The sequence below is a fragment of the Panthera pardus genome, unplaced genomic scaffold (assembly GCF_024362965.1).
Source record: "Panthera pardus isolate Hobbes unplaced genomic scaffold, ASM2436296v1 HiC_scaffold_26, whole genome shotgun sequence".
Classification (NCBI taxonomy): Eukaryota; Metazoa; Chordata; class Mammalia; order Carnivora; family Felidae; genus Panthera; species Panthera pardus.
This window is the reverse complement of record NW_026526832.1, coordinates 9617939-9721057: the sequence shown is the minus strand read 5'-3', so window position 1 is coordinate 9721057 and position 103119 is coordinate 9617939. Positions and strand designations below refer to the sequence as shown.

Sequence of the window (103119 nt, the reverse complement as noted above, 5' to 3'; positions counted from 1 at the left end):
CCTACACCACCATCCATCTCACCAAGTCTCAAAGTGATGGCATTTCAAAATTCCCTCAGATTTTTCACCGTCCTTAAGACAGGATATGGCAAGGTGGCAGGACCACACTTTCACTTTATGCTTAGCCTAGCTCCAAGTCCAAAGGAAAACTACCACTGTGAAATCAAGTGCAATCAAGGGTATGTATTACCTACCTCTCAACACCTCTCTGTAAGCAAGAGGACTAAAAGATTCTATGTCCAAAGTACTCAGTGTCTGATGTGTTCAATTAGTCACCAAGTAGTGCCAGGTATTTTAGGAATAAGCCTAGCCTAGTACTGATCAAGTCAGTCACATCAGTTTAGCATTCCCGACACCTGAAAATGCAAACAAAAAGAGCACACTGCATCAAAATGTATCACGTTAAGATGTATACTAACCACAAAGGTGCCTGCTGTCAAGCATGTGCAAGGCACTGACCTAGATACCTAGCATTCCCTTTCCCATTAAAGGTTGAACTTCCTGTACTTGTTTCCTAGACCCATTTTTGCCCCTACCCCTCCCTCCTGTCTTTTAGCCTTCTGTACTAATCTCTAGGTTACTGCTTAGTAATCATCCCAAAGCTACAGGATTAATGATTCCTACTCTTGGCTCAGCACTCCCACTTCCAAAAATTGAGTATCAGGGTTGTTTGTTCTCTGCAGATTTATTAAGTGAACTTATCTTTATGTAATACAGAACAATTAAAGCTGACCAAGTGCAACAAATAAGCCTCCCATTTACACACATAGCTTTACACCATTATAATTCAGCCAGTTGTCAAAATTCTGAAAAGAAAATATCCAATCTTCCAACGCACTAGTGATCATTCAGACCAAATAAATTTGATGCAGACCAGTATTCCCTTTTGGAACTGATGCTAAAGAATGCCTGGTAAAAGCTTGACCAGAAAACTCAAAATTAACTATTACTGTCCTACTAAAGATAAAGTCTGAATAAAGAATCTACCAGCTATATTCTAAGATCTACCAGACGCTACCAAAACAACTACATGAGGTGTTGCTAAACGCAGATTTACAAAACTGCTTTAGTCTCATTAACATTTCTGATTGACATCTTTTTTCGGATTGACATCTTTATAATAACTTTGCACCAGCCTGGCAAAATAAAATGTTGGTAGTCAGGAACCGAAAAACCTAGAATGGGAATAATCTCTGCTCGGAATAAGGCAATCCATTTCAAGAGAGAGTATCTGGGCTGGAAAATTTTGCAAAGCTGGTTTACATGAGGTTTTGTCCCAAATTCAGACAATTCTTCCAACATGCAAAAGTTGTGGTATAAAATTAATATAGAAAACAAAAGAACACTGGGTAGAATTTACTAAAATCAGGAGTTCTGATTTGACACCATCTCATCTCATAGCCTGAAAACCTCAATTAGTTACTGTACTAACAAGCCTTTCTTTGGAAGCAGTGATCCTCTAGGTTGACAAATTGAGATCGTTAGAGCTTGCTATTATCTAGTAATACCAACTCCCAACAGATTATTTAGGGACTTGTCAGATATACTTAAGCTATTAAGTGGACTTGAGTTCTTATCTTACCCACAGCTCTAAGGATAAAAAGGAATTCCCCAAGTGTATGTATACTACAGCTAATGATGTTCACAACTCAAATGACACCATTAATGAATCTGTATGAATAGTTAATATCAAGGTTTACCCCCTGAATCTTAAACTGAGTATTAACATTGAACACAAATCAAAAATCTAGTTAGAAACATTTTATTTAAATGTGCCAAATAAAAACCCACATTTTCAGACCATAGGATGTTAATACATTCAACAAAAATTTATATTATCTTACTGCTGTGAATTTACAGAGTAATAATCCAGATCCATTTTGATTAGATGGTTGAAATACCCTTCCTAGGTTACACTTTACAGACATCACAAATCCCTTATAATAATGTAAACAAAATAATTTTTCCCTAAAAGGTGAACTTGAGAACTTCAGTCCACTCTTTCAGGACTTGCACTTCTTCGTGGACTTCCTGATGGGGAACGACTAAAAAGAAAAACAATTAAGTTTGGAACTGATTAGTATCTACTAAAATTTACTGTTATGTACATATCAGGACAAAACTCAATTTCAGTAAACTCCTAGGTGGCCAAAAGTAATATATAGCAGAGATCTAAAAATTACCTAATAGATTTACATACAAATCCTTTGTCCCTGCTTAAGATTAGGCTTCACAGCCTCCTTGCTAAAACCACAAGTTAAAGAAAACTAGTATTTGAATTCTGGGATTTCGATCATTAAGTAGCAAGTCAGTAGTAAGATAATGCTTTAGCTCTAAGATTTCAACCTACAATTTTTTTCCTTCATGTGGGTACTTCATTTATCTGTTGTCCCACGTGGAGGAAAAAGCATGTTTAACGTGAAATTCTACACTTAAAGGTTTACAGGACTAAGCCTCTTAATAATCATCCTAAGGTTTTGTGACTAAATATCCAAACATTAATCTCAACTTGAAGTGGGAAAAGCAATCATTTAAGAAACTTAGTAACTAATAATATATATATGTATATATATATATAGCACCAATTCTCCAAAGAGCTCAAAGCCTGCAAAGCAAGCAGTAAGCAAACAAACTCTGCAGAGGCCATACTTGACAGTTAAGATTTGGCAACAAATTATTTAGCTTACCTTCTTTTTGGAGATGGAGATCTGGACTTTGATCGGCTGTCAAAACATGAGAAATTCTATTAAGAAAAGTACTACCAATACCTTTCTTATAATCACAGTATCATGAAATGAACCCCCAGGTTGTGCTGAGCTTAATATTAAAAGGTCAGGCTGCAGTTCAACTGAAAGAGAGCCTACCAGTTTTTGCTAACAAAAGCCAATCTTCCAACAATTGTTCTTCATAAAATGAGTGACTACTTTATTGTATCATGATTAATTTTTACACTCTACTTCAAGCACAATGACCTCAGAATGCTTTTTTCCATGCACCTATCAGTTCTAACAAGGCCTCTTAATATAACCCCAAAGTCACAAACTTCTCTCTATAGCTTGACATTTTCTTGTCCAGGAAGTCAGTCAGAATAGGCCATGTACAAACCAAGTTCTAATGTTTGGTTTACTAGTAAGATTCTGTGTTCCCACGAACACCTAGGTTCTGAGTTTACACTTGAGATTTCAACAATCCAAAACACTTTGAACTCTTTGGATATTGGTGCCATATAACTAGAAGAGTATTAATCAGATTTTTACCCTACCTGCTTCTTGGTCGTGAAAGAGACCTGGATCTTGATCTTGACCTCGACCGGGATCTTAATAGAAAGAAAAACGGTATTGTTAGTTCAGAGGAGTAACGTCCTTCAACACCTACTACTGAGCACTACATTAGGTAAACTAAGAACAGAGAAGCTAAAATTAGGCAAGACACAGGGCGCCTGGCTGGCTGAATCAGGAGAGCATGCAACTCTTGATCTCAAGGTTGGGAGTTCGAGCCCCATGCTGGGTGAAGAGATTACCTAAAAAATGTTTAACTTAGTACTTAAAAAAAAACCCAAAAGACTAAGCAAGACACAACTCTTAACTTACATCGACCTAAGACTGAACAAATGATTACACTTTCAACAAGCTCGCAATATCAAAATAAAGAAGCACCAGCACTTCAATTATTTGTTTCTACCATACTCAGTGAGCTAGGTTGTCACAGTTCCTGTACAACATTCTTAAACAGTATATAGTATCCAAGAGAAAGAAAAGGTTTTAAGACTGGTATCGTTTGGTTTAGTTGTATATCTCAAAACCAAATCCAACATTACACAGACCCCTAAACTGAGATTTCAATTCTTCAGGTAATAACCTCAATGAAAAGTCACAAATCGGTTAAGACTTTATTCTTAGATCAACAACAAGCTTTCGTGGTTCAGGACCACTTGTCACACAAACTAAATAAACCACAGCCTCTGACATACACACATTAGAGTCCTGCAATCAAATTAATGCATTCATTCATCTAGAGTCCAGAGCTTTCTGGAGTGGACCACAAGTTTCAGAATCCCTGCATTTTACAGATCTTGTGCTATTATCGAACAGCACTAACTCACAATGGCATACACTACTAGTGACTTGACCGTAGTATTTGTCAACTCCTTACATTCTATAAAATCTTACCCATTTAATTTTTTTGATTTACGTATTTTTTTCCCCGTTTAATTTTTTTTAATGCTTATTTGTGAAACAGAGAGACAGCGCAAGCAGGGATGGGGCAGAGAGGCAGAGAATCTGAAGCAGGCTCCAGGCTCTGAGCTGTCAGCAGAGTCCCACATGGGGCTCAAACCCACGAACCTTGAGATCACAACCTGAGTCTGAAGTCAGATGCTTAACCGACTGAGCCACCCAGACACCTGAATCTTACCCATTTCTGCACCTAATTTAAAGGCCTTCTACAAAAGGAGTCAAAAAACCCCTAAGGTTTCCAATTTGATTTTTAATTTCTTACATTTTAGTGTGTATGTGGTTAAATAAGCCATATCCACCCACATGTACACAACTACTACCCTAAACAACTTCCCAGTCTTAAATTCACCATCTCATTCCAAAAAGGAGAAATTTACGTCTCAACTTGCTTCTAAGTCTACCCCTGGTTCTAATGGGCCTCCAGCAGAAATCAAGCAACTATCACCTTTAACAAGTACTGGAATGACTTGAGAATTTGTGCTTTGGACCCTCCTCTACCATGGCCTCTCAAACAAGCCTCTAAAAATCTTTGATTGGTCTTTTCTTGATCTGTACAATTAGGATAATATCCATTTAGATGCAAGTCATGTACAAATTCAACTTTTAGAAATCAAAATATTTTCTGATGCAAACCACTTCATTTATGTCTTTAAGATAGTCTTAAAGTGCAGTCATTAAGACGTGACAAACCAAATACAAATAAGGGATAGAAAGTGTTACATACTGGAAATACCTCGATCCTTTTATAGAACCAGACCTAGATCGTCTGAGTGAAGCTGATCGTGATCTCCGAAGAGACACAGACCTTGATCTTCGTGGAGATGCTGATCTTGACCTAAGAAATAAATCAAAGCTTAAGTCTTATGTCCAATTAAAGTTTATCAGTTGTTAAAACTTGAGTTAAATATTTCTCACCTCCTTCCCCTGCTCCTGCTGCGTGAGCGAGAGTATCGCCTACCTCTGGATCTCGAATGTGATCTAGACCGTGACCTATTTTATTAAGTTAGAAAAAAAAAGAATGTCAGATGATAACTCGTTTTGAGAGTTTGTGTGCCTCTGCTGAAACCAAATCTCAAACTATTTAAATTTAGTGTCTCATTTGGAAATAAACTCTGGGCCTATTAGTTTTTTTTTTTTTTTTTAACTACCTAAAAAAAGATTTGTTAAAAGCTGAATTACATTTTAGAATTACATAATATAAAACACTGTAATGTGTATTTAAAATAAACCTTGCAAGTTTGCAGGTCGACCCTCTTTGGCCCATGGTCTAGTAGATCTAGACGATCTAGAAGTATCTATAGCCGATCGCTGCATCTAGATGTTTTCTTCAATCTAACGACGATCAAACTGACAGCCAAATGAGCCAGGTGAGGCTTGATTGACGCAAGAAGATTTTTCTAGTTGGGAATGTGGTCAATCTGGTGTTCCTCTTTCTAAACCGGAGGGGGCCCCAATTGTAAGCCAAATTTACTGTTACGGCGATCACCGTCTCAAATTTTCTGCCCTTTAAAGAATAAGGTGAAGCTAGGTGTAGATGACTCGAGGGGATCTGGCCTCTTATGCTGATCACCTCAAGGTCTAGGAGGATCTTAATTGTCGGATTTGCAAGGCGCCTCAGCATGATATCATAAGGCTCGTGACATTCTGAATCAAGGCGACTGACTCAAACGAAGAAACCTGAAAGGTTTTGACCAGGTTGATTATTAATATATTAGCATTTGTTTAATTAAACAAAAACTGTAAAATACACCTGTACAATTAACATTCAAGTTTATAGAAAAATACTAGTTTCTGCCTTGCTAATAAAAAAATTACCGATTAACTATTATACCAACCATTCCTTTATTAAAATAAATACCTGCTTCTCCTCCGCCGGCTATAACGATGACAATCATAAGCATAATGTCCCTTTTCGCCACATTCATAGCATCTATCATTGGGATCAAAGGGACGGCGGGCTGGTGGTCTATCAAAACGAGACCTCCGAGGCATGCCTGTTGATAATTCAACTCTCACTCGGGAACCACAAATCACCCTATAAAAGAAAGGCAACAAATTTCTAATGCTAAAGAAAATACAAGTGACTTCTAGATTTAGAAATTTCCACTCTTTAACCTCAGAAGCTTCAGTTCTCTTTATAAACCCTTCCGACTCCAACTTTGCTCCCCTTTCTCAAGTATGTAGAATTAGGATTAACTATTTAGCTAGCTCGCTACCCAGCCCACAGGAATATTCTAATAAAGGCTGAGTTTCATGACCAACATCTTACTTACTTCCCATCCAGGCCTCGCACTGCATCTTCTGCATCTCTGGGATCTTCAAATTCCACAAAGGCAAATCCTGGAGGATTTCTCGCAATCCACACAGTTCTTAAGGGACCATAATAACTGAAAGCCCTTTCTAACTCTCCTTTGCCGGCACCGGTTCCCAGATTACCAACATACACCTTGGTTTCTGTTTAAAAACGCAAATACAAGAACGCACGTTATGCAAAATTTTGCCTAAGTTTGAGTGAACTCTTTGTCCCAAACAGGCCAACCTTGAGACTGTACAATGCATGTTTATTTAATGCTCTATCAAGGATTTAGTCTTAAAACCAGGAATGCTCATAAATTTCCGGAAAGCTAGGCGTAAGGCAAAGTTCTTAACATTCAAACGGGGAGACGACCTCCAAAACACAAGCAGGCACGTGGTAGGATATTCCGCGGCGTGGGGCGCGCTCCGCCCCCGCCCCGCCCCCGGGTCCCGGCAGCCCCGGGCGCGCGGGGAGCGCGCGGGCCGGCAGCGTCGGCGGCGGGCGGGCCCGGGCTGGGGCCGGACCAGGAGAGCTGGGCTGCGCCGGCTCTTGTCCTCCGCGGCAACAGCCCCAGGCGCTGGCTCGCCCAGGACTCCAGCTCCCCGCCCCAGAGCCATAAACCGCGCTCGAAAGAGCTAAAAGAGAAAAGAAAGCAGCCGCCAGACGAAAAGATTAGGTCTCCATTCCCACTCCACAACTCGACCGATTGTCTGACGAGAATGCGCAGCTCGAAGCTGCCACACTTTTGTCCAGTCTGAAATTCACCCTCGGTTTTACAGTTGGGACCAGATCTGTCTGCTAAAGTGGCGGGAAAGCGCCAAGGAAATGCGCCACCATGCTCGTCAATGTGCGCAAAATGGCAGCCGAGGGAGGGGGGGTGGGGGACAGGCGGGCGGCTCGAAGAAGGGCAACAGGAAAACAGTAATCGTGGGCCTGCCTTGGGCTGTGGTGGAAGACGAAAACGCCCAAGAATACGGAACCCACCACAGACCTCCACCCGCCATCCCCAGGCTGCCTTCGACACCCCGCCCCCGCTGCCTCCGGCTTCGTATGGTGTGCGCCGAAGCCGCCATTACGCACGCGGAATAACCGTCTCCCAACCGCCGCGCCAACCCCACGGCCTCGCAATACTCACTATAGTCACAGCAACGTCCCTTACCGGGCCCTGGCCTCTTACCTCCTCCATAACGCCCGTAACGCGACATGATGACTGGCCCGCGAGCTCTGCTCTTTCAGCTCGCAGTGCCCAAGGAATGAGTAATACAAAAGCCACAAGACCAGACCAGTCGCCAACGGTCCCAGCGGCACTACGAGGAAGAGCTGAGTTCGCGCTTATATATGCGGCGGCTGGGTCTCTCTGCGCATGCGTCAGTTCGACGTTCTGCGCGGCACAAAGGAGCAGGGCGGAAACAGTAGAGAAGCCGCGCGGAGGGAACTGATGAAGCTAAGAAGCTGGGTCGGGCGGAGGGATACGTTTCCATGGGAACGCCAGTCTAGCCAGTAAACCCTCGGACTTCCCCGCGGTGTCCCGCCCCCTCCTCTCCCCCTTTTCCTGTACCCTCCTCATTTTCCTTCCCTTCTCCCTCCCTTCTTTTCCCATACTAGGGACCCCCAACTCTAGCAATCTTACTATAGGTACCTCTAAGACCGGCGTTATGAAAGGCTGTAAAATTTAACCGCTGATGTTGCAGCTGTCGCCGCCTTTCTGCTGGGGGACCTGGCCTAAACTGCTGCTCAGTCATCTTTGAGGCTCATCAGAGGTAATCGGGAGTTTGGCCAGGGTGAGAACTCCAATGAACCCCGCCATTCTGTGTAGTGGTCTCTGCACCATGGGCCTCAAAAAGGAGTGGCGCCCCCAGGGACTGCACCGACCCTCCAGCCCCTTCAGAACCAATTTTCATCAACACGGTCCGAGTTCTTGGAGTCTGGGGGACAAAGGAATGGAGTACTCTGTTTTATTTTCCGGTGATACTGAAATTGTGCAAAAGCCCTAAATCCTTAAAGCATTCTAGCTAGTGGCAGTTATGAAATTATTTGCATTTGAAGCACACAGAGTTATTTGTGCTTCCTTTCTAGTGCTTTCTGCTTTGTATTATAGTATCACATCTCATCCACTAATACTCATATCCTGAGCACTGAGACATTGTTAAATTGTCTTTGACTAATAAGCCTTGCTGCTCAGCCACTCTCTTCATAAAATAAATGTAAACCTTTTCTTTAGATAGAATCACTGAAAAATCAAATTTGACTTGATTTTTTATTTTTATTAAGTAATATACAATGTTACATTAGTTTCACGTGTACAACATAGTGTTTGAACAATTCGTTATAGTAAGTACTCCGTGTTCACCATTAGTGACCATCTGTCACACAACTTTATTGCAATATTACTATACTTCCTATGCTGTATTTTTCAGTTTTGATTTTATACAATGTATCAGCCAAACAGATTCAACTTCTTTTTCACCAGCCACACAAACACACACACAAAAGACATTACATCATGAATATTTGGAATATATGAGTTGGATTGGTTCACATGAAAGATGAAATCCTTAGGTATTTGTAGTTTTATGTTTCTCATTTGTAACTTAATGTGATGTATATAGGTATGTGGTACAGAGTACAGGAGAAAGGAGATTTAGTTGGTGAATAAAGTATGGATCCTCTTCTGATAATGCTACAAATTCATATATTTTTTTCAGACTTCTCAAATTATGGAAAGTGTATACATTGCAAGAAAATTCTAGCAAGAAAATAGAAGTTCTATAAAATATGTTATAGTTGTTCTCTCTTAGTCTCCTTGATCTTTGTTATCTACTTAATGGGCAGGGTTCTTCTCAAAGGATTAAATGATAAAGATCTTTTTATATATCCCTGAAAGACATTATCAATCCTGTCAAGCCTCACTAATTTGACTTTCTTTTATTAAGAATTTATGAAAATTGTTGTGGGGCAAACTGTAGGTAACTTATTGAAAGATAGTACTTATTATACTATTAGGCCTCAGTAAATAGTTTTTGTTCTGAATACAAAGTCTGCTATACTAAAGAGAATTTTTAAAGTAATGGTATAAAAATAAGAAAAGAAACAATTTTCCAACTTAAACTGCTTTCAAGCACATTAAAGGAAAAGGGGTAAACCCAGACTGGCTTGCCTGCCTCTCTAGGTGCTTTGATAAGCTAATTGCATGTTATTTATCTCTATTAAAGGAGGGCCAGTTCTAGGCTGGGTTTGCTATCCTAGGCACCATGAAAAAACAATAGTCCCTCATAGAATTTCCACACACTATTATGCTGAACACTCACTCTGACACATAACCAGTTCTTTTCACTAAACATCAATCCAAATCAGGGAGATATTATTGTATGGAGTACTTCTATTCCTACTGATTTCTTTTGAAATCAGTTTCAGCCATATGAATTTTGCCTATAGGATTGTGTGTTCAATTAGGATGACGTTCCCAGATTTAACTGGAATATGAAAGCTACTTAATTCAATGAATATTCTAAGATTTCCTAATATGCAATTTTGAGTAATGCTTAACATGTTACTGTTGTTAAAAACTGATTATGTTATTAGTTTAGGAAAGGGTGAGTTCATTCTTAATCCTTTTACAGCAGCTTTCAAAATTTATCTGCTTTGTCTAGATTCAGTTTTTCCAGAAAAGCATTAAAGAAAAAGTTAACTCTATCATATTTTCTTCTCCATTTTAGTTTCACTTTTAAATCATTGCCACTATTTTAGCTTGCATGTGGAAACCTTAAAACAAAAACAACTTTAGACCTTTTGTACATGTACTATTTTTAATATAAAGAAATAGTCTGTACTTACAAACACTAGTCTTTTAATATGTATTCATGGATGTACTGTAAATTTATGTACTGTGGGTCAGTCCAAAGATCTGTATTCAAGTACAACTTTCTTTTTTTTTTTCAACATTTCATAATCTTCAGTTCTGTCTAGGATGCTCTTATGAAATTCTAGGAAGGAAAAATCCTCAGAGGCATGTTTATAATTCTTTCATATTGTATAAAGAAATTAACTTTTCATTAGCTAAGTACTGAACTACAGTCAGTACTGAAATATGGAGATGGGGTAGGGAGAGCAACAGTTAAAGAACGCTAGTGCCTTGATCAACTTCAAGGAGTGAAGAGCAAAAATGTGATGCAAGAGTGCTCCCCTGATACAAATAATACCTAAATGCGTAGTTTAGGAGTATAAAACAATCTAGGAAAAATGAGGCTTTCTGAGGAATGCCTGATTGTATTAACAAGTGTGAAACTGTAAAACCATCCAACCCTAACCAGTTGTGTCAATTAAGTTGCTCCTTCTCTAAAGAAGGATTAATGAAACTAATTAATGGTCAGCTTGTTGTCTTAACTAGGAAGAGCTAGACCAGTGTGGACAGCAATTCATTCAGCACAGATAGGAGAGAACCTATGTTATCAGCCAGCTCCCAGTTGTATTTAAAGATGCGCAAGACCATTGACTTCCCTTATTTAATATTTGGATACTGACCTTCTAGTCCCTGGAAATGAATATTCTCTACTGTAAAACAATAAAAATGATTTTTGTTCACGAATCTTTTCCTTAAGACAGGCGGTGGGTGTAGTGATGAAGAGGAGGAGCTCCTGGAATGTGCCAGAGTTGGGTTTGAAGCCGGGCTCCACTATTGGATAGCTGCCTAGCCTTGAGTAAGTAGCTAATCTCCGCCCACTTCAGCCTCCTCATCTGCAAAATAGGCTTTGATAGTAGTGGCCCATCTCAGAGAGTTGTTAGACATAGACAAGGTAAATCAGGCAAATAACATTGCCCACTGTCTAGCACATATTGAGTGCTCAAGAAATGTTAGGAGGAGAAGGGGGAGGAGGAGAGAGAGGAGCAGTGGTTTGATTAACCTTTGTCAGTTGCTCAAAGTTTGATATGACTTGGGTGCACTGACAAAACTGAAGTTTTGTTTGGGCAAAGCTGGGGAGAAGACCCTGAAATATGGTGACCAGCCTTACGTAGCTACTCCGAAGACATCTTTGTCTCTTCACTTACCGACCTCTAAGTGGAATTGTCACTTTTCTCCTTTGACCCTGTCCACAGAGACAAAAACAATCTGACGCATATAAGAAGCAACAACTCAGAAGAAGAAATTTTCTTCGTGAAAAGTATATCTACAGGAATCCGCAAATCAAATGCTGAAACCTTCTTAAAGGTTCTATGCAAGAGCATTTGTCTGTGGAATGGGGAGATAATGTATTCATGAGCAATGGGGAGATTGTTGCTTTTTATTACAAAGTTTAGTCTTTGCAGCTAATTTCTATAAGATTACACCTTTTTTTAAAAAGGCAAGTAGAAAACCTATTCTCAAGCCAGTGACAAATGGGTACATACACTGCAACTCAAATAGACGAGTTTAGACTGCATATGAAAGAAGTGGTTTGGAACACAGAGAAACAGGAGGAATTGTATTAAATCATTAGTCTAACCACTTCGTTTTTCAAATGAGACAGACCAAGAATTGTAGCATGGCGAATGCAGTGGTTCCCAAATCTTCCCACAAGGACTGTCAGAACTTTGATAAAAATATCTCCCAATTCCAGAAAAATTGGAAATATTGCCAACCACTCTTTCCTGAAAAAGCCATCTTTAATTCTGTGACTATGTCTTTCTTACTCTTTTAAATGTTCCTCTTCACATTTTTTTTTTAATTTTTTTAACGTTTATTTATTTTTGAGACAGAGAGAGACAGAGCATGAACGGGGGAAGGTCAGAGAGAGGGAGACACAGAATCTGAAACAGGCTTCAGGCTCTGAGCTGTCAGCACAGAGCCCGACGCAGGTCTCGAACCCACGGACCGCGAGATCATGACCTGAGCCGAAGTCGGCCGCTTAACTGACTGAGCCACCCAGGCGCCCCCACATTTTTTTTTAAATTTTTTTTTTTCAACGTTTTTTATTTATTTTTGGGACAGAGAGAGACAGAGCATGAACGGGGGAGGGGCAGAGAGGGAGAGGGAGACACAGAATCGGAAACAGGCTCCAGGCTCCGAGCAATCAGCCCAGAGCCTGATGCGGGTCTCGAACTCACAGACTGCGAGATCGTGACCTGGCTGAAGTCGGACGCTTAACCGACTGCGCCACCCAGGCGCCCCAAGAATGTGAAGTAATACAGTATATCTGAGGGTCAGTTTGGCAATACGTTGTGTCCTTTCTTTAATAAAGCACATTTATAGCCTACACACACACACACACACACACACACACACACACACACACACACTTTAGAATACATAGAATTTCATTCTTTCAAAATATCCTTTAACTTTTCACTAATTCAGATATAACACTTATAATTAGTATATAAGTTTTATTTTATTTATTTATTTATTTATTTATTTTTAATTTTAACTAGACTTCACGCCCAATGTGGGGTTTAAACTCAGGGACCCTGAGATCAAGAGTTGCGTGCTCTACCAACTGAGCCAACTGGACACCCCAATTAGTGTATAATTTTGATAATAGTACTGAATATGTTAGCCTGCGTGTTCTTCCTTTGGAAAAACATTCTCCAGCAATTTGCAAATCATTGGTGTAGAGTATAATTCCCCACAGTCCGTGATCACTTCTCAGCCTGTGTTTACAGCCATATTCCAGCATAAATATGGTGAAGTGGCAAAAGCGTTGAATTGGGAAGTCCGACAACATACGTTCTCATCTTTATTATTAACTAATCATGTTATCCTAGATCTGTCACAAACTTTCTGGGCATCATTTTTCTCTCATATCAAAAGAGAGCTCTAGCCCCAGATATCTTACTAAACGTTAGTATTCATTAAGCATTTACTATGTGCCAGACACTATACTAAGTATTTTTATTTATTAACTCTTTTTTTTTTTTCACTTTACAAATAAAACACAAACTGTTCATTTTGGGACAAACCTCTGCCGCTTTCCTTATGCTATTCTTATCCTTTAATATTAATATTCCTTGAGGGGCGCCTCAAGGGTGGCTCAGTCCATTAAGCGTCCGACTTGGGCTCAGGTCATGATCTCACGGTTCATGGTTTGAGCCCCACATTGGGCTCTGTGCTGACAGCTCAGAGCCTGGAGCCTGCTTCGGATTCTGTCTCTCTCTCTCTCTCTGCCCCTCCCCCACTCATGCTCTGTCTCTCAAGAATGAATAAACTTAAAAAAAATATATATATATATATATTAATATTCCTTGATTGTTCCTACAAACAATTCTACCTATGAAAGTCCTACTCATAGTTTATTTATTTATTAAAAAAAATTTTTTTTAAACATTTATTTGTTATTGAAAGAGAGACACAGAGCGTGAGCAGGGTAGGGGCAGAGAGACGGGGAGACACAGAATCCAAAGCGGGCTCCAGGCTCTGAGCTGTCAGCACAGAGCGCGATGCGGGGCTCGAACTCATAGACTGCAAGATCATGACCTGAGTGGAAGTCATTGGCCCAACCAGCTGAGCCACCCAGGGGCCCCACCTACTCATACTTTAAAAACTTAACTTAAATGTATCACTTCCTAGAATCAGGAAAATTAAGTGATTTGCCCAAGGTCGTCCAGCTACCTCTTTCATGAATACAGCCTGAGTTAATGAAAAGAGCAATGACCTGGGATTCAAAAGACTTAAAATTGAATCCTGTCTCTGCAATTTACTACTTGGTTCCAGAAAAATCACATAAATGCTTTATACATTCATTGTCTCATTTGTATTCATTCATAATATACATTCAAGGATACTTTGAAAAATGATTCAAAGCTAATAATCATAATACAATTCAAATTTTTGAATTATTTTGGACAGCAGGTTGTATATTCTGTATTTAGTTCAATTATTCCATTGGATCACATGGATAAGATTACTAACCATGTAAGGGTACCTGGCTGGCTCAGTCAGTAGAACATGTGATTCAATCTTGGAGTCATGAGTTCAAGGCCCACATTGGGCATGGAGCCTACTTAGAAACAAAAAACAAACCCCACAAACCACAAAAATATATCCATATGATATTAAATTGAAAATGTAAAAACTTTCTTAAATTATAAAAATAATTTACTTATGTTGTAGAAAATGGAAAATACAGAAAAGCAGAATGAAAAAAAATCCAATCTTTTGAAAAACAGAAGTTAGCTCATGCTGTACTGTTGACAATGACTGTGAGGTCTGCAGTCCCACTACCTAGGTTTGAATCCTGTTCCTACACATACCAACTATGATTTGGGGCAGGCCACTTAACTTCACTTGGACTCAGTTTCCCCATGCATAAAAGAGAAATGACAGTAATACCCACCTCATACCATTGTGAGAATTACATGAGATAAAGCATGCAAAACTATTACAAGCTTTTTTCCCCCTGATTATAAGTAATATGTTTATAGAAATTATATAAAATAGGAAAAAGCACAAATACCAGGCTATGAATTTTGTGAGGGCAGGGCGCAAATCTACCTCATTAACCAATGTATGCTAGTTCCTAGCATAGTCTTTATCATATAGTAGGTACTCAAAATTTATTGAATGTTGATAAGTTGATAATTATTGTTGATAATTATTGAATGTTGATAAGTTGATAATTATTGAATGTTGATAAATGTTATCCATAATGCCACCACTCTGATACCACCATTATTAATAATCTGGAATTTATAGTTTCAATTTTTACCTATGCATATATCACTTCTTTGAAAAAAAATTATATAGTTTTGCAAATAGTACATGTTATGGTTAACTTTATGTGTCAACATGACTGGTCCACACAGATGCCCAGAATTTGGTCAGACACTATTCTGGGCGTGTCTGTGAGGGTGTTTGGATGAGATTAACATTTGAATCAGTAGACTGAGTAAAGTGGATTGCCTCCCCAAATGTGGGTGGGTCTCATCCAATCAATTGAAGGCCTGAATAGAACAAAAGGCTGAGCAAGAAGGAATTTCTCCTATGTGACTGCCTGAGCCAGGACATCAGTCTTTTCCTGTCTTATGACTCTAACTGAAAAATTAGCTCTCCTTGGATTTTGAGCCTGCCAGCTTTCAGATTAGGATTTATACCATTGGCTCCTGGGCTTCAGTTTGCCTTTTACAAATCTTGGGACTTCTCAGCCTCCAGAATTGTATGAGCCAATTCCTTCTTTTATATATAATTTTATATATATCTGGTATTGGTAATGTTTCTCTGGAGAACCCCAACCAATATAGTGCATTACACCATAAACAACTTGCCAAGTCATTAAATACTCCACAACATTATAGTATTGGCACGGTATTCCATTTCATCAATATCCTCTCTTGTAAGAAATTTAGATTATTTTCACTTTTTGTATTATAAATAATGTTGAAGTGTATATAACTTTTATAGATATTTATGTACATCCCTGATAGTTTCTTTAGAATAATTCCATAAGTGAAATTGTTGGGTCAAAGAGTATAAAAAGGGGGGCCTGGGTAGCTCAGTCGATTAAGCATCTGACTCGATTTTGGCACAGGTTACGATCTCACAGTTCATGGGTTTGAGTCCCATGTTGGGCTCTGCACTGACAGCACTGACCTGCTTGGGATTCTCTCTCCCTCTCTCTGCTCCTCTTCCCCTCAAAATAAATAAATAAACATTTAAAAAAGGAGTATAAAAAAATATTAAAGCTTTTAAAACATGTTGCCAAATAGCTCTCCAAAATGGTTGTAGCATTTATATACCCACCAAGAAGTCCACAAAAGTACTTGGTTCTCTGCACCTTCATTAACACTGGATGAATTTTTTTAATCTGCCAAATTTCATTTTTAAGATGGGTATATAATTTTTTAATTTGTATTTTATTATTTACAATGAGATTCAACATTATGCTAATTGGCAATTCATTTATACCCTTTGCTGATTTTTCTGTTGGGGTGTTTTTTTTTAGTTGAGTTTTAGGAACTCTTACTATGTTAAGGATATCAATTCTTTTTCTTTTTTTTAATTTTTTTTTTAACGTTTATTTATTTTTGAGACAGAGAGAGACAGAGCATGAACGGGGGAGGGGCAGAGACAGAGGGAGACACAGAATCGGAAGCAGGCTCCAGGCTCCGAGCCATCAGCCCAGAGCCCGAGGCGGGGCTCGAACTCACGGACCGCGAGATCATGACCCAAGCCGAAGTCGGAAGCTTAACCGACTGAGCCACCCAGGCGCCCCTCTTTTTTTTTTTTTTTTAATGTTTTAATGTTTATTTATTTTTGAGAGAGAGAGCACAAGTGAGGGAGGGCCAGAGAGAGAGACACACACACAATCTGAAGCAGGTTCCAGGCTCTGAGCTGTCAGCACAGAGCCCAACGCAGGGCTTGAACCCATGGACCACAAGGTCATGACCTGAACTGAAGTCACTCAACCCACTGAGCCACCCAGGCACCCCAGGACAGCAATTCTTTGTAGTATTCACTGTTACATGTTTCTGAGTCTCATAGTTTTAACAGTTACATGGTTACTTCGTTTTAGATTTGTCTTAGTGTATATAAATTGAAAACTGTCCTAGCCATTCAACAAATGCTAATTTTGGGGCACCTGGGTGGCTCAGTCGGTTAAGTGTCTGACTTTGGCCCAAGTCGTGATCTCACAGTTTGTGAGTTCGAGCCCCACATCAGGCTCTGTGCTGACAGCTCAGAGCCTGGAGCCTGCTTCAGATTCTGTGACTCCCTCACTCTCTGTCCCTCCCCCATTTGCACTCTGTGTCTCAAAAATAAATAAACATTAAAAAAAATTTTTTTAATGCTAATTTAGTTTAATGATTGAGTGCCAATCATTGTACTTGGTGATGAAGATAGATATACATGATGCAAAAAGAAGACATATTTAAAAAAAAAAAAAAAAAAAAAAAAAAAATATATATATATATATATATATATATATATAGCAAGTGCTAGGATAAAGGTAAGCACAAGACATCATGGGAACACATAGAATGTTCACTTATCTTAGACTGAAAGAAGAGATCAAGAGACTTTCACATCATCTACATCTCTGCTCAAATGTGACGTTATTGGGGAGGCCTTCCCTGACTGCCCTACATAAAATACCAAGTACCTCACACCCCATCACTCTCTAAATTCCTCATTCTGTCTTAATCTGGTTTGCTCTTCTTTATAGCAAAAATCAACTGCTGACATGTTATTTATTCCTTTGTTTATTGTTTTCCATGGGAGCCAGGTCTTTGTTTTGTTCACTGCTGTATCCCCAGCACTAAGAACAGTGCTTGGTATTATAGAAGGAGCTCAATTCAGTCTGTATTGAATGAATGACAGAAAGGAAGTCTCTTGTATTTAGTGCAAGAGGTTATTCTCATCTTATCCAAGGCTACTCGTTCCTGCACTTGTGCTCTGTGCATCCCCCTCTGCTTTCTTTTCATTGAATTGTTCCTCTCTGTACCTTCAGCCTCTCCACCCAAGCCCCCTACTTGACTGATCTTCCTGGCTTAGTATTACTGTTCCCTAATCCATTCTCACTAGATTGATCCATTTTTTATTATTTTTTAAGATTTTATTTTATTTTTTTTTTAATTTTTTTAACTTTTTTTTATTTATTTTTGAGATAGGGAGAGACAGAGCATGAACAGGGGAGGGTCAGAGAGAGGGAGACACAGAATCCGAAACAGGCTCCAGGCTCTGAGCTGTCAGCACAGAGCCCGACGCGGGGCTCGAACCCACGGACCGCGAGATCATGACCTGAGCCGAAGTCGGCCGCTTAGCCGACTGAGCCACCCAGGCGCCCCAAGATTTTATTTTTAAGTTATCTCTACACCCAATGTAGGGCTCAAGTTTACAACCCTGAGATCAAGAGTTGCATGATCTACCAACTGAGCCAGCCAGGCACCCCACTAGATTGATCCTTTTAAAAGTAGACAAGCAGGGGCACCTGGGTGCCTGGGTGGCTCAGTCGGTTAAACGGCCGACTTTGGCTCAGGTCGTGATCTTACGGTCCGTGAGTTCGAGCCCCGCGTTGGGCTCTGTGCTGATAGCTCAGAGCCTGGAGCCTGTTTCGGATTCTGTGTCTCCCTCTCTCTGACCCTCCCCCGTTCATGCTCTGTCTCTCTCTGTCTCAAAAATAAATAAATGTTAAAAAAAAATTTTTTTTTAATAAAATAAAAAAAATAAAAGTAGACAAGCAGATGGGGTGCCTGGGGGACTTAGTTGGCTAAGCATCCAACTTTGGCTCAAGTCATGATCTCACAGTTTGTGAGTTCGAGCCCTGCATTGGGCTCTGTGATGACAGCTCCGAGCCTGGAGCCTGCTTCATATTGTGTCCCTCTCTCTCTGCCCTTCCCCCACTCATGCTCTGTCTCTCTCAAAAATAAATAAACATTTAAAAAAAATTTTTTTTTAAGTAGACAAGCAGAGGTGCCACTGGCTCAGTCTTAATTCTGGCTCAGGTCATGATCTCACACTTGGTGAGATTAGAGCCCCATGTGGGGCCCACCATTGAGCCCCACATCGGGCTTTGCACTGAAGGTGCAGGGATTCTCTCCCTACTTCTCTGTCTCTCCCCTGCATGCATGTGTGTGCTCTGGGGTTTGCTCTCTCTCTCTCCCTCTCTCTCTCTCTCTCGCTCTCTCAAAATAAACTTAAAAAAATAAAGCATACATTTTTTAAAAAATAGACAAGCAGACAGGTAAAGACATTTCAGGTAGAACATTTTAGGCACAAGAGTGATAGGAGGATGACTCCACCTCTATCACCAAAAGCTGTGGGACTCCCACACACAGCAGTCTACATCCCACACCTCATTTAAAACAATTTGAAAAACAAAATAAAATAAAAAATAATTTGGCAAGCACCTGCTATGTGCCAGACTATGGGGTTGGGGGGAAGTGTATAGAATAATATTGAGTATTGAGTATTTCCTATGTATGCCAGGTACTGTCCTGACCGCTTTACATATATTAATTTACCTAATCCTGCCAACCACTCTTTGGTAGAAGTACTATTATTCCCTATTTGCACGTGAGGAAACAGAGGCACAGTGAGGCCAAGCAAATGGCAGAATCAGGATTCAAACCTAAGCAGTCTAACTTCACAGTCTGTGCATTTGACCATGCTAGTAACAAGCCTTGTTAAAGAATGTCCAGGGTCATTTGGAAGACGAGAGGTACTGCATTCAGCAAGTAGATCTGACAGGGTTTTGGAGGGGGAAAAAAAGAGAGAGAGAGAGAGAGAGAGAGAGAGATCTAATGTGGATGATAGTATCAACCATCTAGAGAGGGAATACAAGAGTTGGAGGAGGAAGAGATGGCCTGTTAGGGATCAATAAATAACATCCCTTTTCCTGCCTGAGTTCAGAACCAATGGGATCCAGATGCAGGAGTCAGGCAGAAGGACACCAAAACATGACCTTTTTGATTAACTTGATCGTTACTGTGATTTCAGACGTGATGGGCTGCCAAGTGGGCTCGCTGATGCTTTACCCCCTAATTAAACAGATTTGCCCACCTGGTCCCAGGCGCAGCTGGAGAGCAGAAAAGACAGGCTTCCTGGTTTTTGGTTTCAGACTTTGAACAGGCCAATTCCAGAAGGAGGAATTCAGAAGGCATAGAGCAACACTGGTCCAGGTTCTTTTATCTGTTCCCAGTCAGAAGTCAGCCCAGAATATTCCTCTAGCAGAAAAGTCCCCTTATGAGAACATCAAGAACAAGGAGTTTGGGGGGGAGCGGGTAGGTGAAATAGGGAGAGGTTAGTGAAAAACAATACAAAATTTCAGTTATAAGATGAATAAGGTTTGAGGATCTAATGTATAACATGGTGACTAAGTTGATAACACTGTTTTGTGTAAGTGAAATTCGCTGAGAGTAGAAAAATGTTCTCATTTCCCCCAAACCATCATGTTACATACTTTAATTATCTTCCAGTTTTGTCAGTTTTACCTCAATAAAACCGAGGGGGAAAAAATAGGGAGTGTGTCAACTATAGTCAAACATGTTTCTTTTAAAGGGAAGGAGCCTTCCTCCATTAACATTTCTGAAAATGTGTATTATCGACAAAAGAACTCTTTTTGTTTGCAAATGATTTGCTTCACATGTTTTCTATATATTACAAATGCTTTGACCTTTTCAGAAGTACTTCTTCTAGGTAAATAAATTATCTTCACACACACCCCCCCCCCCCCTTTGTCTGGCATAGATGAGAATATCCTAATGCTACACCCACACTATTAGTTTGTCTGCCTCGGTTGTAGCAGTGACACTTCGGGCCGTGGAAGAAGTGAGCCCAGTCGGGAGAGCAGGAGCTACCCTCACTGCAGCCACATCGCTCCCCTTCAAATATTTCCCGTCTCAAAGTAGGGAAGCAAAGATGTCCGTTACTGTAAGTAAAAGAGAAAATGATAAAGGGAATGACTTGACATCACGTGTCCTGAGTAAGACAGAAGGTGACGAGGAAAAGTTTGAAGATGCCTATGAAATGATCCCTGTGCCCACAACCATGAACCTAAAATCTTCCCTGGAAGAGTGCACAACTGGATTGTATTTATTTCTAAATAACAGATTCTCAGATGCCATAAATCTCATTCATCCGTGGTCGAAAACCAGCATATACCATGCTCTAATCTATAATATCCTTATGGTTGTCAAGGCCGTTTTGACTTTTGATCCACAGGATATACAGACTGGAATGGCTACTGCAAAGGAAGCTTTGAAAACCTGTAACAATTTCCGAAGAAAGTCTAGGATGATGAATTTTTCTCATCTCGTGAGTAAACAGGGAATAAAGACTATCAAAGAGGAGGAACTGCATGCTGAAGTCTGCTACGCGGAGTGTTTGATTCTGAAATCCACTGTCACATTTATACAGGATGACAGTATGCTTGGTTGCCTTAAATGTGCAATCAACATCGGGTTAAGTTACCAAATATACAAAGACTGCCAACAGGTACTGACACAGATGCCTAACAACCACAGCAAAACCTACAGACACCTGGTTGAAGGAGTAAAATTTGGACTTGGAGCATTCAATCTGCTATTATCACTTGTGCCACCAAAGACACTTAAACTACTCAATATTGTTGGATATTCTGGTGATAGAGAGGTAGGCTTGACTCTGCTTCACGAGAGTGCATCCAAATCCCATATAAATAATATCTTAAGTGTTTTGACTCTAGTCTTTTATTACACGTACATCTGTGTAGCTATTGGTGCTGAAAAGGGTCACAGTTCTGCTGTAGAGGATCTCTTCCTAATCTACCTCCAGAAATTTCCAAACTGTGTCATACTTAAATTTTTTCAGGCACGTTTTAGTATGCTGAAAGGAAATTTTGAAAATGCCCGGTTAATATTAGAGGAGTGCATTTTTGTTCAAAATGAATGGAAGCAGGTTCATCACCTCTGTTACTGGGAACTCATGTGGTGCCACATCTTTCTGCGGAATTGGAAGCAGGCTCACCACTACGCTGATCTACTGTCTCGTAACAGCAGGTGGTCTAAGGCAATATACATGTACAGTAAAGCTATGCTACTCTCCTTGCTCCCTTCAGATTCTGTGAAATCAGTGAGTGAGGATGTAAGCTCTCTCTTCTTGAAAGTGGATAGCCTGAGAATCAAAATTTGGGGAACTTCTGTGCCAATAGAAAAGTTCATCGCCGAGAAGGGGCAGCGCTACGGCACCACCACAGGCTGGTTTACAGCACAGCCCATTCTGGAGTTCATTTACGCCTGGAGTGGTTTCCGAGTCATGAGCAAAAAACTTGACCTTATTTCAAGCTGGCTGTCGATAATTGATAAAGGAGAAGACCTCTTACGAAAAAATCCAAATACCGAGTATGGCACAGATGACATAAGTCTGTTAAATTTGCTGAAAGGTCTGTGCCTGAAACATTTGGGCAGATATTCAATGGCTGAGCGTTACTTTAATCGTGTCCTTCAGAAGGAGAAATTGTTAAAATATGACCACTATTTGGTGCCATATACTTACTACGAACTAGGAATTCTCTACTATCTAAAAGGAGATTATGACAGTGCAACAAAAAACCTAGACAACATAAAAAACTACAAAGACTATTCCATGGAAGCTCGATTACAGTTTAGGGCTCACATAGCCCTTGAACAAATAGCTAAAGAAAAGTGATGGTTTTGACACAAAGCATGGTTTTGTTTATGATGCGTGAAGTAGCTGCAACCAGCAAGAAAACAGGTAGAAAAATCATTTCTTTGTGGAAGAAATCCAAGGAGAGACAGCTGCTAAGAATCTGATCAGTAACAAGTAAGAAAGGGATTGGCCATTACTTTTCCCTCTTTCCTTCTCCATACCTATAAAATGCAATGTCTTAGACTGGCAAATGGAGTGATGCCCATTCTTGAAAAAGAAAAGGCAAAGGATGTATAGTTGACCGTTGAACAACATGGGGGTTATGGGCGCTGACCCCACGCAGTCAAAAATCTACGTATAACTTTTGACATCCCCACAATTTAACCGCTAATAGCCTACTGTTGACCAGAAGCCCTGCCAATAACATAAACATATACTTTACAGGGCTGTACCATATCAAACAAAAAATCCAGATGTAAGTGAACCTGCACAGTTCAAACCTGTGTTGTCCAAGGGTCAGCTGTACATTATAAAGTAAACCCTCCCTTGGAGCACATGGGTGGCTCAGTTGGTTAAGCGTCCGACTTCAGCTCAGGTCATGATCTCATGGTTTGTGAGTTTGAGCCCCACGTCAGGCTCTGTGCTGACAGCTCAGAGCCTGGAGCCCGCTTTGGATTCTGTGTCTCCCCCTCTCTCTGCCCCTACCCTGCTCATGCTCTGTCTCTCAATAATAAAAGTTAAAAATTAAAAAAAAAAAGTAAACCCCCTCTCTTATATGTTATGAATTTCTCAATTACATTAGATAACATTTTCAAAAACTCAAAAAGCATTTTTTAACCTCTCACAAGATAATGTATACAACTTGCAAATAAAACATGAAAAGTAGCTACACTGGGAATCCCAGTGCCTTATACATGTTTTTACACTCAAAAGAAAGAAAAAAACATTTAAGGTCTTTACTGACATTTCAAAACAATGATGCACTGAACAGCACAGACTCTGACTGGTTTTCCCTCTTACACAGTAATTTTTTTTAATGTGTATTTATTTTGAGAGAGTGCAGGCATGAGCAAGGAGGGGGCAGAGAGAGAGAGTGAGAATCCCAAACAGACTCTGTGCTGTCAACGCGGAGCCTGAGTGGGGGCTCAATGCCGTGAACCGGGAGATCACGACCTGAGCTGAAATCAAGAGTCAGATGCTTAACTGACTGAGCTTACACCGTAATTTTTAGTGGCTTTTTATAGCAGAGAAGATATTTTCCTCTGTGTGATCAGTAATCTGTTTTACCTTTTTCCCTAGGAAGCTCAAAAATGGGTCTATAATTTGCCATAGAGTAGAGAAGAAAAAGCCTCCCCCTTCGCGCCCCCCTCCCCCCCCCCCCCCCCCCCCGCCAACTCTTTGAAGATACCTGGAGGAGGAGGGGAGAGAAGATAGATAACACTGGGTAGGAAAAAAGAAAAGGCTAGTCCTATGGAGGGAGATTTGAGTTACTGCCCTGCCCTCCCTCAGTTACCCTCCCTAAGATATAAGGAGCTACAGCTTAATTAAACGTGTGTGTCTATCCTGTTGCTGTTGCCAGTGGGCTAATCTGAGAGTATATAGCAGCTGTAGGCATGGGGCTCAGTATTGCTTTACCTGCCTTGGGGATAGACCATTCAATTTCCAGAGCATTAAATCTGACAGTGTGTGTCCTCCCTTGGAAAATCACCCTTGGAAACAGACCTTGCTGGGAAAGTCTGGTTTGCTAAAACACATGAGTGAAACACATTATTTTAATGCTTTGGGTGTCCCAAGCAATCAAATGGAACACAATGAGGAGCTAGTACTTAGATTTAAAAAGCTGACTTTGAAAAGCACATTCCTCATTAACTAAAAATAGACTTTTACACATACAACTGTGCTGGGGTGCCTGGGTGGCTCAGTCGGTTAAGCGTTCGACTTTAGCTCAGGTCATGATCTCACGGTTCGTGGGTTCGAGCCCCAAGTCGGGCTCTGTGCTGACAGCTCAGAGCCTGGAGCCTGCTTCGGATTCTGTGTCTCCCTCTCTCTCTGCCCCTCCCCTGCTCACACTGTCTCTCTCTGTCTCTCAAAAATAAATAAATGTAAAAAAAAAAATTTAAAAAAAATTTAGATGTACAACTGTGCTTAAATTATGCCCCATTGTTTAGTTAGTATGGTATAGTGGTTAAGAGGGCAGGCTTTGATCTGATTGCCTGGATTTGTATCCTTGCTCTGTCACTAGCTAGCCACATGCTCTTGGGCCTCTGTGCCTCAGTGTCCTTTGCAGGGATAATAGTTCCTATTTCATGTTTTTTCTGTGTTCATTAAGATTGAGTTAATACACGTTTATTATTACTAATACCACCAGTAGTAGGAATAATGATACACTGTTCCTCAGTGCAGAGGATTTAAGTTACTTTCTTAGAAACAGCAAAGGTCCCTTTGTTATCTGCTTTGCCAATCTAAAATTTGACCTGTTAATTTGCTTTTTCTGTTCTTGGTCACTTATGAAATAAGTAACTCTCCACCTAAATAATGGTCTTGTGATTTGTCCCAACTTCTGCCAAGGAATAGCAAACTTATTAATTGGTTAAATAAATACATATTGAAAGTCTACTATTTTTTTTAATGTTTATTTTTGAGAGAGACAGAGAGAGACACAGAGTGAGAATGGGTGAGGGTCAGAGAGAGAGGGAGACACAGAATCCAAAGCAGGCTCCAGGCTCTGAGCTGTCCACACAGAGCCTGATGTGGGGCTCAAACTCACAAACCATGAGATCATGATATGAGCTGAAGTTGGACGTTTAACTGACTGACACACCCAGGCATCCCAAAGCTTTCTCCTCCTTTTTTTTTTTTAATTTTATTTATTTATTTTGAGAGAGAGAGAGAGAGAGTGAGAAAGAGAGCGGGGATGGGCAGAGAAAGACAGACACAGAATCCTAAACAGGCTCCATGACGTCAGCGCAGAGCCTGATGCAGGGCTTGAACCCATGAACCCTGAGATCATGACCTGAGCCGTGATTAAGAGTCAGATGCTCAACTGACTGAGCCACCCAGGTGCCCCTAAAACACATTTAAATAAATTATTTATTTGTTTTCCCAGAGAAATACCCATGTTGCTGAAGATCTTTATTACTATTATTTTTAATGTTGATTTTTGAGAGAGAGAGACACAGAGCACAAGCGGGGGAGGGGCAGAGAGAGAGGGAGACACAGAATTCAAAGCAGGCTCCAGGCTCCGAGCTGTCAGCACAGAGCCTGATGGGGGGCTCGAACCCATGAACCATGAAATCATGACCTGAGCTGAAGTCGGATGTTTGACCAACTGAGCCACCCAGGTGCCCCTGAAGATCTTTATTTTCTAATAAAGCTTTGAGTCTCAGTATCAGAATTGTTTTCTATGTATAATGTAGGGCTCACACAAATTACAGTGACAGAGAAGTGTTCTCTGTCAGCTGTGGCCCACCATTGTTTTTAAAAAGTATATTTATTCTTTTAATTTACATCCAAGTTAGTTAGAATATAGTGCAATAATGGTTTCAAGAGTAGATTCCAGTGATTCATCCCCTATGTATAACACCCAGCGCTCATCCCAACAAGTGTCCTCCTTAATGCCCCTTGCCCATTTAGGCCATCCCCGCACCAACCGCACCAGCAACCCTCAGTTTGTTCTCTATATTTAAGAGTCTTTTATGTTTTGTCCCCCTCCCTGTTTTTATATTATTTTTGCTTCCCTTCCCTTATGTTCATCTGTTTTGTATCTTAAATTTTACATATGAGTGAAATCATGATATTTGTCTTTCCTTAACGAATTTCACTTAGCATAATACACTCTAGTTCCATCCATGTTGTTGCAAAGGGCAAGATTTCATTCTTTATGATTGCCCAAGGCTTTCTCCTTAGGAGGCTTTGCCTTTTTATTTCAGAAGGGACAGCCTTCTGGGGGATTTCCATGTATATCTCACTGGCCAGAAGTATTCATATAGCCATCTATCTGCAAGGGAAGCTGCAGATTGAGTTTTAGCTTTCTTCTTCTTTTTTTGTTTAATTTTCTAAAATGTTTTTATTCATTTTTGAGAGAGAGAGACAGAGAGACAGAGCATGAGCTGGGGAGGGGCACAGAGAGAGGGGGAGACACAGAATCCGAAGCAGCCTCCAGGCTCTGAGGTGTCAGCACAGAGCCCAATGCGGAGCTCAAACCCACGAACTATGAGATCAGCACCTGAGCTGAAGTCGGGCACTTAACCGACTGAGCCACCCAGTGACCCTGAGTTTCAGCTTTCAAGCCTTATTAGGAGGTTGTGGGAAAGGACTATTAAATGAAGCAACCTACAGTAACTGCCACAACACATGTGTAAATAACAATAAGCTACAAAAATGGTATGAAAAGGGCACAGATGAGAAGGAGGCAAGTCAACAAGACCAAGGAATCACCTAAAAAAGACTATGGAAATCCAACAGGAAATCTTGGAATTGGCATTTCCTTGGTAAAGCTTTCTGGCGCTTAAGTGGCCCAAGAGTTGACTAGACACATCCAAGGCTGGTTCTTACCACAAGAGATTAAGGTATAATTTACTCTGCTAATTTATTTATTTATAGTAGGGACTATTCCAGAGTTGCAAATTCAATTTCCTGTGGGATCAGGCAGCTGATGTAAACAATATAGAGCAGCCAAACAAAAGCAATAAAAGTGGTAGAAACTAGTGAGGAAGAGAGAGGAAACCTATATAAAAACTTCCAAATTAAAAAAAAAATTTTTTTTAATTTAAACTGTGCAGATATTAAACTATCTGCATGTCCTGATATGCCCCCTAGTTTGTGATTTCTGGTCTATTCCTTTCTATTGATTAGAAAGTGCTCATTTCCCTCTCAAGAATCACCTCTCCTGATCAACACTGTGTCTAGAAAACCAGCATGGGGGAGTCACGAGGCATGGGGAGCATCAAATCAGAACAAGAAGGCAGATAGTTTTAGGAAAATCTATTCCGGGCCAAGCTGAGACCTGATGAAGTATATCAGTTCCCCACAATAGGTATATTCCTCTGGAAAGTCCCTGCTTGCAGATTCAGGGTCTTTGAGAAATACCTCCCAATCTTCTACTTACTGACTTTCTTCTTTTGTGCCTTCTGCTACCAACCCTGGGGTATTGACTGTCCCAGTAGGGTCTAATATAATTAAGTTTCCATTTACTAACATAAAATCCCATTCCAGTCCGGCTTCCAGAGAATACAACCAGGTCACTCAGTTTGGAATTTCGGTCATCCCCACATTCTCTGGTTATCCAGATAATAGATGGTCTCTTTGTACAAACGAGTCACAGATCGAATCACATCCATTTTATTTAACATTTAGGGTTAGTTTATAAGAGCTTGGAGGAGAGACCTCACTGTTGCCTTCCTGTGCCATAAAAACAAATAAAGTGTTATTGAAGCATTTTTAATTCTGTGAAGAAATTTCTTATCTAGTTTAGTAAATATAATAACTATGTGGAGGCCTGAGATCTTGAAAAAACAGAGGAAGGAGGGGTTATTATTGAATGAAGGAAAGAACAGAGAGAAGATCTGTTAACAGATCAAAGTTCTCAACATGCCCTTGCCCCACTCCAATCAATCACCAATCCAGTTGATTTTTCCCTTGAAGCATTCGTTGAATCTACTCCTTTTTTCCCTCTTTTTCATTTCCACTGCTATCAGGTTGTGTCCTGTCTGGACCACTGCAATAATTTTTAGGAGCTCAGTAGTCAACATCTTTAGCTCAGGTCAATCAAGAGTTGAATGCTTAACCAACTGAGCCACCCAGGCACCCCAGAGCATGCAACTCTTAATCTTGGGGTCATGAGTTTGAACCCCACGTTGGGTTTAGAGATTACTTAAAAAATGTACTCCAAAATCTAGAACACGCAATTTTGAACTTGGCAGAGGAAAGGGTTGAGAGTGTGTGTATGTGTGTAGGTTTGAGGGGGAAGCAGATACTAGGAAGAAGACAGAAGAAGAGAAGGGGAAGAGGGAGAAGGGTAGAGAATGTGAGAGAAGGGACATCAACTGGTAGGAGGGAGGCACCAGGGAGACCAAGAGTAGGGGTTGACGGGGAAAAGGAAATGGCACATGTGAACTTGTTGAGGGTGGACTACAGACAGGGTCTCTCTGTAAACCTCCATTAGAAGTGGGCAGGCTCAGTCTGTTATAAATCAGCGATTCCAATAGGCAGATGCTGTGAATGATTCTTTAGTTTATCCAGAGGACTAAAGGGAGAGGGGAGAGAAGGGAAGGAAACTGCCCCAGTCACATCAATTTAAAAGGAGTAATTTAAGCTTGAAGCTAGCTTCCAAAGTCTTTCATTCTGCAGGACAGTTAGAAGGCTTCAAATACAAATGATCAGTTGTCACAGTTGGTTCAAGCTCTTTTGGACTGAATTTTTATGAGGTCAAACGTTTCATTTCACATTGTAACAACTGGTATTAAATTAGCTCTTTGTAGATTTATAGAGGACTTTAACTGGCATAATCTAATTTAATCTACTAAAGCCACATTAATATAATCAGCCAATCATTCAACGACTCAAAGTTGCCAAAGGATTATTTGAAACGATGGCAATAAGAAACAATATACTTTAAGGATTATGTGAACTCAAATCCCAGACTGTAAGGGAAAAGCTGACTAATTTTTTTTTTTTAAGTTTATTTTTTGAGAGAGAGCTGGAGCAGGGGAGGGGCAGAGAGAGCTGAGGAAAGAGGATGTGAGGCAGCCTCCGTGCAGACATCGGAGAGCCCAGTGTGGGGCTCCAACTCAGGAGCCCGGAGATCACTAGCAGGGAGGTCATGAGCTGAGCCTAAATCCGAGGCTTAATAGACTGTGCCACCCAGATGCCCCAAGCTGATTTTCAATGTTTTCTACATCGTGGTTTGATAGGCCTCTAATTCAGTTTCTGTAAATCTCCCTTGGTGTTCCCATTTGCAGAAACTCAATGTTTAACACCTTGTACCATTTTTCAGGATCACAGTTATGAAAAAAATTCCGGACTATGCCAGGAGCCACCTAAGTCCCTGAACATAAATCTGCGGCAGAAGCGAGTCTTTTCCGCTTTTCTACTGGGGAGGGGGGCGGGGGTTGGAGGAGAGGCTGGGGCTTTCCCACTGAGAGATCTGCTAGGTGGAAATTCATCCCGATCCTGTGCTTTATTCTTTCTGGCTTCTGCAACTCCTGCGGGACTATAGCAAGGGCACATCCCGAAGGAGCAGAGGTATTAACTGCCTCACACCAGCGGAACAAACAAGTCTCTTGGCTCTATCGCTCTTCTCCAAGGCACTTTCACCTCACACTTCTAAAGCTTTAGGATTTACCTAGAGGGTTCTTGTGCTTCGATTCCACGGCAAGGGTGCATTTCCATGTCTACTCTCAATGAGGACCGGGCACGAGACTTTTCCTCTTTAAAAACAAAAGGTTGAAATGTCCATCGTGGCAGTGAAGAGGGGTGGCTCTAGCGAACAAGGAGCCTTACTTTCTTATTATACAAAAATCTCAAGTCCCGCCCGCATCCTGCGCGCGGCTTTTATCCCCCCACGCCCGCCGACTCCCTCAGACCTCTAGGTGGGACCAAGGTCAAGGACTACAAAACAGAGACTTCTGGGGGAAGGAAATGGCGCAAAGCATGCTGGGTTTAGACGGCGCCGCCGGGGAGACTCCTTCCTTACCGCGTGGTCGCTGCGTGCCTTTCGCTGTCAGGAGCTGTAACTGGTATATTTCTCGTTTGTCGGGATTAAACGTTAAACACCACCAGGTTTGAGTGCTGCTCTAAGTATCGTGCAGCTGCAAGCTAGGTCAGGGAGTCTGCGCTCTAGAGCCTTCGCTGCTGCCCCCTGGTTCGTGCATCTTCCAAACAAAAAAGAGGAAATGGTCACAAATCCGAGGCCTCTCCCTGGCGGGATCCAGCGGAGAAACAGCCAGAGAGAGCGAGTGGGTGGATATCAAAGGAGTTTTGTTTTTCAGGTTTGGCTAAAAGTGGTGTGGAGAGCAGACAGAGTTAAAGGGTGTGAGCATCTGCCGACCGGAGTTCAAAGCCAGGGCGAAGGCCATCTGGAGTGGTACTGGGTAGTCGAATATAGAAGTAAGCCGGATGAGTTAGCCCCATGGCAACTCGGGATCTCGGATCTCGTAGCTTTCATATTGAATCGTGAATATCAGCTATTTCCTGATATGGAACTTGAGGCAAATCACAAGATGTTCTCTCTGCCTAGCATAGGGATTGGGGCATTTGCTTGAGTGGAACATATATATTAACCCGGACTGGTGGTGGTTTTTGATCTAGTCAGCTGGCAGCCATGAATGAATGGATGAAGAAAGGCCCCTTAGAATGGCAAGATTACACGTACAAAGAAGTCAAAGTGACAGCCAGTGAGAAGGATTATAAAGGATGGGTTTTAACCACAGACCCGGTTTCTGCCAAGTGAGTATGGGTCCTGCTTCTCAGAAATCATAATGACACCCCTTTGTGCTGCCTATATGTTATATCCAAACTAAGGAAGTAGATAAATGAAAGCCATGTAAGAATTCGCGTGTAAGAATTGTACTGTCTTTAGGGGCGCCTGGGTGGCTCAGTTAAGCCTCTGACTTCAGCTCAGGTCATGATCTCACGGTTCATGAGTTCAAGCTCCGCATCAGTCTCTGCTGACAGCTCAGAGCCTGGAGCCTGCTTCAGATTCTGTCTCTCTCTCTCTGCCTCTACCCCGCTCACTCTCTATCAAAAATAAACATTAAAAAAATTAAAAAAAAAAAAAAAGAATTGTATAGCCTTTGAATCTAAGTGCTGTTCAAACTATGGATTACCCTGGCACCAGCTAGGTTTGTAGAAGTGAGACACTTTTTTGTTCCTACGTTTTTATTAGAAAATCTCAAACATACATAAATGTAGAGAGAATAGGATAACAGACAACTAGCTTTACCTTTCCCTTCTAAATATCTTTAAGCACAGCTCATTTAATTTTGTACATAAATGCCTCAATGTAACTTTTAATAGATAAGAACTCTAATAAATGTAACCACAATACCATTATCATTTTATTCATAAATACATCAATGTATCTTTTAGCAGATAAACTCTTTAATAAACACAATAACATTATAATACCCAATAAAAGTAATAATAACTTTATTAACAGTCATGTTGAGATTTGCCTGGTTGTCTCAAAAGTATCTTTTTATATTGGTTTATCAGTTTGGTTGATAACATCTCTCAAGTATCTTGATCTGTGACTGTGCACTTTCTCTATTTAGTTTTCTTTTTTTCCCCCCTATTATTTTGGAGAGAGGGAGAGCAAGTGAATGGGGAAGAGGGGTGAAGGGAGGGAGAATCTTAAGCAGTATCCATGCTAAGCGTGGAGCCTGACTCGGGACCCTGGGATCAACACCTGAGCCGAAATTGAGAATTAGACACAACCAACTGTGCCTCCCAGGCACCCCATCTTTTTAGTTTTCCGTGTCATTTATTTGTTGAAGAAATGGAATCATTTGTCTTACAGAGTTGAACACATTCTGAGTTTAGCTTATTGCATTCTCACGGTATAGTTTATTTCATCCTCTGTATTTCTATAAACTGGGATTCATATCCAGAGGTTTGATTAGGATCAGATTTGTTTCTTGCAAGACTACTTTAAAGGTGGTGATACACACACACTTTTTAAATTTTGGAATGATTTTAGATTTATAGAAAAGAAAGTACAGACAGGACCCATCTACCCAGCTTCCCCTGATATTGGTATCTTAAATTAATTGTGGTACATTCCTCAAAACTAAAAATTTACATTAACTAAAGACCTGTCATTTGGATTTCAACAGTTTTTCCACTAATCGTTTGCCTTTTTTCTGTTCCAGGATCCAATCTAGGATCCCACATTACATTTAATCATCATGTGTCCTTAGTCTCTGATCTGTGACAGCCTTTCAGTCTTTCCTTGTTTTTCGTGACCTTGACACTTTTGAAGAGTACTGATGAGGTATTTTGTAGAAGGTCTCTCAATTTGGGTTTGTGTGATGCTGTCTCATAAATAGCCTGGGGTTATAGGCTTTGGGAAGAGTACCACAGAAGTGAAATCCCCTTCACATCACATTGCATCATATCATGTATTTTATTTAGTTAGGATTTTTGCATTTGTATTCATGAGTGAGATTAGCTTGTAGTTTTCTTTTTTTAATTATCTCTGCTTTTGGTATTGGCCTCATTTAATGAGCTAAGGCACAGTCCACCTTTTGTAGTCTCTAGAAGAGTTTGGTTAGATTAGAAATGTTTGGAGCTGGCTGGCTCAGTCAGTTAAGCGTCTGGCTTCGGCTCAGGTCATGATCTTGCGGTTTGTGAGTTCGAGCCCCGTGTCGGGCTCTGTGCTGACATCTCGGAGCCTGGAGCCTGCTTTGGATTCTGTGTCTCCCCCTCTCTCTGCCCCTCCCATGCTCGTGCTCTCTCTCTGTCTCTCAGTAATAAATAAATGTTTCAAAAAAAGGTAAAAATAAATGTTTGAACCTTGGAGCACCTGGCTGGTGGAGCACGCGACTTTTGGTGTTGGGGTTGTGGGTTTGAGCCCCACGTTGGGTGTGGAGATTACTTAAAATTAAAATCTTGGAAAAAAAAAAAAGAAATGTTTGAACCTTAAAAATTGTATATAATTTGTTGGTAAAACTGACCCTTTTTTCCCCCCTCTTATGGGAAAGTATTCTTAAATACTTACTCAGTTTTTATTAATGATTATAAGATGATTTATATTCTCTTTTTCTTTGACTCAGTAGTAGAAATTTATATTTCCCAGGAAGTTTTCTGTTTTAATTTTCAAAACGATTGACATAAATTTGTTCCTAATACTTTATACTGCCAATCTTTGCTGCCTTTTTTCTCCATTCTAATTAATCTTGCTTGAGTTTTATGAATTTTACATGTTTATTTTTTCTTAAAAAAGTTTTTTATATGTAATAAATAAAAAACTTTATTTGTGAGAGAGAGAGAGACAGAGCATGAGCAGGGGAGGGGCAGAGAGAGAGGGAGACACAAAATCCGAAGCAGGCTCCAGGCTCTGATCTATCAGCATAGGGCTCTATGCAGGGCTTGAACTCATGAACTGTGAGATGACCCGAGCTGAAGTAGGGCACTCAACCAACTGAGCCACCCAGGTGCCCCTACACGGTTTTGTTTTTTTTATCTTTTTGTTTTTTTCAAAGAGCCAACATTTGGCTTTGGTGATCTTGTTATTAACTCTTTTATTTTCTATTCCATTAATTTTGTGTTTTGTTATTTTCTTGGATCTACTTTGAAGGTGAGTTACTCAGTTGTTTTTGAACTCTGAAAGTTAAGTCTGTGCCCTTTCTTCTTTTCTAATATACGTTTAAGCCTTTTATAACTCTTTAATGCTTTAACTGCATTCCCCAATGATTTAGGCTAGACAGAAAGTTTAGATGTGAGGCGCCTGGGTGGCTCAGTCGGTTAAGCATCCGACTTTGGCTCAGGTCATGATCTCACAGTTTGTGGTTTGAGCCCCACGTCGGGCTCTGTGCTGACAGCTTGGAGCCTGGAGCCTGCTTCGTATTCTGTGTTTCCCTCTGTCTCTGCCCCTCCCCTGATCCCACTCTGTGTCTCTCTCAAAAATAAATAAACGTTAAAAAAAAAAACGTTTAGATGTATAGGACCCTCAGTGAATACTTATTGACCAAGTACAAACATTTGATGGTGAGAGGATTAATTTTAAACAGGGAAGTTCTTATTCCCTAGTTTCATTACCTGTCGGGGCTGGTGATGCCTCTCATTCCACTGCTTCTTCCATAGATTTATGAGACTTTAGGTTTTTCTTTTACAAATCTGCTGTGAACTTACTTTTCCTCCAAAGTATCGTCCTCGTGAACTTCCTAGAAGGTGGCAGCATATCTGTGACTGGAATTATGGGCCATGCCGTGCAGACTGTTGAAACTGTGAACGAAGGGGAGCATGGAGTGAGAGAGAAGCTGGCACATTTGTTCATGTCTGGAGACTGCAAGGCATACAGCCCTGAGGACCTGGAGAAGAGGAAGAACAGCCTCAAGAAATGGCTCGAGAAGAACCACATTCCCATCACTGAACAGGGAGATTCACAACGGACTCTGTGTGTGGCTGGGGTGCTGACGATAGACCCCCCGTATGGCCCCGAAAATTGCAGCAGTTCTAATGAGATTATTCTGTCCCGTGTTCAGGATCTTATTCAGGGACATCTTGCAGCTCCCCAGTGAGAAGCCAAGAACTGTGGATGAGCCGATTGAAATAAGACTTCATTTTTATTTTTTCCTTCGTGAAGTGTTTGGATGTTAAGTCCATCATATTACAAGACTTCAGAGGCACACGTGTGTCGTGTGTGAGTTTTCATTCTCTGTTGTTTTGGTCAAATCAAAGATGTGGATTATGAGTGCTAATAAATAGGTAAACCACACGGATAGTCTCACGTGCAACAAAATAGCACAAGGACCCTGAGACCAAGAGTTGCATGCTCTTCTGACTGAGCCGGCCAGACACCTCAGTGTCCTTCCTTTTAATTTCAACATACAGGTGTCTAGTTTGTTTGTTTGTTTGTTTGTTTTTTAAAAAAAAAACCTTCAGAGGCTCTTGCAGGGGTAAATTATGCTCTTGAATTTATTCAAGTAAACTTTATTTCTCTATTGTCTTGTTTCTCCTGTGTCCCAGTTTATCTTTGTATCCTGAATTCCCAGGGTGGCTGGCACATAGCACCTGCTTAAAATAAGTTGGTTATATTGAAATTTGTGAGCATAAGTGTGGGAGGATTTCCTGCAACCCCAATTTGGGTCTCAAACTAGCCGTGTAGCACACATTAGTTATAAACAGGACAATCAGCCTCCCTGTTAACTAATCAGGTTGCACGCTTCAATTAATCCATTTTAGCCATGCTTACTGTGGAAAAGGATGGTATAAAGATTTGTGGGCTAGAAATAATGGGGACAGCTGGAGTTTAAATGGGAAAGTGCATAGGTGAATTTCAGAGACAGAAGGGCGGCATTAACAAAAATGTCTATAATTACGGATTGTTTTGTGTTGGGTCTATCATCAATGGATTAGTTTCCTCCTCATATGGGATAGTCCCTTGGTGCCCGTGTACAGCATGGCCCTTGATTTGTAAAGACATCTGTCTTCTAAAGAGCATGATGCATCTTTGACATTTAGTCTGGTAATCTTGCTAATAATTAAGTCCTAAAACCACCTGCTTTGTTTTTTCAGTTCAAACGATAGGAGAAGGGTTACTGAGCCTAGAAATCATAGTTCCTAGGTAAGCTTTATGTTAGATTTCAACATTTTACAGTCATCTACCTATAGGGCTATATATTCCCATCCCCCTTTACCCCTTTTTAAAAACCCTATTTGTGTTTTACCATATTGGCCAAAGTCTGCTAGGTTGGACTCCCTTCAAATAACGGAAAGATAAGGGAAGGGTGTGTGTGTGTGTGTGTGTGTGTGTGTGTGTGCGCGCGCGTGCACGTGCACGTGCGAGTGTGTGTGCGCATATGTGTGTGTATTTCAAACATTGTAATACGGGCCCGAGTGTGAGAACTTGAGTTTTGTAGTGGAAAACATTAGCAGTATTAGTGTCACATGCAAATTGGGGCACCGCGTCCTGGCTTATTTATTCAATTAGCTGGGCTAGAACTGACTGGGGAGTAGACTCCGGGATGGTCCCCGTTAGGCAAAGAAGGGGCAGAGGCTGAACCGTCTGTGGGAACAAGCTCGTGTTTGGGCTGCTGTCCTATATCTTGATGAAACATGGATGCCACTCCTTCCTGCTGGTCCACATGTAGGGCACGAGTGATTCTCCAGCAGAACTCTTTCTTTGCTCTTTGACAAAACAAATTATTAAAACATTTAAGATTTGAAAGCACTTTAAGGATTAGTGATTGGCCACAAATCCTATTTAAGACCAATCTCTTTGATATTATCATTGTGGGGGCGATAACTTAGAAGCTGGCAAGAAAAAGTCTCTCCTGTTAATGATTCATCGTGGTTAATGGTTTACACAGTCATTACGTAGCTTTACATGTGTGAGGCTGAAAGACATTGAATAAGTCTATCACTCTGGAACAGTCTGAAACTATTGCCGTGACAATAAATTGTATTAGCTGGCTCTGTATTGTTTCCACCTGAGGCACTCCGTACTGTGAGTCCTCAGATGTTGACTGACACAGTTTCATGACCAAGTTCTAACTTCTGAAAACAATAGCTCACCCTGTATTTATTAACCGGCTAAATATTTTAAGCAAACTCTACCCCCTGCATTTAGGAGAAAATAAGCCCTAGGAATTATGCTTAATTCTAGCGTGACGTAGGAGGAGAGAGCCATCGTCTGCCCAGGCTTGTTCTAGCACAAGGGCAGTGGGAGCAGAATTCTGTCCCCGGAATCCTCATTTATGTGGCAACGAGGTGACCCTCACAAGACACCCTCGGAGTGTCAAGCCCGAGCTCACCAGCTCTCGGCCCAGCAACTGAGACAACGCAGCAGAATGCAGTCCTCAAAAAGCCAGCCTGGGCCGCACCTGAAAACCACACCGTTGGTCCCAATTTGCTTACCTTTGCTATATATTTTACAGAGCGACTTTCACAATGTCTTATTTTATGATACCCTCTCAGGGACATATTCAAACCATTGCCTGGAAATGAAAAAGAACACTGACCACATGCTTGCAGACCCACAGTCTGTGTGCTCTGGTATATTATTTAAACTGCTCAAGTGACAAAATGGAAGGGTACAGACCAAAATTCATTCCTCGTCAGGGAGTCTGAATGGTAGTATTCAGATATGGAGCTCAAGCAGGAAGAAGGCACTTTGTCAACCTATGACCACCTCTGTGAGAATGTTACCTATTCTCATTTCCTGAGAAGTCCCCGCAGACACGCACTTACAACAGTGTCGCAGACTAATTTTGTAGCAGGTACTGCATCGATATTATTTCCTAGCTAGGTTCCAGTAAAACAAATGAGAAACATTTACAGAGTTCTCCAGAAAATGAACATTAAATGCTGATCATCTTTTACAATTTTTTTTACAGTTTATTTATTTTGAGAGAGAGCAAGCAGGGGAGGGGCAGAGAGCGAACCCCAACGGGGCTCCACATGGTCAACGCAGAGCCCCACGTGGGCCTTGAACTCACGAACTGCAAGATCATGACCTGAGCTGAGATCAAGAGTCAGATGCTTTAGACACCCAGGCTCCCCAATGCTGACCATCTTGTTGGGGCTTAGAAATTTGGTGTCACCTTGAAATGCTACACTGCACTCTGATCTTCAATCGCAAAGAAGTAATCCTATTTCATTGATCTCATGTTAGTGATGGGGCTTAAGAAGTTTAGTCTTGGAGGTGAGGATTTCTATTTTATGTTATTTTTTTAATGTTTATTTTAATGTCTATTTATTTTTGAGAGAGAGAGAGAGTGAACAGGGGAGGGGCAGAGAGAGAGGGAGACAAAGAATCCGAAGCAGGCTCCAGGCTCTGAACTGTCAGCACAGAGCCCGACATGGGGCTTGAACCCATGAATCGTGAGATCATGACCCTAGCCGAAGTCTGGCACTTAGTCTGAGCTACCCAGGTGCCCCAAGGATTTTTCTTATTCAGTGCCTTCAGTTAAGGCTTCCCAGTCTTTTCCACTTTCTGGCCCATCTGTAAAATGACTTGTGCGACTTGTGCCTGGCTGCAGGTGGCCAGCCCACGATGACTGCCCCGAGGGGAGCGATTGCTCAGTACTCTCAATGGATGGTTTTGTTGTTAACTACCACCCGGCCAGCTGGCCAGTCGTATGCTGTGCTGTGGACTTGTGTTGAGAGCTGTGGGCCCATTCAGGCCGATGGCTCGATCTCGGGCAGCCAATATGAGCTCCGCTACGGCACCAAGAGTCCACACTGGTTTAAAAAAATGTGTTAGGACGGTTTTCTCCTGCATTTCTCCTGAGCAGTTCTGTAATGTGAGCCTTGTTTCCAGGGCAAGTCAGAGCCTGAATGCTGTGGGTGCTGTGCATATGCGTGTCTTTTATTTAAAGTGATAACGTGAATTCATGCCTTTTAAAAATACTACTTAGAATCTCAACTCTTCAAGTGCGCCAAAGTTTAAACATGCTTGGTAATGACCGTTTTGGACAGTCCAGGAGGTTTTCTGGAAACTGAACAGAAATAATACCTTAAAAAGTGACCACCCTTCACTGCAGTGGTTTTGCCGATTCGTTTGAATTCTATCTCTGGTGTGAAATCTGTAATGACTCTACCTGAGCGCTAGACAAACACAAGAATATTTTTTTCCACTCAGCCCTTCGGGATTCTTCCTGGCCACGCTGCAAAATGTCCAGAGGCAATGTAAATGTACTCATGGTTTTTCAACATGCTGGCTCCCCATTCACCTAAGTGGTGGCTGAAAATAAGCAGTCTCGTGGAAGATATTTTTATGGCTGTAAATCTGACACTAGCATGGCAAACTTTTCTACATCGACCGTTGCCAACTCTGCTCTGAGAATGCCATCAAAATTCCCCTTTGGGTAAGGAGGAGTGTGGCCATGAGATCTGGGTGTGTGCCTAAGAGAGAGCAAGATTCCTAAATGGAAAACCTAAAACAGCACGAAGACACCTAGACGGTTCTGCTTTCGAGAATATGAATGTTAAGGGTGAGACCAGCTTGCATTCTAATAACAGATAAGAGCTCTTTAAGTTTGTTTTTTTCGGTTGACCTTTAATGAGTAAAAGTAAAAATCTGTCACAAGTCAAGTTTGCTTTGTAGCCAAGAGCCTAAAATGAAATTTTAATTTTTCTTGCTCACATGATTTTTTTTTTGTCCTTTTTCTGTTCTAACTTCTTTCAGATGAGCCGTTATGATAGAAAAAACATTCAGTATTTCTCCTCATGCTCCTCCCTCACCCTAGTAAAAAGCAGGAGAAAAAAAATACATAGAATAAAACAGAATTGTATTAAACATTCACTTTTGTGTTACTGGGTGAATTTCCTTCATTCCAGGACAGTCCCAGAGAAAAAGACAGGCAAAGCTGGTTTTTCGACCGCCTCACACCGACACTCCAAATTGTGCTGGGAGCGCCCCTGCCAGGTCTGGGGGTCTGGGAGGCTTCCCTCGTGCTCGGCGCCTCAGGGCTTGGCTGGAGGTAGAGGTGCTGCCGTTATTTCCCAGGGGAGCACAAGGGGCGGGGCAGGCGCTCTCCCGAGGCAGGTCTTTATTGTGTGGTGACAAGTTTCACAATCATGCTGATGATCCGGGATCCTCGAGGACACGTACACAGATCTGTGCTCGGGTTTTTTATCTTATCCTGGAGGAGCTGGTCAAGTTCACAACGAAGTTCCTTTACTAATTCGGCCACCTAAAATGAAAGTTGCAGCGTAAGCAGCGCTTGGGTCAACGGGGGAGGAAAGGTTATTACAGGAAACATCCCAGTGATGATTATCATTATTCTAGATTGCTGCTATTAATTTTACCTCCACGTGGTGGGGGGAGGAGAAACTAACACAATTTATTCTAAAAGCGCTTCTAAAATTTCTTGATGGAGGCGCCTGGGTGGCTCAGTCGGTTAAGCGTCTGACTCCGGCTCAGGTCATGATCTCACAGTCTGTGAGTTCGAGCCCCGCGTCAGGCTCTGTGCTGACAGCTGCAGCTCTAAGCCTGGAGCCTGCTTCCGATTCTATGTCTCCCTCTCTCTCTGCCCCTCCCCCACTCATGCTCTGTCTCTGTTGCTCTCAAAAATAAAAATTTTTTTAAAAGTTTTAATTTCTTGATGCAGCTATAGGAATGTTCACTCAATGTCCACATCTCCTTTCAAGAAAAGATTAAATCTGAAAGGATGGCTTTTATGTAGTGTTCTCCATATTAAAGCCTGGTCACCTTTTATAATTTGTTCCAAGAGGAGAAGCAGGAAAATGGAAAATTAAAAATGGGAGATACTAAGAGAAAAAGTCTCTAGCTTTAGGATACATTCTATGCTTTGCTGGGGCTAATAGCTCCACATTCTTTATGGCATTTTGCTCGTGCTGCTGTTGGAGCAGGCACTGGAGAGGTCTTCCCGACATGCTTTGCCCCTCCCCCGTCGTCTGGCCACCGTGCAGTTTGCGCCCAGACGGAACTCGAACGGGCTCGTGCCGTGGGCTTTGCCAGAGTGAATGGCTCAGGTGACCCGGGCCTTACAGTTTATGACACTCGTTTGGCCACAACAGTTGGTTTAAGAGAGGAGGTTTCTGGTCTCCCCTTCCGGACACTATGCTGCAACAGACGTGAGGCCGGGGGCCGCAGCCATCCTGCCCTCACAAGGTCAGCCAGCCTCTCGTCACCCAGCTGCCTGGCCTTCCGGAAACTGTACTGGGCAACACGACGGCCACTCGTCACATGTGGCTCATCTAAGGGCCACTTTGAACTGAGATGTGCGGGGAGTGTGCACACTCCAGATCGTGAAGATGTCGCATGAAGAGGAGTATCTCAGTGCGCCCTTATACGATGACACGATGACATGAAAACTTTTTAGATGTGTTAGGCTACATAAAATTAAGATGAACTGCGCCTATTTGTGTTTTTCAAATGTGGCTACTAGAAAAATTGAAATTACACATGTGGCTCACGTATTTTTATTGGACTGTGCTGCTTTAGATGTTACAGTTCAATGTGCCAATAAATTCTCTTTAACGTTTGAGTTGGTGTTTCTGCTTCTTGCCGTCTAAGACCTCTACCCGATGCAAATGTCAAAATGAATTTTTATTTCCTAAGCGTATACTCTGCCTCCAGTGTCTCTGCAGACACTCCAGTAGTGAACACGTGAGACCTGACAATAAACAATTCAGATCCATTATCTTTTTTTTTTATGGCAGTGGTGGAATCAGGGTGATTTTTATTTATTTTTGCTCGTCTGTGTATTTTGGGACTTTTCTTTGGAGAACATGTGTTATCTGTTGAACAGTTAGGAAGGTCCAACGTCTCGCCTGCAGCTTCTGTCCTGAGCCTCCCACGCCAGCCCGTCCTGGGCTCCCCTCCCAGTGCCTTCCTGGTCTCTCACTGAGGCTCCGGGCCTGGCCTCCGTCCGTGGCCCGCTACCCTCTCCTCATTCGTTCTTTGCCAGCTCTGCCGTCCTCCCTCGCTCCCTGCAGGAACCCGTCTTCTCCTCGAAGCCCCGCGGGGCTCGTGCCTCCTAGACAGGCCCGCCAGCCCTTACCTGATGGGAGGCAGCCGCGAAACGGATCCAGCCGTCATCCAGGGACACGACAAACGCTCCTCTCTGAAGCTGCACGCTCACCTGGCCTCCCCCGAACAAGACCAGCGGGTACACGGACACCATGCTGCAGTCTCGGATGAACACCCGACTGGTTCTGATCTTTTCGTGGTACACCAGGTAGGGGCTGTCAAAGTGTCTGACCTGGAACAGAAAACCTCAGATGTGGACAGCGGCAACCGAAGGGGAACCCCACCCATTCCACAGATGTAAGCACCGCCTGGCCATCTGGGGCTCCCCAGATTGTCTCCGGCCCGAACCTTCCCCCCGAGGCCGGACTTGTACAGCGACTGCCCTCTTGACGTCTCCCTCTGGACGTCTAACGAGCATCTCAGACTTAGGTTCAAAAGGAATTCTTGATTTTCCCACTCCTTTCCAGCAGCATCCCCTCCAGCTCAGTAAATGATGTACCCCTCCTCGGCTGTTCACATCCCAGACTGAGAAGCCTTCGACTGCTCTTTCCCCTCACTCCATTGAAATGGTCACTAAGTCCTGTCGCTTTTCAAATGAAAATACATAATGAAACATGAAAATACATAATGAAACGACATATTCTAACCACCGGTACGGCTCAAACCATCATCAACTCGCACAGCCCACTGCCAGGGCTTTCTAAGTGCTCGCTGGGTTTCTGCTTCGCATCTTCACGGTCTCTTTCCCACCCGGCAGCCACCATGATCTTTCAAAAACAACACCCTCCAGTGACTTCCCAAGAATAAAATCCCAAATCCGTACCATAGCCTACAAGGTCCCACACAACCTGAACTGTGCCTGCTTGTCTTAAAACACGTGCTGCTCTTGCACTGATTTCCCCTGCTGGAATGTTCTTCCCTGCCCACTCTGGGCAAAATGGCCCCTCCCCTATCACTCTTAAAATCTCTTACTCTGTCCTATTTCTCTTTTTTTTTTAATTCTTTTTTTAACATTTATTTATGTTTTGAGAGACAGAGAGAGACAGGGCACAAGCAGGGGAGGTGCAGAGAGAGAGGGAGACACAGAATCAGAAGCAGGCTCCAGGCTCTGAGCTGTCAGCAGAGCCCGATGCGGGGCTCAAACTCACGAACCGTGAGATCATGACCTGAGCCAAAGTCGGTCGCTTAACCGACTGAGCCACCCAGGTGCCTCACAATTTCTATTGTTCTATTTCTCTTGATAGCATTTGTTACTAAGATGAGATGACTTGTTTCTTGCCTGTCTTCCTCAGCAGAGCATAAGCTCCCCGAGGGCAGAGACCCAGTCTGTCTAGTTCACCTGCCCACAACAGGGCCTGGAAAAGAGAAGGCACTGGTAGGTACCAAAGGATGCACTGCATGAATGTCATGATGAACTCAGAAGAGGGGTGGCCCTAACTCAGTCCTCTGGCCCCTAGGTACGTATGCAGCTGACAGCCAGAGGACCTCCGGGTCCTCCAGTTCTTCTGGGCTCTTGGAGATACTTTTCATGCTTTGCTGACACGTTACTCAGTAGTTCCAGGGGGCCGAGCAGCCCGAACACTTCAAACTCTCTTCCCCCATCCCCTGTCCCTCCACCCTCCCCCCCCCCCCCCCCCCAGAGCTTTACTGAGCATCTGCTTTGGGCCAGGTGCCAGGCTAGCCAATGAGGACATAGAAATGAATACACGTCCTGTCTTTAGGAATTTCACAATTCCATGAAGACTTACCACAAACCGTAAAATAATGGGATAAGCGCAACAGTGGACAAAATGCACACCTCGTGCTGGTGGGACAGAGGAGCAACTTCGAGGGGGCGGGACCCCGGGGAGGTGGTTTTTAATGGAAGCTCCAAGGACACGTAGGAGCCTGCTGGGAATGGGACTATCATCCCAGACTCCGAGGGAGTGCGTTGTACGTCATGGCACACAGAGTGACAGAGGGAGGAGTGACAAGGGACATGGTAAAGAGGGGCAGGCGTGAAGGGTCGGATGAGAGTGTGTGGGAGCCTCCATATATGAAGAGTTTTAAGCAAGGGGATGATATGACCAAACGGAGGTTTTGTAAAGTTAATTGTGGCAGCAGTACTGTAAAAGGTCGGAGAGAAAGGACCAGAAGTCAGATCGTTACAGCACTCCAGGCAAGAGGCGGATGGTGGGCTTTGAACTGAGGCAGGGCGGTGGGGAGAGGACACGCAGGCACATCTGGGAGCGTCAACAGGCAGAACTGCTGCCCGGCGCCCAGATGGACTGGAGCGAGGCGAAGAGTGGCAGGGTCTCCGTGCGCGGGGGCCTCCGGCTGGGAAGGTGCTGTTTGCCAGGACAGGCGAGAGAGGAGAGAGGAGAGAGGAGAGAAGTGGGAGACAAGGAGCCTGAGCTGACTGGCAGGCGTCCGGCTGGGGCTGCCAGGAGGAGGGCTCAGGACAAGCCCAGGCACAGGGAGAGCAAGCTGGGGGCTCTGTGACAGCTCCAGGTGGCAGTTTGGAACCGCGGTGTCACGCTCTGTGGGTTCGGGAAGAGTAAGTGCTCCGCAGTGAGACAATGAGGACGAGGGACAGAGCGCCATTTCAGAGCAAAGGAGAGAAACCAGCAAAAGGCGTATCGGGCGGTGATCGGAGAGAGAGAAGAAAGTGGTATTTCAGGAGCAAAAACACATCAAAGATGGTTTCAAGAGGATGGGAGGTTAGCAGGGTCGAATACTACACTAGAGTCAAGGGGGAGGAGGACCAGGGAGGGGGTGGACCCCGAGGAGGTCACACGTCACTTCTGGGGCTGGGACAGGGTGTTGGCAGCAGGCAGGAGGGGGTGCGAAGTGAGGGAGCGCCAGCAGCAAGCGCCCGTCACTCCCTCCCTGGTCAGGCGCGGATTTAGGGATGCGATTAGATCCTGACTGCCTAAGTCACCGCCGCAAAGATGCAAGCTTATGCTTGAAAGCAGGCTTGAGCGGTTTTTTTTTTTGTATCCAGTAGAATTTTCGTCAAATGGAAATAGTCTTTCCAAACACAGTCCAATTTCCAGTCTGTTCACGCTTTCTCGACCTTCCCCAAGTCAGTGGTGCTGCTGGGGACAGCAGGTGACGGGATGAGGTCTGCTGACTAGAAGGGGCTGTGTTGCTCCCCTGAGACCTCCCCTATGCAAATGTGAGTGGACCCGCCATTCCGACCTGATAGTTCACCGAGGAAGGGTGAATGTGCACATATCCATCGTTCTTGGTGACAAACTTCAGCTCCTCTGATTTTGGTTGCATTCTGACAGCTCCGGTACTGGTCTTGTGAAATTTCCCTTCTGGGCTTTTCACCTAAACAACAGGTATTCACAAAAAATACATATATATGACATATGTATATTTCCATTGAAAAACTAGCAGACAATGTGTCAGACGTTCATTGCAGATGTCAACTGAGCATTTAACAAAACGTTAAATGAAAAACAATTTAGTACTGTCACAAATTCAGTCTTTCTAAGTTTGACAAGGGCTGGATAATTAAAACTCAGGTAAAAGTCCGACAGCACATACAGGTAGGGTTTTCCAGAAAGCTGGCCACAAGTGGTCCCATGGCAAAGCACTGACTTGTTTGATTTTGTTCCTACCTAACCGTAGTGCAGAGTAGAGACCGTAAGGAAAACTGTAGTAGAATCAAGTTTCTACCTAACATAAAAGGCTAGTTATGTACACGTTGCCCGACAGGATAACATTTATGTCCATTTAAATTTCTAGTATGTCAGAAGGATTCAAAACAAGCACCTCATTTTATACAATAAATGTGTTCTTGAACAATGTTATCTTAACAAATTTGGATAACTGAAGCACTGGAAATGTATACAAAGTTTAAAAGGCTCTTTGTGTGTGTGTGTGTGTGTGTGTGTGTGTGTGTGTGTGTGTGTGTGTATCTCTTTAAGGTGATTAATGTGTATGTCTTAACTTAAGTCCCTTGGCTACGAATCAAAGAAGTGGGAGGACCCAGGAAAAATGTTTTGTTACCTGCACTACATTTGGATAAAGAGCAGCACACAGCATTGCTGATATCAGCTTGGGGTTCTCAGCATTTGAGTTTGCCTAGGAGGGAAAGACAGCATTGATCTTATAAGTAATGTGGCCACTTCTGTTTGTACCCTGGAACTTATCATCACATTTCACTTGCTTTCTATCTTAAAACAAAACAAAACAAAACAAAAATACCTCATTTCTATCCTTGTGCTGGAAAAACTCTTCCTTTCTAAGTGAAAAACAAGGTAAAGTAAAAAACCATATGCATATAGGGCCCACTCCAAGAAGCCCACAGTTAACTCTGGGTCTCTGCAAAGCAATTACAAAGCCAGTGCTCCTAAGGATCCGTGGAGACAGACTCTGGTTCAGGAGATGGTCATAATCTGCAGAAAGTACTAACTGCACTGAGAACCGCGGGGCATCAGGTTCATCTTGAAGAAGTGTTCTTCCTGTGGTCACAGAAAAAACTATCCTTGGTTGGAAAAAGGCTGGTGTGATTTAAGAAGACATTACTGAAACATGTTTCACCTCTTATGGGCTTATCAAGAACCAGCATGAAAATTTAAAAACAAAAATAGTAGCAACAGGAGCCCTGGGTGGCCCAGTCGGTTGAGTGTCCGACTTCGGCTCAGGTTTGTGGGTTCGAGCCTAGCATCAGGCTCACTGCTGTCAGTATGGAGCTCGCTTCAGATCCTCTGTCCCCCCTCTCCCCCCACCCCTCCCTTGCTCTCGCTCTCTCCCTCAAAAATAAATTAGAAAACATGTTAAAAAAATAGCAACAATTAACAACAAAAAAAAACCCTTTTGTTTTTTGGAGTGTTTACCTGACACTTATTGTGGAAAGAAAATCAAGAATGTCACTAAGCCCACAGCTCCTAGTGCTTAAATGAATAAGACCTACCAATGTTCCTGTGCTGATTAAAGAGAAATAACAGCACTAACTACACATTCTTTACCTCTTCGCCTGTGGCATCCAAGATACCGTCTCCTGCTTGGGCCCTTTTCTCAATTTCCCTTGCTCTGAGTCCCTCCTTTACAAAGCCGATGTCTGATAACAGTTCAGTGAATTGTCGTTTGAGGCTGGCCATTTCCTGAAAGAAGTGGGAAAAAATATTCAAGCACAGGCATCAGCAAATCAAAGGTAAGTGCAGGGTCTTTGCTTCAGTGGCTAGTAGTGAGGCTCATCTGGGTTCACCAAATAGGTACGAAGATTATCTTGTCTGGTCATTTCCAGAAGGGCAGTTTTCACTTAGGCAAATCAGCACAGAGAGTGAAAAGAGTTACACAGACATTCACCAACTTCATAAAACCCAAGGATCATTTATTTGACTTAGTCACATTTAAAAAAACACATTCATTGGATCTGGGGTAGGTCTGACTTCCTGGAAATTCTCAGGACAGCAAAAAATGTAGTTTACTTTGTTTGTAGTTTACTTTGACCCCAGCTCAAGGTGCCGTGACATCATCTGCTTTTTCCAACTTGCATTTCTGCTCAGATCCTCATAGTTCCTTACCGGAGCCTAGAGTGTGCTCTCTCAATGTGTGCAGGACACCCAGCTCACTCACCCAGCTTACTTAGAAAGTAAGTAATAGAACTTACTTTCTATTACCTTGTGATGTCTCTGGCTCACATCTCTTCCTAGGAATGAGGATATTATTAAGTGGTTTAGATTTAGATGTCCCCCTGTGTAACTGAGCACAAGTGTGAGAAAGAAAAGAACAGACCTCTTTTTCTTCTGGCTTCTGTTTAAGCATAGGCTATGTATCAGATGATGGGGAAGAGGTTAGAACCGTCAAAGGAACTGAGAGCTAAGCACTATCTTGTCTCCTGATGACAGTTCAAGTATTTTCTTGGAATATCTCAAGTACGCATGGATAATATGGCAAAATAGAGCTAGGACTTCTCTATCATGACAAGGTTTTAATTGCTAATCTTTTTTTTTAATGTGTGTTTTTGAACGAGAGACAGAGCATGAGTGGGGGAGGGGCAGAGAGGGATACAAGGAATCCGAAGCAGGCTCCAGGCTCTGAGCTGTCAGCATACAGCCTGATGTGGGGCTCTAACTCATGAACCGTAAGATCATGACCTGAGCCTAAATCGGACGCTCAACTGACTGAGCCACCCAGGCACCCCACCCTCCCCCCCCTTTTTTGACAGTCTTAATCTTAATGTCTTTAGTGAGAAGAGGGAACTCCGATGGGCATCCTGAAGAAAATGAATAAATAAATTTAGTAAGAAATGTCATTTTTTTTAATGTTTATTTTTGAGAGAGAGGGAGAGAGAGAGTGAGTGGGTGAGGGGTAGAGAAGGAAGGAGATGCAGAATCCGAACCAGGCTCCAGGCCCTGGGCTGTCAGCACAGAGCCGGATGTGGGGCTCGAACTCACAAACTATGAGACCATGACCTGAGCCGAAGTCGGACGCTTAACCGACTGAGCCACCCAGGCGCCCAGTAAGAGGTGTAATTTAAAAGAAGTATCGCTTTACACTTAAATGTTAATGACTTGAGGAAAGATCTATTACTGCACCTCACATATAACACACCCTTCAGACCAGTGGTTCTCAACGCCAGCTGCATACTATCACCTGGGGTGCCCAACAGACATCAACAGATGCTTAGGCTCTACCCACAGAGATCCAGGTGTAACTGGCCTGGGGTGAGCCTGAGTGTGTTTACTTATTTACTTTATGAATCTATTGTGATTGACAATGACTGCTTTTGATGAACTTAGAATGTATCTAGAGCTTTTCTCCTCTCCTGATGCCTCACCTCCAAGCAGAGAATGAAGGCAAACAGTGGGATGCTCCTGAGGTCTCTTACTTCATTGTAAATAACCAAATTCACTCACTCACGCATTTCTTCAGTGAATCTTTACTGGGTGCCAGCTATGTGTTAAGCAAAGTTCTGGCGCTGGGAATACGGTAAGGTCTCTGCTCTGACGGAGCTTGTGGGGTAGAGAGATAAATATCCAGGCAGTGGTAAGTACTAAGGACATAAATTTTGTGTTCTACTCCAAGACGTCTTTTAATATGAAAATAAACTCCTTCCCCTTGAAGGAAAAATAAGATACAAACAGAGAGGGAGGCAAACCATAAGAGACTCTTAAATACAGAGAACAGACTGAGGGTTGATAGGGGTGGGGGGTCGGGGAGGCGGAGGAAGATGGGTGATGGGCATTGAGGAGGGCACTTGTTGGGACGAGCACTGGGTGTTGGATGTAAGTGATGAATCATGGGATTCTACTCCTGAAGCCAAGACTATACTGTATGTTAGCTAACTTAACAACAACAACAAAAAAGTCCTTCCCCTTCCCAGCTTCAAAATCTTTGAGTAAAACAGATGCTTTGCAAAGATGTGTACCAGCATTAGTCTGGCTTCGCAGACCACTTTGGAAAGGGGCCTACAACACCCTCACAACAGAAGACAGAACCCTCTCTACTATTACAAGATAATAAACTTTCTCTTTCTTGTGCACTCGTTATTGACATCGTAGCCTCTGACGGTCATAAGAAAAATTAAAATCCAGTTCAGTATTCGTTGTCTGGTTTTGAGGAGAAGGTGAAGAGTTTGGGATGCTCACTGTCCACTTTGAGAACATCATGAAAGCTATGGTCCCTCTCTCCAGAATAAAGCACATATGTACAAGCATATACTTTTGTGTACAATTTCAGGGGTTTATGGACACAGGTTAAGAATGCCTGGTATAAGGGCTCCTGGGTGGCTCAGTCGGTTAAGAGTCTGACTGGCTCGGGTCATGATCTTGCGGTTCATGAGTTGGAGCCTGCTGACAGTGCAGAGCCTACTTCAAATCCTCTCCCTCTCTCTCTCAAAAATAAATAAACATTTAAAAAAAAAGAAAGAAAGAAAGAAAGCCTGGTATAGTCACTGAAAAAGCTAACTTCCAGTAAGCAGTGATCTGCAGAGTGCCTATATTCTATCCTCCACGTAAGTAAACACAAATTCACTGAAAAGAAGTAAAATGGGTCAGTTGGACGGTTCAGCACAGAAGGCCTCATGTGAGAGGATGTGAAATAGGAGTGTGTTTTACACAGCTGCTAAAGCCAAGCGTATTCCAGAAGTAACACTTTCAATGTCAAGGGAGGACAAATAAGACAAAGCTACAACACCCTCTGGTGTGCCCCTGCAATAAAACGAACACAAACAAACTGCCACAGAAACAACTCACCTGAAGAACTCTTCCGGACAGGAAGTTCTGTCTGCAGTAATTGTAACTTGCACGCATGCCTTCTTTCGTACTTAGCTGCCATCCCTAAGTTTTGAAGAAAATATAAGTGAACTTACTCTGTCTTTGCTGCCAATTGTGGTAATATACCTCAGCTATGAGGTTAGATACTTACTTTATATGCTCGCAGAAGGGCCAGATAATCACTGTTGGCAAATGCAAATTCTAGCTTTTTCTGGTTAGCTTCCTCTTTTTTATCCCAGGGAGACACCTAAATGAGGAAAACCAGGTGTGAAGGGCACATTTTACCTGAGGTTTCTTTTCTATTTTTCTTTTTTAAATAATCACTGCCTTTTATTTTATTTTTTTTGTTTATTTATTTATTCTGTGAGAGAGAGAGAGAGAGAGGGAGAGAGAGAGAGAGAGAGAGAGAGAGAGAAAGCACATACAAGGGAGTGAGGGGCAGACAGAGAGGGAGAGAGAGAGAATCCCAAGCAGGCTCTGCACTGTCAGCACAGAGCCTGATGCGGGGCTCAGTCTTACCAACCATGAGATCATGACCTGAGCGGAAACCAAGTGTTGGATGCTTAACTGACTGAGCCACCCAGGCGGCTCAAGATTTTATTTTCAAATAATCTCTACACCCAACAGAGGACTCAAATTTACAACCCCTAGATCAGAAGTTGCATGCTTTTCCTGACTGAGCCACCCAGGCGCCCCTACCTGAGGTTTCTAATGGCACTTTCCCATGGCTGAAGCCAGGTGCCTTGGGAAGTGTTTTGTGCGGATCACAAAGTAGACAGTGAGTGGCTGATTAAAGGCAAGTGTGGTGGTAACTGGCAAGCTAATAGTCCTATTGCCCTTGAGTCTCTCTGCCCATGCAAACCAAGCTCTGGCGGGTCTTTTAGTTCCTTGTGCCAAGATGTCGTCATGTCATCAAAGAGCCACTCATTCTAAATTTTTTTTTTTCAACGTTTTTTATTTATTTTTGGGACAGAGAGAGACAGAGCATGAACGGGGGAGGGGCAGAGAGAGAGGGAGACACAGAATGGGAAACAGGCTCCAGGCCCCGAGCCATCAGCCCAGAGCCTGACGCGGGGCTCGAACTCACGGACCGCGAGATCGTGACCTGGCTGAAGTCGGACGCTTAACCGACTGCGCCACCCAGGCGCCCCAAGAGCCACTCATTCTAAAAGCCAGATCTAAACTCTAACATTCTGTTCGTTTTGGGGCGCCTGGGTGGCTCAGTCACTTAAACATCCGACTGTTGATTTCATCTCAGGTCATGATCTCACGGTTCATGAGATTGAGCCCCATGCGGAGCCTGCTTGGGATTCTCTCTCTCTCTCTCTCTCTCTCTCTCTGTTCTGCCTGTGTGTGCTCTGTCTCTCTCTCAAAACAAACTTAAAAAAAAATTGTTAACTCTGTGGTATCTTTATTTTACAATTTCTTATTCACTCATCTTTTATGCTTGAGTCTCCCCTACTTCCATACCCATAACTAATGTCTTTTTTCCTATAGACTAATACCTCCTATGAATATAGGTGTAAAAATTCCTACCAAAATGATAAAAAGAACAAGGCTGGAAGACTCACATTTTTAAATTTCAAAACACACTATAAAACTAGAATAATCAAGATAGTGTGGTACCGGCATAAGGACAGACATTCTACTCAATGGAATAGAATTGACAGTCCAGAAATAAACCCATATATTTATGGTCAACTAACTAATTAATTAATTATTTATTTTTAGTAATCTCTACACCCAACACGGGGCTCGAATTCATGACCGTGAGATTGAGAGTCACACACTCTCCCGAATCAGTCAAGTGCGCCCCAGTGGTCAACTGATTTTTGACAAGAATGCCAAGACCATTCAATGGTGAAAGAATAGTCTTTTTCAACAAATGGAACTGGGACAACTGTACAGTCATATGCAAAAGAATGAAGTTGGGCTCTTACCTCATGCCGTATACAAAATTAACTCAAAATTGACCAAAGACCAGGGCGCCTGGGTGGCCTAGTCGGTTAAGCGTCCGACTTTGGCTCAGGTAATGATTGCATGCTTCATAAGTTCGAGCCCTGCAATGAACTCTGTGCTGACAGCTTGGAGCCTGGAGCCTGTTTCAGATTCTGTGTTTCCCTCCCCCGCGCTCGCTCTCTCTCTCTCTCTCTCTCTGCCCTTCTCTCACTTGCACTCTGTCTTTCTCTCAAAAATAAATAAACACTTAAAAAAAAAAATAGACCAAAGACTATAATGTAAGAGCTAAAACTATAATACTCTTAGAAAAAAATGTAGGGATAAATGGGATAAATCTTCATGACTTTGGATCTGGAAATGGATTTTTTTTTTTTTTTTTTTTTTTTAGTGTAGTTGACACAATGCTACATTAGTTTCAGGTATACAACACAGTGATTTGACAAGTCAATAATCGATATACATTATGCTATGCTCACTACAAGTATACCTACCATCTGTCACTAGACAATGCTATTACAATGTCATTGACTATATTCCTTATGCCCTGCCTTTTATTCCCATGACTTACTCATTCTGTAAGTGGAAGCCAGTAACTTCCGTTCCCCTTCAGCCATTTTGGCAATGGATTCTTTAACTATGGCAGTGGAAGCTTGAGGAACAAAAAACTGGATAAATTGGACTTCATCAAAGTTAAAAACTTTTGGGTTTCAAAGGACATATCAAGAAAGTAAGAAAGGTAACCCACAGAATGGGAGAAAATATTTGTAGATCATATGTCTGATAAAAGACCTGTATCCAAAATGTATAAAGAACTCTTATGAATCAGTAATAAAAAGATGAATAACGCAATTTAAAAATGGGCAAAAGGGGGTGCCTGGGTGGCTCAGTCGGTTAAGCATCCGACTTTGGCTTAGGTCATGAACTCGCGGTCCGTGAGTTCGAGCCCCGCGTCAGGTTCTGTGCTGACAGCTCAGAGCCTGGAGCCTGTTTCGGATTCTGTGTCTCCCTCTCTCTCTGACCCTCCCCCGTTCATGCTCTGTCTCTCCCTGTCTCAAAAATAAATAAACGTTAAAAAACAACAACAACAACAACAACAACAAAAAATGGGCAAAGGATCTACACAGACATTTCTTGAAAGAAGATATACAAATGGCAAATAAGCAAATGAAAAAATGTTCTCTATCATTAGCTATTGGGGAAATACAAATCAAAACCACAAATTCACACCCCCTAGGATGATTATAATAAAAATGTTAGATAATAACAACTGTTGGTGAAGATGTGGAAAAATTGCAACCTTGATAAAATGCTGGTGGAATGTAATATGCAGCTACTCTGGAAAAAGAGTCTGAAAGTTCCTCGAAGAGTTACCATATTTGATCAAGTAACTGTCCTCTGAATACCCAAGACAAATGAAAACATATCTCTACATAAAAATGTGTACATGAATGTTTACAGGCAAAGGTGGAAACAATCCCAAGTGTCCATCAGTGCTAGACAGATAAAATGAGGTATGTCCATTCACAGGAGTATTGTTTGGTAAAGGAATGAAGACTGATTCATGCTATAACATAGATGTACCTTAAAAGCATTATGCTAAGTGAAGAAGCCAATCACAAAAGAACATACATTATATTATTTTACTAATACGAAATGTCTAGAGGAGGTCCATCTGTGAAGGCAGAAAGCAAACTGGTGGGTGCCTAGGGCTGCAGTGGATGAGGGTTTTGAGGGGAAAGAGGGAGTGACTGCTGAGGGGTTTCTTTATGAGGTACTAAAAATGTTCTAAAACTGACGATGGCGAGGACTGCATAATATTAAAAACTTCTGAATGTACAACTTAAATGGGCGAATTATATTTCAATAATGCTGTTTTATTTATTTATTTTTTTAAATTTTTTTAACCTTTATTTATTTTTGAGACAGAGAGAGACAGAGCATGAACGGGGGAGGAGCAGAGAGAGAGGGAGACACAGAATCTGAAACAGGCTCCAGGCTCTGAGCTGTCAGCACAGAGCCCGACACGGGGCTCGAACTCACGGACCGTGAGATCATGACCTGAGCCGAAGTCAGACGCTTAACCAACCAAGCCACCCAGGCGCCCCTCAATAATGCTGTTTTAAAAAAGTGATCTGGGGAGCCTGGGTCAGTCAACTAAGCATCTGACTCAGTTTCGGCTCAGGTGGTGACCTCGTAATTTGTGGGTTTGAGCCCCCTGTTGGGCTCTACACTGACAGCGCGGAGCCTGCTTGAGATTCTCTCTCTCCCTCTCTCTCTGTCCCTACCTGCTCATACTCTGTCTACAAACAAACAAACAAACAAACAAACAAACAAACAAAAACAGGGATCCAGTGTATTTTATGCAGGGGCACCTTTCGCTTGCTTGCATTTTCTGATTTTTCTTTCTTTTTTTTTTTTTTTTTAATTTTTAAAAAATGTTTATTTTCTGAGAAAGCGAGACACAGTGCAAGTGGGGGAGGGGCAGAGAGAGAGGGAGACACAGAATCCGAAGCAGGCTCCAGGCTCTGAGCTGTCTGCACAGAACCTGACGTGGGGCTCAAACCCATGAACCATGAGATCATGACCTGAGCCGAAGTCAGACGCTTAACTGACTGAGCCACCCAGGCGCCCCATTCTGATTTTTCTTTAATGAGCAAGGATAGTGGATACCATAAAAAGCACATTTATGTTACTTCAGTAAGTTGGATCTTCAGTTCTTAATCTTTACTTGGGGCATGGATTTCTTTGAGGATCAGACAAAAGTTAGACATTGTGACCTGAAGAATTCCCATATATCACCCTCACAAGAAAACATGTTAGGAGGATCACATAACCCTGAAGCCCCCATGGTCCCCTTAGAGACCTATGGACTCCAGTTTCAGTGAATGTTGTTTACTTACAAAAGGAGACTTAAAAGCCAAGCTGGCGGCAATGGTGAGGGCAGGATCCAAGCAGCGGAAGATAGACCCAAACAGCATCAGTTTGCCGATTCTCACGTCCACCGGCAGGGAGGCCAGGTGATACCCTAGAGGGGTCAGCTTTTCATCTGGAGTTAACGCTCCTAAGTCTCGTAATCGTATTTTTGAGGCACGGAGAGAATCTGGGTGCGGCGGCTCAATGAGCCGAGAGAAAACAGACTGGAGACTGTGAGTGCTAAACATCTCTAAAATTTTAATTCTACAAAAAGAAAAAAAAACATAATGCGTCCATTTTATTTCTGGAGAGATGACACAGAGGAACAAGCTTCTTTCTTGAACGAAAATAGTTGCCAACTTCCAAGGCACATGCTTTCATAAGCTAGACCATGCTAGGTGAAATACATTAAAAAAAAAACAAAACAAAACTCTTATGTCTTCTAGTTCTAGCAATAAATTATAGAAACACTTTCAAATCCTACCCTGAAACTTATGGGGATTCAGGATAAAATTCTGTCTATAAACTTTCAAAATGCTTCTCTCTATCAAATATGGGTTCAAATTATGAAACAAGTCAAATGATCCATTTACTCTTTCCCACATCTGAAATTGTACCGTAACTGCTGATAAGCTTAATCTGCAATGTGTCTTGCCTTGAAGAGCTACTCTTTTAAATTATGAATTGAAGCAGTTTTCAGAAGAATATATATATATATATATATATATATATATATATATATATACATACATACATACACAAAATCTATTTATTTCACTTATAATTCCTTTTTAAGCTGTCAACCTAGGAACATAGTTGTTTATTTTTACTAATTTTTTACTAATTTTTACTAATGTATATGCATTTGGTACCTAGCTTTCTCCCACTTCAACCCCCTAGATATTTCACTTTAAGACATGCATGGACAGTAATCCACTTACTTAGACTTTAAATGAAAAAAAAAAAGATAAGAAAAAAAGATGAACCATGTTGGCCTATATAATTTGCCTATTTCCCCACTGCTGCATATCTGAGTTGTTTTTAAATCATATGTGCCACATATATACATTTCCCCTCTCTCATCCCCTCTTGTGGGTCATTCCACTTCCAAAGTTTTCTCAAGTCCCTTCACTCCTCATCTGCACTATTACTACCTTAGTAAGGTATGTGCCTGCCCAACTTTTTAAGACCTGACTGTGGACACTTAAAAGCAGGGCCTGGGTCTTGTAATCCTACAGTAGCTCTAGGGCTCAGCCCAACCCCTGGCAAATGGAAGGCTTTCAAAATATACCTGCTGGATAAGAGGAGAGCTATAACATCTTTGTATAAGTAATTTGCTTTGGGTTATTATTTCATGGGCATATTCCCTCATAGGGACTGGGTCAGAGGGCATGGATGGTTTGAGTTCTTACATAACACCAACCACATTTTCAGGAAGGTTGAACCAAACGTTCCCTAGCTTCAGTAACACTGAGTTTGATCATTCATTCATTAAATCCTCTTTTATGATATTTGTTCTTGTTTGTTTATCAGCTAAATAATGGTGTTTTCGAGTTGTTTTTGTTTACTTTGCTCTGATCACGAGGCTGTAGACTTTTGACCTTTAATGATTCAATATTGGTATTGCCCCTAGCAGAAATTTCTTGATAAATTAGATCACTTTCCTGACTTCCAAATGTATTCTTAAGCTCTATTTTAGGGCCATTGTTTGCAATGTAAGAGGTCTTCGTGTGCAAAAATTTAAATCCAATGGTAAAAGCAACAGTGAACAGCTCCTTTTTTGCAAATGAATGAGTTCATCCATGCCCACTCTTGGCAAAATGTCTTCTACTAAGAAAAATAAACCCACGGAACTTAGGGTGAGAAACATGTAGACCTTCTGGAAGCAGAACAGAAAGACCAAGATGTACCTCAGACACAGCTGTTCCAATGGCACTCTTTGTATTTCTGGTAGCTGCTGCTTTAAGAGCTGGTGATTGAAGTGATGGCTGGTAAATAAATGGAAGCAGACCCCAGAGGCAACACGGCCCGCTCGACCTTTTCTTTGCAGAGCATTGGCTTGAGAGACAAAAGTATCCTCTAGGCTTTCCATCCCTTTGCTGGCATCATATCTATAAGAAAAAGAAAATGTAGAGAAGAGTTTTTTATAAAAACATGGGTAAGACCCGACCTAGCACGGACAGAACAAATGAACTACCTCACTTCCAAGGAAGGACAGTGTCCTGTGTGTTCCGGGAATAGTTCAGCCCCTGGAGGGAGCACACAGTGCTGTTTTAAGTGGTATCAAATGCTACTACACATAGTTCCTTTATGCAACCTTTTCTCTTTTTTTAAGTTTATTTTACTTATTTAGAGAGAGAGCAAGCAGGGGAGGGGCAGAGAGAGAGGGAAAGACAGAGAATCCCAAGCAGGCTCCGTCAGCACAGAGCCTGACGTGGGGCTTGAACTCACGAACCGTGAGATCATGATCTGAGCCACAATCAAGAGCCGGATGCTTAACCGACTGAGCAACCTAGGTGCCCCAACCTTTTCTCTCTTTATTCTTTTTCATGGTTTATTTTGACATATAAAAACTGGACATAGGTGTACAAAGTGGTTTTGATATATGTATGCATTATGGAATGATTTCCACAATCAAATTAATTAACACACCCATCACCTCCCATATCATTCCATCTTTTTCATTCAAGCACATGTAAAGCATATGGAAAAAAGACGAAAAATAATTAATTACTTCCAAGGGAAAGCCTTAAACCTTCCACCTCTGTTTGACTTTAAGACTATGGTCCTGGTATAGAATCACTCATATATACCCATATGCAGTTTCCATAAAATATTTTTCCAAACGGTAACCCATGTAGCTCAAAAGCATCAGCCATTAACAGCCGTGGCACTCTAATGCATCGTTAGCCCCTCTCTCACATTGCCAAAAGAGAATACCTCTTTTCTTTCATTTTCCCAGAATCGATGACATAGACAACATCATCAATGGTTATGGATGTCTCAGCAATGTTGGTAGAAATTATAATCTTAGTTACACCCACAGGGGGTTTTACAAACACAGCCTGCTGCTCTTCACTGGATAAAGATGAATGAAGTGGGTGAACCACGCATCTGGAAGGAAACAAACGCACATTTAATATTCTGGCACAAAAGGCTGGAACTGGATTAATGGTGGGTGAATTTCTATTAAAATTAACAATAGAACTCCAAGTATCAGCAGCTTCTCTAGAACCTGCCCTCAGGGTCCAGCTCTTCTAAATGAGAAGGTTCTTTCTGAGCCTTACAAAATGTTGACTCAGCTCTATGAACTAGAAACCTTGCACTGACTTGGGAAAAATTGGAATGTAACTCAGTAGTAAGTAATCAAGAGAACTGTATAGCTGATATTCTATAAGTAACAAGCCTCGCACACTAACCAGGAGAGAATCATTTTTCCTCTACCTTTATATCCAGAGAACCAGAGGCAGAGGTAGTGATGTGAGCTAAGCCAAGATATTCCTATATTCCTGGGAGTGTTTATCTCTTTAGTAGCTGTCGCTTTAGATATAAAAACACATGTCTTGCTACTGGAAAAGGAACTGTTGCAAATTATTTTTTTCTCAAATGGTAACATTTCTTTGTTGTTACTTACACTGGCTTCTCCCATCCCTCCCCACCCCCCATCTGGCAACTGAAATTACATGCAATTTTGCTGAGTCACTACGCTAAGTGAAGAGAAAAATTTTTATTTAATGGAATGGGAATGATTGATTATCTGGAACAAATAGGTTTGTCTACTTCCAGCTGGCATAAACAGACATATTCTCGAGCAGTGACACCATGGTCTAAAGGGGGTGATGACTGTCACAGACCATTCTGGTTATTCATCTTTGCATACAATACAACTGCAGATGGTTAAGGCTACAGAAAGCAATTAACTTACCGATTACTGCGTCTGTTGTTGAAAAGAGAATTGGACTGTAGCTGTTCATATAGCATTTTGATTTCTGCTAGTCCCGGTAAAAATACAAGTATAGCCCCTGGGTATATAAAAAGAATCGATCTGACAGATGCAAAAAAGGAAAAACTAATATGGATTATAGAGCTATTTTAAACTTTAAAAAATGTAATAATATGAGATTTCTCACTATCAATTTTCTTTTTTTTTAAAAAGTCCCCAAGGATTTAAATGGATGACACTGTTTTTATCCATTTTCTGATTTACCTTTCTACAAGAGGAAAACTGAAGTGTAGAAAAAATATAACACTTTAGGCCATAAGAATCATTAGCAAAGCTCTTTTTAATTCTTTTAACGTTTATTCAGTTTTGAGAGACAGAGAGAGACAGCATGTGAGCAAGGGAGGGGCAGAGAATGAGGGAGACAGAATCCGAAGTAGGCTCCAGGCTCTGAGCTGTCAGCACAGAGCCTGACGTGGGGCTCGAACTCACAAACTGTGAGATCATGACCTGAGCTGAAGTTGGACGGTTAACCAGTTAACTGACTGAACCATCCAGGCACCTCTCATCAGCAAAGCTCTTTAAATATACTTCTTTAGTGCACTGGGCACTGACATTCTGTTTCTATAGGAAGAGTTATCCTTCTAATCTTATATAAGACAGGAAGACTCTTCTCTCTGTTAGTAAATAAAACCCATAAACATTTTACTGGAAATGAGAAAAAGAAAAGAAAATTGGCTGGTCAACCTGATAATCTAAATTCAGATAGATGTTAGAGAGGCAGCACGTTAACTGGCCATGCCCTATTGAAGGTTTTATGGGCTTTTAAATTTTAATTAAAGAAAATAAGCAGTGATAACCGATTACAGAATATTTCTGTGCCAAGAGTGGCCACTCAGCAAGTCACCTTCTTCTGAGCTTTTTCAAAGAGGAAATTGACACCATCTTCACTAGCCCCTCCCTTTAATCCTACAAATATTTATTGGGGGCCTATGTCCGCTCTGTGCTAGGTACAATGGAATATAAACCAAAAATCTGCCCACAAGGAACTCAGGACCTATTATTTATCACAGTTATTTGCTCTACTAAGTAAATAAGGAAACTAAGTTATGAAAATGGAACTCCGAAGAGGGCAAAAGACATCTTTGAGGGTTAGTTTCAAACACCTCATAGTATACAAAGTATGTTTACATACATTGTCTCATTTGATCCTCATGGCCACTCATTAAGAAGGTTATTAGTACCTTTAAAGTGACTCAATAACTCAGCCAGGCGACAGAGTTAATGAGAGTGGGGCTTGGACACAAACCTGGGTTTCTGTGACCCTCTCCCCTCTCCCCTCTCCCCTCTCCCCTCTCCCTCCCCTCTCCCTATATCTACATCTATAGCATCTATATCTGTATCTGTATCTATATCTGTATCTATCTTTAAGAGACAGAGAAAGCACAAGCAGGGGAGAAGGACAGAGAATCTTAAGCAGGCTTCATGCTTAGTGCAGAGCCCGATGTAGTGCTTGATCCCACAACCCTGGGATCATGACCTGAACCGAAATCAAGAGTCAGACACTTGACTGACTAAGCCACCCAGGTGCTCCTGTCCATATTTTTATGTGCCTCCTGATGTGCTCTGCCCTCACAGCTTGGCCATTTGTATCAGTGGTTATCTTTTTTTTTTTTTTTTAAAGTAAGCTCTATACTCAATGTGGGCTTAAACTCAAGACCCCGAAATCAGAAGTGATGTATGCTCTTCCCGCTGAGCCGGGGAAGAGGTGTCCCTTTAACATTCACAAATATGTCAGCGCCCCCACTCACTACATCTACTCTGCTTTGAATTTAGGTAATTTTCTAGCAGTTCTTTTGTCCACTATACCTGATTTTTTTCAACAATAGTCTTTTCCTTTGGGATGAAACAAGATATTTAGACCAGTGATAATGCATTAGCAAACACGGACTACCCGCCCGAGATGACCACAAGGTACTTCAATCCTTTTGCGTGGCTCATATGTCTCTTCAGGAAATATCACGTAATGATTAAAGTCTAAGCGGTGGAGGACAGCCACTCCCATTTCTCTTAAGCGCTGTGCAGCGAGCACATGAGGTAAGTGTTTGATCTGTCGTTCAACTTATGATCACCCAACAATGGCTGCATCTATTCAGGCAGCAAATATTGCAGGTACTGCCCTAGGGTCTGAGGAACACAGTGGTGCCTGATAAATCCACATTCTTGAGCAGTTTACATGCTATTGAAGGAGACCGTCAGTAAGCAGAACTATGCTTCTGGATAGTGCGTGGTGCTACGATGAAAATGAAAATCACTTTTGGATATCACGATAGAGTAAGAGTTCAGAGAAGACTCCTCTGAAGAGAAAATGTTTGGCAGAAACCTGAATGATGTGACGGATTCAGTTACGAGATTTGGGGGATGAGGGACTGCCAAGTGAGCTTAAGAAGGCCATTGGGATAGGACGACGGCGAGTAAGGGGAAAGTAGTCGTTGCTCTGCGTCACAGTAGTAGCAACGATCATAGGAATAATAACGACGAAATACGTTATCATCGCAACGGTATCGTTTTTAGGCGGAGTATCGATGGGCATTAACTGCATGCCAGGCACTGCGCCAAGTGCTTTACATATGGTTTCTTTCTTTTTTCCTTTCTTTTTCTTTTTTTTTAAAGATTTTATCTTTAAGTAATCTCTACTCCCAGTGTGAGGCTTGAACTCACAGCCCTGAGATCAAGAGTCCTGTGCTCCACTGACTGAGCCAGACAGGAGCCAGGGACCCCATACAATGGTTTCTTTTAATCCTCAAAATATCTTCATGTCAGAGGACTTATTATAATGTCTTCATTTCACAAACAAGGAAACTGAGGCATAGCAAAGATAAGGGCTCTCTACCTGCGACTACACAGTTCCTGAGTAGCAGAGCTAGGACTTTATCAGACTCGAGAGTCTGTTCTCTTAACCCCCCTGCCCTGTGACCTTCATGTGAATCAAACACTCATTACCAGACTCCCATTTAGCCTGGGGCTAGGTGTTTAATACGTGGATCACCCAGGCCTTCTTTTCAAACTTCCTCCTTGTGGACTTTGTGTTGTTAACATCTTTTTGCCCAGCGGGAACAAAAGAGTGCTGAGTGAAAGCTGCAGGTGAACCTCAAAAAGTAAAAGGTAAAATCCTCCCCCCTGAAAAGCCTAATAAGCAACTTTACATACAACTGTCAGTGAAAAAGTGAGGGTGGGGGTGACGGCTCCAGGAAGGGAGGTCGCTCCCACAGCACCCATCATCTAAGTGAGCTGCCTTCCTTTTGCCGTCTCCCACACAAATGAAGAAGCGATTACCTGGAGGGTAGGAGTGCTTTCCATCCACGATCCACTCTAACAAGGCCTCTATTAATTCCAGATTAACCTTTTCGAAATCCATGATGGACATAGTTTTGATGACTGATTTGCTAACCCCTGAAAGAAAGATAAAAATCAGAAGGATAACTAAACCTTATTAAAGACAGTGATGCCTGTGAACTAGGTGGGTCTCACCTTGAATTGCCAACACAGATGTTCACACTGATGCACTGAAATGACTTGGTTTCTTTCAGTCGCTCAGAAAGTACACGTTTACTAGGAGAACTTTTTGCTTGAACAAGGACCCAAAGAACAGGCTCCTGACCCTGCTGGAAAGGCTCAGATAGGCTGCTGTTTCCTTTCTTCCTCCCCCCTTTTACCCATCACACACTTAGTGACCATTTAAATCCCAGAAACAAAATACAAAGACAAATACACTTTAGAAACCCCTTCTAGATTCAATCAAGTCATGAGTCAGATCAGATGGAAGTCCAGGCAATAGTAATCCAGGGAAATCAACAGAGACCAAAGCTTTCACTGACATCTTCACAATAGTGACTCTTTCCCGCCCCCCACCCAAAGTTTATTTTGAGAGAGAGTGTGAGCAGGGGAGGGGCAGAGAGAGAGGGAGAGACAGAATCCAAAGCAGGCTCTGCACCAGCCGTGCAGAGCCCAGAACAGGGTTTGAACCCTCAAACCATGAGATCATGACCTGAACCGAAATCAACAGCCCGAAGCTTAACCGACTGAGCCACCCACATGCCCCACACAAGATTTGGATCTTCCCTGAAAAATACATGTGATTTTAACGGCTTCACTAACAACTCCTGAAGGCTATCCTCAGACTTCTAGTTTAAGGGTTTCTAGTCTCCTCCGAATCTATCTGAGGCCTAGTGAAAGACACAGTTCTTTGTGCTCGGGCTATAAGAGCTATAAGCTTGGGCTCTTTTAAAAACAAATAGCATATTCTTGGGAGTCTAACTCTCTAAAGACTACTGGCCTTTCTTCTTGGGTCCTCTTAATAGCCCATCACCCTAAATATAGTCTAACTAGAACAAAATAGCTGCAGGTAGTATCATGGAAGAGAAGTTTCCTATATTAGGCTAAAAAGTTTGAAAAGGGGCAAAAGCAGTTTCTAAACAATGTTGTTCTACAGTGTGGAGCCTGTGTGGGTCAAAAATGAAAGAAAGAAACAGGTTATATAAATAAGGGTGTGGTAGGGTGTGGAAGGCAGAGAAGGAATCATTTTTATCTGTCAAGATTCCAAAAAGCTAGACTTGACTTTTCTTTTTTTTTTAAGTAAGCTTCATGCTCAGCGTGGAGCCCAGTGTAGGGCTTGAACTCATGACCCTGAGATCAAGACCTGAGCTGAGGTCAAGAGTTGAATGCTTAACCCACTGAACTGTCCAGGTGCCCCCCAAAAGCTAGACTTTTTTTTCAAAAAGGAGGAAAGATCAGCTAACAGAAAAAAAGAGAAGTGAAATCGTTTTTTAAAAAAATTTTTAGGGGCACCTGGGTGGCTCAGTCGGTGAAGGTTAAGTGTCCCACTCTTGGTTTCTCGTGGTCCATGGGTTCATCCCTGCATCAGGCTCTTCACTGACGACGCACAGCCTGCTTCAGATCCTCTGTCTCCCTCTCTCTCTGCCCCCCCTCCCCAAAAATAAACATTAAACAAATTTTTTCAGGGGCTCCTTGGAGGCTCAGTTGGTTAAGCATCTGACTCTTGATTTGGGTTCAGGTCATGATCTCACAGTTTCAGGAGTTCGAGCCTGTGTCAGGCTCTGCCCTGACAGCAGGAAGCCCGCTTGAGACTCTTCCTCTCTCTCTGCCCCTCCCCTGCTTGCACTCTCTCTGTCTTTCCCAAAAATTAAAAAACAAAACAAAACTTTAAAAAAATAAAAGCAAAGGGGCATCTCAGTGGCCCAGCTGGTTAAGTGTCTGACTTTGGCTCAGGTCATGATCTCACAGTTTGTGGGTTCGAACCCCGCGTCAGGCTCTGTGCTGAATTCTTGCTTGGAGCCTGGAGCCTGCTTCGGATTCTGTGTCTCCTTCTCTCTCTGCCCCTCCCCCACTTGTGCTCTGTCTCTCTATCAAAAATAAATAAATGTAATAAAAGAAATTAAAGAAATAATAAATAAAAGAAAGTTTTTATAGTTGGGCAGTTTTTACTACTTAAAAGGACTGATTATTACTTTTTTTAACTAGAAAAAGTTTTAAGAGTTGACCTCAGAAACATTAGTTTGATTTTCTGAAAAATGAGAGAGCCTTGAGATCAACCAGATTTAGTCTTTTTGTTATAGGGAAAGAGAAGCTAGTGACAGAGCCGGGTTTCATGACCCCAAATCTTCTATCCTCCTCCTCCCCCCTCAGAAAGGAATTCTCAAAAGTGCTTTCTGAACTTTGGTAAACTGTGTGCTTGAAATTGGAAAGGCCTGGCTTAGATCCAATCATAATTTTTAAAGAAAATTCCGAAATTTCAAAAGAGAAACCAAAGGGGTTTTCCTGTTCCATAATTTAATAGAATAAGGAAATGGGAATTATAAGCTGGTATGATGTACAGAAGGAACACAAACTTTTGACTCAGACATATTTCAGTTAAAATCACTAATGTGTATTGACTAGATGGGCACCGTGCTGTGGATTCGTATTATCTCATTTAACTCCCTAAACAACTCCATTTTATAGATTAGGAAACTGAGGTACAGAGAAGACAAGGGACTTGCTTGAGGAATTCTGAGGGAGCAAGTTGAACCCAGGTCTGTATGATGCAAGTTCATACTCTCAACCTTACTTCTCAGGATGTTGGGAAGATTAAGTGAAATATTTAGGAGCTATGCATATCTTTCTGAACAGCAGAATAATAGCTAATCCCCTAATTCCTGGATGATTACCACTCCCCACACAGGACTGGGAAGAATAGTCTTTGACGGAAGGAGAAAAAGGAAAACTCATTTGCTTCTTCTCCTATAGAACAGGGGGATGCAGGCTCTTACTCCTTGAAAGGTAAGCACTTTTGTTTTTTTGGAAGGGCTAGAGGAGTTGGGGTGGCAGTCCAGGGAAAAAAGCAGGGAGGGCAGTTGAGACATGTCTCTGGTCTAGGCTTTAAGGAAGAAAGCAACAGTAGTAATGCTGCCGTGTCTGTGTGTTTAGCCCAGCTCATATGCACAGAAGACTATCTAGGAACAAAGAACAGTTAGGTGGGACCTGGCATAGGAGGAGGGATCAGCTAAGAACACATAAAGAAATGCTCAGTATAGGACGGACCCACAAAAGATGCTATTTGAAAGCCTGTGAGTAATGCTAAAACCAGTGGATGACATTTTGAGGATTTTAGAGGCTATTTAAAAAGTCTTCAAATATCTCTCCACAAATGACTTATTAACTATAAAGGCAACAAACAGTGACCTACACAGGGGAGACACGTAGCCAACATCTCCTTAACCAAGTGATCAAAAACAACACTGCCAATAAAGGGACAAACTAATGTCATATGCCTCCTGATACGATGTGCCAAAAAGGACTCAACATTGTTTCTGTGGTTTTTTTTTTTTTTTTTAATTTTTTTTAATGTTTATTTTTGAGACAGAGAGAGACAGAGCATGAACAGGGGAGGGGCAGAGAGAGAGGGAGACACAGAATCTGAAACAGGCTCCAGGCTCCGAGCTGTCAGCACAGAGCCTGACGCGGGGCTCGAACTCACAGACCGTGAGATCATGACCTGAGCCGAAGTCGGACGCTTAACCGACTGAGCCACCCAGGCGCCCCAGTGTGGTTTTCTAACCAAAAATGAAACCCAAAAGGTTGGGTTTTCTAACCTAAATTTAATCATGGGGAAACATTAGACAAATCTAAATGAAGGGATATTTTAGAAAATAACTGGCCCAAACTCCTAAAAAATGTCAAGATCTTAAAAGAAAAATAAAGGCTGGGGAGTTTTTCCAGATCAAAAGAAACTAAAGACACACAACAATGAATGCAATACATAATTGTGGGTTGGATTCTGGGCTAGAAAAAAATAGCAATAAAGGACATTTTTGAGATAATTGGCAAATTAGAATAGTGACTATGGATTAAATAATAGTATTATATTAGTTAAATGTCTTCATTTTGATCATGTCCTGTGCTTATGGTCTTAAGAAATACATATGTCCGTTCTTGACTTCAGCTCAGATCATGATCTCCCAGTTCATGGGTTTGAGCCCTGCATCAGGCTCTGTGCTGACAGTGCAGAGCCTGCTTGGGGTTCTCTCTCTCCTTTCTCTGATCCTCCCCTGCTTGCAGGCGCGTGTGTGCTCTCTCTTTTTCTCTCTCAAAATACGTAAATAAACATTAAAAAAAAGAGAAAGACATATGTACTCATATACGAGGGATTAAAGGACATGATATCTGCAACCTACTCAAAGGGTTCAAGAAAAAAACATATAACGTGTGCACAGTGCAAATGATAAAGGAAATGAAGCAAAATAATAATTGGTGAGCTGGGGTAAAGGATATATGAGAGTTCATTGTATGGTCCTGCCAGCTTTTATTATGAATTTGCAATCATATCAAAATAAAAAGTTACAAAATACTAAGGAATATACTTGTATTTCACTACTTCCCAATTTTTCTATAATAAACATTTCTTTTATAATCAGAAAACACCTATATGTAAATATAATAACAATTACATCTAATATGTGTTGAAACTGCTATTTTTTTTCCAAGTTTAAGGTTGTTCTGATGCATTAAAGACAATGTAGCTGTGAAACAAGAGCCACGTTTTTCTTCCTCTGGATCACGGTGGGGGGTGGCGGGGGAAACTGGTTCCCTATGACATAACCATAATATTCCCCCAGGAAACACATTACCTTTATAGCGGGCCAGGAGCTGCTTGAAATCCAACTGTTGGTCTGGCACTGCATCTCTGACAGAATCCTGGTGCTGGAGGTGAAGGGAGAGCCTCAGGTCTTCCTCTACTTCTTCAAACGCAGTTCTGCTGCGCCTCGCTTTAAGCTTCTCCTTTGACATCTGTTTCATGGAGCGCAGATAAGGGCTCCCATCCTGCAGCACGTACCTGAGGAAGTTAAACAAAGGGATGGGGCTGTTAGTATGTAGGTCTGATGGTGAGGAATGAAAATATTCACCTATTTATGTTTTCCGATCAGCAGAGTGTTGCTCTGTCTCTGCCCAATTCATGTGCTTTTCTTTCACCAGTCCAGGGTTCTGCTGGCCTGTGCCCTATTTCTGGTAGGGAACACACTAGAATGTTTTTGGTTCTGTTTCAAGGTAATTCTGGAGGCAGTGAGTTTGAGAAAGTGAGAGAATAAAGACAGGTAAACTAGTTAACACGTTAATTTCCCCAGAGATTCACAGCGGAAATGGGGTAGGGCCCCCACATAACAATTTATTTAATAAGTTCCCTACATAGGCTTATTGCATGCAAAAGTTTGAGAGCCCCTGTTTTGGGGTTTTTCACTTGAGAAAACTGTACCATTAAATAAATAGAGAATTAGAAGTAGGTCTTATTAGAAAGGGAAGGAGCAGGGAGTAGGAGAAAAATTCTGAACTGAGTTTTCGGTGCCAGACTGCAAGGGCATTTTCTTTCTGGAGCTCAGAGGTCAGGAACAAAGATACTGATTTGGAAATTCTTGGCACAGAGGTGACATCTGAAATCACATGAGTCTAACAGAGGGACAAAAGAGTTTAATGGTGAGAAGGAATAGCGCAAGGATAAAACCATGGGGGGGGGGGCTTCATGGTCAAAGAGTAGGAAGAGGAATCAGGGCTTTCAAAGGAGAGAAATATGTTTGTATCCAATGGAAATGGCCATTTTTTACCCAGCGCTGAAATTATGCAGACATCCTGACTCTCACACTAGACTGCAAGCTCCCTGAACACTGCAGGATGATGATGATGATGATGATGATGATGATGATAGCTAACATTTGTTAGGTGCCAAGCACAGTTCTAAGCATCTGCAGCTATTAACTCTAAGAATTAATTAATCCATCCTCATGACAACCCTGTGAAGCAGCTATTAATATACCATTTTACTTGTGATGAACCTGAGTCACAGAAAGATCAAGCTACTCATCAATGTTACAGTTAGTAAGTAGAGGGCAGAATGGGTACTTTTTTTCATATTAAATTCTCCATATATCTGGTCCTTCATCATTTAAAAAAATTTTTTTTAATGTTTATTTAGTTTTGAGAGAGAAAGAGAGAGAGACAGAGACAGAGAGAGCGTGAGCAGGGGAGGGCAGAGAGAGAGGGAGACACAGAATCCGAAACAGGCGCCAGGCTACAAGCTGTCTGCACAGAGCCTGATGCGGGGCTTGAACCCATGAACCATGAGATCATGACCTGAGCCAAAGTCAGATACCTAACTGACTGAGCCACTCAGGTGCCCCTGTCCTTCATCATTTTTTCAATAGACTTCATTCTTCAGTACAGTTTTAGGTTCACAGCAATACTGAGCAGAAGGTACAGAGGTTTCCTGATACTCCCTGTTTCCCACAAACGTATAGCCTTCCCCATTATCGACACCACCACCCCCGCCCCCCAACACCAGGGTGATATAACTGTTATACTGATGAAGCTACAATGGTACATCATGATCACCCAAAGTCCATAGTTTACATAGTTCCAGTCAGTACTCTTAACATACAATGTGTACTGTGATGTGAATTGCAAATGGTTTGTATAATATTTGCTGAAAAGGGAAAACCAAACACTCAAATGGAAAAATCAGAAGAAAAACTAACATGTCTATTAAAATGCTGGCACACTGAGGTAAAATAATGTTTTCAAAGACTTTCACCAAACCTTAATTAATGTCTTCCTTACCTTGTCACAGCAATTGCATCTTCCAGAAAAAACTGATCAACAGGAAATGTACGACCTAGAAGGACAAGAAAATAAGACTCAGGATACCTGTTCAACTACCTTGAAATAAATAGTTTGCAAATGTAAAATTCTCTTAAAACAAAGCTTGGCACATTAAGGTACTGTTTGCTCTGTTGTCTTAAACATATCAGAAGAAAAGAAAAGCTTTTGATGAGAGAAATTAGAAGGGATAGATAGATTCCAGCTCATAAAAAAACAGAAGTATATAGGTGGAAATGCTCATTTGGTAATAGGACATTTTTTAACCTCTTTTTTTTTTTTTAAACCTGTTACACTTTTCCCACCCTCCCCTCCCCCAAGGGGACTTTTAAACATTCAACAACTAGAAGAAATAGTACGATTATTCGTCAAAATCGTCCATAAATTGTTCTTGTGACAATCAACTGCAGAAGGATAAAGCAACGTCCAAGGTGATAAATTAATCCCACAGAGAGACTGTGAAAGCACCAGAAGACACAGACTACTCAACTTCACTTTCTCCCAGAGTGGATCAACAAACAGGAAGTTAGCAGAATCCTGTAGTGAACAAATCTGCTATACACAGAGACAACTCTATGACAGATTACCACTATTAACTCATACTTCAATATTAAACACAACGGAATTCTAGAAATCCTAATAACTGAGACTTTTTTCAAAAGCACATGTAAAACTGAAATCTCTTAGCAAGTGGATATAATGTTGCTTCTTTATTAATTTCATTATATGGTCATTAATTTTATTTGTTATAAATCTAATCACTTCTTGAGAAAATATCAATACCTGTTATTTTACATCTCAGATGAACTTTAAAAATAATTATATTTGCTTATCAGAACAAGGCATATTTAATGATGCATATTAATCACCTGGTATAGTAATAATTGGGCAGGAACTGAAATATTCTGAAAAGAGCTCAGCATTTAAAGTTGCACTCATTAGAATAACTTGAAGAGTTGGTCTCTGCAACAAAATGTCCTTCAAGACGAGCAGCAAGAAGTCACTAAGGGAAATAAAAGAAACACCTCAAGATCAAAAAAATTTAATACATAAAAATGAATTAGCTTTATTTTTTTAAACGTTTATTTTATTTTTGAGGGGGGAGGGAGAGAGGAGAGAGAGAGAGAGAGAGAGAGAGAGAGAGAGAGAGAGAGAGAGAGAGAGAATGAGCAGGGGAGGGGCAGAGAGAGACAGAGACACAGAATCTAAAGCAGGCTCCACGCTCCGAGTTGTCAGCACAGAGCCTGACGTGGGGCTCGAACCTGTGGACCGTGAGATCATGGCCTGAGCTGAAGTCAGAGGCTTAACCAACTGAACCACCCAGGCGCCCCAAAATGAATTACCTTTTGATGCATTTTGAGCAAGGAATGTGTAGACCTATGTGAAAAAAAAAACAAAACTCTACAGCTTATAGAAAGATGTGTCATGATCCTAGATGTGAAGACTTAAAATTATGAAGATATAAACTCAAATAACCAAATAAACTCAAATCGGTGTAGTACCAATCAAAGTACCAACAGGATCTATCATTGCATTTGATAATTCTACTTCCAGATATCTACACATACATAATGAAGAATATAGAAAGATTTTCATAATAACATTGTTCGTAATAGTAAAACAATGACAACTGCCTAAATGTCCATCGACCAAGAAGTGGTTGGCTAAAAAGAAATCACCCGATCTGTGGAATAACATGAGGCAGACAGAAGGAAATAACACAGAGCTTTAGATACTGATATGAAAACATCTCTGAAAAAAACCCAAGTATGTACTGCAACAAGTACTGCACAAAAGCAATATCCTTACTGGTCTCCCTGCTTTGGCCCATCCCCTTGCAATCTCTTCTCAATAGAGCAGACCAATGGTTCTGTTCAAATGTAAATCTTACTGTGCCGGTCTTCAGCTCATAATCCTTTGATGACTTATTAAAATCCTCACTAACAAGTTAGGTCCTACATGACATTTTCTGCCCCTACCACCACTTGTCTCCGGCTGCTCTCCCCTTATTCACTCACTCCAGCCACATGGTCCTCCTTGTTGTCCTGGAGGCATGTACCTCAGGTCTTTTGCACATGTTATTGATCTGCCTCCAATGGGCTTCTCCCAGACATTCACAGGTAGTTCCCTCATTTCCTTCAAGTTTTTACTCAAAGATACCTTTGTAGCCAGGCCTTCCCTAGTCACTCTATTTAAAAATTCAAATGCTCCCCTCCCCTGCATTTCATATCACCTTTTCTCTTCTTGGCACTTAACATATTTTACTTATTTATCATTCTTATCGTTGAGCTCACCCATCAGAATAGAAGCTCTATGAGGACAGGGATTTGGGTCTATTTTGTTTACTAATAAAATAATCTAGAACAATGTCTGGAACAATAGTAGCTGCTCAAAAAACCTGTTGACTTACTAAATGAACACATCAGTTGTATAAGAAAAAAAGGTCAGAAAGCAAAAGTACCTATTTCTAACAAAGTAAACATAAATGTCAGTGTATAAAAAGGACATATCACTAGTCTCATCACCACAGTTATCTCTGGGGAAGAGACTGGTAATGCTTTGGAAGTGTTAAGGGAGACTTTCATTTTATCTGTATTGCTTGGATGGATAGATAGGTAGATAGATAGATAGATAGATAGACAGATAGATGGATAGATAGATAGATAGATAGATAGTAGGCTCCATGCCCAATGTGGGTCTCAAACTCACGACCCCAAGACCAAGAGTTGCATGTTCCATTGACTGAACCAGCCAGGTGCCTCCTGTATAGCTTTAATTTTTAATGAGAGCATATTCTTGTACTATTTCGTTCTCTTTAATTTCATGAGCTAATTAACTTACATGTATGACTTTTGTTTCTTTTTTAGGGAAAAGGACATAATATAACAATTAAGAAATGCTTAAATAATTTATAATACACGCATACTTAAAAACTCCTTCTGCAATTATTAATAACTTCAAAGATAGTTCATGCTATCACGTTAACTATTATATGAGAAGCAGCACACACAACTCCAATAGTGTTTGTGGAGACATATATCTCTCTCTACCACATCTCTCTCCTAACTCCTAATATACTCCCAGAAGAAAACAGACCAAAATCGTAACAGGTAATTATTATACAGGGGACAACAAATATTTTTTGACATTTCTTTGATACTTTCCAAACATTGAGAAAAATCATGTTATCTCTATGGTCAGAAAATCTATTAAAAATTTTAAACAAACACAGCTATAACTTTTCTACATTTAACCTTTAATCTTATGTATATTTTTACTGATCTTGAGTCCTAGATTTTACTATTTTTTTGTTTTTCTTTTTCCATCTGAGCCGGCAAATATTCCCCTACTTTTTCTTGTAATTTGTACACTCCTTTCCCAAAGGCTGCTATTTGTAAATGACTGAATCTCCCTTCTCCAGAGTGTAATTTATCTTTCATCGGGTATTATTTTGAATTTTTAATTGTTGATATTCTACAAGTCATTAAGTTTTATATAAAAATCTTTCTCTTTTGAGATCACGATTGAGAAACCAGATCCAGTACTATGCTCTAGTTTCTCTGAGTTTGTGGAAATATAGATGTTATGAAAGCCAAAACCATTTTTTGTATTTAGAATTATACTGGATATAATTTCCCCTAAAATTTTAAATGTACCTTTAGAATATAACATTTAAATATTATTAGTCTGGTAGAATGTCTTATTTGATTTCTTCCTCCAAGTTGTTTAGTGATTCTGTGAAAATATTTTCTTCTTTCAAATGTTCACTTGAACATTTGCCTGCAAAAATGAAATGACTTACCATTTATTTTTCCCCCCACTGTTTTCTGGAGTCTCTACAAAAAAATTATTTGTCCCTCAAAGATTCCCAGTGTTTTATGTATAGTCATTTAAAATTTACTATTGCCATGTCCTAGGAATTATTTCTTTTTATTTTGATCTATTCTTTTTATATGTAAGTCCGCTTTTCCTTAGTTTCCAATTACTTGATATTTCTTATTTACTAGAGTATCAGTGTATTTATATCTTTGAACAAATAGTCTTCTGGTCCTATGTCTTCCCTGCTCAGTTCTTAAAAACTTTTTATTAGCAGTAGCAGGGAATCCTTTTCATGTTTTTTGGTTTGTTTCTTTTTTAAATTTTGCTATTAGCTATTTTCTGCTTCTCTGGCAATCTGCCAACTTTAGTTACTTAGATATTCCTTCCATTCAAGGTACTTATAATAGTATAGTCCTTTTTGGGAAAGTCTAATAATTTTCATGGGATTCTTTTTTTTCCATACTACTTTTTTTTTTTATTGCTCTAGAACATGATCCACATGACAAACTATGATTAATGCCACCTATTTACTAGGCCCTTCCTTTTAAAATACTCAGAATTTTGATTTTACATCCCAGCCCTTTAATGACTTCTAATTTCATAGAATAAAATCTAAATGCTTTATTGTCATGGTATATAAGCCCCTGAAGATCTGGTTTCTTCCTTTTCTACCTGCTACTTTTTCCCTCATTTACTACAACCAGCTGCACAGGCTTCCTCCAGTTTCTGGGCTCATGATACCCTTTCCCACTGCAGAATCTGAGAATGGTGGCTTTGCCCCCATTTGTCACACAGGATGCCTTCTCATACTTCTGTTTTTAATTTAAATATCATCTCTTGAGAGACAGCAGCTCTGACCATCTCAGGGATCTCTCCCCTGCAAACACAGCAACCTGTTTACTCCTTCATAGGACTTACTCCAATTCAGAATTGTTTACGTATTTATTTGTTCATTATTTGTTTTTCCTACTAGACAATGAGATAAAGGGGAGTCATATATGTTTGCTCACTATAGCAACCCCAGCAATTAACAGATCACTTGGCACTTAATACAGTCTCAATAAATGTATGAAAGAATGTCAGGACTGAATGACTGACCAAATGAACAAAGAAGGAAGGACATACTGACCAATCCATCAACTACAGCATGCCTCACACCTGCTACTCCTAAGTACAGTGCCCAGCTCAGCATGATGCCCAGGAGGTGTTAAGTATCTCCTGGGAGAAGATGTCCATCTGACAGGATGACTCTTCTAGTGATGAACATATGCCCTCCTAGCCTTTTTAGTATTACAGACCCTGGAGATCAGGAAAGCGTTCCTCTTCTCTAACTTGGGCCTCCTCTGTGGCCTTCCTCTCTAGCTCTGTGAAACTGAACTGGAAACAGAACAAAATTCTTTCAGCCATGTCTTCATTTTATGTGTGTGGCTATTTGTTAGGAAAATCTTTGTTTTACCTTTCTTCTGTCCTCTCATGAACTTCATCAACAATGATATGGGTGATTCCTTGTAGAGCTGTGTCTCCCTCCAGCCTTCTCAGCAGCACGCCTGTGGTGCAGTACAACAGTCTGGTGGCTGAGGACTTACACAGAAAAGGGCATAGAAGGCATTCATGGAATTTTTGAAAAAAGGAAACTCTTTCTTTCTTTTTTCTTTTCTAAATTTTAACGAGGCTCCACATCCAACTTGAGCCCACGTGGCTTGAACCCATGACCCTGAGCTTAAGAGTCATATGCTCTACTGACTGAGCCAGCCAGGCACCCCAGGGAACACTTTCAAAGCCAAAATGGCAAGGCCATTTTGAATGGATAGGGACAAAGAATATTGAAAACGTCAGCAGTTGCATTTAATCTGAAACCACACTAAATGCATAGTTTCTTTCTGGCAACAACAGTAAAAGCTTTTCTACTTTATATCAAAAATTTAAGTTTAAACCTCATAAAAAACATTAAAAAAGTATTATAAAACATAAAAACAACAGTGAATAATAAACCCAATTCTGAATTTGTCTGTTCCTTATTTGGTTAAATGGATTAAGTCTCAGGATTAAGAGTAAAATAGCAGTTACTAGATCACTTCTGCCAATAAAGAATAAAAGGTCTTTAAAAAAAAATGTTTCTTTTATTTTAAAAGAGAGAGAGGGAGAGTGGGCTTGCATGTGCAGGCAAGCAGGGAAGGAGCAGAGAGAGAGAGGGAGAGAGAGAATCCCAAGCAGGCTCCGTGCAATCAGCACAGAGCCTGATGATGTAGGTCTCAATCCCATGAACCATGAGATCACGACCTGAGCCAAAATCAAGAGTGGGACGCTTAAATGACTGAGTCACCCAGGTGCCTCAGAATAAAAGGTAGAGGAAATTAAGTACACCCAAATAAGAGTTTATACCAAAATATTTCTGAAAGGTCTTTAGCCCTACCTAAGTCTATATCCCAAATTGCCCATGTGTCTCCGGACCCCAAAAATTCTTTATACTTGAAAACTAAATTTCTGTTATCAGGAAACAAGCAGAGCATACGAACCTTGACACTTTCCAGCCGGATCTGGTACCCCACAGTCAGACCCACTCTTTCTGTCCTTTCTTTAGCAACACGTTCAGCAACAGATATTGCCGAGATTCGTCTGGGTTGCGTACAGATGATATTGGCCACCTTCTCAGGTGGTCCATTCAGAGAATCATCCAGAATAAACTGAGGAATCTGGGTGGTTTTTCCACATCTGTATGTCAAAACAAATAAGTCCTAATATGAGAGTTTTCAAGTGCTAGTTACCAAAAAAACAAAAACCAAACTAAAAAAAAAAAAAACCCAAAACAATCATGTGCAGTGAGGAAAGTGAGAAACCTGATTATGATAAAATGTGCTCCACTTCATTTATCTTCTAAACTGACCTACTGACTTGTTACCTACAGCTCATAACTGCTAGGAATTTGCACTCAGATTAACAGGGCAATCAAATAATCATTTAGTATCATTTGTAAAATTGAGACAATTGAACAGACATTAGATTAAGTTCTGTAAACACCACTACAAATGACCTCTATGTTTGAATCCTAAAGAAATGGGAGTATTATGTTATGATTTTTATGTATTATCTTACTGATTTGGCTACAAGTAGACTGAGGTTAAAAAGATATGAAACTGAGGGGCACCTGGGTGACTCAGCCGGTTGAGCGTCCAACTTCGGCTCAGGTCATGATTTCAGTTAGTGAGTTCGAGCCCTGAGTGGGGCTCCGTGCTGACAGCTCAGAGCCTGGAGCCCACTTCAGATTCTGTGTCTCCCTCTTTCTCTGCCCCCCTCCCCTCTTGCGCTGTCCTCCTCCTCTCTCTCTCTCTCTCAAAAATAAACATTAAAAATTTTTTCTTAAAAATATAAGAAACTGGAAGATCTCTTTAAATGTTTATTTATTTATTTTGAGAGAAAGAGAGGGCCAGCAGGGGAGAGGGGCATAGGGAGAGGGAGAGAGAATCCCAAGCAGGCTCCACACTGAACCGACATGGGGCTCAATCCCATGACCACAAGATCACAACCTGAGCTGCTATCAAGAGTCAGACTCTTAACTGACTGAGCCACCCAGACACCCCAAGAAACTGGAAGATCTCAAATTACTACTATATTGGTGAGTCTGGGCACGAATGTAATTATTAGGTTAAATACTTTTGAATAGAGAACTAAATTAAGGCTACAACCTATCGCTGCTAAATAAATTTGGATAACATGCGAAAAGGGTAAAGTAGGAAAAATAATATGCCCTAAGTTGTTATTAAAAGAACAAATAAAAGCTCTAAGGAAATCAGAATAAATTTAGCAGATGGAAGTTTCTAAGTTAAATGTTCTAGAACTATCCTTTACATTTAAAAATGGGCCTGGTAAAAGTCTTCATTTAGACCTTTTACCTTAAAATTGTCTCAGGGAAGAGGTGTGCAATGTCTATAAATTACTTGATGGATTTCTGAGGTGTTTTTTTGTTTGTAATTTGGGTCTGTTGGCTAAAGATCTGTAAAATTAGGTTCTGTGAAATATTATTTAATATCTGACAAGTAAAGCACAAATAACAACAGTTACTAGTTTTTTACAAGTAGAACTGGTTATGGTAACCAGGGTGCATACCATATTCATGGATGAAAGCTGCATTACAAATAAATTGCATTCTTACCCAGTCATACCACTTATAACAAGCACTTGGTGATCGCTCAACAATTTAAGAATGGTTTCTTTTTCTTCCCAAGCAGGGAGCGATTGTCTTTCTTGCAGAATTGCCTGGAACTGTCTGGAAGCCTAATAATATAAAAGATAAGGCATCAGTTACGTTACTTTGAATCATCTTTCACAAAGATCTCAGGTTGGAATCTCATAGCTAGACCCACCCTTTCTGCTCTTTAACAATTTGTTCAGAGACAGAAATTGCAGATTTGTTAGGATTGGGGGCTGGTGACTTCAGCAGAAGGCTGCTTAGAGAATCAGCCAGAGAAAGCTGTGAAATCTTTGTGATTTTCCTACGTCTGAATAAACTGCAAGATCTTGTAAGAGAAATAAGCCATCTTGTTTAGCACTACCCAGCTCTTCCTAGCAGGATTCTCTGCACCAGCACAATCCAGTAGAACCTTCCATGTTAATGGGAATGTTCTATAATAGCATTGTCCAAAAGAACAACCTCTGACTACACGTGGCTAGTGAGTATTTGAAATGTGGTTAGTGCTACTGAGGAACTGAATTTTTAATTTTATTTAATTTTAATTAACTTAAATTTAAACACCTGCATGTGGCCAGGGGCTACCACACTGGATGGCATAGTTCTATCAGATTTTTACTAAAATCAGTAATAGTAAGAACACTCATGAAAGGTTCTTTTTGGCCACCCATCACATATATGTAACTCAGTCTGACGTCCAATGGCCAATAAACATTGTAGCATATGTTAAATCTAAAGATATATTTTTGAATAATATAAGAAATTTACATTAACACATCATTTTCTGCATATAATGTTATCATATAAATTTATCACCTCTAAACACAAACTGATCAAACTGAATATGTAATTTTTTGTTTTTACTATCTTACTACTTATGGTGTGAATTTCTATTCATTTTGATGTTCTATAGGCATTGCACTACGTATGCCGTAGTGTTATGCTGTGTCAAAAATCAGAATCAGAACTTCACAATTAGAAATGCTGCTAGACAGCATCCAGTCCAATCCCCAAACTGGCTAAGCAACTTGTTTTTGTCCTACATCCAACCCTGCCCTAACAGTTCACTTACAGGTTCTTTGAAAACAATCTTCATGTGAATGGGATAAAAACATTACGGACTTTGGAAACAGAGATTTAACTTGAAGCCCTTGTGTGGCCACCTGCTAGCTCTGTGACCTTGGGCAAGTTATTCATCCTAGGATTCTCTCAAATGGAGTCAGAGTCCCTCCTTCTCCTTTCTCCACTATTTTTTCTAATATAAATCACAGCACTAATTTTCATTTCACTTATCAGATTGCCTGTCATAGTACCAGAGCCACAAGATTCTGAGAATATTTGGTATATATGCGTGCATTTCACTTTCACTAGCCATTGGATTTTCCAAAACTATCTAGAACATGCACCCAAGTTTGCTGTGGCTTGCAGAAACTGACCACGCGGAGTTAAAGAGAAACAAAAGCATACTAGGGAGGGTAGCGAGGCTTTCTAACTCCTAACCAGTTCATCTGTACAGTAGGGAGGCAATGCTAGCCAATCTCTGGGAACACCCTACCTGTTTGATTCGGAACTGCTTGCAGAGTTTAGCATTTTCAGCATGTACTGATTTTGCCTGCCAGTCATATCTTCTGGAAATCTTTTTCTTAAGGTTCACATAGCTCTCATTCTCCACTATAACTGGTGCAGGACTTTCATCCTCCTCTGAATCCTCCTCAGGTTCTGATTCTTTTTCAACTTGCAGGGGATAAAAGGAAACATTTTCCATACGGAGCCCTTTCTTTAGCAAAGGGGGAGAGTCACTCTCTAACAAAGTAACAACAACAAAAAAATCGTAAGATGGAGAAAAAGCTAAAGCTTGAATAAAGCAGGTTCATTTGTTTCAAACAACTACTTCTACTGCTAAAGAACTTAAAATGCATCTTCAAATATACTTTAATTAGGAATAAGTGGCTATTGCTAAACCAAATTAAAAACGAAGAAGAAAAAAATCATGGCATGCTTTGTTAATTCTGTAGACTCTTTACATTCAAGGAATTAACTGACAGTTTCAACTATTTGCAAGTGTTCCTAAAATTCTATGACATGAGGGGCGCCTGGGTGGCGCAGTCGGTTAAGCGTCCGACTTCAGCCAGGTCACGATCTCGCGGTCTGTGAGTTCGAGCCCCGCGTCGGGCTCTGGGCTGACGGCTCGGAGCCTGGAGCCTGTTTCCGATTCTGTGTCTCCCTCTCTCTCTGCCCCTCCCGCGTTCATGCTCTGTCTCTCTCTGTCCCAAAAATAAATAAAAAACGTTGAAAAAAAAAATTAAAAAAAAAAAAAAATTCTATGACATGAAACCCAAATGTCTACCAAATGATAAATCAATACACAAAATATGGCATGTCCTTATAATGGAGCGTTATTCAGCAATAAAATGAAGTACTGATATATCCTACATGAACAAACCTTGAAAACATTATGCTGAGTGAAAGAAGCCGATCACAAAAGCCACATATTGTATGATTCCATTTCCAGGAAGTATACAGAATGGGCAAATGCACAGACACAGAATGTAGATTCATAGTTGTCAGGGGTTGAGGAAAGGGAGAAATGAGCACTCGCTGCTAGTAAGTATGGGGTTTCTTTTAGGGTTGACCAAAATGTTCTGGAATTAGACAGTTGTCATGGTTGGGGCGCCTGGGTGGCTCAGTCAGTTAAGCGTCTGACTTCAGCTCTGCCATTCCTGAGTTGGAGCCCCGCGTCAGGCTGTGCTGACAGCTCAGAGCCTGGAGCCTGCTTCAGATTCTGTGTCTTCCTCTCTCTCTGCCTCTTCCCCGCTCACGCTCTGTCTCTCTCTCACTCAAAAATAAAGATTAAAAAAAAAAAAAAAACAGTCGTCATGGTTGCACCACTCTGTGAATATACTAAAAAGCCACTGGACTGTACCCTTTAAAAGAGTGAATTTTATAGTATGTACATTATATCTCAATAAAGGTGTTACTTAAAAAAAAAAAAAGGCCCTGTCACACAATCTGTCATTTCTCCAGGAATATATTTGAATCCCACATACTAGAAACTGCTGTTTGGCAGCAAGTGGCTAGTGAGTGAACCTGGCCAACTGTATGCCATTCACACCTTAATGCAGTTTCATTGTTCTCTACTTACTGATGTTTACCTAAGAACTCTTGTGAAATCAGGAAAACTTGTTTCTCTCAAAGAAAGATGGCAACAAATAAGAATTCCTTGAAGAACTTTGAAAAAGGAGTTTAACTGTGCTGTACGAATCTGTATGGCAAATCCGCAAAGCGATCAAGCCAGAAGGTTCCACACACATTTTTTAAACTGAGGGTTTACGACTTCATAAAGATAGCCTTAACACTAATGGACTTTGGGGGTCTAGTATACTGTGGAAAGAGAAATATCTCTAAAAACTCAGTTGAAAGTAATTCCATGTAAAACATCAGAAGTAAACATGTGAAACCAAATGGATTAAATCAAACAGATTTTCCGGGAAGATGCTTTAAGGTTCTTCCAACCCCCAACTGTAGAATAAACTTCTGTATCACTACAAACTTTCAATGCAGACAGCCCAATCACAGTGACAAAACTGGGGCTTTCAATTAAAGTCAGGCCACAGTTCAGGGGATTCTCATTCCCTTTTGCCCTTGGACTGAAGAGACTGATTGGCCTAAGATCACCGGGAGATCCTAGAGAAGCCCTCAGAAGCTCGGTCTTCCTTAATCCATCCTGAATGCCCCCTCCACAAAACCCTCCACTCAATCAAAGCCTTCCATACCTTCAGGAGTCTGATTTGGAGCGAAATAATTGTTTGGGATCACTGGTTTACGACAGACAGGATTATTTATTCTGGTCCCAGACGATACTGGTGGAAAATTCACAGGAGGGACACTGTATTTGTGATGGGTATTTGTTAGTAAATTGACTATTTCTGATTCTTCCTCTAAAAGGGTTATCAAAGAATATACAACAGGTTCGGAAGTTTCTGCAAATGTCAAGGCCTTGCCATAAAGGAACTCAGAGATATGTAAACGACAAGCCAGAGGTAGATTCTCATTGGTGGAATAAAATGCCACAAGGGGAGCTTGATAGGGGTATTTGTGGTCTTTAGAAAATCGAATTTCAAGTTCATATAAAAAAGAGGCATCTTCATGAGCATTAAGATGAGAATCATCTACAATTCTTTCTGCTCTTCCGACAATTTGATTTGGGGGCACTTCATGTTTGAATTTGCATCTTGATCCAAATTTACAATTTCCTTTGAGGTAAAATTTACAGATTTCAAGTGAAGTCTCCTGTGTATTTTTGGTGCTTTCCTTTTGCTTTGATTTGCAGAATTTACTCGTCAAATACTCCAATTCCAATCCAATGGTCCAGACTCGGTTCTGAATTCTTTCGATAAATTTTTCTCCACAGATTGACTTCAGAGCAAATGCCTCTTCCTGCCGCTGTTCCACACACTCATCCACGCTCACATGGGCAACCGCCTCAGAGAGCTTCATCCTCTCCCCGAATGTCTCTGAAAAACACTGTGTGAGCAGATGTTCCAGCGATGCCCCCACATCTCCATCACAGATCCGCAGGGCTGCCTGACAGCGTTCAGGGTTGAACCCATACCTACCAAGTGTGAAACATGACAAAAAATATTGAGTAATTTCAAATCACAGAAGTGAAGTTCATTTAAACATGCTCATGTGAAGTTATAACTGTATATAGGCAGGATTGGCATTTTGAGAAAGTATCCCTGGTAACATGGATCCCTCCCTAGTCACCCTGTCCTGAAAGAGAGGGTATTAGGCACATCAGCACCGCAGCAGCCCCTGCAACAGGAGAGCTTTCCAGGAGCGGGGAGTAGGGTTTGTAATGTGATTCCAGTTTCTTCAGTTCTCCCCCAGCCGCCATAAATGTTGAAAGCAATCACCTGGCAAGTTTCTGCACTGCAAATGTTGAGACTGTGAATTCTGGATTAGGAGGCTCCACTAGGCCTGAGCCAGCACATTCCAAAGGGTCACAGTCGGGAACAAGGGAAGCTTCTCGGCCAGCAGGCCAGTACTGTTCATCATCACAATCAGGCTCGTCATCTTCCTCTTCCCCAGAAATGCCTCTTCTGACAAAGGTAACATGTTCATATTATTAGATATTAAGTTCCACTTACTTCAAAGTAAAATTTAGCAAGAGTCTAAGAATTTAATTCAGGGAGCCAAAGGACACAGGATCCTAACCATTCTTCAGTCACTGATTTGAACTTTTACTGATCTAACTTCTATCTTGGCAATTAATATTTATCAGGCATTTATTAATGCCAGGTTCTATGCTAAGTGTTGTATGTGTTCTAGCTCTTTAAAAATCTCCCCACAACCCTCGATCAGATACTGCTGGGATGTCCATTTTTCAGATGATCAACTAAAAGTTAGAGAGGGTTAGTAATTGCCAAAGGTATACAGTAAAGAGCAACTAGAGATTTTAACCCAGGCAGTGTGACCCCAGAGCCTGTACTCTTAACTACAGAAGCCCTGGCCATCCTCTTTCTCCTCATTCATAAAAACCATCCCTGATTTTTTGCTTTGCCTAACCACCTTTCCTAAATCTAAGGCAGATAAGAGATGCGTAGGTAAGACGGAGGCTAAACTGTTGACTAACCCACCCATCGGTTCTGGTGAATGGAATGCACTGACTTCTTTGACTGAAATCACAGAGCAAAAACAGCCAAAATATTAAAAGTTGTTTCTCTGAGGCAGATGGTTATGAGAAAGTGTAATCCTAAGACTTCATCTGATCAACTCAATATTTGCTCCTCGAACAACACGTCTACTTGTTCACTGCAGGGTTTTATTTGGAAGTCTGTCAATAAAGCAATTACTGAATCCATACCAGCATTGTCCTCAGAAGAAAAGACGCAAAGGCAATCTGTACTGCTCCCAGATATTGCAAAACAAACGCGCTCTAAAACTGCTGCTGAATAATTATTCATGTTTTGCTTTTGGCTCACTTTCAACTAATCACATTGTCACAATAGGATCAGTACTGAAAAGCATTCCAAAGACACACTGGACGGACGGACGTTCCCACTGCCCCCACTGCCCCCACTGCCCCCACTGCCCCCACTGCCGATATATCTTCCTTAACATAATAATTGACTCAAATAAAATAACTCACTCAGATCCAGCATCCGCATCTTGTTCTTGCAGGTCTCGGAGAAGAGCTTTCACTTTCTCTTGATTCTCAGAAGTCATATGCAGAGTCTGAAGGGGCATTTTGGCTTCGGGCTTCCATTTGGGGCGTGCCTCTCCTTTTCTACTGTTGCTAGGTCTGCAAAGGACACATTTACCTGTGACCAGAACTCTTACGCTCTCCTCACAGTCCTCAAACAGATACAACATGGACTGGACTGTCAAGTGTTTTACAAAAGATGACAATGACTGTGAAGAATTTCCCCTTTTCTACAGTATTTACCACACTTCATTATCTTGCAACTGCTGGGGAAAAAAAACAACCTGGTTAGATTCCTAATCACTAAATCTGGTTTCACTAACTCAAGAATCCTCTGGAAAAAGTAATGCTATGATGACTCCTGCTGCAGTTGAGAGTAGAGACTTTCAAAAGAAATGTTACACGCAAAGTTATTTCATTCTGTTTTAGGTGCCCAATCTGAAAACAATGGGAATATTAAGCCTTACTTTTGAAATATTTACTGACCTTATCGTTATTTCCTGATTACAAAAAAAAATAAATAAATAAATACATGTTCACTGGAAAAAAGCAGAAAACAGAAGCCATCGTAATTCATATCCTTTTTTTTTTTTAATTTTTTTTTTTTTAACGTTTATTTATTTTTGAGACAGAGAGAGACAGAGCATGAACAGGGGAGGGTCAGAGAGAGGGAGACACAGAATCTGAAACAGGCTCCAGGCTCTTGAGCTGTCAGCACAGAGCCCGATGCGGGGCTCGAACTCACAGACCGTGAGATCAAGACCTGAGCCGAAGTCGGACGCTTAACCGACTGAGCCACCCAGGCGCCCCAATATCAATTCTTTTTATATACACTTTTAAATGAAAGTATACAGCACATATAATCTTTTATAATTTATTTTATTTCCTCATCAAAATAAAACTGGAATTTTCGTAAGATTAAATATTCTTCTACAACATATTTTAATTTTTTTCTTTTTAATATTATCTGTTATTTTAGAGAGAGTGCATGTGAATGAGGGAGAGGGAAAGAGGGGGAGAGAGAAAGAGAGAGAGAGAGAGAGAGAGAGGGAGAATCTTAAGCAGGTTCCATGCTCAGCACGGAGCCCAACACAGGGCTCAGTCTCACGACCCTGGGATCATGACCTGAGCTGAAGTCAAGAGTTGGAAGCTCAACCAACTGAGCCATCCAGGCGCCCCACCTATATTCCTTTTTTAACTAATATTTAGTTGGGAGTTGTTCCCAGAAAAGGGAGAGAAAGAGAGAGTAGCTAATCTCTAAAAATTCCAGTAGACAGCTTGCAGCGCTGTTTAAGAGACAATGAGAATTCTATACCTATACTGCATAACATGCAGTAGTAAAATCTTTACTTTCATTAAATATTCACTAGAATGATCAGAATTTATTTGTTATTTAAAAGTTGAATATGAAAGAAGCCTGGATATGACTCTGTCACTGGTCACCTGAAGCACCAGTGAAGATTTGGCTGATATGTCTGGAAAATAGATAACTCATCAACTAAAAAGACAGAGTACAGTCACGTCGAATTTTGGCATTTTCAAACTACAATGTGTAAGGAATACTTAAAATCATTTTCATCACTTTCGCTATTTCCGATATTTGCTTTCCTGGTAACATTAGTTTCAATGACAGTATTACATTCAATTCACAGTGTCATGTAAGTTGAAGTTAACTTCAGATTTCAACCTTCGAAAAAAAAAAAAAAGCTATTACTTGGCATCATGCCTTTAGAAAAGGTTACAAAGTGGGGGCCTTCAAGGGTTTAAAGTAAGAGGAGGGCCACCTGGGAGGCTCAGTCGGTTAAGCGTCAGACTCTTGGTTTCAGCTCAGGTCATGACCTCACAGTTCATGAGTTCGAGCCCTTCATGGGGCTGACAGTGTGGAGACTGCTTGGGATTCTCTCTCTCCTCTCTCTTTGCCCCTCCTGTGAGCGCTCACGCTCTCTCTCTCTCTCAAAGTAAATAAACTTAAAACAACTTTTTAATTAAAAAAAAAAAAACAAGAGTATAAGTCCCACAGATTAGAAATCGATACCGTTTCTATCTCTGAACATGAGAAAGGCATAATGACCTGAACGTGCGCCTCGATTCACTGAAGATACAAAAGTCGTCACCGTCATCCCAAATTCTACTCGAGGCCTTTCTGTTGCCAGCACTGCCACCACCACTGCTGCCACCCCCATGAGATTTACTAGTGTGACTCCTGCCTCCTCTTCCTCCTCTAGAAGACCCTTTTCCACCTCCTTTGCCTGGCTTGCCTTTTCTTCTTACTGAGGAACTCATTTTCACCTGCAAGAGAAAAAAGTAATACAGACACCATAAAATCAGACAAATATAATAACCCTTTGTCGAAGTTATGGATATAGCCCATTATAGACAGATAAGGAACTGCATATTTTTACAAGGGTCAGTCTAGGGGAAAATAGGTAAATTCTTTTACAAAAGTTTTACAAGCACATCCCTCTGAGGATTAATATTTTTTAGTGACTTTCTCTGACACAGGTTGCTTAACCAAGGATGTGCATCAAAAATACATGGAGAAGTTTCCAAACACGTGTCCTTAAGCCTCAATCCTACATTCTGATTTGGTTAGATTTGGTATAGGGTTTTAAAAACTCTAGTCGAGAGGGGCACCTGGGTGGCTCAGTTGGTTAAGGATCCAACTCTCGATTTTGGCTCAGGTCATGATCTCACAGGTTCGTGAGACTGAGCCCCATGTTGGGAGGAGCCTGCTTGGGATTCTCTCTCTGTCCCTCCCCCCATGAGCACATGTGTGCTGTCTCTCTCTTTCTCAAAATAAACAAACATTTAAAAAAATACTTTAAAAAACACTGTAGTTGAGAAGAGATGTTTTTCATGTATTTAATACGTGATTTGATAAAATTTTACTTTACGTATACACTTTCAGAGACACAGACCTGGCTCAGAGATTTTGCCTGGGTAGAGTAAAAGTATAGGGCCTTTGTATGCCATTGAAGTTGTTAATCAGTTTAAAATAGAATGTTATAACTATAAGATGTTTTATGTAAGCCTCATGGAAACTACAAAGCAAAAATCTACAGTAGGCACACAAAAGAGAAAGGAAATCAACATACTGCTACAGAAAAAGCATCAAATGACAAAGACAGCAAGAGAGGAAGAAAGAAACAAAGGATCTATAAACCAGGAAACAATGAATAAAATGTCAATTATTAAGCCCTTAACCTCTCAATAATTACTTTAAATGTAAATAGATTAACTTCTCTAAGCAAAAGACACAGAGTGGCTGAACAGATGAAAAAAACAAGACCCAGCTATATGCTGCCTAAACGGAATTGATTCAGCTTTAAGGACACACACAGGCTGAAAGTGAAGGAATGGTAAAAGCTATTCTGTGCAAATGGAAACCAAAAGAGAGCAGGGGCAGCTATACTTTTATTGGGCAAAATAGACTTTAAGGCAAAAACTGTATCTCGAGACAAAGACGGTCATTATATAATGATAAAGGGATTAATTCATCAAGAGGATCTAGCAGTTGTAAGTATTTATGCACTTAACATCAGAGCACCTACCTATATAAAGCAAAATGGAAAAATGAAAGTAAATGAAAAAAAAAAGCAAAAAGAAAGTAAAAATGAAAATATGATACATTAAAATTATAAAATATAGCCAAAATTAGATTCAAGATATTTTTTTTTGGATTACATATTCCTATAATAAGAGAAAATTGTTTTCACTCAAGAAGTAATAGGCTGCATTACAAAGAATAAAATACCTAGGAATAAACTTAACCAAGGAGGTGAAAGAACCGTGTGCTGAAAAGTATAAGACATTGATGAAAGAAACTGAAGAAGATACATATAAATGGAAAGACAGTCCCTGCTCATAGATCAGAAGTGATACTATTAGAATGTCCACAATGCCCAAAGTAATCTCCAGATTCAATTCAATCTCTATCAAAATTTCAATTGCATTTTTCACAGAAATAGAGCAAACAATCCTAAAATTTGCATGAAGTCACAAAAGACCCTGAATAGCCAAAGCAATCTCGAGAAAGAAGAACAAAGCTGGAGGCATCACACTCTGATTTCAAACTATATTAAAAAGTTATGGTAAGCAGTATGGTATTGGTATAAAAACAGACACAGAGATGAATGGAACAGAATAGAGACCCCAGAAACAAACCCATACATACACAGTCAATTAACTCACAACAAAGGAGCCAAGAGTATAATTAAAAAAATTTTTTTTTAATGTTTATTTATTTTTGAGAGAGAGAGAGAGAGAGAGAGAGACAGAGCACAAGCTGAGGGAGGGACAGAGAGAGAGGGAGATATAGAATTCGAAGCAGGCTCCAGGCTCTGAGCTGTCAGCACAGAGCCCAACGTGGGGCTCGAACTCACGAACTGTGAGATCATGACCTGAGCTGAAGTTGGATGCTCAACCGACTGAGTCACCCAGGTGCCCCAAGAATATACAAGGAAAGAAGTTTCTTTAATAAATGGTGTTGGGAAAACTGGACAGCCATGTATGAAAGAATGAAATTCAACTACTATCTTATACTACACACAAAAATGAACTCAAAATGGATTATAGACTTGAATGTAAGACTTGCAGCCATATAACTCCTAGAAGAAAACATAGGCAGTAAGCTCCTTAGCATCAGTGTTGGTGACGCTTTTTGACTCTGACTCCAAAATCAAAGGCAGTAAAAGCAAAAATAAACAAGCGGGATTACATTAAACTAAAAAGGTTTTGCAAAGCAAAGGAAAACATCAATAAAATGAAAAGGCAAGCTACTGAATGTGAGAAAATATTTGCAAATCATATATCTGATAAGGGGTTAATATCTAAAATATATAAGGAGCTCATACAACTCAACAGCAAAAAGGCCAAACAATCCAATTAAAAAATTGGCAGAGGATCTGAATAGACATTTTTCCAAGGAGAACATACAGATGACCAACAGGTACATGAAAAGATGCTCAACATCACTAATGGGAAATATAAACCAAAACTACAATGAAATATCACCTCAGACCTGTTAGAATAGCTATTATAAAAAAGACAAGAAATAACGAGTGTTGGTAAGGACGTGGAGAAAATGAACTCTTGTATACTGTTGGTAGGAATGTAAATTGGTGTAGCCACTATGGAAAACAGTATGGAGGTTCTTCAAAAAATTAAAAATAGAACTACCATACAATCCAATAATTTTACTTCTAGGTATTTAGCCAAAGAAAATGAAAACACTGACTAAAAAGATATATACACCACCATGTTCACTGCAGCATTATTTACAACAGCCAAGACATGGAAACAATCTAACTGTCCACTGATGGATGAATGGATATAGAACATGTGATACACACACACATATACCATGGAATACTATTCAGTCATAAAAGAGAATGAAATCTTGTTATTTGCAACAACAAGGATGGACATCAAGGGCATTTTGCTACATTAGTCAGAGAGAGAAAGACAAATACTGTACAACCTCACTTATATGTGGAATTTAAAAACAAAAACGACTAAGCTCATAGATACAGAGAACAGATTGGTGGTCACCAGAAGTCGGAGGTCGAGGGTAGGTAAAATGGGTGAAGGGGGTCAAAAGTTACAAACTTCCACTTATGACATAAGTAAGTCATGGAGATGTAAAGTAAAGCATGGTGACTATAGTTAATAATGCTATATTGCATACTTGAAAGTTGCTAAGATAGTAAATCTTAAAAGTCCTCACCACAAGAAAAAAATTTTTTTGGTAACTATGTATGGTGATGGATGCTAACTAGACTTACTGTGGTGATCGTTTCAAAATATATACAAATATCAAATCATTATGTTGTATATCCAAAACTAATATAATGTTACATGTCAATTATACCTCAATTTAAAAAATGATCCAACTACATGGTATTTATCACTTGAAATTCAAAGATACAGACAAATGAAAAGTAAATGGGTGGAAAAAGATAAATTATGCAAACAGCAACCACCAGAAAGTTGGAATGGCTAATAGCAGACAAAATAGACTTTAAAGCAAAAAATGTTACTAGAAATAAAGAAGGACATTTCATAATGATAAAGGGGTCAATCTATCAGGAAGATATAACAATGATAAATATATATGTACCTAATAACAGAGCACCAAAATACATGAAGCAACAACTGACAGACATGAAGAGAGAGATAGACACTTCAATGATAACAGAGGACATTTCAATACCCCACTTTCACCAATAGTGTTAGAACAACTAGACAGAAGATCAACAAGGAAACAGAAGACTTGAAATACAGTATAAACCAACTAGACCTAAGGGGCATCCATAGAACACTCTGCCCAACACGATACACACTTTTCTCACATGCACAAGGAAAATTTTCCAGGATACACCATATCCTAGGCTATAAAACAAATCTCAATAAATTAAAATAGATATAAAACAAAATATTTTTTGCAACCACAGTGAAATGAAATTAGAAATCAAAAGCGGGAAAAAATTTGGGCAACTCAGTCAATGTGGAAATTAAACTAGGCCTCTTGGTATTCCTTTCTTCAAAATCCTTCATAATCATACATTTTTATACAGTGTTTATCTATATTTATCTCCTCCTTCCTCCTCTCAAAAAAGTTCTTTGAAGGCAAAGGATTATGTCTCTTTTTTAAGTAACACAGTACCTCTAACACAGTCTTGGGTGTATAGTAGTAATTCATGACTAAAGGTTGAATAAATGACTGATATGAGAATGGAGATTCATTCAGTCCACAAACATTTATTGAGCACTTATTATGTGCCAGTTCCTAGGGATATAACAGCAAAAAAGACAAAATTCCTCATGAAGCTTATGTTCCAGAGGGTAAGACAGACAATAAACAAATAAATAGATAATATCAGCCAAGTGTTATAAAGAAAAAAACAAAACAAAACCCTGAGACTGCTATTTTAATTTTTTTAACGTTTATTCATTTTTGAGAGACAGAGAGACAGAGGGGCAAAGAGAGAGGGAGACACAGAATCCGAAGCAGGCTCCAGGCTTGGAGCTGTTAGCACAGAGCCCGATGTGGGGTTAAACTCATGGACTGTGAGATCATGACCTGAGTCGAAGTCAGATGCTTAACCGATTGAGCCACCCAGGCACCCCTTGAGACTGTTATTTTAAATACAGTGGTCAGGAAAGGCCTGAGATCATATTTGAGCAGACAGCTGAACAAATTGAGAGAGTGAGCCATGAAATATTTGTGAAAAGAATATTCTAAGGGGAAGGTGCCAAGTCCAGAATAGCTTCAATACACCGAGCTGGACAAACAGTCAGAAGTCTGATGGGTCTGTACTGAAGTGAGGAGAGGGGATGAGGTCAGAGAGCAGAGAAGGGCCAAGAAAAAGCTGGAGACAGGGAGCACAAGGAGGAGAGGCAAAAGATAACAGGTTGTGACCTCAATAAAACCTGCAGACCACAGAGCAAAAGCTGTAGAACCACAGTAACAATCTAGGTGTTCAGGTTTTAATTTAAGTTGCAGTTATTGCCAATTTAGGCTAATACTTGGCTTTTGTGTGTTATACATCATGACTTGGAGATCTCTGCTCTAAACAAGAGAATGAATTTTCTTTTTTTTTTTTTTTTTTTTTTTTTTTTTTAAATTTTTTTTTTTCAACGTTTTTTATTTATTTTTGGGACAGAGAGAGACAGAGCATGAACGGGGGAGGGGCAGAGAGAGAGGGAGACACAGAATCGGAAACAGGCTCCAGGCTCCGAGCCATCAGCCCAGAGCCTGACGCGGGGCTCGAACTCTCGAACTCACGGACCGCGAGATCGTGACCTGGCTGAAGTCGGACGCTTAACCGACTGCGCCACCCAGGCGCCCCGAGAATGAATTTTCTTAAGGTGAGCTTAGTTTCTGAACTTTTGGTGATTCATGTATGCACATAGATTCTGTGATCCCGTTTCATAGTGCACCATACAGGAACACTTCCTATAAAAGAACTGCTTTTTATTTTCACGTTATTAGTACTATTACGGTCCCATTACATGCCTATTAACCTCGTACATTTGTCATTAGTCTTTGAAGGAAAAAAATATGTAAATATGTATGTGTAATATAAGAATTCCTCTCTAAAGCAGGGCTTAAAGTTTTTGAAAAAGTTTGAAAAAGTATATCATGTGAATTCCGATTTATCTCCATGCCAAGAATTATGTTTAGATAGGAAAAAAGAGACTTGTTTTGATCTCAAGTAGAGAAATAGATTGCTTTGGGTTTTATGTAGCTTTAGACTTTACTTATTTTTTAATGTTTATTTATTTTTGTTTTTAAAAAAAAATTTAATGTTTATTTTTGAGAGAGAGACAGAGTGCAAGCAGGGGAGGGGTAGAGAGAGAGAGAGGGGGAGACACAAAATCTGAAATAGGCTCCACGCTCTGAGCTGTCAGCATAGGGCTGGACGTGGGGCTCAAACTCGGGATTGGCAAGCTCATGACCCGAGCCAAAATCTGACGCTTAACCGACTGGGCCACCAAGGCACCCCTGTAGCTTTAGATTTTAAAAAGGCTAGAATTTATTCTGTTTAAGAGATGCTAAATATGATAGGAAGTCACTAAAGAGCCGAGGCAAAAGACTGCTAAGACTGACTCATGTTTTCAGAAAATTACTAGCTGCTATGTGAACAATAGACTGCAGAGGGGTGAGAAGCCAGGAGGCCAACTAAGAAACTACTCAGTTGTTCAGGCCAAACAAATACAGAAAAAATACAGTGGGTCGGACTAGGGTGGGAGGAGCAGAGTTGAAAAGTGGTCACAGATTCTGAATGTATTTTTTTCAATGTTTTATTTAGTTTTGAGAGAGCACAAGCAGGGGAAGGGCAGAGAGAGAGGGACAGAGGACCTGAAGCAGGCTCTGTGCTGACAGCAGAGAACCTGATGTGGGGCTTGAACTCATGAACCACGAGATCATGACCAGAGCCAAAATCAGATGCTCAACTAACTGAGCCACCCAGGTGCCCCCCGAATGTCTTTTAAATGTAGACAAATTATAGGACAAGTATGAGACAGAAACATCTAGAATTACTATAAGATTTTTTTGGCTTAGGTTAACTGGGTAAATAGTGGTGCCATATGCTCAGAACTGTAATATTGGGAAGGAAAAGATCTGGGTGGGGGAGTCACAAGTTCAGGTTGGATATGTTACATTTGAGCTGCCGGTTAGATACTCAAATGGAGACATGTTGAAGGTAGCTGAATACACAAGTTTGCATCCAGGGGAAACGTAAGATCATTTCATTTAACCCTCTAAAAACCTTGTAAGGTAAATATTATTTTCTATATTTCATAGAGGAGGAGGAGACTAGAACATAGATAAATTATATGACTTGTTTAATGTCACCTAATGTCTAGCAGCAAAGTCTGGAGCCAGGGTTTGAAACAATCTGTTTGACACCAAAGCCCAAATTCTTTCTGCCACATCTCCTGCTCACCACATGCATGTACCTTGTATCGTCAATTCAAAGTTTAATGATAAACCAAACCCCTTTGAGTTGTGCCTGGGTCTTAATTTATAAAAGTAACCACAAGGAGAGGTCAATGTCACTGAAAGAAAAGTTTAATGTTATTCACCGTTTGGCCAGGAAGAAGAAAGGCATGTCATGCCATGCCAGGCCAGGCCACAGGAGGAAACACCGGTGTCAGTCAGGAGGAACAGAGGAGCCAGCCGAAGGCAGAAGGCACAGCCTTTCTTGGGGTTTCTGCCAGAAAGGCAGGACAGAGTAAATAGTTTAGGGTTGGCTAAGTAAGATAATTCCAGCAGGCTTTGGGGATCAGGGGCTGTCCCTCCTTGGGCTGATTTCGGGGAAGGGAGGAATTGGCTTGATGTGCAAAAATTAGATAAAGGAGGTAGGTGGTTGGAGGTTGGTTTGCAGATGAGAGGTGTGTTCACAGGTCAAGGTGTTAATTAGCTATCCCTAGGAAGGGCAGTTTCTTCCTGGCCAGAGAGGCCCCCAGTGTGTCAAAATATAACAAAGTATGACAATAAAAAATGACTAGTACACTTTTCCAATCCAAATTCTAAAATCCTTTCACTGTAAGTTTCCTCTGACTCCAGATCCTCTTAGATAAGAATATCATAACTCTCAAACTCTTCGGTAAAAACGGTGAAACTTATACATATACTCACAAAAATGTAGGGTCATTAAAAGCTTAACGGGAGGCCGAAACAATGAGACAAACTGAATTCTATAAACTTGCGCATCAATAATCACCTACTATTTCTAAAATTCAGGAAAAGGGAAAGGATATACAAATCAGACAGAAAGATCAGTGCTTCAGCTCAAAAACCACCCAGGTAAATCTGTGTAGTAAAATACATTAGGGAAAAAAAGCAAGAAGAGACTGTCCTCTGATTTTTAAAAAGAAGAGTGGCTAGCCAACCAGACCAAGCCACAGCTAGCTCACCTAAATAACGATCAACAACTTGTCTCATACCAACCCAGAAAATATCACCTTTACCTGATCTGAGATCTGCTCTCAAAATGTTGAAGGAAAACTTGCTGGCTATATCCAATAGGACTCTGCCCACATGTTTGAAAAGGAATGGGAATTAGGTTGTATAATCTACATGGATGGACCTCACTATTCTATTCCATTTAGCCTGGGAAGGTTCCAACTATCTTTCTACACCGTAGACACAGGGACCTAAGTTTGGCTCAAAGAGTATCCTTTGTTTCACACCCCAAATAGGCCCCCAGGAACAGAATCACCAGCGGGGCACTGAAAACTGATCACACACCATTCCGCTCCCAGGCAAATCTCTGACTGACCCCATATATCCGGCTCCACGCTGATACCTTCACCTGGTACCTTTCTTCCAGCATACATCGTCTCCAGTGAGCCACTCAGTTTGAGACGGTGACAGAGACAGGATGCAATGCAACCCCTTACCCCTCTTTGAGCTGAATTGGGCCCCCCACCCCCCTCTTGCCGGGGTGTGGACAACCCGGAATCCTGATGGTCCAGACTCACCGGCCCCAGCTAGCCAGGGTGGATCCCGCCGGGCGGGATGCTCCTCAGACCCTGGCCACCCCCGGAGAGGGAGGCGGTAAAAGGATCCGCACACGGACAACCAGGGCGGCGCGCAGACCACGCACACGGGCACACATCCCTTGCCCGCGGAAAGGGAGGCCGTGGCGGGTTGGCAGCGCTGCTTCCCTGGGTGGCTGTCAGGAAGGAGCGCTCAGGATTGAGGGGTCCCACCACGGCTTCGCCACCCACCGCGATCTCACCTGGAGCGGCTCAGCCGCGGCCCGGCTGCAGCTGCACAGCCTGCTGCCTCCCGATTGGCTCAGCTTCGGCTCCTCGCCTATTCGCTTCCGGGTGAGAGGTGCCTGGTCGCCCCGGCAACCGAGTCGCGGTCCGCGCTGAGTAAGCGTTTGGTTCCTTCAAGGCCGTAGAGCTGGATGCCCAGGAGGAATCGCCGAGTCAAGAAAATCTTAGCAACACACCTCTGTCAAGTAAGTGTCCTTCTCCCAACGCCCTGAGCGGGGAAGGGCACCTTTAAGTAGAACTCGCATGAAGCCAGATAGCTTCATGGTGGTAGCTCAGGTGTGGGTGTGACTATTTCCTGATGGTCCTACACAGCTGGTGGCGTGGGGGCGCAGAGACCCCCCCTCCCCCGGCCTAGAAATCAGACACCTGGATTCTAGCTCTGATTCGGCCATTGATTTGCTGTTGTGACATCTTAGGCAAGAGCCATCCTCTCTGGGTTTGTTTCCTCCATAGTTCCAGATGGTCTCCATCTCTTAGGTTGCCCTCTAGCTCTAACATTACAAAGTTTCGAATGTGGAACCATGTTTTAGGGCATTTGAAGGCAGTTCTGTTTTTTGTATGATCAAGTTAAGCGCTCTGCTTAATAAGCATTTAGCGATTGCTTTCCAAATGCCATTCATTCACTAGACATTGAGTTCCTACCACCAAATACTAAGTACTGAGCTAGTCACTAGAGTGAGAACAAAGATTCGACTAATCCCTGATCCCTAACCTAAATGAGCTGGGTATTGTGATAGGGGATTCCACCACAAAAGCGTTATTTTATTAGGGTTCTAAGTACTATGGTAGGGATCAGCCCAGGGTGCTGTGGAGACTCCCAGATGCATCTGGGAGTGAAGGGAGATCAGACAGGCTTTGCTCAGGTAATACTTGTCTTTTTCTTTGTGCCTTTTTCTGGGATAAATTTTCAACCTCGTTTTCCAGTTCACCAATTTACTTTTCAGTTGTGTCCATTATGCTCTTCAGTCCTTACACTAGTTACCTAATTCATTTCCTAGATTGCTAATTGGTTCTTTTTCATAACCACCTCTTCCTGTCTTAAGGATACTAGACTCTCCCTTTCTCTCTGTTACAGTATTTTACAGTAGGTTATAGTATTTTAAAGTCTTCTGCCTATTTTCTTATATTTCCTCAAAGGGGATGAATCTCTGGTATTTCTCAATTGGCACCTAAACTAATTTAAAAAATTTTTTTAATGTTTATTCATTTTTGAGAGACAGAGACAGACAGACAGACAAAGACAGAGAGATAGAGAAAGTGGGGGAAGGGCAGAGAGAGAGAGAGGGAGACACAGAATCTGAAGCAGGATCCAGGCTCTGAGCTGTCAGCGCACAGCCCAATGCAGGGCTCAAATTCTAGAACGGCAAGATCAAGATCTGAGCCAATGTTGTATCCTTAACTGACTGAGCCACCCAGGCGTCTCCTGAATTAATTTTTAAATTAAAAATATCAGTTCTCTTGCCCTACCCATAGAAATTCTGATTCAGTAGTATAGGAACTTGCAAGCATCCCAGGTGATTCTGATGCACGAGACACATTTTGAGTAACATTCTGGTAGACTCTATTGTCCTAGAAGTTAAAATTTACTTATCTTCTCTACATATATGTTTTCTTTGGTATTGGAAAAAAATAATTTCTACTGATTTGGCCCACTAAATATTCCTGTGCTTTGATGCATTGATTCCCCTCAGTTCTGTGGTTTTCTTTCTTTCTTTTGACTTGGTCTCCATTCCAATCTCATTTTGTTTAGACACCTTCACTGCTACTTCTCCCCACTATCATTTACTATCTTTCTTTATTTTCTATTCCCTCCTTTCGCCAATTCCTCACTCCATTTTACCTTTGTGAGGGCATCAATAGGTCATATAGGCTACCCAAGAGAAAGAAAAACATATATCTGTACAAAAACTTATACATGAGTGTCCATAGCAATGTTGTTCATAACAGTCCAAACTGGAAACAACCGAACTGTCCACCAATTGTTGAATGTATAAACAAACTGTTATTTCTGTACAACGGACTGCTATTTGGCAGTAAAAAGGGATGACGTACAGCTACATGCTACAACATGGAAGAACCTTGAAAACATGCTTAATAAGTCAATCACAAAAGGCCACATATTATATGATTCCATTTATATGAAGTGTCCAGAATAGGCAAATCCATAGAGGCAGAAAGTAAATCAGTGGTTGCCAGGGGCTGGGGCTAGGGCTGGGGTGAGGTGGAGATGGGGGTAGAGAAGAGGTGGGAGTCAAAATTAGGGGAATAGAGATTAACTGCTAACATATTCTAAAGTCAGATTGTGGTGATGGTTGCATGGCTATGAATATGCTTAAAAACATTGAATTATATACTTTTAAAGGGTAAGTTTTCTGGTATGTGAATTATATATTAATAAAGCTATTATAATAAACACATAAAAATAGATCATCTAGACAAAGTTATTTATTTCCCCAAGATCCTGCAGTAGACACTGGAAATCATGATATGCTTGTGATCATATGAAGTGAGTCTGTTTGGTTAGCTCTTAAAGCATATTTGTTATAGGTCTTCTGACATAAAAATACATAAGCTTATGTGATGTTTCTTAAATCTTTTAAAACAGCTGCAGAAGTGTATAAGATAAACTTTGTATTTCCAAATGGAGACAAGTATGGTAAGCATACATTTCAATTACTTTTTCTATCTAGACTAAGATTAAATAGCATAAGAGTAACAGCATCATGAGACTGTAAATTTTGTAAAACTACTATTGGGATATCAACTCCATTAAATAAAACTAACATAGAAATACAAATAGATGGACAGATTTTAAATTTAAACTCTAATGTTAAGTCTAGACCGTATGCCTTGGAAACATATGTACAGGATCTATCAGTCTTCCTGGCTGGTTTGTTTCAATGGTTACAAGACCTCCTACACTTGATCTTAGCCAAAAGGCCGAGAAGCGATCAATGGTTACAAGACCTCCTAAGGGGTACCTCACTGGCTCAGTCAGAAGAGCATATGACTCTTGATCTCAGGGTTGTGAGTTTAAGCCCCATGATGGGTGTAGAGATTACTTAAATAAATAAATAAACTTAAAAAAAAAAACAAAACACAGGACCTTCCAAGTCCATGGATCTCCTTATCTCTGGTCTCATTGGTTTCAATGCTAGACTCAGAGACCCATAAGGTACAGCTGTGATTAGTCCTGAACATAAATACTTTATTACCTAGTGAAATAAGGTTCCCATTCATAATGGATCACAATATATTTCTCTCTTGTTTAGATGGTGACTGTACAAGAACATCTTCTGGAATCTTTGAGAGAAATGGAATAGGTATTCATACCACTCCTAATGGGATTGTCTACACAGGAAGCTGGAAAGATGACAAGGTATCATTGCTGTTTTCAATACTGACAGTGGATAAGTAAGTCTATTGGTTACATGATTCTTGGCATTTCACCATTAATCAAAAGCACATGTGAGTAGGCTATACAGTACAAATAACTGATACAAACATAGGAGTAATTATTAAAGTCATACAGTGTTTATTATCTTTTTTTTAAGTTTTATTTATTTAGGTAATCTCTATACCCACTGTGGAGCTTGAACTCACAATTACCGCCCCCCACTCAATGAAGAGTCACTTATTCCTCCCACCCAGCCAGCAACGTACCCCTATCATCTTTATTATCATCTTTCTCATCTCCTATTCACTGAGTAAGGCTAACCTCACTACAGAATTTTCTCATTTAATCCTCACAGCAACTGCATGGGGTAGGTACTATTAATGCTCCTGTTTTATAAGTGAAGGAAATCAAGCTCAGGTTTCTTGCCCAGTGAGTGATGAAACCAGATGCGTACTCAGGGCTGCTTGAATACAAATGTTTGTTCCTAACAACTTTTTTGTACTGTTTCCTGGGCTAACTAAACTGGTTGTCCTTTAAGATTTTTGATATATTTAAGATATCTTGAGGACCCTATTTTCACCATCATGGACCTCCCCTAGATGTTCAAATGCCCCAGATCAGGAACATTTGACTTGGTGGACTTCACGGAGAGATATATTTAGAGGACAATGATAAATGGTAAATGTTGTCTAATTTTTGTGGAAATGGTGATACAATGATAGATTAAATAATAACTAAGTGGATGATAGACATATATGTGCCTTTTTGAAGTGTTCTAGGGAAACTGAATATTAGTTACTGAGGTTATTTCCTTTGTCACAAACAGATGAATGGTTTTGGAAGACTTGAGCACTTTTCAGGAGCAGTATATGAAGGACACTTTAAGGACAATATGTTTCATGGATTGGGGACTTACACATTCCCAACTGGGGCAAAGTATACTGGAAACTTCAATGAAAATAGGTGAGCTTAAAATAAAAAGTCATTGTAGTTCTAAAAGGTTCTTTTCAGGCATGTTTGCTTAATTATTATATTTAGTCAATGCTAAATATTCTTTTGTAATATATTTCATTAAGATATATTTATTAAGAATTCTTGGGTTAAAAAAAGTAAAAAGGAAAGAATTGTTGGGTTATTTTGGGGGGCAGAATGTTATAAGAGAGGCTAAGACCATTATGAGCCTCCAAAAGAAAATCCCATTCTTGGTGATAATCTATTAGATTTTTCATTTATTTCCTCTTAACTCTCCTCTTCCTATAGAACTTTTTACAGTCAGCTTGGAAATGGAAAGCTTATAATAATTATAGAGAAAATTTAGGCCAAAAATTACTTTCACTTGAAATGTGCTGATAAACTTTTTAAAAAGCAGCCTTGGGAATAATTTCATAATTGTTTATTGCCTTTGACCTGATATATGTGTATTTTTACTAAGCTAGTTTTTAAAATGTAAGCAAAATTAGTTAGTTTTCAAATTGTAGAAATGTGCCCACTGTTGTCCTCTCTGAGCTTATGCTTAAAGGAAAACTACAAGTGAAATGAAACATAAGCACAGTTTCATAAGCTTAACCTTCACACTGAACACCATACTGTGTCGTCTAGAGGCTCATGTTCATTTATAAATACTGCTTTATTTATTTCCAGAATTGAAATGCAACCTAATTATTATGAAATGGTTGATATAAGTACATTTTGAGGTGGGCAGAAAAATGTTCACCTATTCTGACTCCGATGATAACACAGACTTTTTCCACTGATGTTAATAAAGGGAAAAAAAATCTAACCATGGAATAAAGGTCTGTTTATGTCTGTGAAGTACATTTTCACCACTCCCAAGAGTCCAAGAAAACACCCACATAGAGCACAGCACCTCAAACATCGTTGATGGTTAATAAATATTTGTTGAATAAATAAATGAACTAATATGAACTTTTCATTTTTTAACTGATTATTTTGGTTTTATGTAAATTTAGTGTATGTGATCCTAAAATCTTGAATTTATACCGAAATTCGTATAATGGCAATGTCTGGAATAGTAATGGTTTTGGTAGGATATGAAAGCAGGATGCTGATTTTTATTTATTTATTTTTTTAGGATGTTGAATTTTATTATATTTATTCATTAAAAAAAATGTTTAAATGTTTTTATTTATTTTTGAGACAGAGAGAGACAGAGCATGAGCAGGGGAGGGGTAGAGAGAGAGGGAGACACAGAATCTGAAGCAGGATCCAGGCTCTGAGCTGTCAGCACAGAGCCCGATGCGGGGCTCGAACTCACAGACCGTGAGATCATGACCTGAGCTGAAGTCGGACGCTTAACCAACTGAGCCACCCAGGTGCCCCTCATTTTTTTTAGTGTTCATTTTTGTGAGAGAGCGAAACAGTGTGAGTGGGGGAGGGACAGAGAGAGAGGGAGACACAGAATCCAAAGCATGCTCCAGGCTCTGCGCTGTCAGCACAGAGCCCCATGAGGGGCTCGAACACAAGCTCTGAGATCATGACCTGGACCGAAGTCAGACGCCTAACTGACTGAGACACCCAGGCGCCCCCAGGATGCTGAATTTTAAATCAAAGTTTGAAAGTGGAAAGATACCATTTTTTAGGCATAGAGTATAATATGCCAGACAATCTTCTTTCCGGACTGTAAATTCTTGGTCTTGAGTAACGAACAAACTTACTTTTCTCTATTGCAGGGTAGAAGGTGAAGGACAATACACTGATGTCCAAGGACTGGAATGGTGCGGTAACTTCCATTTCACTGCTGCTCCGGGCCTGAGACTAAAGCTCCACATGTAGGATATCCTGCAGTAAAGTTTTAATGTAGTAATGAAAGCTTTTAGTTGTAAGGAAAACACTGAAATCTGTCAGCTGAAATAACTTCATACCCTACCTCTAGATGTTAACTTTGCCAATAAAACCATCACTCACACCTTTTTGAACTTGATTTTCATCATCGTATACTCAGTGTAAAATAAATTATGTGATTCCTTTTAATAAACACAGCAGAACTATCTAAATCTTGGTAAAGTCAATTTCCAATTCTGTGCCTGAGTTTTGTCATCTTATTTAAAAAGTATACCTGTGTGGCGGCACCTGGGTGGCTCAGTTGGTTGAGTGTCCAACTTCGGCTCAGGTCATGATCTCATGGTTTGTGAGTTCAAGCCCCGCATCAGGCTCTCTGCTGTCAGCACAGAGCCTGCTTCAGATCCTTTGTCCCCCTTTCTCTCTGTCCCTACCCCACTCACACTCTCTCTCTCAAAAATAAACATAAAAAAAAGCATATCCGTGTGTTAAAGGAAACTATCAAGAAAATGAAAAGACAATCCACAGAATGGGAGAAAGTATTTACCCATCATATATCTGATACAGGTTTAGATTCCAGAGTATGTAAAGAACTCATACGTAAATGTATGGAAATAAAAACACAAACCCAATTAAAAAATGGGTTGAATAGACTTGTCTTCAAAGAAGATATGCAAATATCTAATAAGCAAATGAAAAGATGCTCAACATCATTACTGTCTAGGAAAATGTGAATTAAACCTACAATAAGACAGGACTTTACAATCAGTAGGCTATATTAAAAAAGACACAACAAAGGTTGGCAATGATAGGGAGAAATTCGAAACTGCCAACAGTTCTGGCAGGAATGTAAAATGGTACGGTTGCTATGGAAAACAGTTTCTCAAAAAGTTAGACATGTAGTTCTCATATGATCCAGCAATTCCTACCTTGGGGACATTCCCCAAAAGAATTGGCCTATATGGGAATGTTCATAGCAGCATTGCTCGTAACAGCTCGATATTGGAAACAACCTAACTGTCCATCAACTGATGAATGGATAAACGAAGTGTGGGATATCCACAGAAAGGAATGTTTTCAGTCATAAAAAGGAATGAAGTACTGACCATGCTACAAGACAGATGAACCTTGAAAACATTATACTAAGTGAAAGAAGCCAGTTGCAAAAGGCCACAGATTAGCCTTTATGTGAAATGTCCAGAATAGGCAAATCCAGAGAGACAGGAAGTAGATTAGTGGTTGCTGTGGGAGGGAGGAATTGGAACGCATGGGTTTCTTTGTGGGGTGATGGAAATTTCTGGAAATAGTGGTGATGATCACACAACCTTGGGAATACTAAAAAACACTGGATTGTTCACATTAAAAGGGCAAATTTAATGTGTGGTATGTGAATTATATTTCAATTTCGTCAAAAGTAGATCTATGTGTCCTCACATATTCTATGCCAAGGAAGCTTCTTTACCTTGTAGATAATATAATTTAAAAATTATCAGAGCAGTATATGACAACTACATATTAAAACTACAATAAACTACAATAAAACTACAGTAAAGACCTGAGGGTTTGCTGAAACTATTTTCCAAAACTGACAAATGGTGTAAACAATAGCTTCCATATCATATTTCTTCATTCAAAATCTTATTGAAATTTGTACCTCTCAATATATCATTGCTAAATTAAAAAAATTTCTGTCGTACTACTATAAATCTGGGTTAAAATGTTTTTTAAAATATATAAATAAAGGGGTGCCTGGGTGGCTCAGTCAGTTAAGCGTCCGACTCTTGATCTTGGCTCAGGTCATGATCTCACAGTTGTGAGAACGAGCCCCATGTCAGGTTCCATGCTGAGTGCTGAGTGTGGAGCCTGCTTAAGTTTCTCTCTCTCTCTCTCTCTCTCTCTCTCTCTCTCTGTCTTAGCCCCTCCCCTGCTTGCGCACTCAATCTCTCTCTCTCTCAAAAAATATATATAAATAAAAGTGGTATTTGTGTTAGTTTTTCATAATCATAGATCATGTATTTAACTTCCAAAGACCCTATTTTTAACTGTTCAAAGATACATTTTTAAAATTAGACACTTTTGGGAGTGCCTGGGTGGCTCGTGTCTGTTAAGTGTCCAACTTGGGCTCAGGTCATGATCTCACAGTTCATGAGTTCAAGCCCCACGTTGGGCTCTGTGCTGACAGCTCAGAGCCTGGAGCCTGCTTCAGATTCTGTGTCTCCCTCTCTCTACCCCTTGCCTGCTCATACTCTGTCTCTGTCTGTCTCTCTCAAAAATAAACATTAAAAAAAATTAAAATTAGACACTTTTGGATTTGTTGCTTAGCATCAATTGGTATGTTTTAGAATTAAATATTATTGTATTGTAATTCATACAAATTAAGATAAAGTGAGAGGCTGTTTTCAGGGGACAGGATATATAATGTTATTTCAAAACTTCTGGAAAATATAGG

General features: G+C 40.9%; 5 protein-coding genes across 14 annotated transcripts; 3 read left to right on the top strand and 2 right to left on the bottom strand.

Moving 5' to 3' along the window:
- Window positions 1–1746: 1746 nt before the first annotated feature.
- SRSF7 (serine and arginine rich splicing factor 7) lies at window positions 1747–7860 on the bottom strand. 4 transcript variants are annotated; one of them, XM_019447042.2, is made up of 8 exons: window positions 7709–7860; window positions 6509–6689; window positions 6094–6270; window positions 5151–5225; window positions 4960–5070; window positions 3263–3316; window positions 2688–2723; window positions 1747–2045 (listed from the first exon to the last, which is right to left on the bottom strand). In XM_019447042.2, the coding sequence occupies exons 1-8, from the start codon at window positions 7734–7736 to the stop codon at window positions 1991–1993; spliced, it is 717 nt and encodes a 238-aa protein (XP_019302587.1). In that variant the 5' UTR covers window positions 7737–7860; the 3' UTR covers window positions 1747–1990. The 4 variants fall into 4 exon arrangements, with proteins under 4 accessions (XP_019302587.1, XP_019302596.1, XP_019302603.1 ...); XM_019447051.2 differs by having other exon boundaries at window positions 4969–5070; XM_019447058.2 differs by lacking the exon at window positions 2688–2723.
- A 36-nt stretch (window positions 7861–7896) lies between these two features.
- LOC109265620 (tetratricopeptide repeat protein 39B-like) lies at window positions 7897–22833 on the top strand. Of its 4 annotated transcripts, none has more exons than XM_019447007.2 (3): window positions 7897–8291; window positions 11134–11228; window positions 20684–22833. In XM_019447007.2, exon 3 carries the CDS (start codon window positions 20855–20857, stop codon window positions 22619–22621), a length of 1767 nt encoding a protein of 588 aa, XP_019302552.2. In that variant the 5' UTR covers window positions 7897–8291; window positions 11134–11228; window positions 20684–20854; the 3' UTR covers window positions 22622–22833. The 4 variants fall into 4 exon arrangements, with proteins under 4 accessions (XP_019302552.2, XP_019302543.2, XP_019302559.2 ...); XM_019446998.2 differs by having other exon boundaries at window positions 11130–11228; XM_019447014.2 differs by having other exon boundaries at window positions 7897–8312.
- A 7384-nt stretch (window positions 22834–30217) lies between these two features.
- Window positions 30218–35254, top strand: GEMIN6 (gem nuclear organelle associated protein 6). 2 transcript variants are annotated; one of them, XM_019446960.2, is made up of 3 exons: window positions 30218–30318; window positions 30890–31027; window positions 34446–35254. In XM_019446960.2, exons 1-3 carry the CDS (start codon window positions 30221–30223, stop codon window positions 34819–34821), a joined length of 612 nt encoding a protein of 203 aa, XP_019302505.2. In that variant the 5' UTR covers window positions 30218–30220; the 3' UTR covers window positions 34822–35254. The 2 variants fall into 2 exon arrangements, with proteins under 2 accessions (XP_019302505.2, XP_019302515.1); XM_019446970.2 differs by having other exon boundaries at window positions 30253–30318; window positions 30894–31027.
- A 4027-nt stretch (window positions 35255–39281) lies between these two features.
- Window positions 39282–94665, bottom strand: DHX57 (DExH-box helicase 57). Of its 3 annotated transcripts, none has more exons than XM_019446924.2 (24): window positions 94432–94665; window positions 85251–85468; window positions 83126–83278; window positions 81891–82076; window positions 80748–81586; window positions 78530–78777; window positions 76939–77060; window positions 75305–75500; window positions 74245–74369; window positions 69839–69972; window positions 68931–68985; window positions 66953–67158; window positions 62103–62219; window positions 58752–58848; window positions 57767–57940; window positions 56737–56937; window positions 54814–55090; window positions 50106–50201; window positions 49934–50017; window positions 46703–46837; window positions 45741–45815; window positions 44922–45056; window positions 41773–41973; window positions 39282–39939 (listed from the first exon to the last, which is right to left on the bottom strand). In XM_019446924.2, exons 2-24 carry the CDS (start codon window positions 85460–85462, stop codon window positions 39796–39798), a joined length of 4212 nt encoding a protein of 1403 aa, XP_019302469.2. In that variant the 5' UTR covers window positions 85463–85468; window positions 94432–94665; the 3' UTR covers window positions 39282–39795. The 3 variants fall into 3 exon arrangements, with proteins under 3 accessions (XP_019302469.2, XP_019302492.2, XP_019302479.2); XM_019446947.2 differs by having other exon boundaries at window positions 78530–78708; XM_019446934.2 differs by lacking the exon at window positions 94432–94665 and adding an exon at window positions 94172–94374.
- Window positions 94157–100885, top strand: MORN2 (MORN repeat containing 2). The gene is made up of 6 exons (XM_019446990.2): window positions 94157–94522; window positions 94593–94659; window positions 97080–97130; window positions 97747–97853; window positions 98698–98834; window positions 100562–100885. The coding sequence occupies exons 1-6, from the start codon at window positions 94157–94159 to the stop codon at window positions 100662–100664; spliced, it is 831 nt and encodes a 276-aa protein (XP_019302535.2). The 3' UTR covers window positions 100665–100885.
- Window positions 100886–103119: the final 2234 nt, after the last annotated feature.

Bases quoted from the DNA above. Each gene is read 5' to 3' on its own strand.
- SRSF7 (XM_019447042.2), bottom strand. From the start codon at position 7,736: ATGTCGCGTTACGGGCGTTATGGAGGAG. The intron at 6,271-6,508 runs GTAAGTAAGATG...TTTCTTTTATAG, and splicing joins GTGCGAGGCCTGGATGGGAA to GGTGATTTGTGGTTCCCGAG. The intron at 2,046-2,687 runs GTAAGCTAAATA...TTTTCTTTTTAG, and splicing joins TCTCCATCTCCAAAAAGAAG to TCGTTCCCCATCAGGAAGTC.
- LOC109265620 (XM_019447007.2), top strand. From the start codon at position 20,855: ATGTCCGTTACTGTAAGTAAAAGAGAAAATGATAAAGGGAATGACTTG.
- GEMIN6 (XM_019446960.2), top strand. From the start codon at position 30,221: ATGGCGCAAAGCATGCTGGGTTTAGACGGCGCCGCCGGGGAGACTCCT. The intron at 30,319-30,889 runs GTATATTTCTCG...TTTTTGATCTAG, and splicing joins GCTGTCAGGAGCTGTAACTG to TCAGCTGGCAGCCATGAATG. The intron at 31,028-34,445 runs GTGAGTATGGGT...TTTCCTCCAAAG, and splicing joins ACAGACCCGGTTTCTGCCAA to TATCGTCCTCGTGAACTTCC.
- DHX57 (XM_019446924.2), bottom strand. From the start codon at position 85,462: ATGAGTTCCTCAGTAAGAAGAAAAGGCAAGCCAGGCAAAGGAGGTGGA. The intron at 55,091-56,736 runs GTACATCTTGGT...TTCTTTTTGTAG, and splicing joins TTGGAACAGCTGTGTCTGAG to AATTAAAATTTTAGAGATGT. The intron at 46,838-49,933 runs GTGAGTTGTTTC...CACTTCTTTCAG, and splicing joins TGTCCGGAAGAGTTCTTCAG to GAAATGGCCAGCCTCAAACG.
- MORN2 (XM_019446990.2), top strand. From the start codon at position 94,157: ATGGTCCAGACTCACCGGCCCCAGCTAGCCAGGGTGGATCCCGCCGGG. The intron at 94,660-97,079 runs GTAAGTGTCCTT...CTTTTAAAACAG, and splicing joins TAGCAACACACCTCTGTCAA to CTGCAGAAGTGTATAAGATA. The intron at 97,131-97,746 runs GTAAGCATACAT...TCTCTTGTTTAG, and splicing joins TCCAAATGGAGACAAGTATG to ATGGTGACTGTACAAGAACA.